Source organism: Phacochoerus africanus, chromosome 3 (assembly GCF_016906955.1).
Source record: "Phacochoerus africanus isolate WHEZ1 chromosome 3, ROS_Pafr_v1, whole genome shotgun sequence".
Taxonomy (NCBI): Eukaryota; Metazoa; Chordata; class Mammalia; order Artiodactyla; family Suidae; genus Phacochoerus; species Phacochoerus africanus.
The window spans coordinates 186831858-186962356 of record NC_062546.1 but is presented as its reverse complement, the minus strand read 5'-3'; the positions used below and the strand labels follow the sequence as shown (position 1 = coordinate 186962356).

At 50.0% G+C, this 130499-nt stretch overlaps 5 protein-coding genes and 1 pseudogene across 16 annotated transcripts; 3 read left to right on the top strand and 3 right to left on the bottom strand.

Moving 5' to 3' along the window:
* Window positions 1–20731: 20731 nt before the first annotated feature.
* Window positions 20732–32296, top strand: DNPEP (aspartyl aminopeptidase). 3 transcript variants are annotated; one of them, XM_047773577.1, is made up of 15 exons: window positions 20732–20813; window positions 21459–21552; window positions 21656–21744; window positions 21843–21956; window positions 22153–22278; window positions 22483–22613; window positions 22868–22943; window positions 23055–23162; window positions 23861–23938; window positions 24942–25025; window positions 26019–26179; window positions 26532–26571; window positions 26699–26800; window positions 31618–31785; window positions 32157–32296. In XM_047773577.1, the coding sequence occupies exons 1-15, from the start codon at window positions 20808–20810 to the stop codon at window positions 32205–32207; spliced, it is 1428 nt and encodes a 475-aa protein (XP_047629533.1). In that variant the 5' UTR covers window positions 20732–20807; the 3' UTR covers window positions 32208–32296. The 3 variants fall into 3 exon arrangements, with proteins under 3 accessions (XP_047629533.1, XP_047629534.1, XP_047629535.1); XM_047773578.1 differs by lacking the exon at window positions 20732–20813 and adding an exon at window positions 21212–21340; XM_047773579.1 differs by lacking the exon at window positions 20732–20813 and adding an exon at window positions 21216–21335.
* A 13890-nt stretch (window positions 32297–46186) lies between these two features.
* LOC125121991 (mitochondrial fission factor-like) lies at window positions 46187–55296 on the bottom strand (annotated as a pseudogene).
* A 2859-nt stretch (window positions 55297–58155) lies between these two features.
* On the top strand, window positions 58156–65110 carry RESP18 (regulated endocrine specific protein 18). Its single transcript, XM_047770490.1, has 6 exons — window positions 58156–58362; window positions 60065–60169; window positions 61540–61672; window positions 61895–61934; window positions 62055–62144; window positions 64569–65110. Exons 1-6 carry the CDS (start codon window positions 58257–58259, stop codon window positions 64617–64619), a joined length of 525 nt encoding a protein of 174 aa, XP_047626446.1. The 5' UTR covers window positions 58156–58256; the 3' UTR covers window positions 64620–65110.
* A 14496-nt stretch (window positions 65111–79606) lies between these two features.
* Window positions 79607–99563, top strand: PTPRN (protein tyrosine phosphatase receptor type N). 8 transcript variants are annotated; one of them, XM_047773576.1, is made up of 23 exons: window positions 79607–79788; window positions 81261–81311; window positions 81530–81643; window positions 85234–85330; window positions 86478–86739; window positions 86823–87177; window positions 87612–87743; window positions 88339–88373; window positions 89074–89348; window positions 89530–89616; window positions 89946–90025; window positions 90194–90258; window positions 90913–91131; window positions 91823–92023; window positions 92119–92266; window positions 92428–92501; window positions 92738–92815; window positions 92911–93030; window positions 93759–93925; window positions 97372–97425; window positions 98319–98383; window positions 98623–98696; window positions 98898–99563. In XM_047773576.1, the coding sequence occupies exons 1-23, from the start codon at window positions 79674–79676 to the stop codon at window positions 98967–98969; spliced, it is 2940 nt and encodes a 979-aa protein (XP_047629532.1). In that variant the 5' UTR covers window positions 79607–79673; the 3' UTR covers window positions 98970–99563. The 8 variants fall into 8 exon arrangements, with proteins under 8 accessions (XP_047629532.1, XP_047629531.1, XP_047629530.1 ...); XM_047773575.1 differs by having other exon boundaries at window positions 89071–89348; XM_047773574.1 differs by having other exon boundaries at window positions 87609–87743.
* Window positions 99564–101462: 1899 nt separating this feature from the next.
* On the bottom strand, window positions 101463–108989 carry DNAJB2 (DnaJ heat shock protein family (Hsp40) member B2). Of its 3 annotated transcripts, XM_047773567.1 has the most exons (10): window positions 108777–108956; window positions 108404–108504; window positions 107590–107699; window positions 106262–106315; window positions 105955–106077; window positions 105126–105218; window positions 104804–104906; window positions 104544–104614; window positions 103490–103696; window positions 101463–102371 (listed from the first exon to the last, which is right to left on the bottom strand). In XM_047773567.1, the coding sequence occupies exons 2-10, from the start codon at window positions 108466–108468 to the stop codon at window positions 102361–102363; spliced, it is 837 nt and encodes a 278-aa protein (XP_047629523.1). In that variant the 5' UTR covers window positions 108469–108504; window positions 108777–108956; the 3' UTR covers window positions 101463–102360. The 3 variants fall into 3 exon arrangements, with proteins under 3 accessions (XP_047629523.1, XP_047629521.1, XP_047629522.1); XM_047773565.1 differs by having other exon boundaries at window positions 101463–103696; window positions 108777–108989; XM_047773566.1 differs by lacking the exons at window positions 105126–105218; window positions 108777–108956 and having other exon boundaries at window positions 101463–103696; window positions 108404–108765.
* An 8512-nt stretch (window positions 108990–117501) lies between these two features.
* On the bottom strand, window positions 117502–123875 carry LOC125123577 (tubulin alpha-1D chain). The gene is made up of 4 exons (XM_047773564.1): window positions 123763–123875; window positions 119699–119921; window positions 119235–119383; window positions 117502–118535 (listed from the first exon to the last, which is right to left on the bottom strand). Exons 1-4 carry the CDS (start codon window positions 123763–123765, stop codon window positions 117552–117554), a joined length of 1359 nt encoding a protein of 452 aa, XP_047629520.1. The 5' UTR covers window positions 123766–123875; the 3' UTR covers window positions 117502–117551.
* Window positions 123876–130499: the final 6624 nt, after the last annotated feature.

Here is a 130499-nt window from a genome sequence, read left to right as displayed (position 1 = left end):
AACATTTCCCTATATTTGAACCCAGGAGATGTCTCTGCTATGACTCTTATTCTGCCCTAGGAGCCAAACAGAGCAAGAAGAAACGCTTTCCACAGATCTACTCTTCAAATATTTGGGGGTTAGGACTCATGTCTTTTGAAGACTCTGCCTGTTTCACCATTTTCAATTTCTCCCCCTTCCCTGAACTAATGAACCAGCCAAACCCAAACTCATCATAGCCTCCAGGGTCCCACAGAACCGGGGCCCTGCCCACCCTGCCAACCTCAGCTCACACGCTTCTCTTTTGGGCTCACCTCGCTTCAGCTACACAGCCTCTTTTCTGTTGGGCAACACTGCCAAGCTCTTCCCTGCCTTCTCTTCAGCTCCGTGACTAGAGGGCTTGTGGATGCTCAGGCAGATCCCTGACCCTCACCGAGGTCTCCCTGGTAGACAAAGTCCCTGACTACTCATAGAATCTCCCAGATCCCCCAGGTGGCATGGATGGCAGCAGGGTAGCTGGAGTGGGGACCCAGACTTGGCTAGCCCATGGCATCTGAATTGAGGAAAAAACGGAAAGAGGTCAAAAAGGGAGAGAACCAGAGGTGACTTTTCCACCTCGCCCTGTCTGGGAGCATCTCACCCACCCCTGGTCCACTCTAGGATCCCACATGTGAGACAGTGCTGGTGTCCCCCTATGGTGTGCGCTCTCTCCACTGAGTGGTCCCCGCCCCCAGGCTTGCCTTTGTCCCTTTGTCCAGGGCCCATGCTCCTCCTCTTTTGGTTTCCCAGCGTCCTCATGCTTCCATCCCAAGCTGAGCTGGCCCAGGAGACAGCCATTGCATGAGAGCCTTGGGGACAGTGTGGCAGGTGTGACTCTGGGACACTGGCTCTTGCCTCAGCTAAAGCTTGAGGGAGCTTCCCACTTGATGGGAAGGTAGGAGGCTCAAGCATGGGGGTGTGGAGGTGGGGCGGTCAGCCAGAGGCTAAGATATGGCTGCTTATCCTGGGGATCCACCCACCAGCCATGTGTGCCACCCAGGCAAGTCCTCTCTGGCCCTATCATGCCCATGTGTGAAAGGGGATCCATCTGAGTCTTCTCTGGGACCCCCTCAGCTCTGACATCCTGAGTCTCTGGGCCCAGGAACTGGGACATTGAGTGGTCCCTCGCTGAGCCCTCCCCGCCTCAGTGCTCCCAGAGCCCCTCCCCCCCAGCAGTCCCCTTCCACAATGCCCCGCCCCCGCGTCCCATCCATCCTCCTCTCAGCTGTAGCTGCTGCTTAACCTCCACAGGGGGCCGAGGAGCCCGGAGTGACTGTAAAAGGGAAGGAATGTCCAGAGGCGATTGTTTCTTCCTGATATCACCAAGGGAAGGTCGAGCTGGGGGGCCCAGCTGGAAAGGTGGCGTCAGGATTCTCCCTGAAACTCCTCTCCCCCATTCCCCCCCCCCCCGCCCCGCTCCGCACTGCACTGGCCCCCCTGTCCCCAGCTCAGCCAGCATCCACCCCCTCTCGTCTGCCACCCTCCGCATCTCCTGGATGTAAGCCCTCTGGACCTCTTGCTTCCTGCTGTCACCACCTCCTGACCCCAGACCCTCGCCTGAGTTCCTCCCTGCGTGGCGCCCCCACCCCAGTTCTTATAAATCCCCCCTCCACCTCCTCCTCGTCAGCCCCACACCCCTGACCTAGCGCCTTGTCTGGGGAGGGCCCATAGCCCAGCTCCAACTCCCTCCTGCCCCACGCTCCTTTTACAGACATGGAGCACTGCGGGGTTTCTGCCAAAGTAGGAGAAGTCTGAGGCTAATCTCACCTCCTCCCAGCTCCCAATTTCTACCAAATAGGATGCCTCGCAGGCTGGGGAGGAGGAGGGGGGGGGAGAAGGAGTGGGGGGGGTGGGGGTTGGGGGGGGAGCTGAGCCTCAAGGGGATGAGCTAATGATGGTAGAGGTGAAAGTGCCTTGTGGACTCTGAGCATCTCAGAGGCTTTAGGTGCTATTCTCATCATTAAGAGATTTGAGGGGGGGGAGGCTGGGGACTCAAGTTAGCTTGAGGGAAGAGGAGGGGGCTTCACTAGCATAAAGGGAAGGTCCCCAGGGATTTGTCATGATGCATCAGGAGCAGCACGCGGTTGGGAGTCTCGAGGCCAGAGTCCTGGCCAACCTATGCTGTGTGACCTTGGTCTAGGTGCACCCCCTCTCTGGATTGCAGTTTCTCCTTGCTTCAAATGGAATAGCCTGGACATCCCTCCCTACTCTGACCCCCAGGAGAGGCCCTTTCCTTCTGAAAAGGTGCCTCTCTGGGCTGCCTTGTCCGAAGTCTTTTTGCTCACACAGATTCAACACCAAGCCAAGCCTAGACATGGGTGCAGCCCCAGAACAGACCCAGTCTCACCACGTGTTGATGAGACGTGGCTACACCTACCCATAGAAATGGATGCTGCCCCCTCCGCAGGCACCCATTCTCCCTCCCCTTGGGTTCTTCCTGACTGCCTGGCCTCCTCTCCTTCCTCCCTGCTGGCTCCCGTCCTCACCATGGGGGCACTTGGTCCTGCCCAACAAAATAGCCCCTCTCGGAGTTCCCATTGTGGCTCAGTGGGTTAAGAACCTAACCAGTGTCCATGAGGATGTGGGTTCGATCCCTGGACCTGTTCAGCAGGTTAAGGATCCGGCATTGCTGTGAACTGTGGTATAGGTCGCAGATGCAGCTCGAATCCCGTGTTGCTGTGGCTGTGGTGTAGGCCGGCAGCAACAGCTCCTATTGGACCTCTAGCCTGGGAACTTCCATATGCTGCGGGTGCGGCCCTAAAAAGAAAAAAAAAAAAGGGGGCAACAAAACAAAACAAACAAAATCCCCTCAGCCCCACACATCTCTCCTCCAAACCCACCCAGCCCCCTCCCACAGTCCCCATTCTCTGTAGGCAATACCCCTGAATTTCCAAGGCAGTCCTGAACCATTTCCTGAAGAGGCAGGGCAGCCCCCTTCCCCAGCACAAAAATGAACCCCCTCTTCAGTTGAAACTCCCCAAGAAGAACAGGAGAAAACTCTCCTTGCCCAGACTAGGGTATATCTGGGTGGGAGAGGGGACGGGTGTGAGAATCGGGGTCGGGAGGTGACAGGGAGAGTTGGGAGCAGCTGGGTCGGTGAAGGTGGCACTCAGCCCTGCTCCGGCCTCATGGAAGGGGACTTGGCAGGCTGCTCCAGCTCCCCGTGGACTCGCACCCTGGGGAGCCATTCAGGGCCTAAGTCTAATCCCTCTGCTGAAATGGAAATCCCCTCTTTCTTTCTTAGACCTCAACCCAGATGGAGAAAAGCAGCTTCCTTCCCGGGCATTCTCTGCCAGGTTCCGAGTGCCATCAGCCCGCTCTTCTCTCTGATTCATTCCCATTCCTTTCATCTCTCTTCATAGGCTTTTTTTGGTCCCAGCCCCTCCAGTTTGGTCATATCCCTGCTGTCCTGGGTGCTTTCCAGGTTTCCTACGTCCCTCTGAGGCTGTGGAGCGCTTTAAACAGGGCCTGGGCAGGCTGGCAATGACCTCACAGGGCCACTATGCACAGTTGCTATCTATAGCCTTGTAGGATCATCCTCCTCTTCCTCCAGCCAGCTGAGTCACAATCCGCTTGGGGTCTACTCAGACCCCCGAGGTTTCTCTGCCACTCCAGATCACAGCCCAATATGGTACCGGAGATGTTCTGGCTGCTGGAGTGGATGCTGATTCTCCAAAGCATCCAAATGCACAGTGAAAGGGAGTCTTGGGTTCCAGAAGACACCCATTCTTGGACCCTCAGTGTTTTTACAGCCTCTATCTTCTCACACCTGTCCACATAGACAGCCAATGGCCTAAGTTCTATCTGACTCTGCAAAGCTATGGGCAAGGGGAGGACTGTGGGGAGTAGCTGCTGGGCCACTGTCTGGGTTCAAATTGGATCTACCACTCTGGGGTGAGGTGTTTCACCGTTCGGAGCCGATTTCCTTGTCTGTAAAATGATAAGAACAGCACAGGGCTTGGGGAAGATTAAATGAGATATTGTCTGTAAAACGCGTAGTGCAGCGCCTTGGCACACAGAGAGCATTCAGTAAGCACCAGCCATCACAAATATTTTATCCCCTTTGGACCCATAAGGAAACTGGTTCATGGAGGTCCAGGGACTGGCTTGAGTCCTTGCTTTGGGACCATAGGTACAAGGCCAAGATTCACAGCCAAGACTGCCTAACTCCAAAGCATTGCATCACAGGCTATGCCGCCTCTGATAATAACGTAGCCACGACTTATGGAGCACCTACTGTATACTAAGCATGGGATTCTGGATACCTGCCATATACAATCACTGCATCTCTAATCTTCACAACACTGGGAAGTAACTATTAACCTCATTTTACAGTTTTGGATACCAGGCTCAGAGAGGTTAGGTAAGCTCCCTAAGGTTGCACAGCAAGTGAAAACGAAGTCTGGATTTGAACATTAGTTGACGACTCCTAGAAAGAAGCCTGGCTCATTTCTCTGCGGTCACTAAAGCCTTGCCCCAGACTGACTTCGCAGGCTCAACTCTGGGTCCTTCCCCTTTCAACTTGGCTTTATGGGGATCTCCACGGAAAAGTCCCTCGTCCAGGAGTGGGAAAGTCCCTCCCAACATTCTGCCCTGCTCCTTTCCCCAATCCCACTGCCCTCTAGAGAGAGCTTAGAAAAAGCGGGTTTTTAGGGAGTCAGTTATCAGCAGCAGAGGAGTCTGGCCTTCACGCCACAGGAGCTGGGGGGCACTGAAGATTTCCTATTTTCCTATCTGTAGAGGCCAGGGGGGGCCACTCTGCCCTTGCCACCCTCCAGCCAGCCAGGCACCTGGGCTCCCCAGCAGGCTGGCCCTAGACTGCCCCCAACTGGCCTGGGAGGAAGCCTCAGGCAACAGGATCCACAATTCTGTCCCCAAGAGGCTGCCTGGAGGACTAAGCCTGGGGCCCAGGCTTGATCCTGCAGCCTCAAGTTTCAAAAGAAACTCGGGCCCGCTGTCAGCTGCTGGGGAGTCCCACTGCCCCAGCTCCCAGTCCCTAGCTCCCTAAAGACGTCCCAGATACCCCCACCCCTTCCCAGTCTGAAAGGCCCAGAGAGATACACTTTGTTAAAAACAGAGCACGGAAATTTTTCCTCCCCACCTACAGATCTCTATGCTGGCAACTGTCCCAAAGAGCCCCCCGTTGTCCCCTCCCTATCCAGCCTCAAAGAGATAAGCCAGGCTCTCCTTCTGCCCTTCCCCAGGCTCCCCAGCCACCCTGGGCACCAGAATAGACCACTGACCACCTGCCCTGGGGCTGGGAGGGGCCACAGGCGGTGCTGCCACTCAGGTTGGGGGAGGGGATTGAGAAGGGGGGAGGCTGGGACAGCAGCAGGGCGCTCCAGAGCCCCAGGCCCTTTCCAGCTGCTTCTGATGTCTTGCAAGCGGCTCTCCACCAACACCCAACAGGCAACCTGTGCCCCCTACTTCGCAGCAGGGACAGGCTGGGAACGCCAGACACCCTATCGGGATGGGGCTCGGGCTGAGGCTCCGCCCCCAGGTCCACCCCCTCCAGTCTGTGTCCCCCATCTCTCTCTCTCTCCTCTCTTCTCCCTTCTCTTCCCCCCCCCCCCCCCCGCTTCCCCTCCTCTCCGGGTCACCCCTCTTCCCCTCCCCTCCACCGCCACCTCCAGGTCGGTCTCCACCTCCCCCACGATCTCTGCCCCCACCCCCACTCGGGGTCTCCGCCCCCACCCTCCCCCCAGCTCCCTCTAAGTGAGAATGCCCTTGCTTCCTGACCCCGCATTCCAGGCTTACTGGGGTCAGGAGGGCTTCCTGCCTGATGTGGGATCCCAGCCCCCACCCCTAGCTCCCGGCAGCCTCTCGCGCCCGTCCAGCAGCTGGCCCTGTGCAGTTCCCTTCTCGAACACTTCCCCCCCAGCCCCAGGCCCAATTTAGCTGCTTTAATCTTCCCTGTAATCCAATCCGACCATTTCCTGAGCACACGCTGCACTTCCCAAACTGCCAGTCCCTGGAGAGGGGTGCGGTGGGGGCAGGGCGGCCTCCGCACCTCCCTGCGCTGGAGCACCCCCCACCCCACCCCGGGCACACCGGCTGTACCCTCCTTCCCTCCCCCCCCACCCCTAGGAGGCCCCAGGGAGCTCTGGCTGCTCCAGCCTCCGCCATCTGGACGCCATAGCCCAGGCCTGAGTCGAGCTGACTCCTCACCTCCTGTTTTCCCACCTCCGCAGAGGCTTTGTCCGTGCTTTTCCCTCTGCCTGGAATACCCTCACCTCCTGTGAAACTCATACCCTCTCTTAAGGGCCGGATCCAACCTGGTTTCCCAAATTCCAGAGATGGCCTAGGCCCCTAATCCCAGGTCTGGCTCGCGCCAGCCACGTGACCTTGGGCAGGTCGCTCCCGTCTCCAAGTCTACGTTTTCTCATCTGTAAATGGGGGATCATAATGGTGCACCCCTCAGAGAGTGGCTGTGAGGACTGGGTTACTTTGTAAAGTGCTTAGAGCAGTTCTGGGTACATGGTAAGTGCTATTTCAGTGTTAAACGAAAATTATGTTTTCCTGCTTTTCATGATCATGACTTTATCTCCACCAAGTTAAGACACCAAGAATTGTAAAACGCTTCATTTATTTATTTAATAACATCAAGGGGGGGGGATGTGGAAAGAGAAACTACCGTGTGAAATGTACAATGATCTATAAGCCATCTTCCAATTTCATAATGTGTAAATTGTTCAGAAACAATATTTATGTGGCAGACTCTGCTTCTATCCAGACAGTCTCCTTTTCAGCTTCATGTGTATTCACGGTTTATGGTTGATGCCCAAGGACTTGGGTTCAAGTTCTTACTCCCAAATTGTTATTTAGCTAGGGGATTTTAGCTAAGTTTTTTGACTCCTTTAAGCCTCAGTCTTTCCCTAAATAGACAAAATGACTCACAACAGTTGTAGTGAGTGTTAAATGAGATGATATATGTCTAAGGCGTTTAGCGCCTTAATGGATATTCAACCAGGAGAGCTCTCATTATTGGGATGATTTTAAAACAAAGCTGGGCTCTCCAAAGACGTGCAGAGGTGGAGGAGAGCTGGTATTTCATGGTCGAAGTGCCCTCCAGTGGCCATATGGGGAAATTACAGCTTTTGATGTCTTGGGAGAGTCTTCGCTGGTCCAGGAACTAACTCAGCACCCCCAATCCCATTCCTAGACCTGGCTTATCCAATCCTCCTGGAAATTTTCACATTATCTTTCCTTTTGCAGAGGTCTTAAGGGCTTTTAAAAAGAGTCTAATAGCATAAGAGACCAGGAGCAGATCTTTAGGCCACAAAGGCTGCAGCTTGGACCGTCTCTCAAAGCTTGTGGACCCAGGGTCTTGTGGCAAGGAGGTTGGATAGTGGAGAGCTGTGTGCTGGGCATCAATTCTCCCCTAACATGGGCACTGTGCGATATGGCCTGTGAGAGACCCTTCTTGCTGCCCACATCCAAAACTCTAGCATAGTATCCGCTTCTTTGACAGATTTGTATTTTGTTCAGCCTGCCTGCCTTCTTTCCTTCTTCCTTCCTTCCTTCCTTCCTTCCTTCCTTCCTTCCTTCCTTCCTTCCTTCCTTCCATCAATGTTTATTGAATACTGGCTGTGTACCAAGTGTCACGTCCTAGATGCTGAGGGTTAAAAAGATCAATCTTAACACAGACACAAACACAGCCACCAAGCATTGCTCACAATGTCCCAGACACCACATGCAGAGTTAATCCTTGCATTTGAGTGTTTATGGCTTCTCCATGCGGCTGAGTGGGAGGGCAGAGGCAGGAACATCGGATCCAGGCTGCCTGAGTTTCCCCGATGAAATGTGTCCACAGTGGAAGCTTTGTCTGGCCAGGTTTGAAGGCTGACTTCCTCCTCCGGGGCCTCTGAGGAAGCCTCCCCATCGCAAACACTGACCAAAGTCCCCACTCCACCAGCATGGGGGACCCCCAGGCCCCTTCCCTTCCCCCGCCACTGCCCTTTCCTTGGGATTGGGAGTCGACCAATACTCAGCATCTACACCCACCTCACAGGCCATCTCCCCAGTGTCCAGGATAGGGAGGAAGAAGCCTTCCTCTAGGGTCATTGCATTTGAGGGTGGCCAGAGGTACCACCATCTTTGTGGAAGATGTCATCAGCTGGTCAGGAGTGGGAGGAAGAGCTGCGTGAGTGATGCGTGCATCGTTACTGGGACTCTGCCACCTCCTTGAGCTGTTATCCTCCATCTCCCCTCCATGATCAGACTTCCCAGATGTCTTCCCACACCTTTCTCAGTGCCCTCTGGCTTGCTCCTAATTGTTCTGTTTCCTCAGAATTCTTCCCAGCCCCTGATCTCTTGCTGGGTCCTCGCAGCTCCTAGACCAGTGCTGTCCGACAGAAATGCAATGGGGAAAAAAAGAAAAAGGAATATATAGGCATTCCCATCGTGACTCAGCGGTAATGAACCCAACTAGGATCCATGAAGATGCGGGTTCGATCCCTGGCCTCTCTCAGTGGGTTAAGGATCTGGCATTGTCATGAGCTGTGGTGTAGGTCGCAGACGCGGCTTGGATCTGGCATTGCTGTGGCTGTGGTGTATGTAGGCCAGCAGCTACAGTTCTGATTCAATCCCTAGCCTGGCAACGTCCATGTGTCATGGGTACGGCCTTAAAAAGACAAAAAAAAAAAAGGAATATGTATATGTGTGTGTGTATATATATATATATATATACTGGTCACACACACATGACTGGTCACTTTGCTGCACAGCAGAATTTGCACAACATTGCGAATCAACTCTAATCTAAAAATTTTTTAAATATATTGAAATGTAACAGGAGCATCATGTATCATTTCAAATGTCCTAGTAGCAGCATTCTTAAAAGGTAAAAGAAACAGGTGAAATTAATTGTAATAATATATTGAACCCAATGTATCCAAAATATTATCATTCCGACATGGTTACAAATTTTAAATGGTTAAACATTTAAATGGTTAAATACATTTTTTAATAATCCGATGTGTACATCATTTTATGTAACAGCTGTCCATTCGGACTGACCACATTTCAAGCTGCTCAGATGGCTGGTGGCTGGTGTACTGGGCAGTGCAGTTCTAGAACCTTCATACACTCTTTTGCCCTGTGTGGCTCATCATCTCATCTCCGTGTGCCCAGTCTCCCCAGGGAGACTCGCAGCCCCCTGCGTCAGCGTCTTCAGTTCATTCAATCCAGCATTTCCCCCATGGCACCATTAAGCTGTGCCCGAGGCCCTGCAAGCATGTGTCTTGATGGGAGAAAACTCTGGGCATTGATTTCTGCAGTTTCGTTATGGCTGTAAATGGTGTGTTATAGATTGCTCCCGTAGATGCACCCTGCTGCAGCGTTAGCAGAAACAAGCAGCCTGGCTGTCAGCACAGGCAGAGGCCTGGGGCAGATGGGGCTCGCTGATTCCGGCAGGGAAAATCCTGCCAGACCACATACCATTTCTCTGGCTTAAAAGCCTGTCATTGCCACCAGTGTGCTCCCCTCTGCGACCCTATCTCCTCCGATAGAGCCCTTGTCAGGGAGCACAACACAGAGGCTGTGTCTGCAGCCTCCCACCACCAGGCTGGGAGCTCCTCAGGGCAGAAAAGGAGTTTTATTCAGATCAACAAGCGCCTGACCTGCAACAGATGGACAGAACATGCTTGTTGAGTGAATGGATGGATGGATGGGTGGGTGGAGCCAGCCAGCCTCTCAGCTGTGTATGCCCCCCCACCCCCCAAATCTCGGAGCACGTGCTATGTGTCAGGCACTGTGCTAGGCACTGGAGACTTAGCTGTGAACAAGGCCGATGTGGGCTGTGCCCTCCTGGAGCGCACAATCTGAAACGGAAGTCTGGGAGTTCCCGTCATGGCTCAGCGGGTTAAGAACCCACGTGTTCGATCCCTGGCCTCGCTCGGTGGGTTAAGGATCCAGCGTTGCCACGAGCTGTGGTATATAGATCGCAGACGTGGCTCAGATCCCAGCATTGCTGTGGCTGTGACGTAAGGCTGGCAGCTGTAGCTCCGATTTGACCCCTAGCCTGGGAATTTCTATATGCTGTGGGTGCAGCCAAAAAAAAAAAAAAAAAGAAAGAGAGGAAGGAAAAGAAATGGACATCTGCAGCCTTCTAGAATACAGGACTCCCGCCCTGAGGTCAAGGGTCATCATTTAAACATTGGCCACAGGAGGCCAGCCTGAGGCTCCTGTGCTGTGAGGACCTTGCTTTCAAATTGCATTGATGATGTCACAATGGGCCCTGTGGGAGGGAGCAGGACCCTGAGGGTTGGAGCAGAGGGGCCAAGGCAGGGGGAGGAGCTAGTGGTGTCCCTCTGGCCTCTGACTGACCCGGCCTCAGCTCGGGAGGAGGTGAGCAGGTGACCATGGCAATCAGCCTCTCCACCACGTCCATTCCCAACAGCTGGCTCCAGGGCTACCCTGAGGTAACCGGGCCTGTGTTCTAGGGCTCTCTCCGGTGGGTGTGTCCCTGTAAGAGGGTCAACCTGTAAGCCATACACCGTCTGGAGGGGGGGACTGGGGCGGGGGATAAAAAGATGAGTGAGGAGTTCCCAGCGTGGCTCAACAGAAACAAATCTGACTAGCATCCATGAGGATGCAGGTTCAATCCCTGGCCTCGCTCAGTGGATTAAGGATCCGATGTTGCTGTGAGCTGTGGTGTAGGTCACAGATGCGGCTTGGATCTGGTGTTGCTGTGGCTGTGGTGTAGGCCAGCAGCTACAGCTCCGATTCGACCCCTAGCCTGGGAACCTCCATAAGCCTCGGGTGCAGCCCTAAAAAGAAAAAAGACCAAAAAAAAAAAAAAGATGAGTGAGATGTGGTCCCTGCCCTCAGGTTGCTGGCAAGAAAGACCTGAGCAAGGAGCTCAAGGGAACAGACTCGTGGTCCTCTTGGCTGCCTTTGGAGGAACGATGTGCCAAGGGCTGATGGCACATGCCCCATCTGGCTGCCCATCTTCTTTCCATGTTGCCCTATGACAAGGCTCTCAGCTCAAGGGCAGCCCACCCATGGGCACTAGTGGTTTGGAGAATCTAGATTAGTGTTTCTGAGGGTGGTCTTGGTTAAAAAACGCACAGCCCCGGGCCTTCGCACAAATTCTCCAAAGCAGAATTTTCAAGTGTGGGGCTCACAAATCTGCATTTTTTTTTTTTTTTTTTTTGACCACCCCGAGGCATATGGAGTTCCCAGGCCAGGGATCGGATCTGAGTCACAGTTGCAATCTGTGTGGCAGCTTCGGCTGTGCCGGGCTGGGGATCGAACCTGTGTTCTGGTGCTGCAAAGACGCTGATCCAGTTGCACCACAATGGGAACTCCGCAGATCTATTTTCTTTCTTTCTTTTTCATGGCCACACCTGCGGCATATGGAGGTTCCCAGACTAGGGGTCAAATCGGAGCTGCAGCTGCCAGTCTGTGCTATAGCCACAGCAACGCCAGATCTGAGCCACATCTGTGACCTAGGCCACAGCTTGTGGCAAAGTTGAGATCCTTAACTTAATGATTGAGACCAGGGATTGAACCTGCATTCTCATGGATATTAGTCGGGTTCTTAACCCACTGAGCCACAAAGGGAACTCCCAAATCTACATTCTTAAAAATACTCCAGGTAATTCTTATTCTAAGCACTGCCCTAGGGTGAAACTACCCACCCTAGTCCCCAAGGCTCATATCTGGCTGATCCGGGTGGGTCAGTCTCTCTGTCCAGAGATAAGTGTTGGCTTTTGATTTTTTCTTTCTTTTTTTTTTGTTTGTTTGTTTGTTTTGCATTTTAGGGCCACTCACGAGGCATGTGAAGGTTCCCAGGCTAGGGGTCGAATCGGAGCTGTAGCTGCCGGCCACAGCCACAGCCACAGCCACAGCAACTCGGGATCCGAGCTGTGTCTGTGACCTACACCACAGCTCACAGCAACGCCAGATCCTTAACCCACTGAGCGAGGCCAGGGATTGAACCTGCATCCTCATGGATGCTAGTCAGATTCATTAACCACTGCGCCACAAGGGGAACTCCTTGATATTTTATTAGGGATGAAAAGTCATGATTCAGAAGCTGCTGGTGGCCAATTGTCAGCTTGGAAGGAATCAGAGGCCACTGAGAAGAGCAATCTCTATCTTTTCAATCCATCTATAAAATGCTTACCTGAGCAGACACTGTTTAAAGGCCATTAAAATACCAGACACAGAATAAGCCAGTCCCTGGAACTTTATAGGCATATTTACTCAAACCCAAGTGCTTGCAAAGAGTAAATAAAAGGGAAGCAAAATGAGCAGACATCCCTAGAAATACGAACTGAAAGTAAACAGCCCTGTTCACTAAAATAAACAGGACAAATCCAGCGAGGATTAAATGACCTCTAGTCAGAGAGGCTCAGAGCCAGAAATGCCCCATCTTTCCTGGAAAAGGGGGAGGTGAGGGCTTGTCCTCGCCACCTGGAGGCGTGAGCCAGGTCAAGGCCAGGCCTGCAAGGGCAGACACTAGCCTTGGAGGAGGTGGGGGTGAGTGCTCCCCACACTCCCTGGCAGCCTGCCACAGGGCCTGGAAATCTCCAAGATGAAGAATCAAGACGTGTGCCCCAAAAGGCCTCTGCTACCATGCACGTTTTCTGGAGATATAACACCTCAAGTCACTATTTTTTTGCCATTTATTAATTTTGAGAACATTTGTTTAGCACTTAACTGTGTTTCAGGCCCTGTGCCCATCACTAAAGACATCAGCGTAAGTAAGGTATCAACCTTAGCCTCAAACCGTAGCCCTCAAGTTGCTCAAATTTGAGAGGTAAGATTGAGAGAGAATAATAGTTAATGTGTATTGCTCATTTCTTATTTGATAAACTTAATGATAAGCACTTCGCGTGCATGATCTCATTTAGTCCTAACATTATAAGGTTATTATTGTTATCATCCCCCCATTTTACAGATGAGGAAACTGAGACTCAACGTGTAGGGTATGATGGTAAATGTTTAACAATTAGCGCTCGGAAAGAGGAAAAGAAAAAAAAAAAAAAAAGCCCTGTAGAGTATGCCAATCACCGTAGTATAAATACTCCCAGGCCGGGGGTGTTTTGTTGTTGTTTGGGTGGGGGTTTTCTTTGTCTGTTTAGGGCTGCACCCCTGGTATATGGAAGTTCCCAGGCTAGGGGATGAGTCAGAGCTGCAGCTGCAGCTACATCACAGCCACAGCAACGTGGGATCCAAGCCACGTCTTCGACTTACACCACAGCTCCTGGCAACACAGGATCCTTAACCCACTGAGTGAGGCCAGGTATGGAACCCGCATCCTCATGGATACTAGTTGGGTTCTTAACCCACTGAGCCATGAAGGGAACTCCCCGGGCCAGTCTGAAGTCACCAAATGTGGAGTTGGAAGCGGTGGGAGGGGAGAGTGTGCTGGCTCCAACACAGCCACTGCAAATGGCCCACGGCCAATGGATGGAGGAGCCAGAACTTGAACCCAGGGGTGTCTGAGCCTGAGCCCGTGTGCATAACGGCTTTGTTACACTGTCAGTAACTACGCGAGGTCACTGACATTTGAGAGGGAAACCTCTTGAGTCCTTTGTGAAGTGCTGCTTTTACCGTGCTCCATAAAACTCCCAGGGTTAATAACCAGTACTTCCATATTTCTCCTTGCTTTTATCACCAACAGGAACAGTTGGTTTTCTTTTTGAGGGCCTTAAAAAAAAAAAAAACTGTTTGGAGTTCCCGTCGTGGCTCAGTGGTTGACGAATCCGACTAGGAACCATGAGGTTGCGGGTTCGGTCCCTGGCCTTGCTCAGTGGGTTGAGGATCTGGCATTGCCATGAGCTGTGGTGTGGATCGCAGAAGCGGCTTGGATCCCGAGTTGCTGTGGCTCTGGTGTAGGCCGGCGGCTTCAGCTCTGATTAGACCCCGAGCCTGGGAACCTCCATATGCCATGGGAGCAGCCCTAGAAAACGTAAAAAGACAAAAAAAAAAAACCCCAAACTGTTTAAGTATATATATATATATATATATATATATGGAGTTCCTGTTGCAGCTCAGTGGAAATGAATCTGACTAGCATCCATGAGGATGCAGGTTCAATCCCTGGCCTTGGTCAGGTGGGTGAAGGATCGGGCATTGCCGTGAGCTATGGGGTAGGTCAGCAGCTGCAGCTCCGATTCAATCCCTAGCCTGGGAATTTCCATATGCCTCAGGTATGGCTCTGAAAAAAAGAGTAAAAAAAAAAAAGAATATCTATATCTATATCTATACATATGACTGGGTCACTTTGATGTACAGTAGAAATTGACAGAACACTATAAATCAACTATAATGGAAAAAATAAAAACCATTTAAAATTATTTAAAACAATAAATAAAAAGCATTATCTTGGAAAATACAAATACATAACAAAAAAATCATGTTTTTGAAGTTTAATTTACATACAATAAATCTCATCAATTTAAATTGTAAAATAAAATAAAATAAAAATGAAAAAAATCTTTTTATCTTGAAATAACTTTCCAGTCCCAGGAGGTTGCAAAAATAGTTCAGAGAGGCCCTGCGTATCCTTCACCCAGTGTCCCCCCATGGTTACATCTTACACAACTGCCGTACAATACCGCCACCAGGGACATTGGTGAGATGTGTGTGTACAGTTCTTTGCCATGTTGTCCAGGGTTGCCAGATTTAGCAAACAGAAATACAGACCACTCAATTAAATTTTGTTTGTAGTGTAAATGTATCCCATGCAATATCTGGGACTTATTTATTTATTTATTTGTCTTTCTGCCTTTTCTAGGGCCAATCCCTCGGCATATGGAGGTTGCCAGGCTAGGGGTCTAATCAGAGCTGTAGCCACTGGCCTACGCCACAGTCACAGCAATGCCAGATCCGAGCCACATCTGCAACCTACACCACAGCTCACGGCAACGCTGGATCCCTAACCCACTGAGCCAGGCCAGGGATAGAACCCGCATCCTCATGGTTCCTAGTTGGATTCTTTAACCACTGAGCCACGACGGGAACTCCTCTGGGACATATTTAGATTAAGAAATTATTCCTCGTTTATCTGAAATTCACACTTAACTGAGTGGCCTGTATTTTAGCTGGCATCCCTCACTTTATCACATGGGAAAAACTTTTATCACGCAACCTCTACCATAGTCAAGATGCAGAACTATTCCACCGCCACAAAGATATTCCCTGCACTCCTCCTCAGAGGCACCCCCTTCCCTTCCCTCAAAAGCCCTAGCCCTTGGCCACCATTCATCCTTTCTCCCTGTCTATAATTTTGTCTTTTTTTTTTGTCTTTTTGTTGTTGTTGTTGTTGTTGTTGTTTAATTTTGTCATTTTTTAAACTTAGCATAATGTCTGTGAGATCCATTCAAGTTGCTGCCGTTTTCAAGAGTTTGTTCCTTTTTATGGATGGGGAGTATTCCACGAGGGCTGTTTCTCACAGATAACACTTTTTAAAATTTCATTCATTCAGAAGTTCCTGTGGTGGCTTAGTGGTTAAAAAATCCGACTAGCGGAGTTCCCGTCGTGGCGCAGTGGTTAACAAATCCGACTAGGAACCATGAGGTTGCGGGTTCGGTCCCTGCCCTGGCTAAGTGGGTTAACGATCCAGCGTTGCCGTGAGCTGTGGTGTAGGTTGCAGACGCGGCTCGGATCTGGCGTTGCTGTGGCTCTGGCGTAGGCTGGTGGCTACAGCTCCGATTCAACCCCTAGCCTGGGAACCTCCATATGCCGCGGGAGCAGCCCAAGAAATAGCAACAACAACAACAACAACGAAAAAAAAAAAAAAAACCCGACTAGCATCCCTGAGGACTCAGGTTCAATCCCTGACCTCGCTCAGTGGGTTAAGGATCTGGCATTGCCTTGAGCTGTGATGTAGGTCACAGGCACAGCTTTGGATCTGGAGTTGCTGTGGTGGTGGTGTAGGCCGGTTGCTATAGCTCCTATTTGACCCCTAGCCTGGGAACCTCCATGTGCTGTGGGTGCGCCCCTAAAAAGACAAAAGTAAAATAGAATAAAATTTCATTCATTCAAAAAATATTCATTTTATATCTACTGTATGCCTGGTGCAGACACAAGGCAGATAGGAAGCTGCTTGCAGTCAGGGTTGGGGTTTTTGCCGCACAGCTAAGCAACCTCAAAGTGAGCAAGGGGTGTGGAAGTGTGTGCAAAGGAGTGGTGATAAGGATGGAGCAGCACATTATGCTGGGTTGGAGGGGCGTGGAGCAGAGAGGACTGGGGAACAGAGATGAATAGGATCAACTGTTGGTAATTCTTGTATAGGTGAGGAGTTAATGGGGTTGGCTACCTTTCTCTGAAGGTTTCCTATCTCATTCTCAGTTTATTTTTTGTTTAAAATACCAATATCAGGAGTTCCCGTGGTGGTACAATGGAAACGAATCCGACTAGGAACTGTGAGGTTGTGGGTTTGATCCCTGGCCTCGCCCAGTGGGTTAAGGATCTGGCATTGCTGTGAGCTGTGGTATAGATCACAGGCGAGGCTTGGATCCTGCGTTGCTGTGGCTGTGGTGTAGGCTGGCAGCTGTAGCTCTGATTCCACCCCTAGCCTGGGAACCTCCATAGGCCTTGGGTGTGGCCCTAAAAAGCAAAACAAACAAACAAACAAACAAAAACAAGCCCACACCAATATCAAAAGAAACATTCCAGAGTTCCCTGGTGGCTTATGGGTTAAGGAGCCAGTGTTGTCACTTCTGTGGCAAGGCTGGATCCTTGGCCAGGGAACTTCCACAAGCTGGGGGGGGGGGTGACCAAAAAGATATCCAAGGATTTCCTGCTCAACAGAAACGAATCCGACTAGTACCCAGGAGGACGCATGAACTCTCTGGCCAGCTCTGGTTCAACTGCTAGCCTGGGAACCTCCATATGCTGCAGGTGCAGCCCTAAAAAGACAAAAAGACATTAAAAAAAAAAAAAGCTTTTCAAACCTCCCTCCTAGAATATGATTGGTTGGAAACAAAAATTTTGCCTGAGCTGCTCACCTCAAGGCATCCTGGCATTTGTAGTTCTTACTCAGCTGAGCCTTGCTCAGAAAACGACTTGAGCAGAAGACACGTGTTGGAAACTAAAGTGCCCTTCCAACGACATTGTAAGAGAACAAATTGTACCGTGTTATGCAAGCCCCTATCATTCTACCCAGGAGCAAATCATTCATTTAAACAACCAAGCAATGAGATACCCAGGGCTGTTTTGGCATCAAGAAATCAAGATCATCTGATTCAGCCCCTCACTGTATCCATTTCAGCAGGCAGAAACAGGACACACACACACACACACACACACACACACACACTCTTCCTCACAGAATTGCTTTGGTATTCTGAATTATGGGACAGGTCACTACTTAGGAAGTTTCTTTCATAAACCTATGGATCACAAAGGACATGCATGTCAAAGGAAATCACACTGAAGTGTGTAACTATTGCTATGTTAACACACAGGCATTTGCTCTTTAATAGTAATTAAACCAAAAAGATAAATGACTAATGGTAACGCTGTAAACACCAGCTAGGAGGTCCCTGGTGGTGGAGTTCCCTGGTGGTTCAGTGGGTTAAGGATCAGTCATTGTCACTGTAGTGGCCCAGGTTGTTGCCGTGATGCAGGTTCAGTTGCTGTCCTGGGAACTTCCATATGCCACGGGCGGGGTCAAAACAAACAAACGAGCAAACAAATAAAAAAGAACTGACTGTCAGATCTCCAGGAATTTTGTGAGCCTAGTGTTACACACAGGAATCACTAAAAATTAAACTATGTAAACCTACAATTAAATACATTATATTACAAACAGAGAGAATACTCAAAAGATTATCGCTTTCCTGGTGATTTTACTATAAATCATCTTTGCTCCTGAGATTACTTTTGTCCATTATATCTGTTTGGCAGACATCTACACGGTGGTGTACTTTTCCATATCCTTCCCAATTCCACATTCAGTTCACGCTGGCAGCTTAGACTTGGCCATGGGGAGTGTTTACACCATAGAAATAGGGCTGAAACGTGTGCATTCCCCCAAGCCTAATCCAACAAGTCAAAAATGGTATCTCTTCTTTTTTTTTTTTTTGTCCTTTTGTCCTTTTTAGGGCCGCACCTGGGGCATATGGAGGTTCCCAGGCTAGGGGTCAAATCGGAGCTTCAGCTGCCGGCCTACACCACAGCCATAGCAACGCTGCAAGCTCAGAGTTCTTAGTCGGATTCCTTTCTGCTGTGCCGCGACGGGAACTCTGGTGTCTCTTTTTTAACCTGCACTTCCCTAGTTACAGTGAGCCTGGGTCACACATAAGCGCTTTCCTAAGAATTTAATCACTATCTCTTGTTCTGGTAGATAGCATCTTTTTACTATTATATTTTCTGGTTGATTATTGTATAGGAAAACCGGTGATTTTTCCTAATCAGGCCACCCCTTCTACCAGTTCTATCAGCTGGTCGGTTTATTTTCTTAGAGGTTCTAGGTGATCATCTCATCTACAAATAGTGAGAGATTGTGCTGTCCCGCATATAATTGTTTGTGGCACTGGCTCTGACTACAAGTCCATACTGACTACAAATAATAACAGCTCATCAGTACCTTGCTTCTGACTTGAATAGGGACACTTCTTTTTTTCCCTACTTATATCTGCTGTAGCTTGCTGGCAGATAGCTATTCTCCTTTCTCTTCTGTTTTCTTTTTTTTCCTTCGGTTTTTTTTTTTTTTTAGGGCCGCACCTGTGGCATGTGGAGGTTCCCAGGCTAGGGGTCTAATTGGAGCTGTAGCTGCCGGCCTACATCACAGCCACAGTAACTCAGGATCCGAGCCACATCTGCGACCTACGCCACAGCTCACGGCAACGCCAAATCCTTAACCCACTGAGTGAGGCCAGGGGTCGAACCTGCATCCTCATGGATGCTAGTCAGATTTGTTTCCTCTGCACCACAATAGGAACTCCTAAGTATTTATTTTAGATTTGAATTAGGTTTTATTTTCACTTATTTTTATTGAAGTATAGTTGATTTGAAATGTTGCAAACATGTGCTCTTTTTTTTGTGATCAGAACATTAAAGATTTTTTTTTTTGTCTTTTTGCTATTTCTTGGGCCACTCCCACGGCATATGGAGGTTCCCAGGCTAGGGGTCCAATTGGAGCCAGAGCCACAGCTACGCAGGATCCGAGCCGCGTCTGCAACCTACACCACAGCTCGCGGCAGTGCCGGATCCCCAACCCACTGAGCAAGGCCAGGGATCGAACCCGCAACCTTATGGTTCCTAGTTGGATTCGTTAACCACTGCGCCATGACGGGAACTCCCAGAACATTAAAGATTTTTAAGTCTCCCTCCCTTAACCATTTGTACCTGTTTTAGCTCTTGTCACTGTCCTTGAATGCATCCCTTCCCCAGTAGCCAGATCAAGAATGTTCTCTCCATGTCTACTCGGCAGAGGAACCTATATATAAAGACATTTCAATACATGGTCAGAGAATGCCATGAATTTAACCCATCACCTAGTGTGTATGTTCCTGAACGCTCCATTGCAACATCTACTCCTTTGTGGGGTTTTTTATTTTTTTATTTTTTTGCTTTTTTAGGGCCGCACTTGCGGCATATGGAGGTTCCCAGGCTAGGGATCCAATCAGATCCAAGCTGTGTCTGCGACCTCCACCACAGCAATGCCGGATCCTTAACCCACTGAGAGAGGCCAGGGATCGAACCCGCAACCTCATGGTTCCTGGTTGGATTCGTTTCTGCTTTACCACGATGGGAACACCTACATCTACTCCTTTGAATTGGGGGCTGCAAGATCTTTCCTACTACTGCCCACTCCCCTGACATTCCCAATCCAGTACCTAAATGGCAGATTGCTCCATCACCTGTAATCCCTGGAATGCTAATAACAGCCCTGAGAGCTGGCCCTTGTTTTGAACCCAGGGACCACCAAGAGTCCTCATCAGAATCCATGGTTAGTCAGGCACCTGTGTTTTTTAAGTGGCTACTCACCACTCTTGACATAGGACTATTGGGATTGCCTCCAAGAACATATGGAGTTTGTCTTTAAAAACAATTTTTTAAATTATAGTTGATTTGCAATGTTCTGTCAATTTCTGCTGTACAGCAAAGTGACCCAGTTATACATTTATATACATTCTCTTTTTTTGGAGTTTGTCTTTTTCTGTCATTTTAAAAAGTGGAAAGAGTACAGATATCAGAGTCAAATCCCAGAGGCATCCAAAGAGCTGCGTGATCTTGGACAAGTTGTTAATTCCTCCCTCGCTGAGGGACGTCCCGAATAACGTAGACTTTACCAAGAAAAGGGCCCAGTAAAAATCTGAGAGTGGGTTGTCCCAGGCCCCAAATTAATTGAATCCAAACCCCACCTCTGCCACCTGCTACTTTGGACAGGTTACTCATCTCTGTATTTCAGTTCGGTATAAAATGGGGACAGTAGAGGTACAAAGTTGATAGGGCAGTGAAGATTAAACAAGGTAACACAGTAAGCTTGACCAGAAAGCTAAAATTCATCATGAACGCTCCATGAACACTAGCCATGTTGCTTTCATTATCACCAGGGTGCCTGTGGAGAGAGAGAGCACTTTGCACAGCACCCGTCGGACCAGGTGAGCTGGCGGGGGTGTTTTTTCTCTGACCTGGGGCAAGGGTGGGGGCCCGCGGCTTTCGGCTACCTTAGCACCTCCGGGTCGGCAGAGGGCGCCAGCCACCGCCGCGTAAGGGGCACGGGGGGCGGGGGGGGCAAGCGGCGGCTGCGGGGCGGGCGGTGGGAGTGGGGGCGGGCCTAGCGCACGGGCCGGGCGGGCAGACGTAGGCCCACGCGTAAGGCCATGCAGGTAGGTGGCCACCTCTCGTCCCGCACGAACTTCGATCCCGGACCCGGCCCGGCAGCCGCTTGGGCCCAGGCTCAACCTAGCGCTTGCTGACGTGGGGGCTCCGCCCGACCCTAAACAAAACCGAAAGCCAGGCCCCAAGTGACTTTACCTTCCTGGGGTTGCTAAGGGGGGGGATCTGCGAGAGACTGCGTTGGGCTGTTCCCTAGAGAACAGAGCTTTGGTTCCGGGATGGGATCGCGCGCGTGGCGCAGGCTGGCACAGAGTTAGGGGCCCCATTGCGAGCTCGGAGTTTGGGAACTGACCGGGATTTTCAGCTGGTCGGGCACGTGGGGGCGGGACTTGGGGGGCAGGGCTGAAGCTAGGATGAGGGGGCGGGCCGGCTGGGACGTGCGGTGCGGGGAACGCAGCGGGGGTTGTGACGCTTTGGTTGGCGGATCGAAGCTTTCAGCGGATGGAGGATCCGCCCGGCATCTACTTCTCTCCCTGGGGCAACGGGTCTGAGCTTTGGAGCGGTCACTTGGGGTGAGGTGAGGTGGGGTGGGGTGGGGGCGGGGGATTGGAGGGGCGGGGCGGGGAGTCTCCGGAACTTGGATGATAAGTCACGGGTTCTAGACCTTGTAGGAGTCTGAGCTCCCGCTCCCTTAGGTGGCCATGAGCGGCAGGGCCCGCAAAGAGGCGGTGCAAGCCGCGGCCCGGGAACTCCTCAAGTTTGTGAACCAGAGCCCCTCTCCTTTCCACGGTAAGTGACCAGGGCAGCCGAGGAGGGCGCGGGGGGGGGGGGGGGGGCGGGCGGTGTGCCTCCTAGCGGTTTCCATCGCTATGAGAGCGTTCTTTCCCTCCAGCGGTGGCCGAGTGCCGCAGCCGCCTCCTCCAGGCTGGCTTCCGTGAACTCAAGGAGACGGAGAGCTGGGATATCAAGCCAGAGAGTAAGGTACTAGGGGTGGAGTGGGGGTGGAGAGGCAGGAACCCAAGCTGGGGCTCGAAGTCCTGTGCGCCCGCTGGCTAATCCATCTCCACCCTCCACCCCAGTACTTCCTGACCAGGAATTCCTCCACCATCATCGCTTTTGCTGTGGGAGGCCAGTATGTTCCTGGCAATGGTTTCAGCCTCATCGGGGCCCACACGGACAGCCCCTGCCTCCGGGTAAGGAAGGGGAGCCATGCTGGGGAGGGGAGGCATGGAGATGTGCAAGGGAAAAGCCTTATTTCTTACCCCCGCCGCCGCTGCCTCCACACACACATGGGGCCCTTCTCCACCCCTTAGCTTGTGAAAGTCTGTCTCACCTCCACATCCCATGTTGTATGGCCTCTGACTCCTCCTTCCCCATTGTTCCACTCAGGTGAAACGGCGGTCTCGCCGCAGCCAGGTGGGCTTCCAGCAGGTTGGTGTGGAGACCTACGGTGGTGGGATTTGGAGCACTTGGTTTGACCGTGACCTGACCTTGGCTGGACGTGTCATTGTCAAGGTGGGAACTGAGCTGGGACCTAGGAGGCCCTCAGCTTTAACTGCCTGAAGATTGACTGTCACCTTCCTTCAGGGAACCTCTGGAGAACCCCCCGGGGAAGGGGGTCAGGGCCAGAGGACCCCCTTTGTTAGTCTGGATGCAGTGGGGGTGTTAACCAACTGTGATGGGAAGGCACCCGGGCTGACCCCGCCCGTTTGGCCACAGTGCCCTACCTCAGGCCGGCTGGAGCAGCGGCTGGTGCACGTGGACCGGCCCATTCTGCGCATCCCACACCTGGCCATCCACCTGCAGCGAAATGTCAATGAGAACTTCGGGCCCAACATGGAGATGCACTTGTGAGACTGGGCTGCAGGCTCTGGTGACTGGGAGGGATAGGATGTGGCACCAGGTGATGGAAGGGGCCCTGCCCAGACCTGGGGGATTACACCCCAATGGTGGCCACAATCAGGTTCTACTCTTAGGACCCAGTTGACGTGCGGGGAGAATTAAAGGACCAGGGCAGTTCCCCATCAGGGGCCGCCTGAGCTCAGGGATGCCCCACCCTGCTGTGCCTTCCAGCCCTCCCCACACACCCTCTGTCTCCCCACAGAGTCCCCATTCTTGCCACAGCAGTCCAGGAGGAGCTGGAGAAGGGGACTCCTGAGCCAGGCCCTCTCAATGCTGCAGTAAGAGCCCCCTGGTCAACGGGAGGGGTGAGCAGGGGGAAGGGACTGGCCCCCTGAGAAGGGGAGAGAGGGAGGAGCGGCCCCTCCTCCCAGCATCCTTCTGTCCTGCAGGATGACCGGCACCACTCAGTCCTCATGTCCCTTCTCTGCGCCCATCTGGGGCTGAGCCCGGAGGATATCTTGGAGATGGAGCTGTGTCTCGCGGACACTCAGCCCGCGGTGAGGAATGGCTGTGGAAACTTGTGGCTGGGGACCTCTGGGATCCCAGCCTGCCCCATCACGTCCCCTGAAGGACTCGTCACCACTGCCAGTCCTCCAGTTACTCTCATCTCTGTTTTCCCAGGAGACACCACCCTGCTCTGCCTCCGGGGCAGTGGTTCTCAAAAAGGGCAGGTTTCCCACTGCAGACCTGCCCACTCCTGACTGGGGTGGGGCCTGGGAATCAGCTTTCCCCAGATTCCACAGGAAGCTTCTGCCCTGAGGGAAGAGACCTGGATGTGGTCCCCTCCTCCTGGAACTTGTCTTTGGGTCTGTCCAGGTGCTGACAGTGGGAGATTGCTAAGTGTTTGGACACTCGGCCTTGTTTGAATGTGTGCCAAGTTTCTGGTTCTCGCCTGGTTCTCCCCTGTTCACTCCTTAGCTTTTCTTCTTTTTTCTCATTCAGTGCCTCCCTTTCCCTGTCGCACAGGAACGGGTCAGGAACTGCAGGCCTCCACCCTCCCATCCCTCCAGCTGGCCCCTTCTCCATCCTCCGCTCCCTCTGCCCAGTGCGCGGACCCATCGTGCTCCAGGCCAGGGTCTGGGGAGGTTGCTCAAGGAAGCAAGGAGACACTCAAGCTCAGGCCCTTGGGAGCAGGGAGAGGAGGGTGAGTCCGGGGGAGAGGTCGAAGGTCAGGCTGACTGTCCTGTCTTTCTAGGTCCTGGGCGGTGCCTATGAGGAGTTCATCTTTGCCCCTCGACTGGACAATCTTCACAGCTGCTTCTGTGCCCTGCAGGTGAGGAGCCGGGGCACCCCCAGGAGAGGTGGGGCATTGGGGTGGGGGGACCGCCTCAAGCCTTGCAGGTCGGGAGAAGGCCGCTGGCCCCCCGGGCCCTCTGCATGGACTGTGGGGAGGGGCTGAATGCTGCATCCTCCGCATGACTCCTCTTGGCCGCATCCCTGCACTGGCCCGCAGTGGGGGCTGAGGTGGGCGAGGGCTGAGAGGCTACTTAGGGCATCAGTGTCTTGTCCTAACCCTGCTCCTGCTGCCTTTCCGTTCAGCCACCTCTGCTTCAGTAGCCTCCACCTCCCTCCGCTCCTGCTCACCTTCCCTGCCAATGGCTAGCGGAAGCCCACCTGGCCATCTTTGTGCCTTGTCATCTCAGTGGGTGGTCTTGATGTTCCTGGTCCCCTGGATATTCCCCACCTTCTTCCTACCCTGGTCACTGTCTTCTTTCTCACCTGTCATCCCTGCTCCCCCACATTTGTCCTTTGCTTACACGCCTTTGCACCCCCTCCTGTTCTTAGAGACAGGCTTTGGGCTGTAAGTGAGACCAGAGCCAGACCTGAGACCCATAGGCACTTGTGCAGCCAGCCAGCCAGTCGTGTCACCGTGATGGACTCACGTTCACCTCTTTGAACCTCAGTCTCCTCGCCGAGGCCAAATCGGTGTACGTGACCTGCACGGTCCTTCTGGCTTTCCAGGATTCTCAGCCCTTCCCCTCCACTTTACGCATCCTCCTGCCTTTTGCGGGGGGAAGGTGTTGGGGGGAGAACACTTGGGGTTTCTCCCCTCCTGTTGAACAGGTCCCCCGACTGTCCTCCCACCAGGCAATGCCCCTGAGAGCTGCAGGCCGGAGGCAGCCCGAGCCCGCTTCACTTGGGCTGTGACTCCAGGAGGAGGGTGGGCAAGTGTGCGCCTCCGAGGGGTTGGCGGGGAGGGGCAGGCGGGGGGCGGGGGGGGCTGTTCCAGAAGGAAGAGTAGGGAGGCTGATGCGCCTGTTCCCTCCCCACACCAGGCTTTGATCGATTCCTGCGCAGCCCCTGCCTCCCTGGCAGTGGATCCCCATGTGCGCATGATCGCCCTCTACGACAACGAAGAGGTAGGCGGAGGGCTCTGGGGAGGGTCTCCTCTGGGGGGTCTCCCGCAGCCACTGTGAGCCAGGGCTGTCCTGGTGGCTCCAAAGGTGGGAGAGACACTGCCCGTGCTTCCTCAGCACCCGGAGGGCCCCTCTGCCTCGGTGTGTCTGCTCCTAGCGTGACCACGCCTCCCAGGTCTCTCTGGGCGCCACATGGGGAGCTCCTGGAGGACAGGGACTCTGCCCTTTCACCCCCGTCACTCCAGGGCTCAGCACAGGGCGGGTCCCCACCACACGTGCTTAAGTGAGGGTGCCAGCTTAGACTCGGTGACTGAGCTTCCAAGTTCCCTCCATGTAACCATGCACATCCGAGTTAGCAGTTCAGGACAGGTCTCTGCCACCCTGAGCACATGGCATCCATCTCAGGGTCCAGAGCGGCTGTTGAGCTCCTGCCTCTGGGTCTCTACTGAATTAGGAAAGAAGAAAAGGGCAAAGGAGGAGTGTACACCCATTGTCTTCAGGGCATGACCTGTAGACAGCAGTCATCACTGCCCGCATGCCAGCTGAGCATGGCCACGTTCAGCTGCACCGGAAGCGGGACATGTCTTCTTTCGCTGGGTGATCAGATGCTCAGCCACAACTCGGGTGTTCTGTTAGAAAAGGGATCGAGGACAGTTAGCAGCCTCTGTCATGTGCATGAAAGAAGATTGTCCAGTGAGGGGGGCACCTATGCTGAGCCCCAGATGTGAGGGTCGGGGGAGGAGGAAGGGGCCAGTATGGGAAGCCCATGAGGAAGTGCTGTGTCTGCCCCCGAGGTGGCTGAGGGTTAGTTTGGTCCCAGCTCACTGTCAGCATTTTCACGACGCAGGGTTGAGGACATGACTGATAACACCCTGCATTCCCCACCCACCGACCCAGGGTGGTCCTAGGCCAACCTGGGCAGTGGGCCCCAACCCCTGGCCTCCAGCTCAGGCCGCCAAGCCCAGGCCCCTGCAGCCCAGTCTCTGCTGTCACCAGGTAGGGTCAGAGAGCGCGCAGGGCGCTCAGTCACTGCTGACGGAGCTGGTGTTGCGGAGGATCTCGGCGTCGCCCCAGCACCTGACAGCCTTCGAGGAAGCCATCCCCAAGTCCTACATGATCAGCGCAGACATGGCCCACGCCGTGCACCCCAACTACCTGTGAGTCTTCAGTGCCAGGCATGTGGTCTTCCCACAGCTGGAGACCCAAGTGTGTGCTGGGCCTTGGCCTCTCCCCTTCCCCTTTCTGCTCAATCTGCCGGGAGGCTCAGTGGGGACTTCCTTGACTACTCCAAGGCCCAGCTGGGTCAAAGTCATGCCTGACCCACCCGAATAGGCTCTATCTACAAACCTATTTCCATCTGTGGCCAGAGGCTCTCCGGAACACTGTGTTTCGTACCGGGTGGGGTGGGGAACAAGGCTGTGATCCATTAGTTGTGTCTGCCACGGGAGAGGCAGTGGGTGTTGACAGGCCTGTTTGCCAACGCGGTGGGTCCTTTTCTGTCTCTTACAGGGACAAGCATGAGGAGAACCACCGGCCCTTATTCCACAAGGTGAGGTGCTTCTGCTTCTCCTTAGGGTCTTGGAGGCCTGGCTGGTCCCAGACCCCCCCCCCTTGTCCCCTTTGGGCCTGTCAGGCCTCTCTGCCTCCCTCCCAGCTCCTGGTTTCCCTCTCCCCAGGGCCCTGTGATCAAGGTGAACAGCAAGCAGCGCTACGCCTCCAACGCAGTTTCAGAAGCTCTCATCCGAGAGGTGGCCCGCAATGTCGGGGTGCCCCTGCAGGTGAGGGTGGGCCCTGCTGGGAGGCGGGATTGGGGGGCACAAGCAGATGGTCCCCTAAGGAGGGGGAGCCTGCTAGACAGTCTTTAGTGGAAGGGGTGCCAGTAGAGGGAGAAGCAGCAGAGTTTGGAAATGGAAGTAGGCAGAGCTGGGATCCGTGCTGATTCTTTTTTTTTTTTTTTTTGTCTTTTTAGGGCCGTACCTGCAGCACATGGAGGTTCCCAGGCTAGGGGTCCAGTCAGAGCTGCAGCTGCTGGCCTACACCACAGCCACAGCAATGCCAGATCTGAGTCACATCTGTGACCTACACCACAGCTCGCCGGATCCTTGACCCACTGAGGGAGGTGAGGAATCAAACCCACATCCTCATGGATACTAGTCAGGTTCATTACCACTGAGCCACAACTGGAACTCCAGCGCCAATTCTTCTTTGGTGCTGGTCCTGTGACCTTGGACTCGTGTCCTAATTTCTCTGAGCCTCAGTTTCCCCACCTGTAAAATGGGGCTGATGATGATGTCTATTCTGCTGGATTTCTGTGAGGATTAAAGGGACAGTGTGCCTGTGGCACTCCAGGGCACTGCTTTTTGCCACTCAGCATCCTCAGCCATGCTGAGTCTCTCTTACACACCCCGGGGGCTTCCATAAGGGAAGTTCAGGGCCGGGAAGCCTGGAATTCCAGCTGTTCATTGTCATTCTTGCCTTGGCCATGGCTCATCTGCTCAGAAGGAGAGAGAGGAAACTAGAGATAGGTAATATTGAACATTTATTCTATAAGGGTAATTCATATACCAGGAACTGGAGCCTAGGTGGCCCAGTGACAGGCACAGCAGGCAGGTCCTGGTGAGTCAGGACTAGGACCAGGGCATCCTGGCTCCCAGCCTGGGGCTCTTCTCTGCTGCACTGCCCACCCCGCCCAGGGAGAGCTGAGTTGTTCCACCCTTGGGAAGGCCTTTCTGAGGAGGTGACACTTGAGCTGAGACCTTCCTATGGAGAAGGAGGCAGCTATGAGCGAGTCTGGGGAAGTGACATCCCAGCCTGAAGGAACAAGGGCAGAGGCCCCAAGGGGGACAGGAGTAAGCTTGGTGTCCTGGGAGGAAACAGAGCCAGGGGGAGAGCAGGAGGGGGAGGGGAGAAGCATGCCCAAGCCAGTCACACAGGGCCTTCTGGGCCATGGAAGGGGGTTTGGATTTTCTTCAAAGGCAGTGGGAAGATGTTGGAGGGTTTTTCTTTAATAACTTAGAGCAGAAGCAGGACATGTGTACTTTAGAAAATATAAATGGAAATGAGAAAATAGAACAGTAATCCCCAGAGGTTTGTGTATAATTTTCATATTTTTCCTATGTATATATTTAACAAACATTTAATTTTTTTGGCTGCACCCATAACATGCAGAAGTTCCCAGACCACACCACAGCAGTGACAATGCCAGAGCCTTAACCATTAGGCCACCAGGGAACTCCCTTAACACACATTTTTTTTTTTTTAATGGTATCATTTTGTTTTTTTGTGTTTTTGTTTTTATCGCTTTTTAGGGCTGCACCCATGGCATATGGAAGTTCCCAGGCTAGGAGTTGAAACAGAGCTACAGCTGCCCGCCTGTACCACAGCCACAGCAATGCAGGATCCAAGCCCCATCTGCGACCTACACCACAGCTCACGACAACACCAGATCCCTGATCAACTGAGTGAGGCCTGGGATCAAACCCACATCCTTGTGGATACTAGTCGGGGTCATTACCGCTGCAGCACAGTGGGAACTCTGAAATCATTTTGGATGTATCTTTAGCTTCTGCCGGAGGCCAGCTCCGGCGGCCAGGGAGCGTGCACTTCCCGATCGGAGAGGGATGCGGTGTCGGCGAATGTACAATTACGGAGACAGCCTCTTTGTCCCTTCTTTCAGGGAGCTGGACTGTTCAAACTTTATTGGCAACAGTGGTCAATTATATAGACAGTTTTTTTTACTACAGATTACATTACAGTGTTAAAAGTACATTGGTTAACTATTACATGGCATAGCAGCTATGCATCCTGTTTTAAGATCTCTAACTAAACTTAGTGAGTACTTTGAAGAGGCCATAAAACACAGGAATTTGGCATTTACAAACTTTGTTTGTAGACTGGTGCTTATCTTCAAAGCGTTATGGCAGGGAGACAGTGTAAGTAAATATAAACCAACTTAATTAAACTGGCTATCACTAAAAGCTTTCAAAATCAAAGACAAAACTCACAGCTAGGTTCTTTGGATAAGATATGGCTAACTTCTATGGACCTCATTAAAATCCTAACTCTAAAGTTTACTATATAACTGGTTAATAGATAAACACTATGTTTTAACTAAGTTGGATTTAAATAGGGGGAAAAAAATCCTTCAGGATGAAATTTTTCTTATATAAATTTTTATTGTTGTAATTTTGTTAAGTCACAAATCACCACAGGACAATAAGAATGGGAAATAATAATAAGTAAATAATCAGGAAAGACTGAGAAAAACTGAATAGCAAGTGAATAACAGAAAAGACTAAGTTATCCATGGAACAATCCCCACTCAGCAACACAAAATGGAAATTATTTCCTGGGAAATTTAGTTTTCCACCTATGTCAGCAGGCGAGTCTTACTGTCTTCTGTCCTCGGAACTGTGCCGTGCAGGCAGGCATCCCCCTTGTTTAGGAACCTGCCCTGGGAATTGCACCATTCAGGCAGGCCCCTTTTCCTGATTAGGAGCTTGTCCTCAGAACTGCACCGTTCAGGCAGGCCTCTTTTTCTGATTAGGAGACTGCCCTCGGAATTGCACCATTCAGGCAAGCTCCCTTCCTCGGCTTCTTGTATCTTCTTAGCTCCCCGCAAGCTTCCTCTTTTCCATGAGTATTCTCCACCTATCCAGTTCAGTACATTTTTGTTTTAGTAAGTTCGTATCTCATTTAATACATAGATCATTTTCAGTTCTTCCCAAAATATTCTTTGTCTTTTTCTAGGGCTGCTCCCGTGACATATGGAGGTTCTCAGGCTACAGGTCCAATTGGAGCTATAGCCACCGGCCTATGCCACAGCTACAGCAACACCAGATCTGAGCCGCATCTGTGATCTATATCACAGCTCATGGCAACACCAGATCCTTAACCCACCGAGCGAGGCCAGGGATCGAACGCGCAACCTCATGGTTCCTAGTCAGATTGGTTAACCACTGCGCCATGACGGGAACTCCCACCCCCAAAATATTCTTTACAGTTGCTTGTCCCACTTCATTGTCCAGTTCAGGGCCACGTGTTATATCTGGTTGCTCGGTTGCTTCCATGTCTTTTCACCCAGCGCAGCTGCCCCACCTCCTTTTTCTTTTTTGAAAAATAGCCTTGACTTGTTGAAGAAACCAGGCTGATCATCCCATGTGATGTCTCGCTTTCTGGATTTGTCTGGTTGCCTCCTCTTGGTGTCGTGGAGCTTGTGCCTCTAGGCCCTGTATTTCCTGTCATCTAGAATTCATATCTACAGGCTCAATGGGTTCAAGTTAGACACTGTTAGCCAGAAGACATCCTGACTGGTGTGACCTTCGTATTGCATCAGGCACATATTACCTGGGGGATTCCCCCTTAATGATAATAGTAAGATTGATCACCAGATTTTGAGGGGGGTGGGTGCCCTCAATCCTTTCACCATATGGACGTTTTCCTCCTTTGAATAGTAACTTGCATGAGTGATGAGTTCCCCATCAACCAGACAGGTGTCTGGTTTTAACACCAATTGATAATCCTTGCCTAAATCTGCAATTTCATTAGAGTTTGCTGAAAAATTTCCCCTCCCATTCTTTTATTCCTTTTATGTTTATTAGCTGTCATTCTTCTATGAAGTGGAACTTTCCCCCATCAAGTGGGGCTATCTGGTTATTGTGAATTTTGGTTCTTACAGGAAAGACAGGACAAGTTAGAGTCTTTCCCTTTAATAACCACATTATTATTATTATTATTATTATTTTGCTTTTTAGGGCTGCTCCTGTGGCATATGAAAGTTCCCAGGTTGGGGGCTGAATTGAAGCTGCTGCTGCCAAGCTGCCAGCCTGTGCCGCAGCCACAGCAATGTGGAACATAAGCCATGTCTGTGACCTATGCCAGTTCATGGCAGCACTGGATCCTTAACCTACTAGCAAGGCCAGGGATCAAACCTTCATCCTCATGGATACTAGTTGAATTTGTAACCTGCTGAGCCAAATAACTACAGCTCCAATTTGACCCCTAACCTGGGAACCTCCATATGCTGCAGGTGTGGCCATACAAAGACAAAAAAAAAATTCATAGAATTGTGTATATATAATAATAATAATTATTATTATTATTATTATTTTGTCTTTTTGCCATTTCTTGGGCCACTCCCTAGGCATATGGAGGTTCCTAGGCTAGGGGTCAAATCGGAGCTGCAGCTGCTGACCTGTACCACAGCCACAGCAACGCGGGATCCCAGCCATGTCTGCAACGTACACCACAGCTCACAGCAATGCTGGATCCTTAACCCACTGAGCGAGGCCAGGGATCGGACCCACATCCTCATGGATGCTAGTCGGGTTTGTTAACCACTGAGCCGCAATGGGAACTCCAGCCCTGCCGTACTAAGATGACTTCTACCTCGGCCTTAATGAACATACGCTTCAAAAAAAAAGACTTCTCTTATGGCGCAGCAGCAGACTAAGGATTTGGCATTTTCACTGTAGCAGCTTGGGTTGCTGCTGCTGTGTGGGTTCAATCCCTGGCCCAGGAACTTCCATATGCCACAGGCACAGCCAAAAAAACCCTTTCACTCATGTTGCTCATGAACCTTTGCTCCTCTCCCCAGGATCTCATGGTCCGGAATGACTCCCCCTGCGGGACCACCATTGGACCTATCTTGGCTTCTCGGCTAGGGCTGCGGGTGCTGGATTTAGGCAGCCCCCAGCTGGCCATGCACTCCATCCGGGAGACAGCCTGCACTTCTGGAGTGCTCCAGACCCTCACTCTCTTCAAGGTGACTCCCCCCCTACCCCCATCACCATGGCAGCTGGGCTCCTTCCCCATCTAGTGCCTGGATTGGCTGCTGGGGCAACATCACCATCAATCACTAAGCAGCTGGCCTACAGGATGGGGTTGGTTGTCTTGGTTCTACCATGTAGGAAAAAGAGGGTCCCTATTTTCCTCAAGGCATAGGAGCCCTGCTCAGCCCCCAGAGGATGTTGAGGGGACAGAGAAGGGACCAGGCATGGGAAGATGGGGCACTTGTCCTGTGTGGGTGAAGCAGTTATGCCTTCCTCTCTTGCTGGGGCCTGTGTTGGTATGAGTGGTGGGACTCCCCCAGCTGGTCTCCACTAATTCCAGAAGCTGTGTTCCCTTCTATTTTAGGGCTTCTTTGAGTTGTTCCCTTCTCTGAGCCGGAACCTCGTAGTGGATTGAGGTCTCTCGGAAAGACTTCTCTCGCACTTGAGATGGGAAGTTCTCAGCTGAGCTGAAGCTGGATTATTAAAGTGGATTTTTCACTGAGACTCATTCTCTTGTGCTTATTTGGAGATGGAAGGGTGGGGATTCAGCCTGGCTTAACCCTCTGGAACCAGAACAGATGGGGAGGTTGGGTCCCTGTCCAGGTGAAGGAGGCTGCAGCTCCTGGGAGCTGGTGGAGGTCTGATTTAATTTATTTTATTTTTTTAGTCGATGTGTCTTTATTTATTTATTTTTATTTTTGGTCTTTTTTTTTTGTCTTTTCTAGGTCTGCACCCATGGCATATGGAGGTTCCCAAGTTAGGGGTCCAATCAGAGCTGTAGCCACCAGCCTATGCCACAGCAACGCAGGATCCTAGCCACATCTGCGACCTACACCACAGCTCACGGCAACGCTGGATCATTAACCCACTGAGCAAGGCCAGGGATCGAACCTGCAACCTCATGGTTCCTAGTCAGATTCGCTAACCCCTGAGCCATGAAGGGAACTGATTTTATTTATTTTATTTCATTTATTTTATTTTAATTTAACTCTATTCTTTTTAGGGCCGCACCTGTGGCATATGGAAGTTGTGGGCTAGGAGTTGAAGAGCTGCAGTCGCCAGCCTACACCACGGCCACAGCAATGCCAGATCCAAGCTGCATCTGTGACCTTCACTGCACCTTGCAGCAATGCCGAATACTTAACCTACAGATCATGTCCAGGGATTGAACCTGCATCCTCATGGACAGTATGTTAGGCTCTTAAGCCACTTAGCTGCGATGGAAACTCCAATGGATTTTTCTTTTTTTAATTAAAAAAAAATTTTTTTAATTATTTTTATTTTTAGAGCTGCATCCGCAGCAGATGGAGGTCCCAGACTGGGGGTCTGATTGGAGCTACAGCTGCTAGCCTACACCACAGCCACCACAACTCCAGGACCCAAGCCGCGTCTGTGATCTATACCACTGCTCACAGCAATGCCGGATCCTTAACCCACTGAGCAAAGCCAGGGGTCAAACCTGCAACCTCATGGTTCCTAGTTGGATTTGTTTCTGCTGTGCCACAAAGGGAACTCCCTGAAGTTTTGATTTTAAATCTCCTTTCTCTTTTTTAAGCTCATGCCTGAAGTGGGTGGAGGTGGGTGGGCCCACAATGGGAAGGTTCCATTCCCAGAGTGGTTCAGGTGCCCAGCCCGGCCCTCTGAGGTGCTCAGTATTAGGTATCCCCAGAGTCACTCAGGGCAGCCCAGGCTGTCTCCCTCCCTCAATCCTGCCCCAACCCCTCCCAGGAAAGGACATGGTCTGGGCCTCAGCATCGCCCTTCATCCTCCACTTCACTTGGCAGCCTCTGATGTTACTTGATTGTTAACATAGGAATCCCTGGCCTCGCTCAGTGCGTCAAGGATCTGGTGTTGCTGTGAGCTGTGGTGTATGTCACAGATGGGGCTTGGATCCTGAGTTGCTGTAGCTCAGGTGTAGGCTGGTGGCTGTAGCTCTGATTGGACCCCTAGCCTGGGAACGTCTATATGCAGCGGGTGCAGCTCTGAAAGAAAAAAAAAAAAGCAAGAAAAAAATTTTTTTTAAATTGTACTAATTGGTATCTTTCCAATTTGGGGGTACTCATACAAATATTAATTTTTATATAAATATTATTTAAATACGACAGGACACCATCAAACTCCTAGAAGAAAACATAGGCAAAACACTCTCTGACATCAACATCATGAATATTTTCTCAGGTCAGTCTCCCAAAGCAATAGAAATTAGAGCAAAAATAAACCCATGGGACCTCATCAAACTGAAAAGCTTTTGCACAGCAAAGGAAACCAAAAAGAAAACAAAAAGACAACTTACAGAATGGGAGAAAATAGTTTCAAATGATGCAACCAACAAGGGCTTAATCTCTAAAATATATAAACAACTTATACAACCCAACAGCAAAAAAGCCAATCAATCAGTGGAAAAATGGGCAAAAGACCTGAATAGACATTTCTCCAAAGAAGATATACAGATGGCCAGCAAACACATGAAAAAATGCTCAACATCGCTGATTAGAAGAGAAATGCAAATCAAAACTACTGTGAGATACCACCTCACACCAGTCAGAATGGCCATCATTAATAAATCCACAAATAACAAGTGCTGGAGGGGCTGTGGAGAAAAGGGAACCCTCCTGCACTGTTGGTGGGAATGTAAACTGATACAGCCACTATGGAAAACAGTTTGGAGATACCTTAGAAATCTATACATAGAACTTCCATGTGACCCCGCAATCCCACTCTTGGGCATCTATCCAGACAAAACTCTACTTAAAAGAGACACATGCACCTCCATGTTCATTGCAGCACTATTCGCAATAGCCAGGACATGGAAACAACCCAAATGTCCATCCACAGATGATTGGATTCGGAAGAGGTGGTATATATACACAATGGAATACTACTCAGCCATAAAAAAGAATGACATAATGCCATTTGCAGCAACATGGATGGAACTAGAGAATCTCATCCTGAGTGAAATGAGCCAGAAAGACAAAGACAAATACCATGTGATATGACTTATAACTGGAATCTAATATCCAGCACAAATGAATATCTCCTCAGAAAAGAAAATCATGGACTTGGAGAAGAGACTTGTGGCTGCCTGATGGGAGGGGGAGGGAGTGGGAGGGATCGGGAGCTTGGGCTTATCAGACACAACTTAGAATAGATTTACAAGGAGATCCTGCTGAATAGCATTGAGAACTTTGTCTAGATACTCATGTTGCAACAGAACAAAGGGTGGGGAAAAAAATGTAATGTATACATGTAAGGATAACTTGATCCCCTTGCTGTACAGTGGGAAAATAAAAAACAAACAAACAAACAATATATATTATTTAAAATCTATGATACCTAAAACAATAACAATGTGTGTGGGGTTTAAAATATATATGCTGAAACTATATGACTACAATAGCTCAGGAGAGGTAAACAGGTTAAATGTGCTAAGTTCCCTGCAATGTCCAAGAAGAGAGTGAAGGGTTCCATTAATACTCTCCTTGGAAGTCAGAGGTGCATATTACATTTTTTAGGAAAATCACTTAAAGAATTTTATCTGATGTTTTTGGCCATACCCATGGCATACAGAAGTTCCTGGGCTGGGGATTGAACGTGTGCCACAGCAGTGACAATGCTGGATTCTTAACCTGCTGAGCCACCAGGGAACTCCATTAAAAGTATCTTAAAAGAGCCTATAGTTTCTATTAGGGGATGAATTGTGTCTTCTCAAAGATGTTGAAATCCTAACCCCGTGCCTGTCAACGTGGTCTTAGTTGGAAATTGGGTATTTTTAAATTTTACTTTATTTTATTTTATTATTTTTGTCTTTTAGGGCCGCACCTGTGGCATATGGAGGTTCCCAGGCTAGGGGTCGAATCGGAGCTGTAGCCTCTGGCCTATGCCACAGCCACAGCGATGCCAGATCTGAGCTGTGTCTGCAACCTACACCATGGTTCATGGTAACACCAGATCCTTAACCCTCTGAGCGAGGCCAGGGATTGAACCTGCCTCCTCATGGATACTAGTCAGATTCGTTTCCGCTGAGCTGCAACAGGAACTCTAGAAGTAGGGTCTTTGCTGATGATCAAGTTAAGGTGAGATCTGAGAGTGGGCCTTCATCTAACATGACCGTGTCCTTATAAAAAGGCAAATTTGGACGCAGTGACAGACGCACACAGAGGGAAGAAGATGTGGAGACACAGGGAGAATGCCACGTGGAGATGGAGGGTCAGAGTGATGCAACCACAAGCCAAGGAGATCAAAGATTGCCCGCAAACCATGTGAAGCCAGGAAGAGGCGAGGAAGTATTCCCCTCCAGGTTTCAGAGGGAGCATGGCCCTGCTGACACCTCGATTTCATACTCCTAAGCCTCCAGAACTGTATGAGAATAAATTTCTGTTGTATTAAACCACCCAGTTTGTGGTACTTTGCTAGAGCAGCCCTTAGAAGTGAATACAACTTCAAACTAAGTGGGGAGAATGGGATGATAAAAAAATAGTCTATTCCGGGAGTTCCTGTCGTGGTGCAGTGGTTAACAAATCCGACTAGGAACCATGAGGTTGTGGGTTCGATCCCTGCCCTTGCTCAGTGGGTTAAGGATCCGGCGTTGCCGTGAGCTGTGGTGTAGGTCACAGCTATGGCTCAGATCCCGCGTTGCTGTGGCTCTGGTGTAGGCTGGCAGCTACAGCTCCGATTCGACCCCTAGCCTGGGAACCTCCATATGCCGTGAGAGGAGCCCAAGAAATGGCAAAAAGACAAAAAAAAAAGTCTATTCTGCAACTTGGAGTGGTTCAGCACAGCCATTATGTATATGTGTGTGTGTGATATGAAATCGTAAAATTGGTTGACTGTACGTCAAAAAGCATTGACTCTAGGACTGTAGGTGTTCATTCTACTGCATTTTTTCAAATTTTTTTTGTATGTTTGAACATTTTACACTAAAAATGTGGTGACACCTTTTTTTTTTTTTTTTTATGGCCACACTTGTGACATGTGGAAGTTCCCAGGCTAGGGGTTGAGTCAGAGCTGCAGCTGCAGGCCTACACCACAGCAGTGCCAGATCCAAGCCGTGTCTGTGACCTACACCAGAGCTCACATCAATGCCAGATGCTTAACCCATGGAGTGAGGCCAGGGATCGAATTTGCTTGCTCATGGATACTAGTTGGTTTCTTAGGCCACTAAGCCACAACAGGAACTCCAAAATCCTTGACCACCCCTCCCCTCAAGAGGTGGGGTTGGATAGAGCTGCTGCTGCTGCTGCTGCTTTTTTTTGTCTTTTTAGGACCACACCCATGGCATATGGAAGTTGCCAGGCTAGGGGTCAAATAGGAGCTGTAGCTGCCAGCCTACGCCACAGCCACAGCAACACAGCAATGCCAGATCTGGGCTGCATCTTCAACCTATACCACAGATCACGGCAATGCAGGATCTTTTTTTTTTGCTTTATAGGGCTGCACTTGCCCATTTCTTGGGCCACTCCCCAGGCATATGGAGGTTCCAAGGCTAGGGGTCGAATCAGAGCTGTAGCCACCGACCTACACCAGAGCCACAGCAACACAGGATCCGAGCTGCATCTGCGACCCACACCACAGCTCACGGCAACGCTGGATCCTTAACCCACTGAGCAAGGCCAGACTTCGTATGTGAAACACCAGCTCCCACTCGTCTTGGGTGGGATACCTCTGATGTGTGTGGTTTACATCAGCTCCCAGAGTCTCCCCGCAAGATTAAGCTCCAGAATCAAGCCTGATAACACACCCTTCATTAGTCCCCTTCCTTCCTTGTCTCACTGCCCCATACCCCTGCCAGCGTTCTCCTTCACCTCCCAACTAAGCCCCTTGCCCTCAGATCTTATCTAGGGTGTGCTTCTAGGGAAACCTGAACTAGGTGAGAATTCCCTTGAGATTGAGACAAAGGCAAGAATGCTCTTCTATTTCAAGAAGGTACTGTAGGTCCCTTCGCTAGGTAATAAAGTGAGAAAAGAAAAAAAGATAGGAGTTCCCGTCATGGAGCAGTGGTTAATGAATCCGACTAGGAACCATGAGGTTGCAGGTTCGGTCCCCGCCGTTGCTCAGTGGGTTAAGGATCCGGCATTGCTGTGAGCTGTGATGTAGGTTGCAGACTCGGCTCGGATCCTGGATCCCACGTTGCTGTGGCTCTGGCGTAGGCCAGGGGCTACAGTTCCGATTAGACCCCTAGCCTGGGAACCTCCATATGCCGTGGGAGCGGCCCAAAGAAATAGCAAAAAGACAAAAAAAAAAAAAAAGAAAGAAAAGAAAAAAAGATAAAGGCTAGAAGGGGAGGAATAAGCTTCCTTTTGATATGACTTGTTACATAGAAAAATCCCAAAGATCTATTATTTGAATTAATAGGAGAGATGCCAAGATAGCTGGCTGAGAAGTCCATATTCAAAATCAGTTCTATTTTTATGTACCAGCAATGAATGGTTCGAAAATGAAATTTTCAAAGATGACTTCTACACACATACAAATCAACTACCTGTGAACAAACAGAAAAAAATATGCAGGATCTCTACAGAGAAAATTAAATGAAAGACAGACCTAAAATTCGGAAGATATGTTATTTGCGGATATGGAGCTCCATAATGAAAACATATCGGTTATCCTCCAAATTAATAGATTCAGTGCAATTCTAGTAAAAATGTCAATGCCTTCTCCTCCTTGCTTTTCTTCTTCTTTTGTGGGAGTTGACAAGCTGATTTTTGGCGGGGGGTACTTTTTAGGGCCCACCCACAGCATAAGGAGGTTCCCAGACTAGTGGTTGAATTGGAGCTGCAGCTGCCAACCTATACCACAGCCACAGCAATGCCAGATCTACACCTTGTCTGCAACCTGTACCACAGCTCAGGGCAATGCCGATCCTTAACCCATTGAGCAAGGCCTGGGATTGAACCCTTGTCCTCATGGATACTAGTCGGATTCATTAGCGCTGAGCCAAGACAGGAACTCCCTGATTCTGTAATATATATAATATACTGTATGGAAATAGTTAAGACATTTTGAAGAAGACAACTGCCTTACCAGTTACCCAAGCTTATTACAAAACTGTAGTAATTAAGACAGCACTTTGTTGGTTCAAGGATAGACTGGGAGTTCCCATTGCGGCGCAGCAGAAAAAATATCCAACTAGTATCGGATTTGCACGTTCCATCCTTGGCCTCCTCAGTGGGTTAGGATCTGGCGTTGCCATGAGCTGTGGTATAGGTCGAAGGAGTGGCTCAGATCCTGCGTTGCTGTGGCTATGGCACAGGCCAGCAGCCGTAGCTCCAATTCGACCCCTAGCCTGGGAACCTCCATATGCCACGAGTGTGGACCTAAAAAAAAAGGACAGACTGACCAGGAGCACCCACTGTGGCACAAAATGATCAGGAGCCTCTTGAGAGCACTGGAACAAAGGTTCAGTCCCTGGCCTGGCACAGTAAGTTAGGGATCCAGTGTTGCTGCAGTTGCAGCTGCAGTTTAGGTCTTGACTGATGCCTGGCCCAGGGAACTCCATATGCGTTGGGGTGGTCAAAAATGAAAAAAAAAAAAAAAAAAGATGGTCTGACCAATAGAACCAAAAGAGACAACTGAATCTCCGATACTTAATTTGTGGTAAAAGTCACAGTTCTGATGGAGCTTTTCAATAAATTGTTCTGTGAAAATTGGATGTCCATATGGAAAAATGAAATGGGAACCCTACCTCCTACAAAATCAATTACAAGTGGATTTTATTTTTTTGTCTTTTTTTTTTTGCCATTTCTTGGGCTGCTCCCGTGGCATATGGAGGTTCCCAGGCTAGAGGTCTAATTGGAGCTGTAGCTGCCGGCCTACACCAGAGCCACAGCAAGGCTGGATCCGAGCCATGTCTGCGACCTACACCACAGCTCACAGCAACGCCGGCTCCTTAACCCACTGAGCAAGGCCAGGGATCGAACCTGCATCTTCATGGATGCTAGTTGTGGCTCATTAACCAATGAGCCACAACGAGAACTCCTGTGTTTGACTCTTTTAACCCACCAAATGACAATTTCATTTGCTTTAATCTAACACAAATTCAAAGCATGGTAAGATACCACTATATACCAAATACAATTCCTAAAAACTTAAAATATGACAATACCCAGTGTTAGTAAGTATGTGGAGCTATGCTGCCACAAGCCAAGGAATTCTAGGAGTCCCCAGAAGGTGTAGGAGGCAAAAAAGTTTACCTCATACAGCCTTTGGAGGGAGCACGGACTGAGAGAATGAATTACTATTGCTTTACACCACTGAGCTCGTGGTGATTTATTGCAGCCACCCTAGGAAGCCAGTACACTGTAAGATTGTATCTATACCCTTTCAAAATGTTTACTGAGGAGTTCCTGTCGTGGCGCAGTGGTTAACGAATCCGACTAGGAACCATGAGGTTGCGGGTTCGATCCCTGGCCTTGCTCAGGGGGTTAAGGATCTGGCGTTGCCGTGAGCTGTGGTGTGGGTTGCAGATGCAGCTCGGATCCCACATTGCTGCTGTGGCTGTGGTGTAGGCCGGCAGCTACAGCTCCGATTCAACCCCTAGCCTGGGAACCTCCATATGCTGTGGGAGCAGCCCTAGAAAAGGCAAAAAGCCGGGAAAAAAAAAAAAAGTGTACTGACTTATGTTGCACAAGGACAAAGATGATGAAAGACATTATGCCCACAAAGTCAGGAGAGCGTTTAATTTGGGAAGGAAAGGGGGGAGAGGGAGGCTCGTGATCTGGGAGGGGCAGGAGCGTATCTGGGGTTTGGCAGAGTTCTGTTGCCTGGAGATTATGCCATGGTCATTCACATTCTAATAATCTGCTGAGCTGCATGTTCATATTTTATCCACTTTTGTTTATCTGTATCACTTTTCACAATCAAAAGGTAAAAATACTTTTTTAAAAGGGGGGGAAAAAAAGCATAAAGTCCTCGAAACATTAAAGTTAGGAGTTCCTGTCATGGCTCAGTGGTTAACGGAACAGACTAGGAACCATGAGGTTGTGGATTCGCTCCCTGGCCTTGCTCAGTGGGTTAAGGATCCAGCGTTGCTGTGAGCTCTGGTGTAGGTCTCAGACATGGCTCGGATCCTGCGTTGCTGTGGCTGTGGCATAGGCAGGCAGTGACAGCTCTGATTCACCCCCTAGACCAGGAACCTCCATATGCCTAAGGTGCAGCCCTTAAAAAGACCCCAAAAAACCCCAAAACCAAAAAACCCCATAAAAGTTGGCATCAGAAGCATTCCAAGTTGAAAGACCAGTTGCTTCAAGGATTGGCTTATTAGAAGTAATGAAATACCCTCTTCTTGCCAAATAAACCCCAGAAGTTCAAGGTCCGCCCTGGACATAGAAAGGATGAAAGGGCTTTTTTTGCTTTTGTTTTTTGTATTTTGGGTGGGGGAGGCCACACCAGCATCATATGGAAGTTCCCAGCCTAGGGGGTGAATCAGAGCTGCAGCTGCACAGCCATAGCAAAACTAAATCCTAGCCATGTCTGCAACCTACACCACAGCTCAGAGCAACACCAGATCCTTAACCCACTGAGTGAGGCCAGGAATCAAACCCATATCTTCAGAGAGACAGCATCGGGTTCTTAACCCGCAAGCCACAACAGGACCTCCCCCCAGGGACTTTTTTTTTTTTTTTTTTTGGTCTTTTTAGGGCCACACCTGTGGCATATAGAGATTCCCAGGCTAGGGGTCCAAAAGGAGCTGTAGCTGCAGCTGCCGGCCTGCACCACAGCCACAGCAACCAGGGATCTGAGCCACATCTGTGACCTACACCATAGCTCATGGCAATGCAGGATCCTTAACCCACTGAATGAGGCCGGGGATCAAACCCGCATCCTCATGGATGCTAGTCAGGCTCGCTAACTGCTGAGCCACAACAGGGCTTGCCGGGAACTCCCCCTCAGGGATTTTTGAAATCCTTCATTTGGACCTCCTCTCTTTCTCTCTGGGCCCTTTGACCATTTTTTCTTCACCCTTGACTCCCGGCTTCCCTCCCCTCAGAGCCCAGTGACCAAGGGAGCAACACTTGAACTCTAAAGTGGTTTCAGAGGCCCTGAACCAAGAGAGGACCAACCTCCACAAGGCCTTGCTGCTGTGAGGGCCTGGCCTTGAACAGGAAGGCCGAACCTGCTAAGAACCTGCTTAAAGAGGGAGGCAGGGTCAAGAAGAGGATAGAGCTGGCTGACCAGGAATAACAGGACTTCACTGAGCCTGATGGAGAATCTTCTGGAAGAGAAGTCCTGGAGGACAGGAAAGAACAGCGCTTTCAATAAGGACAGAGCCAGCCCAGTCCTGGCTCTGCTGCTGCTTAGCTGTGACCTTGGACACATTATCCAAGCTCTTTAAGTCCCTCTTCCACAGCTGTGAAATGGGGTAGTTGCCATCGTGGCGCAGTGGTTAACGAATCCGACTAGGAACCATGAGGTTGCGGGTTCACTCCCTGGCCTTGCTCAGTGGGTTAAGGATCCAGCGTTGCCGTGAGCTGTGGTGTGGGTTGCAGACGCAGCTCGGATCCTGTGTTGCTGTGGCTCTGGTGTAGGTCGGTGGCTACAGCTCTGATTCGACCCCTAGCCTGGGAACCTCCATATGCCACAGGAGCGGCCCTAGAAAAGGCAAAAAGAAAAAAAAAACAAAAACCACAGCTGTGAAATGGGGATGGCATTGATGGGGACCCTCAGGTGTTGGGAAGAGAATTAAAGACAGTATGTGAAAAATGCTTGCCAGGGTTTGGGGGATTCCAGGGGAGATTCCCCCCTTTTCCCACTAGAGGGCGCTCCAACTTGCTCTGCCTCTCAGACAACTTTGCAGGGATTTCAGCAACTGAGATGCAAGGGTTGCCAGCTTCCAATGGCCTGGTGTTCTGTTAAGATCGAGCATAGACATAGAGCTTGAAGGGCCTGCAGAAATCTACTTCAAAGCTTTCCTGATTTAAAAAATATATACACAGGCTCTGTTTTTTCTAAGAAAATCTTAGGTATGACATGACCTTAATCTTTCCCTTGCCCATCCATCCATATTCATTACATGTAGATACACAAAGTTTTTTCCTTAAATGGGAGAGGAGTACCCAGGGACCCCCTTGTTCAGGCTTCCCCTGGCTCTCCTCTGTGATGCTGAGGAAGTCACTTAGGCAAAAACCTCTCTTTGGCCCCTTGAGTTCTTTGGAGCCCAGATAGAAAATGTCCGATCTAGTAGGCATCCTTCCATCTTAACAGCCGAGAAACTTTGTGGACAAGCGTGGGGCAGGACTAGCCCAGGTCTTCTGACTCCCAGCCTTCCCCCTGCCCTGTCCCCACCCTTCCTCGCAAGGACCCCAGTAGAGGATGGTCTGCTTCACAGCTCAGATGCCTGAGGACAACCTAAGGAAGTGACTCGGAACTTTGACCTAAATGACACGAGGAAAGAGCCAGGGGGAGATCTGGAGGAAAAGTCCCCAAGGCAGGGAGAACTGCAAATATAATTGCCCTTAGGTGTGATGATAGGGCTCTCAGGGCAGCAGATCGCATGGCCTGCAGTGAGCGATGAGCTTGAGATGAGGCCCAGGACTACTCAGGGTTTATAATCTACAGACAGCTTTTGGGTTTTATTCAGAATGTGTTGGGAAATCATCAGGCATTTTAAAGGAAAGGAATAGGAAAATATGATAAACATTTTCTAAAGATATGCTGATGCTGGTGGCAGATAGATAATGAAACAGACAAGAACAGAAACAAGTAGACCTGTCTGGGGCTGTGGAGTTATCCAGCTGGGATCTGTTTGTGTCTTGGACCAAGATCGTGCAGCATTGCTGGGAAGCTCCTAGCGGGGCTCCATCTGGAGACGGCCTGCACCTCAGAGGTGCCCCAGCCCCTCACCCCTTTCAAAGACACTGGTCTTCATCCCTGTCACCACGGCAGCCAGGCCTCCTCAGCTCGGATTGGCTGCTGGACCACATCGTTGGTACGGCGACTGACACCATGATGGGGACTGGTTACCATGGTTCTATCAAGTATGTAAACAAAGAGCTGTCATTCTCCTCCAGTCTCAGGGGACCGACCAGCCTTAAGTCTAATGGAAAATCTCCAGAAGAAGCTGGGATTAGAGATGGGGACCAGAGAAGGGCCGGCACTCCGACAGTTCCTGGGTCTTGGGTCTTAGGGCTTATTCAGATGGAGATGCTACTGAGCCTTGTTCTGAATTTGGTTGGAGCTGGGGTGGATGAGGGCGTGGCCACCCCTGCCTCAATGCATTCATTGAAAATCCCTATTTTCTTCCCATTTCCGGCTGCCTTTGAGCTGTTCCTTACTCTGAGTCACAACCTTGAAGCTTATTAAAACCTCACAGAGGAGTTCCCGTCATGGTGCAGTGGTTAACGAATCCGACTAGGAACCATGAGGTTGCGGGTTCGGTCCCTGCCCTTGCTCAGTGGGTTAAGGATCTGGCGTTGCCGTGAGCTGTGGTGTAGGTTGCAGACGTGGCTCGGATCCCGCGTTGCTGTGGCTCTGGCGTAGGCCACTGGCTACAGCTCCAATTCAACCCCTAGCCTGGGAACCTCCATATGCCGCAGGAGCGGCCCAAAGAAATAGCAAAAAGACAAAAAAAAAAACCCTCACAGAAAGCCCCCCACCCCCCACAATGACCTTGCTGCTTTCAAGAAGGGCAACTTCAGACTGACCCAAATCTGGATTATTATAGCTGACTTTCAAGCAAACTCTTTCTACAGACTTATTGGAGGCAGGATGGGTGGGGTTTGGACCTGACTGGAGGAGTTTCGAGGTGAGAGAAGTGGAATCTGAACACAGGAAACTTGCCCTGAAGGCCTGGTTTCAGATTCCTTCCTCCTCCCCAGACCGATTCTAAGGCAGGTAAAAGGCAAGGTGGAATCCCAGCTGCCACAGCGGCCATCCCCACCTGCAGCCTTCAGATGTGTCTGGTTTTTTTGTTTTGGTTTTTTTTTTGTCTTTTTTAGGGCCTCACCCATCGGCATATGAAGGTTCCCAGGCTAGGGATCCAATCGGAGCCACAGCAAAGAGGGATCTGAGCCGAGTCTGCGAGCTACTCCACAGTTCATGGCAATGCTGGATCCTTAAACCACTGAGCAAGGCCAGGGATCAAACCCGCATCCTCATGGATACAAGTTGGGTTCATTACTGCTGAGCCATGACAGGAACTCCCGGGCTTTCTATTTCTCAAAGCACCTTCGCACTCTGCTCGTTTGATCCTCACAAAGGGAAGGACATGGGAAAGTATGAAGTTCATTGTCTTAGTCTGTTCAAGAGACTATAACAAAATACCTTAAACTGGTTGCTCATAAACAATGGAAATTTATTTCTCACAGTTCTATAAGTGGGAAGACCAAGATGAAGGTGCTGGCTGATTAGGTGTCTGGTGAGGGCCTGCTTCCTGGTTCCTAGACAGCTCTGGCCTGCTGTAAACTCACCTGGAGGAAGGGCAAGAACTCTCTGTAGGGTCTCTTTTATTTACTTTTTAATTTATTTTTATTTATTTATTTTTTCTTTTTAGGGCCACACCTGCAGCATACGGAAGTTCCCAGGCTAGGGGTTGGATCAGAGCTACAGCTGCCAGCCTTTGCCATAGCCACAGCAACACCAGATCCAAGCCATGTCTGTGACCTACACCACAGCTCATGGCAATGCCAGATCCTTAACCCACTGAGCGAGGCCAGGGATCGAACCTGCATCCTCATGGATACTAGTCAGGCCCTTAATCTGCTGAGCCACGATGGGAACTCCCTCTAGGGGCTCTTTTACAAAGGCACTAATTCCATTCATGAGGTCTCCACCCTTATGACCTTATCACCTCCCAAAGGCCCCACTTCCAAATACGATCATTTTGGGGATAGGAGTTCGACATACGAATTTGGGGCAGGGAACATAAACATTCAGACCATGGAAGCCACCCACTGAAAGAGCACAGAGAAACCGAGACACTCCTCTGGCAATACAGGCTTCAACGTGCTGCCAGTGCCTGTCCCCTTCCCTGCATCCTTGCATCTAAGGACATAGCTAAACAGAACACTCAGCATATTTATCTGTATCTAGTTCTTCTTGGCTAGGTTGACTCCCCCATGACCCAACCGACCTTTTCCCATCATGTATTCACTGTGCCTGGCCACTGCTCTACACCGTTCCTGCCTCAAGGCAATTGAAGACCAGTCAGGGAAGTAGGTCATAGATACTGCATCTTCATACAATAGATATTTATTGAACCCCTGTGTAGCTGACCCTATAGAAGCCCTGCTTCCTGTCCCCCTGGCCCATAGCTGAGTTCACACACAGCTGCAAGTGCCCAGAGTCTGCACGTGCTGACAGCGTCCTACCTCAAGCCACGGGACTTTTCTCATGAAGTGGATTTTCTAGAATGCCTGAGGAAGTTGCCTACCTATGCCCAAGAGAGCTGATGTAACACCCTTAGAAGCAGCGCTCAACCAGGTGAGGACTTAGTTCAGCGGATAAATAGTCCAGCACATCCTTCCCTTGGCGGCGGGGTGGGGGGGTGGGGGGGTGTCAATCTGAGATAAGTTCTACACAGATCCTCAGCGGGGTTTACTTCCATTTGCTCACTGTGATGGTTAATTTTCTGTGTCCATTCGACTGGGCTAAGTGATGGTCAGATGGTAAAGTTTTATTTCTGAGTGTGTTTGTGACAATGTCTTTGGAAGAGATCAGTCTTTGAATGAGCAGAATGAGTAAAGAAGAGGACCAGATAGGCAGTCATCATCCAATCCACCGAGGGCCTGAAGAGCACGAAAAGGTGGGGAGTTCCTGTTGTGGCTCCTCAGGAATCAACCCAACTAGTATCCATGAGGATGTGGGATTGATTCCTAGCTTCACTCAGTGGGTTAAGAACCCAGCATTGCCATGAGCTGTGATGTAGGTCACGGACACGGCTCAGATCTAGCATTGCTGTGGCTGTGGTGTAGGCTGGCCGCTACAGCTCCAATTGGACCCCTAGCCTGGGAACCTCCATATGCCTTGGATATGGCCATAAAGAGGAAAAGAAAGAAAGAAAAAGAAAAGAGAGGAAAAAAGAACAGGCGAAGGAAAGGCAATTTGCTCTCTGTGTGAGCTGAGACCTCAATCTTCTGCCCCTGGATAGCGGTGCTTCTACTTGTTGGGCTTTTGGACCCAGACTGCATCACAGCACCAGCTTGCCTGGCTCTCTTCCTGCAGATGGAAGATATAGGACATCTTCTTTAAGAAGAATTGTGTGCTTCCCCTTTCCTTCCTTATTTTATTAATTGTGTGCTTCCCCTTTCCTTCCTTATTTCATTATTGAAAGAATTTTTACTATGTATACATGTATGTGTAACTGGGTCCCCATGCTGCACAGTGGAAAAAAATAAATTGAAAAAAAAAAGAAAAAAATGGAATTTTTAGTATTCTAGTTTAGGGCATCAATTGCGGATTTTTAAAAACTATCTATAGTTTTTTTAAGTGGTTGCTCTAAGGATCAGAGTATACCTACTCAACTTTTCACAGTCTGCTTATAATCACTGTTTTACCATTTCCATTGGAAAGCAGAAATCTCACCAGCATACAGGTCCTGTCACTCCCCCCCATTTCTGCTCTAGTTGTCATTAGAATCAGTTACATCTACGTACATTGAAAACTCTATCACCCAATGTTGTAATTTCTGCTTTCAACCATCACACATAATTTAAATGATTCGAGGGAAAGAATAGTCTATGATATTTACCCCAATATGTCCTATTTCTATTGCTCTTCCTTATTCCTGAGGTTTCAGGTTTCTTTCAGACATCATTTCCCTTCTACCCAAAGAACTTCCTTTAGTAATTCTGAGTTTTTCTTCAGCTTTATTTCATTTTCATTCCTGAAAATGAATGATTCTATACTCATTTTACTGAGTATAGAATCCTGGGGTGACAGCTCATTTCCTCACCACTTAGGATATGTTATTCCACTTCCTTCTGGCCCCCACGGTTTATAATGGAAAGATCCATAGTCATTTGGACTATTGTTCTGCTTGAAGTGATATGCTGCTCTTCTCTTGGTTGTTTTCAAGATTTTCTTCTTTTCTTTTCTTTTTTTTTTTTTTTTTTTTGCTTTTTAGGGCTGCACTCTCCACACATGGAAGTTCCTCCCAGACTAGGAGACAAATCGGAGCTACAACTGCCGGCCTACACCACAGACACAGCAACTCAGGATCCGAGTTGAATCTGCAACCTACACCACAGCTCATGGCAATGCTGGATCCTTAACCCACTAAGCAAGGCCAGGGATCAAACCCACATCCTCATGAATATTAGTTGGGTTCGTTAATCACTGAGCCATGAAGGGAACTCCCAAGATTTTTTTGCTTTTAGTTTTCTGACGTTTGATTGTGATATACTAGGACATCAGGTTTATCCTTTTTGGAGTTCATCGAACTTACTGAATCCGGAGGTTCATGGCTTTTGACAAAGTCACTGTGGTGGCTTGGACTGGGCAATCACACTGAGCTGAGCACTTCCAGCTGGCCCTGCACTCTACCCAGAGGAGCTTGCACCTAAGGGGGAAGCCAGACCTGCATGCTCTCCAAGGGAGCAGCTTCTGACTCCTGTCACCATGGCAACTGTGCTTCCTTTGCCCTATCTGTTGCTAGGGTGATTGTCAGCACAGACTGAGAGATTCCCACAGTAAGAATTGGTTGCCATGGCGTAAGATGAGCAGACGAGAATCTGCCATTCTTCCCCAGATTAGGGTCCTTGATTAGCTCTAAATCTAGGGGAAAATCAGGGCCTGGAGAGAAGATTAGACACAGAAGCCAAGGGGAGGCTGGCTGTGGGGCAGCCACTGTACCTCAGGACTTACCCAAATCAGGACTGATATTAGAGCCCCTTATTTATTGGGGGATGGGGATTTTTCATTGTGGGGAGTACTCTATACACAAAAATCCAAATCCCATCTTTCCTCCCCCTTTAGGGCTTCTCTGAATTGTTTCCTTCCCTGAGCAAAACTTGGTAGCTGATCAAAGCAGCCCCATCCTCCACCTCCTACATTGCCATCCACAGGGCAGTTCTAGGACAACCTGCTTCCAAATTTTTCAATAGGTTATTGTTAAAACCCTTTTTGTGGGCTTGTCTGGTGGCAAGACAGGTGGGCTCCAGCCAGAGCCTCTGAAATATGTAAGGTCACAACAGAGAGGACATTTGGGGTGGGATGTTAAACAGCTCCTTGGTGCAGGTAGAAGCCTGGTTTCTTTGGGATGGTTTTTTTTTTTTTTTTTTTTGGTTGGAGGGGGTGTCGTTTGTTTGCTTTGCTTTTTAGGGCTGCACCCAAGGCCTGTTAGCGGTTGAATCAGAGTTGCAGTTGCCGGCCTATGCCACAGCCACAGCAATGCCAGATCCAAGCCACATCTGCAACCTACACCACAGCTCAGGGCAATGCTGGATCCTTAACCCACTGAGCGAGGCCAGGGATGAAACCCACATCCTCATGGATGCGAGTTGGGTTTGTTACCACTGAGCCACAACAGGAACTCTGGAAGCCTTTTTTCTGATTTCTTTCTCTTTCCAGACATCACTCATAACATGAATGCAAGGCAGGGTAGGACCACAGCTGAAGTGCAACTTTTCTTTCTTTCTTTCTCTCTCTCTCTCTTTTTTTTTTTTTTTGGTCTTTTTGTCTTTTCTAGGGCTGCTCCTGCAGCATATGGAGGCTCCCAGGCTAGGGGTCTAATTGGAGCTGTAGCTGCTGGCCTACACCAGAGCCACGGCAACACCAGGTCCAAGCCAAGTCTGCGACCTACACCACAGCTCACGACAACGCTGGATCCTTAACCCCCTGAGCGAGGCCAGGAATCGAACCCACAACTTCATGGTTCCTAGTCGGATTTGTTAACCACTGAGCCACGATGGGAATTCCTGAAGTGCAATTTTTCTTCACCCACTTCCCCCCGACCAGCACCTGCCATGGTTTATGGTGGTCTCTTTTCCCTTGGGAAAGGAACCCCCTCCCCTTGAACTCCAAGTCCAATAGGCCTGATAACTTGCTTGGTCTTCTGAGGATATCACTGTCAGCATTAGGGCCCTCGCCAAAGAATAGCAAAAAGAAGTGCAATATCAGTGCATGGAAAATGTATCATTTTGATAGCCTTTTCCCTGGAAGTTTGAAATCTTAAACGGGAGCGAGAAGTACACTCATGTCTGCTCAACCCACCCAAAGACCAGTATGTCCCTTTTTCCTGTAGCATTATACTTCTCAAAGCGGATTCATGCTCATTTGCTCCTAGGCCTAAATTATTTCGGTAAATAATATAAAAGTATCATGTAGGGAGTTCCCATCGTGGCTCAGCGGTAATGAACCTGACTAGTATACATGAGGATGTGGGTTCAACCCCTGGTCTCGCTCAGTGGGTTAAGGATCCAGTGTTGCTGTGAGCTGTGGTGTAGATCGCAGATGAGGCTCGGATCCTGTGTCACTGGCTGTGGTGTAGGCTGGTAGCTGCAGCTCCGATTTGACTCTTAGCTTGGGAACTTCCATATACCACACATGCAACCCTAAAAAGCAATAAATAAATAAATATATTATGTACAACCCAAATCACTGATAACCAGTTCCTGGTAAAAGAGCTTGGATCAGACCCTCCCACTAACATTAAACGTATATACTCTAGGAGTTCCCGTCATGGCACAGTGGTTAACGAATCCGACTAGGAACCATGAGGTTGAGGGTTCGATCCCTGCCCTTGCTCAGTGGGTTAACAATCCGGCGTTGCCGTGAGCTGTGGTGTAGGTCGCAGATACGGCTCGGATCTTGCGCTGCCATGGCTCTGGCGTCGGCCAGTGGCTACAGCTCCGATTGGACCCCTAGCCTAGCAACCTCCATATGCTGCAGGAGCAGCCCAAGAAATGGCAAAAAGACGAAAACAACAACAACAACAACAAAAACGTATATACTCTAGATAAAATATAGGGGTTGTCTGAAAGCATGGAGACCAGCCAAAAGCAAGAAAAACTAGAGATACTATAATCCTTGAAACAAGGAACCCCCACCCCCAACCAATGAGTTCCATGTTTAACAGACTTTTCCCCTAAGGATGCTTGACAGTTTCCTGCAGCACATGGAGAAAGAGGCATGAAAAGCAGCAAGTGGAAGCCTGAATGGCTGAGGAAGTAGTGGTTGGGGTATGGAAATGCCAGAGAAGCTGGAGATTGAGCAAGAATTCTGGGAAATGAGTGAGTGGAAAAGAAGGGAACCTAAAATCCACATTCAAATTTCCCTCACAACCTTGGATACCTTCTAAATGGCACAAGTGCAGGGTGCGTTTTGACGCACCCGAGTGGAAAAGGCAACTATCTGAATAGAGATTTTCACAGTTGCCACAGTGTTCGAGACAGCAAGTTTGGAGTTCAGGACCCACAAATTTAAAAGGCTTTGGTAAACACGTTGGCATGTTCATGAAATCCCCAAAGGACGACACGCTAGCTGTACGTGTGATGCGCCAGGACTAAGGGATGCAGCCTAGGATTAAGAGAACTACAATACTCCTGCCCTAACCAGGCTTCAAGGCTTTCTATCAAAAATTTAGTTTCATCCAGAATAAACTCAACGGAAACGAGTATAAATCAGAGTCTTTACCCTGCATTGACCTCAAATGTCCAGGGTACAACAAATAATTGATTGGTAAAGAAGCAGGAAAATGCCAACCATAATCAAGAGAAAGTCATTAATAGAAACAGACCTATAGGTGAGCTGGATGTTAGCAGATGAGGAAATAAAGACAGCTATTATAAATATGTTAAATAATTTATAAGGAATGATAAACCAAAAAAAAAAGAGAAAGAAATGATAAACAACTGGGAAACTTCAGCAGAGAAATAGAAACTGTAAAAAAAGAATAAAACTCAAATTCTATAATTGAAAAAGTATTATTTGTTATTCATTGAAATTAAATTCATTGAATGAGTTTAATAGCAGACTAGATGCAGCAGAAGGGATCAAGTTAATAGAAATGATTCAAACAGAAGCACTGAGAGAAAAGGATCAGAAAAAAAGAAACAGAGCATAGAATCTAAGACCTGTAGGATAATAGCAAATAGTGTAACATATGTGTAATGGGAGTTTTAGACGGAGAGGAGAGCTCATCAATTTTTATTGATGTTTTTGGAGACTGACCAAGATGGAAGGAAATGTAGAATAAAAGAGTTTCCCCACTTGTGCTTAAAAAACAATCAGGGAGTTCCTGTTGTGGCTCAGTGGTTAATGAATCTGGCTAGGAACCATGAGGTTGCAAGTTTGATCCCTGGCCTCACACAGTGGGTAAAGGATCAAGGGTTGCCATGAGCTGTGGTGTAGGTCACAGACGCGGCTCTGGTCTGGCGTGGCTGTGGCGTAGGCCGGTAGCTACAGCTGCGATTAGACCCCTAGCCTGGGAACCTCCATATGCCTTGGGTGTGGCCCTAAAAAGACAGAAAGACCAAAAAAAATTAAAAATAATAAATAAATAAATAAATAACAGATTTAGGAGATTGAAAGAACTTTTGTCTCTTTGGTTTTTTTTTTTTTCCTTTTGATTTTGAATTATCATTTGTTCCTTGCTGCTTTAGGCATATTCTTTTTTTTATTATCAAATGAATTTATCACATCTGTAGTTGTATAATGATCATAACAATCTGATTTCACAGGATTTCCATCCCACAGCCCAGGCACATCCCCCCATCCCCCAAACTGTCTCCTCCGGAGACCATAAGTTTTTCAATGTCTGTGAGTCAGCATCTGTTCTGCAAAGAAGTTCAGTCTGTCCTTTTTTCAGATTCCACATGTCAGTGAAAGCATTGGATGTTGGTGTCTCATTGTATGGCTGACTTCACTTAGCATGATTGTTTCCAGGTCCATCCATGTTGCAAAAAATGCTGGTATTTTGTTCTTTTTAATGGCTAAGTAATATTCCATTGTGTATATGTACCACATCTTCTGGATCCACTCCTCTGTTGATGGACATTTAGGTTGTTTCCATGTCTTGGCTATTGTAAATAGTGCTGCAATGAACATCAGAGTACATGTGTTTTTGCAAGTCATGGTTTTCTCTGGATAGATGCCCAGGAGTGGGATTGCTGGATCCAATGGTAGTTCTATGTTTAGTTTTCTGAGGAATCTCCATACTGTTTTCCACAGTGGTTGCACCAGTTTACAATCCCAACAACAGTGTACTGGGGTTCCTTTTTCTCCATACCCTCTCCAGCACTTATTGTTTGTAGACTTTTGGATGATGGCCATTCTGGCTGGTGTAAGGTGGTACCTCAGAGTGGTTTTGATTTGCGTTTCTCTAATAATGAGTGATGTTGAACATCTTTTCTTGTGTTTCTCGGCCATCTGTATGTCTTCTTTGGAGAACTGTCTGTTTAGATCTTCTGCCCATGTTTTGATGGGGTTGTTTGTTTTTTTTTTGGTATGGAGCTGCAGAAGGTGTTTATAAATTTTGGAGATTAATCCCTTGTCAGTCGATTCACTTGCAAAGATTTTCTCCCATTCTGTGGATTGTCTTTTTGTGTTGTTTAGGGTTTCCTTTGCTGTGCAGAAACTTTGAAGTTTGAGTAGGTCCCGTTTGTTTATTTTTGTTTTTATTGTCAATACTCTGATAGGTGGATCTGAGAAGATGTTGCTGTCGTTTATGTCAGAGAGTGTTTGGCCTATGTTTTCCTCTAGGAGTTTTATAGTGTCTGGTCTTATATCTAGGTCTTTAATCCATTTTGAGTTTATTTTTGTGTATGGTATTAGGGAGTGTTCTAATTTCACTCTTTTCCATGTGGCTGTCCAGTTTTCCCAGCACCACTTATTGAACAAGCTGTCCTTTCTCCATTGCATATTCTTGCCTCCTTTGTCATAGATTAGTTGGCTAGGTGCTTGGGTTTAATTCTGGGCTTTCTATCCTGTTCCACTGATCTATATTTCTGTCTTTGTGCCAGTACCATGAGGTTTTGATGGTTGTTGCTTTGTAGTATAGTCTGAAGTCCGGGAGCCTGATTCCTCCAGCTCCATTTTTCTTTTTCAGGATGTCTTTGGCTATTCTGGGTCTTTTGTGCTTCCAAACAAACTTTAAAATATTTTGTTCAAGTTCTGTGAAAAATGTCCTTGGTAATTTGAAAGGGATTGCATTGAATCTGTAGATTGCCTTAGGTAGTATAGTCATTTTGATAATATTAACTCTTCCAATCCATGAGTTGAGGCATATTCTTATAACCAAAATTTAGCAACTGGGAACTTCATGGTGATTTGTATGTACTGAGGTTTTTCTAGTATTCAAAGGGTATATAGTAAATACATTTTCATTAACAAATTAAAAAAAAAGGAGAGGAGAGGAGAGACACAAGAGGGACAAAAAGCATTTGAAGGGATAATGACTAAATATTTTCCAATAGTGATGAAATACATCAACCCACAGATAAAGAAGCTCAGCAAACCCCAGGCAGAATAAATGGAAAAGATCACATATATGCTCATCATAACTAAGTTGCTGAAAATCAAAATAAATAGGAAAATATTTAAAGTGGAGAGAGAAAAAAACAGATGCATTTCTCTCAGAAGGACAACACTAAAGATGAAGACTGTCTTAACCACAGAAGCTGGAAGACGGTAGAATAATGCCTTCAAATGCTAAAAGAAAAAAGTAATCCCTCAAATTCTATACATAGAAGAAACTTTTTTTCTTTTTTTTTTCCTTTTTGTCTTTTTAGGGTCACACCAGTGGCATATGGAAGTTCCCAGACTAGGGGTCAAATCAGAGCTGCAGTTGCCCTTCTATGCCACAGCCACAGCAATGCCAGATCCCAAGCCATGTCTGCAACCAACACCATGGCTCACAGCAATGCTGGATCCTTAACCCACTGAGCAGGACCAGGGATCAAACCCCATCCTCATAGACACTAGTCAGTTTTGTTACCACTGAACCACAACAGGAACTCCAAAACATCTTTTTTTTTTTTTTGCAAATTCTTTATATTTCCAGCTGTTGAAACAATATTTTTGAGAGCTGAGTTTACCTCTAGCAGCAAAACCAGAATTAAGCAGCCAGAATGCTATGGTAATTGAATACATGACCATTTCTCTTTTAGCACGTTCCTTGTTCTCCTCCTCTAGAAGTTGTAGACATCTGTTTAGTTTGATTATCTGTCATCTTAACGAAGCTGCATCTACAACAGTCATGTCATCTGAAGTTCCTTCAACAGCTGTATCTATATTTGAAATTCCATACATGGAGTCAGTTCTGACTAGCTGTCCGTTTTGGCGAACGGCATTTTCACTCATAGAGTACTCTCTTTTTAGCCTGCCAACTGCACAGCTTTCTTCATTTTGAGGGGTTGGAGGAGGTCTTTCTAAATCTAGGTGGTGTAAGCACACGAGGTGGTGTTTTTAGTGCCAGAGGTTTAAAGGGAGTTGACTGTGTAAGGTCAAGATTTGCTGGTCTTGAAAATGGAATGTTTTCATTATTTCCTGCTACAACAATTCTCTCTGGAACCTGCATAATCACACTAGCATTTGAAATTCCTTCTTGGAATCCTTGTTCCAGGTCAGCATTTGGTGGTGCTACCTTTAATTTTTCCGGGAACTTCATTTGCTAATACCTTCAGTGTATTAAAGATTACTTTCCTTATATCTTTAAAATTCTACTGACTTATTAAAGCAAAATAAGTTTAAAAAGTATTGTGTGGTTTACAAAATATGTAGAAATAAAATATATAACAATAGTATACAATGGGAGTGGCAAATGAACTATATTGTCAAAAAGCTTATACGTTTTTTAGTAATGTGGCATAAACTTAAAGTAGTTGTGACAAACTAAGGATGTTCACGGACATTTCTAAAGCCACCTCTTAAACTAATACAAAAGAGTATAAGATTTCCCATTGTGATTCAGTGTTGATGAACCCAACTAGTACCCATGAGGTTGGGGGTTTGATCCCTGGCCTCACTCAGTGGGTTAAGGATCGGACGTTGCCGTGGGCTGTGATGTGGGTCACAGAGGTGGCTTGGATCCCGCCTTGCTGTGGCTGTGGTGTAGACTGGCAGCTACAGCTCTGATTTAACCCCTAGCCTGGGAACTTCCATATGCCTCGGGGGTGGCCCTGATTTCATGAGGGCAGCATAACCAAACACTTAGAAAAAAAACAGGAGAAAATCTTTAGGAACTTGGAATAGGCAAACATCCTTTCTTTTCTTTCTTTCCCTCTTTCTTTCTTTCTTTCTTTCTTTCTTTCTTTCTTTCTTTCTTTCTTTCTTTCTTTCTTCCTTCCTTCCTTCCTTCCTTCCTTCCTTCCTTCCTCCTTCCTTCCTCCTTCCTTTCTTTGTTTTTAATATTGATTCTTTAAAAAAAAAAAAACCTGTTGATTTAAGCATTTATTTAGCCACATCTGCAACATGTAGAATTTCCCAGGCCAAGGATGGATCCTTTATCTACTAGGTCACCAGCTAACTCTGGGCAAACATTTTTAAGGACACAGAAAGCATTAACCGCAAAAGATAAAATTAAAAAATAAGACTTTCTCAAAATTAAAATATTTTGCTTTTCAGAAAACACTATTAAAAACAAGGACCTACTGTATATATAGCACAGGGGACTATGTTTAATATCTTGAAATAATCTATAATGGAAAAGAATGAAAAAGTATACACACACACACACACACACACACACACACACAACTGAATCACCTTGCGGTACACCTGAAACACTGTAAATCAATTACACTTCAATAAAATAGAACAAAAGGAAAAATACTATTAAGAACCTTAAAATGAAATGTTCAGGGTTAGAGAAAGAATTCACAAATCATCAATCTGTTAAAGTCGTTGTACCGAGAAGTATTAGAGAGTTATGTACACTAGGGAATAGTAAATCTTTTTAGACATTGTGTTCATCTCCAATTGTTGCTGTAACAAACCTAAATTTTGTGGCTTAAAACAACACTCATTTGTTATCTTACAGTCCTGGAAGTCAGAAGTTAAAATCAAATTGTCAACAGGGCATTGATCCTTCTGGAGGCTTTAAAGGGAGAACACATATTTGTGTCTTTTCAGCTTCTAGAGTCTGTTTGCATTTTGGGCTGTGGCCCCTTCCTTGCCTCACTCAAACCTCTTGCCTCCCATGTGATAGCTCCCACTGCTGACTCTGACCCTCCCGTTTCTCTCTTCTAAAGACCTTTAGGAATAGACTGGGCATACCCAGAAAATCCAGACCACTTTCCCCACCTGAAATGAACCATTTTCTAAGGCCAATCACACATGCAAAGTCCCCTTTGCCATGTAAATTAGCACAGTCACAGTTTCCAGGGTTTCAGATGTGCACATCTTTGGGATGTCCCAACTGGTATTGTGGTTATGTAAAAAACTATATTAATTCTAAAAGATGTATATCAAATTATTTAGGAGTGAAATGTCCAGATGTCTGTAAATTATTTTTAAATGCTTCAGAAAGAAAAAGGAGCAATTGTGACAGAATCATCATAGTTGTTAGGTCTAAGTGGTAGGCCTATTGATGTCCATTTCATTCTTCTCTTTTTCAATATTTGAAAATTTTCATAATTAAAATTTTAAGCGTAATTAAAATTTTTGAAATGCCAGTTTAAAGTTTAGGAAACTCACACAGTAGCCTAAAACTAAAGAAGAGCAGAAGCAAGGGATCAGTTAGCTAGCTAGTTAGTGCAAGACCTCTATTAAAGAGTACAGAGGAGTTCCCATCGTGGCGCAGTGGTTAACGAATCCGACTAGGAACCATGAGGTTGCGGGTTTGGTCCCTGCCCTTGCTCAGTGGGTTAACGATCCGGCGTTGCCGTGAGCTGTGGTGTAGGTTGCAGACTCGGCTCAGATCCCACGTTGCTGTGGCTCTGGCGTAGGCCGGTGGCTACAGCTCCGATTTGACCCCTAGCCTGGGAACCTCCATGTGCCGCGGGAGCGGCCCAAGAAATAGCAACAACAACAACAACAACAAAAGACAAAAGACAAAAAAAAGAGTACAGAGCTATGGCGGTGGACATGGGGTAAATGGATGGCATACACTGAGCAGGTGGAACCCACGATTGCTGAAGGTTTTTAGGTGGGTGGGGTAAAGTAAGCATCAGGATTAAAAAAAAAGAGATTAAATTCATTGAGTACCCATTATCCAGTCGCTGTTCATATTTAATCCTCACAACAAACCTATGAGGTGGGTACAATTCGCACCCATATTTTGCATGCAATCTGTTTCTCCAACCTTGGGACTGGGAGTAGAGGTGGTAGTTCCTGGGGCTTGGATTATGTAAAAAAGAAGTGGGCTCCTGACAGTGGGGTTGAGGGGGGGGGCTGTGGGGGGCGGTAGGGAAAGTAGGGGTTGGGTAGGCGTCCGCAGGGGCAGGGCGCTCCAGCGATTGGCCCAGCTGCCAAGGGAGGGTTGTGCAGATTCAGTCTGGCCAGCGGGTGGGAAGCGACAGCCCCGCTCAATCCCTCCAGCAACTGTCTCTTCTCTGCGACTGAAGTGGGGAGCCGGCGCGCCGAGCCCGGGAGGATGCAGTGCCCGCTGTGGCCTGGGGGCTCCCAGGGGCTCTGGCTGCTCCTCTGCTTCCTGCTGCTGAACAGCCACACTGGGGGCTGCAGCGACATTAGTGGCCACGGTCAGGAGGAAACTTGGGGCGGGGTGGGGGTGGTACGGGAAGGGCCAGGGAGTGATTCTGAGAGGAGAGGGTCGTGGGTGGCGGGGGGGGGGGGTGGTCTCAAGGTTAGTAAGCTAGGAGGAAAGGAATGTGTTTAGGGGTAAGAAGAGGTAAATGTAGAGAGCATCTCGCAGAAAGAGGTACAGGCTTGGAGTGGGACTCGGCATGTGAAATTTGGACCTAAGAGAAGCGGATTCAGAGGAAGATTGGGGATTCGGAAGGAGGACGGAAAAACCTATGGGCAGAGGGAAGTAAAACCGGCCTGTGAAGCCACAAGAGAAGCAAGACGCGCCGAGGAGCCAGGGCGAGAGATGCCCGGAGCTGAGGCATGTAGGGGACCAGGATGTCTGGACAGTAGGAGGAGGGGCCCTGGTATCAGGGTCATAGCTCTGGAGAGAAGGCTGGGCCGAGGGATGAGCCAAGACTTCCTTATAAGTCCTCGGAGCCTGGGCTCTGCGATCCAATGTCCGATGAGGGGTTAGCTAGGGATAAAAGCGGATGAAGGGGGAAAGGGTCCATCCTTCTTCCTGCCCCTTCGCTCTGCGCCAATAGGGTAGACAGCCGCTGACTCATTTCTGAGCCGTGAGAGACCTACTGCGCAGACTCAAGGATTCCAGAGCCCGGGGCGAGGGACCGACGGCGCAAACTCCTAGCCAACTCACCTTGCCTGAATCTTGGGTTTAGAGGCCAAGGCAGAGGATTCTCGAAGAACTGTGGGAGGAGGCCTAATGGCCTCCAGAATGACTGGAAGCGAGCCGTAGGGGGTAGGGGGTAGGGGGCGGTGGTGGTAAGTATGGTCAAGCCTTGTGGGAATGCCTGGCCTTCTTTACCTCCCAGAGCGCTTCCGGGCCAGGCTTTGGCCGCCGCTCAGCACCATGGACAGCGCCAGTCACGCTTGGGGACCAGGTCACAGCTTTTCCGATCACTTACAGGAAAGCTACCACAGAGAAAATGATCTCTCCTTCCAGAAGCTCTTTTTTCTTCTCAGTAGGGTACTGGAGGTTCTGCTGCTCCCTAAAACCAGGAGACTAGGATCCATTTCACTGGGGGGATTTTCCTTTTCATAATGACTCATGGTAATTCCACTATAGGAAAACAAAATGGACTCCCATCTACCTGGAATAAGGAAAGTGTGTATAGCATGAGGAATGAGTATCTTTACCCACTGTCCTTCCCTTATGCACAGTCAGGCAAACTGGCTTTCAAAACAAGGACCCACTCAAACCCGTACATACCAATACATTCTTCAAGGACTCCAAGACTCCTTTCTAATCCCTTCCAGTCTTCAAAGCTTTCTCTGAATGCAGTTCATCTGCTTTCCATGCCCTACCTCTTCACCTGACCATCCATTCCTTGTGTGTAACTTTCTGAGTCTCTGCTTAGTTCAATCTCCGCATGATGCTCTTTGTCCGTAAGCTTGGTTCTTATCTGGAAGTTGTTAGCAAAGGTAAATGAGGTGCAGGGGCCAAAGAATAGGGCAGGTGGTGATTGGGGGGAAGGGAAAAATGAAAAGAAGGAGGACTTGAAAAGAGGAAGGGATCTGGTGAGAGGGACAGAGACTAGTGGACACAAGGGTGATGGTGGATGGAAGTTGATTTCCTTCAACTGGAATTTGGAAGACTTCTGGCCAAGCTCCTTTCTCATACCACTATTTCGCCCTTAGATGGTCAGGGCCAAGTGGGAGTGGGGCAGCTCTGGCCCCTCCAAGGATTTACCACCCCGATCTTCCAGCATTTGCAAGTTGTACTCCAGCAGATTGTGCCCCAAGGTGAGTAAGAGCTGGAGAAGAGAGGCTGGGCCCTGGTCAGGTATGGGGGTATACTGAGGGGCCTTTCAATCTGAGAATAAGCTTTCTTTCCCAGAAGGCTCTACTTGAAATTTTCCTGTCATGCTCACCTCATGGAGAATGGGGTGAGACCAGAGTGGGGGTGGAGCTGGAAGAGTAGGCTATCTGCCCTTGAACACCCTGGAGGAGCCCAGCAGAGGCTTCTTGAAGAAGCCCCTGGAAGAGGTCAGCATCAACCTCCTTGGGACTAGCCCCAACCCCAGGCTCTATCTGAGTTTTTCCAGAGCCAAGAATCCTTAAGTTCTTAGCCAAGAGAAAACACACACACACACACACACACACACACACACACATATCTAAGCCTCTGGGTAGGAAGCAGAATACATTGTGTGACAAATAGAGGGAGGATGGAAAGGGAATGGGGAGTCCTTTGAAGACAGCTGACTGACCCTTCATTAGAGCAGATTTTCATGACTGGGGGAAGAGTCAGATAGGAAATCTGGCTTTAGTTCATATTACTATTACCACAAGTGATGTCTAGTGTATATAATGCTTTAGAAGAGTGGTTCTCAAAGTGCATGCCTGGACGAGTAGAATCAGCATCACTAGGAGACTTGTTAGAAATGCTAATTTTTGGGAGTTCCCGTCGTGGCGCAGTGGTTAACTAATCCAACTAGGAACCATGAGGTTGCAGACCTCCTGAATCAGAAACTCTAGGCATGAGGAAGAGCAATCTGTATAACAAGACTTGCAGGAGGTTCTGATACACCCTAAAGTTCAGGAATCACTGCCTTAGAGTTTTCTCAGCACTCTTTATATCCCTAATCTCATTTAATCCTCACAACAGCATCAAATGAGTCAGCAAAAAGAGAGTAAAATCCTAATCCTGACTGAATATTACATGCTAGGCACTGTGCTAAGCAACTTTTATATGCCATCTCATTTAATTCGCTCTGCAAGTTGTGATCCTTTATTTTTTATTTTATTTTATTTTATTTATTTGTTTATTTAGTCTTTTTAGGGCCACACCTGAGACATATGGAGGTTCATAGTCTGGGGGTCAAATCAGAGCTGTAGTATACCACAGCCACAGCAATGCAGGATCCAAGCCACATCTGCGACCTACACCAGAGCTCTCAGCAACAATGGATCCTTGACCCACCGAGCGAGGCCAGGGATTGGACCTGTGTCCTCAGGGATGCTAGTCAGATTCACTTCCACTGAGCCATGACAGCGACTCCATGATCCTTTATCTTGAGGGAGAGGAGGAGTGTTGCTCTCACTCTGGTCCCTGGTGTGGGCCAGTCAGAGGATCCCAGGTGTTAAAGTCATCATATCCTTTCTTTCTGCAGGTTTGTTCTGGAAGGATGACATGACCCAGAATGTGATGACCCAGAAGATGGGACATATCAGCCAACTCCACCCCCAGGATCCATGTGTGAGGGTTGGGCAGGCAGCCTCTCCCACCAAAACCACTGGGGCAAGGTGTGTGAGGAATATGGCTTGTCCATGCTCTCTGGTGGATAGACAGAGCAAGGAGGGGATGGGTATTCAAAGTGCAGTTAAGAGCTGCCATGAGCATTAGGAGAATGATTCAAAAGTCCTGGCTGGGGTCTGCGGTAAACAATTCCATGAGCCATTAGAGAAAGGGAAAGGTGGTGAGTGCTAGCAAGCCTAGGTCCCATTTTTCATTCCCATCTTTTTTAGGGGCAAACAAGAGGAGAAACTTCGGCTCCTATTCCCCAAGGTGAGACTCATGTGTCTTTTTAAGAATTTTAAGCTCCTGACTTTTGGTCCCATCTCTTTCTCTCTGGAGCCCTGTTGTCTTTTCTACCTGCTTCTTGACTCTTGGCTTCTCTCCTCACAGAGCCCAGTGGTCAAGGTGAACAGGGATCAGTGCTTTACCTCCAAAGTGGTTGCAAAGGCCCTGAAACGAGAGGTGGCCACTCCTGTCAAGGTGAGGGGCTTATTTTTTCTAGGGAGGTTGGAGGCATCACCAAGAGCCTGTTCAGATGAGGGATGCAGGTGCAAAGGAGGGACCGAGTATTGGAATGTGAACAGAGATGCTGAAGGAAAGATTTTTCCTATTGAAGGGTACCCCCACTTTCCTGTTTCCCAGACTACTTGTGGGTGTCCATTTGAAAGGTGGTGGGCCATGATACAAGTGCTAGGAGCCTCTAAGGATGAAATGATCTATGGAGTCGCACACAGGCATTGAGTTTAAAATATGCATGGAAAACTGCAGTCTTCAAAATTAAGTAAAAGATCCTCCTTTCCTCCATGTACTCCCTTGTATGTAGCAGGTGACAGCAAAGCTTCTTTGGATGAATGGGAGATGTTGCCCAGAGGCCCTCACATTGGGCACCTTTCCACATTGTTCTATTCTGGGGTCTGGACAAGTCACCTGGACAAGGCTCTGGGTTATCTCCTTGGGATGCTTGAACTCTTTAGAATCCAGGTTGAAAACATCCATGTAGCCCTCCCATCTCTCTTTAAAGATAAGACATTGGAAGTTCCCGTTGTGGCTCAGCAATAATGAACCTGACTAGTATCCATGAGGATGCAGGTTCAATCCCTGGCCTCACTCGGTGTGTTGGGGATCTGGAGTTGCCGTGAGCTATAGGGGGTAGGTCGCAGATGTGGTTTGGATCCTGCATTGCTGTGGCTATGGCATATGCCAGTAACTGTAGCTCTGATTCAAACCCTAGCCAGGAAACTTCCATATCCCTGGGTTTGGCCCTAAAAAGAAAAAAAAAAAAAAAGATGAGACATTGGGGCCCCAGTTGGTCAAGCAACTTACTCAAGGCTGCTTAGGAAGTTCATGGCAGAGCCAAGCCTGGACACAGGTCTTCTGATTTCCAGCCCTTCCCCTATGCAGCCTCTATCTTTCCTCTCGGAGACTGCAGTGGGTGTTGGGCTGTCCCAAATATCGGACTCCTCTGAATTGACAAAAGTTTTTTTTTTTTTGGATTAAGACCTAAATTACAAGAAGGTAGCAGCCAGAGGAAGATATGAAAGAAGGGCTTCCCAGGAAGAGAGCACCACAACAACCAATGCCCTGAGACAAGGATACCATGGCATGTCCGGGGAATAGACAGGAAAGTCAGCAACAGAAGGTTGGATTGGAGAAGTGGGCCCCAGGTTGACCATACAGGGGCTTATAGATGGTGAAAGGTTTGGATTCTATTCCAAGTGTAGTGGAAAGTTGACTGGGAAGTTTTTTTTTTTTTTTTTTTTTGGTCTTTTTAGGGCTGCACCCGTGGCATTTGGAGGTTCCCAGGCTAGGGGTCTAATCAGAGCTGTTGCTGCCAGCCTACTCCAGAGCCCTAGCAACACCAGATCCGAGCTGCATCTGCGACCTACGCCACAGCTCACGGCAATGCCGGATCTTAAACCACTGATCGAGGCCAGGCATGGAACTCAAAACCTCATGGTTCCTAGTCAGATTCGTTTCTGCTGCACCACAATGGTAACTCCAAATGGTAAGATTTTAAAGGAAATTTTAAGGAAGAGGATGTCATCATATGATATGATTGGGGAGCTTCTGTTGTGGCTCAGCAGGTTAAGAACCCTGATTAGTATCCATGAGGATGCGGGTTTGATCCCTGGTCCCACTCAGTGGGTTAAGATTCTGCATTGCCATGAGCCGTGGTGTAGGTCTCAGATGTGGCTTGGATCCTGAGTTGCTGTTGCTTTGGTATAGGCTGGCAGGTGCAACTCCAATTCAACTCTTAGCCAGGGAACTTCCATATGCCGCAGGTACAGCCTTAAAAACAAAAATAAATAAGTAAATAAACAAACAAACAACAAACAAACAAATAAATAAATAAATAAAAGGCCATTCTAATGATAGTGGGGATGGATTATGAAAAGGGCAAGTGTGACAACTGAGATTTCTGTAAGGAGCCCACCATTCTGCTCCAGGGGAGATTGAGGTGGTGACAGTGGAGCTGGCGCCTCCAGCTGGCTGTGTGCTCCATCCAGAGGCAGCCTGCACCTCTGGGGGCTTCTAGCCCCTCATGTCTCCTGGGAAATTGGTTCTCACTCCTTTAAGAGCAGCTGGGTTTCCTAAGCCTGGATTCGTTGCTGGATCAACATACTCAGAGCTAAGTGACAAACCAGCTTGTGAAGGACTTGTTGCTGTGGTGCTTTCAGGAAAGCAAACAAAGTGCTGCCATTTCTCTCCAGCCCGAGCCCAAGGGAGAATCAGGGGATGAGAACCCTATGATCCTGTGTGGGAGCAAAGGGGACAGGCGCTCAATCCAGGGCTGAGTCACCGTGGGCTTGCTCACATCAGGCTGTTATTGAAGCATGTGGGGGAGAGTAGGAGAGGAAGGGGCCCCCTCCCCACACACTGATTCCAATCCTTTGCTTGTTTCAGGGCTTCTTTGAGTCATCCCACACTGTGGGCCACAACCTTGTCGCTGACTGAGACCTCATGCGAAGCCTTTTGCCCCAGTGCCCTTCCCTTTGCCCTCCCAAGGGGCAGTTCCAGCATGACCTGAATCTGGATCATTAAAGTGACTTTCACGCAAACTCTCTGTGACTTGCCCTGAGGCAGGATGGGTGATGTTTGGACCTGGCCAGGACCTCTGACCTGAGAGTGGGGGGACCAGAACAGGGGGATGGGGTGAGGAGAGCTCAGTTGCTCCTTACTGCTAGAAGGCTGCCTCTGTCTTGTTTTTCTTCCAGTGACCATTCCAGAAGTGGGAAGAGCGAGGGTGGGCCCGCAGCTGGAATAGCAACCTTCTTTACCCACACCCAACTATGCTGTGTGGTCCTTCCATGTCAAGCCGGGACCCTGCTATTCTGTGGTCCACCTCCAGCATTCCTGCCAGGGTTTTCCTGCTTTTCATGCTCCAAGAATCTACATAGAAGTGCTGTAATGAAAGTGCACGCACATTAAATGTTTTGCTGACTCTTGCCAGTTTGCTTCTGGTGGCTTAAAAACTTAAAAAGGAGTGGGTAGGGAGTTCCCATTGTGGCCCAGTGGGTTATGAAACCAACTAGTATCCATGAGGATGCGGGTTCAATCCCTGGCCTTGCTTCTGTTGGTTAAGGATCCGGCATTGCCATGAGCTGTGGTGTAGGTAACAGATGTGGCTCAGATCCCATATTGCTATGGTTGTGGCTGTAGCTCTGATTTGACCCCTAGCCTGGCAACTTCCATATGCTGCAGGTGTGGCCCTAAAAAGCAAGATAATAGTAATAATAATAATAATAATAATAAAAGGGAGTGGATAATCTGATCACCCATGCTCCAACAGCCTAACACCAGAATGTCCTATTTGCAGAGCTTTATACTTTGCAAGGTACTCTCATACACATTGAACATTCACAGGTATGAGCAAATGGGCAGATATCAAGATTTTGTGGGAGTTCCTATCGTGGCTCAGCAGAAACGAATCCTACTAAGAACCATGAGGTTGTGGGTTCGATTCCTGGCCTTGCTCAGTGGGTTAAGGATCCGGCATTGCTGTGGCTCTGGTGTAGGCCAGCAGCAACAGCTCCGATTAGACCCCTAGTCTGGGAACCTCCATATGCCATGGGTGTGGCCCTAAAAAGATTTTGTTTTCCTAAGAAATCTCACTCCTTTGAGCAACTCAGAGAAATCAAGTGAGCAGTTCTCGATGGCACAGGGTCTTGATCATGCTGCTGTTCTTGCCTTCTCCTCTCTATTTGTTCTGTTCAGGGATGTACCTAAACCCAATACTAGTCCAGTCATATTCATTTATACCTCGTCCTCATTAAATCAAGCAAACTTTTCCACTCACCCACATTTTCCCCTCGTTCACTCCCTCTTTCTTTCTCATTCATTCTCAAACATTTAGAAAACCCTGTGCTTCACTGCGCCTGGCCTCTATGAGTATGTCTGTTTCCTTCCCTCAAAGACCTTGAAGAGTAGTCAGGAAAGTTAGCCAGGAGTTCCCATTGTGGCTCAGTGATAATGAATCTGACTAGTATCCGTGAGGAGGCAGCTTTGATTCCTGACTTTGCTCAGTGGGTTAAGGATCGGGTACTGCTGTGAGCTGTAGTGTAGGTTGCAAATGAGGCTAAGATCCCATGTTGCTATGGCTGTGGTGTAGCAACTGCAGCTCCAAATAGAACCCTAGTCTGGGAACTTCCGTATGCCACAGGTGCAGCCCTAAAAAAAAGCCAAAAATAAAATAAAAGGGGGAAATTTGGAGACAAACATGCACAGAGGGGAGATGACAGGAAGAGATACAGGGTAAACATAGCCACTAACAAGCCAGAGAGGAACCTGGAAAAGATCCTTCTCTCATAGCCCAAGAAGGAACAAATCCTCCTAACACTTTGCTTTTAGACGTCTAGCCTCCAGAACTGTGAGACAATACATTTCCATTGTTTAAGTGCCCAGTTTGTGGTATTTTGTTACAGCAGCCCTCAGAACTAATACAAGGTGACTTGTTGTTGTTGTTTTGTTGTTAGAGATGTTCTGCCTGAGTGAATAACCAATGCTACTCAAGGAGCAGGAATGTCTGGAGGGTTGGTTGGGGAAGGAAAATGAATGCACTCTTTCAAGGTTAAAGCCAAAAGCCTATTCAAGGACATCACAACAGCAATTGTCTCCTACATCATTACTTTTTCCCTGGATGCCTGATTGTTTTCATCAACATGTAAATTTACTGCAGTATCTCCTAGATTTAATTTTTTTCTCTGGTAATGGCACACTAGGTAATTCATACTGTTCTGCCTGCTGAAGACAACTTGTCTTAGTCTGATTCCTCCGCACATCAAAGCCTGAAGTAAGAGCTTGCATGGGTGGGTGTCATGCCATTTGGGATTAGATTTTAAGATGAAGAGAGAGGGGAGTTCCTGTCGTGGCTCAGCGGAAATGAATCTGACTAGCATCCATGAGGATGCAGGTTCAATCCATGGCCTCATTCAGTGGGTTAAGGATCCAGTGTTGCTGTAGCTGTGGCATAGGCCAGAGGCTACTGCTCCAAATTCGACCCTTAGCCTGGGAACCTCCATATGCTGTGGGTGTGGCCCTAAAAAGACCAAAAATAAAAAAGATGAAGAGAGAGAATGGGAAGGGTGAAACAGAAGGCTTGGGAAGATAATTGAAGGGTGTATTAAGGAGTTATGGACAACTGAAGTCAGTCCTTCAGAGGACTCTCTTAGGCATCATGTACAAGGCCTCTCACAGCTGTCCTCTGAGATAGAGAAAAAGACAGTGTCCTATGGGCCCATCCCCCATTGGGTCAAGGATTGCGCTATAGAATGCTAATTTCCTCATACTTCCAGGTTTTTCATGCATGGGAATGTCTGAGCAGATTCTCATGAGTATCTAATGCTGTGGTAGCAGAGAGGACCCAGGCCAAAAACAAAAGATATGCAGAGCAGGTGAGGCAGGTAGTGTCAGATACACCTGTATGTAACCAGTGGCTGCAGTACTAGCTTTAGTTAAAAGGTAACCCAAGAGGATCCTAGATGGAGCATAAGTGGTGTCTGATATACCTTAAAAGCTGGATGGAAAAGTATCCAAAACCTTCTTAAAAGCATCAAGCCGCTAGCAAAATAATGAGGCATAACTGACTCAGGTCAAGATCTAGGAAAGGAACAGAATCCAGATATGGTACACTCAGAGATCAGCATTGCTTTGGACTGGAAATTTCCCAGTCTGAGAAGCAGACAAAAAGCTGATTTAGACAGCCTATGGAGCTAGAGGAGTAGATGCTAGTGTCCAGGGCTGTGAAAGGAAGAACAGTGAACCATTCTCTGTTTTGTTCTGGAACCAAGAGGCAAACTCTAGGAAGAAGGAGAAATGGAAAACAATCTATCCTTGCTTAGACTGCAGCATGTCTGAAAATGGATTAAGGTTATATCAGATTGCTAGTGCTTTTGTAGGCAAAAGTAAATGAAAAACCTCTAGGACCTTAAATTATTTATACAAATAACTTTTCAAGTACTATACTCTGCACAGCAGAAAACAGAAACAAACCCACAGTGATCCAATGATTCCAAACCAAAACAACTATGCTTACTCTGTTTGAGCATATAAAAGCCAGATTGTCATTTCTGACAAGGATCTAGAAACCACAGAAAGTAATGTAGATTTTTTTAAAAGAATAAAGCATGTTGGGAGTTCCCATCGTGGCTCAGGGGTTAATGAATCCAACTAGGAACCATGAGGTTTCGGGTTCCAACCCAGCCTTGCTCAGTGGGTTAAGGATCCGGCATTGCCATGAGCTGTGGTGTAGGTCGCAGACGCGGCTGGGATCTGGTGTTGCTGTGGCTGTGGCATAGGCCAGCGGCTGCAGCTCCTATTAGACAACCAGCCTGGGAACCTCCATAGGCCATGGGTGTGGCCTTACAAAAGACGGAAAAAAAAAAAAAGAATAAAACATGTCAAAACACATGAGGCCGGAGAGAGGATTAAGGTGGCGGAATTGAAGGACTGGAGCTCAACTTCTCTCCTAAAAACAACAAAATTCACAACTAAAGGCTGAGCAATCTCCACCCAAATGGACCGGAAACCTTAAAAAAGATACCCTACTCTAGAAGAAAAAGAGGAGGCCACATCAAGAGGTAGGAGGGGTGATTTCATGACATAAACAACCCCATACCTCAGGGGTGGGAAGCTCCACAGACTGAAAACTAACTGGTTCACAAAGACTCACCTCCAGGAGTGAGAGTTCTGAGCCCCACATCAAACTCGCACGTGCGGGGATCTGGCACTGGGAGAAAGAGCCCTTGGAGCATCTGGCATTGAAAGCCAGTGGGGCTTGTGCGCAGGAGCTCCACAGGACTAGGGGAAACGGAGACCCCATTCTTAAAAGGCGCACATGGACTTTCACGCGCACTGGGTCCCAGGGCAGAGCGAGGTCTCCAGAGGAATCTGGGTCAAACCTGACTGCAGTTCTTGGAGGACATCCTGGGAAAACGGGTGAATATGGCTTGTTGTGAGGGACTGACATTGAAAGCAAATCTCTCGGGAATATTCAGCAGCTGCCTTTCTCTGGAGGGGGCCATTTTGGGAAAATCTGGCCCCACCCTTCAGTCAGCCTGAGAAACCCCAGGGCAAACAACAACCCAGGTGGGATCACAGCCCCGCCCCAAAGTAAACAGGCCACCTAAAAACCCCTCAGGCACTCAGCTGCCTCTAATCCCATCCAGAGACTAAGCCCCACCCACCAGAGGGATTAGAATCAGCTCCACCCACCAGTGGGCAGGCATCAGCCCCTCCCATCCGGAAGCCTACAGCAAGCCCCTCATACCGACTTCAGACACAAGGGGGGCAGACACCAGAAGTAAGAGAGGCTCATATTTTCCATTCCACTTCTCCAGAGGGAGTCACTTAATCTCTTTCTCAAGATCCATGATATAATAATCTGTGTGAATGTAATTATGTTTAAATATATGTATTTTATTCTGTAAAAAAAATAAAAATAAATACTTGATAAAAAAGTAAAAAAAAATAAAAATAAATACTTGATAAAAAAGGTAAAAAATAAGTAAAATAAAAACACATGAGGAGGAGTTCCCGTCGTGGCGCAGTGGCTAACGAATCCGACTAAGAACCATGAGGTTGCGGGTTCTACCCCTGCCCTTGCTCAGTGGGTTAACGAGCTGTGGTGTAGGTCGCAGAGGTGGCTCGGATCCTGCGTTGCTGTGGCTCTGGCGTAGGCTAGCAGCTACAGCTCAGATTAGACCCCTAGCCTGGGAACCTCCATATGCCGCGGGAGCGGCCCAAGAAATGGCAAAAAGGACAAAAAAAAAGACAAAAAAAAACACACGAGGCAGGAGTTCTCTTGTGACTCAATGAGTTAAGGATCCCGTATTGTCACTGCTGTGGTGAGGGTTTGATCCCTGGCCCCAAGAACTTCCACATGCTCTGGGTGTAGTCAAAAAAAAATACATGAGGCAAAATTGATAGGATTGAAGGGAGAAATAGAAAGATTCACTTTTGTAATTGGAAACATCAACACTCCTCTGTCAGAAATTGATAAATCAAGCAAGCAGAAGATCAGTAGGCACATAGATGACCTGAACACAACAATCATTCAGTTTGATCTAATTGACATTTAGAATACACCACCCAACACTTAGAATACACAGATTGGAGTTCCCGTCGTGGCGCAGTGGTTAACGAATCCGACTAGGAACCATGAGGTTGCGGGTTCGGTCCCTGCCCTTACTCAGTGGGTTAAGGATCCGGCGTTGCCGTGAGCTGTGGTGTAGGTTGCAGACTCGGCTCAGATCCCACGTTGCTGTGGCTCTGGCGTAGGCCGGTGGCTATGGCTCCGATTCGACCCCTAGCCTGGGAACCTCCATATGCCGCGGGAGCGGCCCAAAGAAATAGCAAAAAGACAAAAAAAAAAAAAAAGAATACACAGATTTTCTCAGGATCTCATGAAACATTCATCAAGATAGACCACCATAAAGCACACATTAACAAATTCAAAAGATTAGAAATCATACAGAATACATTCTCAGACCATTATGGCATTAAACTAGAAATCAATAACAGAAAGATTGTTGGAAAATACCCAAATATCTGGAAAACAACAGCTTTCTAAACAACCCAGGAGCCAAAGAAGAAATCTCAAGAGAAATTTTGAGATATTTTGAAGTAAAAATGAAAATGTAATTTATCACAATTCATGGCATGAGGAGAAAGCAGAGATTAGAAGGAAATTTATAGCCATGAATACATACATTAGAAAGTAAGAATAATCTAAAATCAATAAACTAAGTTCACACTTTAGAAAACTAGAGAAAGAAGAGCAATTTAAGCTTAAAGCAAGTAGAAGAGATAAATAATAAAAATTAGAGCAGAACTCAATAAAATTACAGGAAGATAATAGAAGTCAATAAAACTCAAAACAAGTTTTCTGAAAAGAAAGTAAATCAAATAGGAATTTTAAAACTTTAAAATATGAGAACCAAAAGTTTAAACTATTTGACTAGGTTTAATAGCAGATTAGAGACAGCTTAAACAGAATTGGTATACCAGACGGCAGTTCACAAGAAACCTAGCCCTTCCCTCCAAAAAGTAGAAAAAGGCAAAGGATAAAAAATTCAGGGGTAAAAAAGGGTGAAAAAACAAGGGGTACAGTGAGGGGGTCTACTCTTCATTTAACTGAAATCCCAGAAAGAGAAGATAATAGGTCATAAGCCATATTTTAAGAGATTGTAGCTGAAATTTTCCCCAAACTGTTGAAAGATATCAGTCCACCAATGCAAGATAACCAACAAATCTCAAGCAAAATATTAAAAAAAAAAAAAAACAAAAACAAAACTAGGAGTTCCCGATGTGGCTCAGTGGTAAGGAACCCGAATATATCCACGAGGCTCAATCCCTGGCCTTACTCAGTGGGTTAAGGATGTGGTGTTGCCATGAGCTGTGGTTTAGGCTGCAGATGCAGCTCAGATCCTGCATGGATGTGGCTTCAGAGTAGGCCAACAGCTATAGCTGCAGCTGGACCCCTAGCCTGGGAACTTCCATATGCCACAGATGCAGCCCTTAAAAAAGCAAAAAAAAAAAAAAAAACCCTAAAACCTAAAACTAAAACAAAAGCTGGAAGTTCCTGTTGTGGCTCAGCAGGTTAAGAACCCAACAAGTATCCATAAGGATGTGGGTTCAAACCCTGGCCTCACTCAGAGGGTTAAGGGATCTGGTATTTCCAAAAGTTGCAGCATAGATCACAGACACAGCTCAGATCTGGCGCTGCCATGGCTGTGGAGTAGACCAGTGGTTATATCTCCCATTTGACCCCTAACCTGAGAACCTCCATATGGCTCAGGTGTGGCCCAAAAAAGACCAAAAAAAAAAAAAAAGTATGATGAAACTGCAGGGGAAAAAAGACAAAGGAAAAAAATCTTAAAAGCAGCTGTGAATGTGGTGGAGGAGTTATTTCGAAGGAGCAACATTTAGTCTGATAATGAATTCCAAAATAGCAACAATAGAAGCCAGATAAATGACATATGTACTGAAAGAAAATAACTGTTATCCTAGAGTTCTATAACTAGCAAAATTATCCTTCAGGAGTTCCCGTCGTGGCGCAGTGGTTAACAAATCCGACTAGGAACCATGAGGTTGCGGGTTCGGTCCCTGCCCTTGCTCAGTGGGTTAACGATCCGGCTTTGCCGTGAGCTGTGGTGTAGGTTGCAGACGCGGCTCGGATCCTGCGTTGCTGTGGCTCTGGCGTAGGCTGGCGGCTACAGCTCCGATTAGACCCCTAGCCTGGGAACCTCCATATGCCTCGGGAGCGGCCCAAGAAATAGCAACAACAACAACAACAACAACAAAAGACAAAAGACAAAAAAAAATTATCCTTCAAAATGAAGGAGTTGGAGTTCCCATAGTGGATCAGTGGAAAGGAATCTGACTAGTATCCATGAGGACATGGGTTCAATCCCTGGCCTCTAACAGTGGGTTAAGATTCCTGAGCTGTGGTGTAGGTTGCAGACTGGGCTTGGTTCCATGTTGCTGTGGCTATGGTGTAGGCCAGCAGCTGTAGCTCCAATTCCACCATTGGCTTGGGAACCTTCATATGCCTTGGGTGTGGCCCTAAAAATATAAATAAATAAATAAATACAAAATGAAGGATTTGCACTTCTGTGTGGGCTATAAGAAACTTAAAGATAAGTGCTTCCATTCTTTTTTTTTTTTAACTTTTTAGGGCCACACCCATGGGATATGGAGTTTCCCAGGCTAGGGATCAAATTGGAGCTGTAGCCACTAGCCTATACCAGATTCAAGCCCAATCCTCAACCTACACCACAGGTCACAGCAATGCTGGATCCTGAACCCACTGAGAAAGACCAGGGATCGAACCCTCATCCTCATGGATCCCAGTCAGATTTGTTCCTTGGAAGGGAACTCCAGTGCTTCCATTCTAACAAGAAAATAGCTAGTTTACTATAGAATCATAATTATTTTCTTTTCTTTATTTTATTTTATTTATTTATTTATTTATTTCTGTCTTTCTGTCTTTTCTAGGGCCACGGCCACGGCATATGGAGGTTCCAAGGCTAGGGGTTTAATCAGAGCCACAGCTGCCAGCCTACACCACAGCCATAGCAATGCCAGATCCAAGCCGTGTCTTCAACCTACACCACAGCTCATGGCAACACCAGATCCTTAACTCACTGAGTGAGGCCGGGGATCAAACCCAAAACCTCATGGTTCCTAGTCGGATTCGTTAACCACAGAGTCAGGACAGGAACTCCTCTTTTCTTTTCTTTTTGTCTTTTTAGGGCCAAGCCTGTGGCGTATGGAAGTTCCCAGGCTAGGTGTCGGGTCGGAGCTGCACCACAGCTACAGCAACACCAGATAGTGTCAGATCCTTAACCCACTGAGCAAGGCCAAGGATCGAACACTCATCCTCATGGATACTAGTCAGGTTTGTTACCACTGAGCCACAATGGGAATTCCCAGAATCATAATTCTCAAGTGCATCAGAAAGCTAAGGACACAGGGAGCTGATTTCTTTCAGGGCAAATTTAGACAGACACTTCCAGGTTCTTTACATGAAATTTCAGCCCTGAGCTCATCAATTTTTGCCGCCAAGTCTCCAGAGCATGTAGAAAGAACTAACCCATCCTATAACATTCCTTATCTCCCTAAAATACTCTATGGCAATAAACTCTTCGTCATTCAGAATTTAGCTTTCTATAAGCAATTGATTACAAGCATCCCCAAACAACGATTTGAAGAATCATCTTGCCACTGCATGTCATGGACTGCCAGCATTCACTTTACCACTACAAACAGTAATTAATGCCTTTAATTTTTTTTTTCTTTTTTTTTTTTTTTGCTTTGTAGGGCCGAACCCCCGGCACGTAGAGGTTCCCAGGCTAGGGGTCTAATCAGAGCTACAGCTGTCGGCTTACACCACAGCCACAGCAGCGCCAGATCCAAGCTCTTTGGGAACCACTATCTGTGCCATATTCCCATCAGCCAATGTTTAATCAAAGAGGCAGAACCACTAGGGATTGTAGCAGCTTTGTTTGAAGTAACTTGGAAAGGAAGCTTCTTTTTCACTCCCACTTCTTTTCCCTGCCACTTTATATCAAGAGTACTAGTATTGGACAATGTCTTAGATTTCACATGAGGGTATGTCCAAATTAAGGGATGTGTGTGTCACTTGTCATAAGGGTACAAGGTTTTCATCCAAACAAAGGACAAGAGTGGAACCTGGAATTAAGGTAGAGAGTTCCCGTTTCCCCACTCATATTTGTGCTCCATCATTCTTCACCTTGCTCTATGTCCACAAGTTAATGCCTTTGGACTGCATCAACCAGAGGCCCTTGATCACTGACTCCTGGTTGGATCTGTCCGATAGCAGGTATTGGCTAGATGCATATTCCTCTGGCTCCTTCCCTGACAGGCTGTGAAAGGACAGACGTTTCTATTCCTTCACCTGTCCACACCTTTATGAATATCTCCTTCATTAAACTTTTACTCAGAGTAAGTAAAAATTATTTACTCTGATTGAATGTGTCATATGTTTCAGGCCAAGTTCAAGACATCAGACTGTACAAAGATGAAGAGAAAGTTAGTAAACTAGAATATGCTTCAAAAGAAAATATCTAGAATGAAGTGTAGAGAGACAAAAGAATGGAAACTACAAAAGATAAAGGAAAACCTTAGAATGTACCACAAGAAATTCTAACATAAATTTGCTTGAAATCCCAGAAAGAAGAGGAGCAAGAAAGTTGGGGCAGAGTCAATATTTAAAGAGATAATGTCTGAGATTATTTCAAAGCTGATGAAAGCCATCAGCCCTTGTATGCAAGAAGCCCTTTTATTAAAGAGAATAAATAAAAAGAAATCCCTCCTAAGTCACAGCCTACTGAAACTGTGGACATATCAAAGACAGGTTACCTACAAAAGAGTAGCAAGAATACTGACAGATAAGTTCTCCCCCCAAAAAGAAGAAGAAAGTGGATTAAACAAGCACTACCTTAAATTTGCTCCTAGGATCCACCTGCCTGTCTCCACCCTGTTTTCTGTCCCAAGATACCGACCTAAATGGACCATATCAATCAGCTCCGTATTGCTCTGGATTCTGTTTACATTAGGATGAAGGTAATATCTAGAAAGAGATCAGAGGGAGGGAATGAGAAGAATGAGGAGAGGGTATCAATTTTCCCAGCTTCTTCCGTGTGAGGAGTTCAGGGTGTCTGCTTCCCCCAGCACACATGTGCCAGAGGAAACATGTACAGGGGTATATTTGTAGTCACAACATTCATGACAATCCAAGACTGGGGATAATCCAAAATCCAGGTAAAGAAATAATCCAAAATCCAGGTAAAGAAGCTTTTCTTTACAGTGCTATAAAGCATGCATCATGGCCAAAAAGAAAATGAATATTAGTTACCTTTGGGAAGAAGATATGACTGAGGACACAATAAGGCTTCTAAGGTATGGAAATGTTCCATTTCTTTTTTTCTTTCTTTTTTTTGCCTCATTTTATGGAAATGTTCCATTTGTTGACCTGGGTTACATGGGTATTCATTTTGTGAACATTTATTAAGCTCTTTATTTTTGCTTTATGCACATGTCTGTTTTTCATATTTCATAATTTACAAAGATCTTAAAAAGGAAATAAACACAATGAAGTGATAAAGATGGCAGGGGAATTGTGGAAGGTGCAGAGAAAGAAGACTTTTCTGAGCATATCTTTATATAGGCTTGACTTTTGAACAATGTAAATATTTTACATATTCAAAAATAAAGATGTATCAAAATAGAAATAAAAATAAAATCCTCTCATGAAAATGAACAGGGAGTGGCTGGTGGCTCAGCGGGTTAAGGATCCAGCATTGTCACTGCTGTGGCGTGGGTTTGATCCCTGGCTGGTGAACTTCTGCATGCTGCTATTATGGTCACTAAAATCAGTTCTTACTAAAAGCGGCCAAGTCTCTTTGGAGCAATGGCTGTTTCCATGTCTAGGCCAAAGAATAAAAAAATTACTCTGGGAATTCCCGTTGTGGCACAGCAGGAATCAAATCTGACCAGTATCTGTGGGAATGTGGATTCGATCCCTGGTCTCACTCAGTGGGTTAAGGATCCGGCGTTGCCATGAGCCATGGTGTAGGATCACATAGATTGGCTTGGATCTGGTGTTGCTGTGGCTGTGGCTGCAGCCCGCAATTACAGCTCTGATTTGACCCCTGGCCTGGGAACTTCCATAAGTGCAGGCGTGGCCCTAAAAAGCAAAAGAAAAGAAAAGAAAAGAAAAGAAAAAAAAGAAAAGAAAAGAAAAGAAAATGTACATCTTGAAATGATGGAAAGCAATGGAGCTCTCAGTGATTAATGGGAAGTTTCAAAAGGAAACAAGAGCTGCTTTAAAGGAGGTTTCACTTTGGGACAATTTGAATATCAAAAGAACAATTACTGTGATGGACTGATACACACTGAGCATGCAAAAATCCATACTTCCATAGTAATGTTCAAACAAGAAAAATCATAAAAAATATTTTTAAAAAATTGGAGTTACCTGGTGGCTCAGCAGGTTAAGGATCCAGTATTGTCAGTACTGTGGCTCTGGTTACTGCTATGATGTAGGTTTGATTCCTAGCCAAGGAACTTTTGGGCACAGCCAAAAAAGAAAACAACAAACTTATTTGCTACTCTTGGAGGTAACTATTATACCAACTCATTACTCTGCAAATTAATAAAGAGAAGAAACTAAGAATGTATACTACCTTTCCAGTTAGAATTGTATTTCAGGGTAACTAAGCCTAGTTGATGAGAAAATGCTCTCTTTTTTTGTTTTTGTTTTTGTCTTTTTAGGGCTGCACTCAAGGCATATGGAGGTTCCCAGGCTAGGGGCTAAATTGGAGCTGTAGCTGCTTGGCCTACACCACAGCCACAGCAACATGGGATCTGAGCCGCATCTTTGACCTACACCACAGTTCACGGCAATACTTAACCCACTGAATGAGGCCAGGGATCAAACCCATATCCTCATGGATACTAGTGGGGTTCATTACTGCTGAGCCATGACAGGAACTCCTGAAAAAATGCTCTTTATGAAATAATATCAGCTAACCAGTGTTAAAGGAATGATAGAATTAGAAAAGCCACCTTTTTAGTCAAGGATCGTCAATGAATGGCAAAACCTTAGATGTAAAATTGATGGGGAACTAGATATTCTCACAGTGCCAAATATCTTCCCATGGACTACACACATACTAGTCACAAGAGGAAATCATAACTTGATGATAGAGCACTGTTTATGCTAATTTCTTCTTTCTTTTTTCCTTCCTCCCCTCCCTCCCTCCTTCTCTCTCTTTCTTTTTTTCTTTTTTCCTTCCTCCCCTCCCTCCCTCCTTCTCTCTCTCTCTTTCTTTCTTTCTTTCTTATGTCTTTTCTAGAGCTGCACCCACGGCATATAGGGGTTCCCAGGCTAGTGGTCTAATGGAGATGTAGCCACCAGCCTACACCAGAGCCACAGCTATGTGGGATCCGAGCTGCGTCTGTGACCTACAGACGTCAAATCCTTAACCCCCTGAGCAAGGCCAGGGATCAAACCCGCAACCTCATGGTTCCTAGTTGGATTTGTTAACCACTGCGCCACCAAGGGAACTCCAGTTTATGCTAATTTAAAGAGAATTAAGAAATATAACCAGATGCAATGTTGGGGGTTTTTTTATTTAATGATTTTTATTTTTTCTATTATAGTTGGTTTGCAGTGTTGGTTTTTGATTGACTCCTATTTTAAACAAAACAGCAGATAAAAGTCATTTGTGGAAAAAATTTGAGATATTTGAATATGAACTAAGCATTAAACAATATTTGCCAATTATTGTGAATTTTGCTACATGTCAAAGTGGCATTTTAGTTATATGGGAAAATATCCTTATTTCTTGGAGATGCATGTTGGAACATTTAGAAGGGAAATATAATGTCTACTGGCTACTTTTAAGTAAACAATAAAAAGAAGCGAATATGGCAATAGTATCAATAACTGGTAAGTCTAGGTAATGATTGTATGAGTATTTATTACGCACTATTATCTTTTTTTGTATTTTGTAAATTTTTTACTAAAGAGCAAAAGTAAAATGATCATTTTTTTTTTTTGTCCTTTTAGGACCAAACCCGTGGTGTATGGAGATTCCCAGGCTAGGGGTCTAATCAGAGCTGCAGCTGCTGGCCTACACAGCCACAGCAATGCAGGATCCTCAACCCACTGAGCAAGGCCTGGGATTGAACCCATGTCCTTGTAGATACTAGTTGGGTTCGTTAACCACTGAGCCATGATGGGAACTCCTAAAACGATCAGTTTAGAACTTTGGAAAGCTCACTCCTGAGCTTATTGTGTGACAAGAATGGAAACAAAAGACTAGTTAGATGATTACTGCAATAGTGTCATGAAAGAGCAGAGTGGTTGGACAGTGAGTGTGGAGAGAAGTAGACTGATGAAAGATATATTTTGCAAGTGGAAACTTTAAGGTTTTGATAGACTTGAAGTGGAAGCGTGTGACAGAAAGGCGAATCAAGGCTAATAACAAAAGTGAATATGGGAGTTCCCATTGTGGCTCAGTGGGTTAAGAACCCAACTAGTATCCATGAGGATGTAGGTTCAATCCCTGGCCTTGTTCAGTCGGTTAAAGATCCAGCATTGCCATGAGCTGCGTGTAGGTAGCAGATGTGGCTCTGATCTCACGTTGCTGTACCTGTGGGGTAGGCTGTAAGTTACAGCTCTGATTTCAACCCCTAGCCTGGGAACTTCCATATGCAGTAGGTGCAGCCCTAAAAAGAAAGGAAAAAAAGTGAATATGTATCAAGTGTTTAGTAAATGTCAGTGCAGGAGTTTTTCTAAGTGAGCCCCAAGAATTTAATTTCTGTAATCTTCACAACCACTTGTGAGGCAGTACAGATGGGGAAATTTGGCTCCGAGAGGTTAAGCAACTTGTCCAAAGTTAGGCTCTAGTAGGTGGCATTGCTAGAACTGGAATCCAAGCACACACACACACACACACACACACACACACACACACACACACACACGGCACCATTCCTGCTCTTAAGGATGACATCAGTACCACTAATTAAGATGCGAAAGAGTGTATTATCTATTCACTTTTATACTACTCATTTTAAGGTTTCTACGTATATTTCCTGGCTCTCAGGCAACTATAACACTTTTTGCCAACTCTTCCACTGGGTGAGAGAGGTGGTGGCCCCTGGGGAGAAGCATGTGTCAAGGTGAGGCCAAGTAGGAATTCTAGTGAGGCGCCTACTATTTGGCGTAGGAGGGATGGGGTGGGTAGGACCCTCGCTACGACAGTGCTCTTACGCCACAAATGACGCAAATCAGCGCAAGAGCTGGGGGTGGAAATACCGTCACCACCCGCCCGGGGTTGGCAGAGTTGCGGCGAGAAAGGCGTGTAGACCCCGCCTCGGTGGGTGGGGAGTGGCAAGCCCCGCCTCAGCCCCTCTGGCAGGCTCCTGCCAGCGTCGCTGCAGCTCTGGCAGCGGAGCTGGAGCGTGGAGCCCGGAAGGATGCGGCGCCCGCGGCGGCCTGGGGGTCCCGGGGGATCTGGGGGTCTCCGGGTGCTCCTCTGCCTGCTGCTGCTGGGCAGCCGCCTGGGAGGCTGCAACGCCATTAGTGCCCACGGTCAGGAGGAAACGGGGGGTGGGGGGCGGCGGGCTGGAGGATGGGCCCGGGAGCAAAACTCGGTGGGGGTGGGGGTAGGGGTAGGGTGGAGGAAGTGTCACGGAGGTAGGCAGCTCAGGTAGAATGCGTGTGTGGCGTGGGGTAGGGGAGGCACCGTGAGAAGAGGAAGAGGAGAGGACGTCTGAGAGGAAAGGGGCGTAGGCCCGGAGGTGGGGCTGGAAACCCGGGGGCGGGACCTAAAGGAAGCAGGTTCAGGGGACGATTGCGGTTTGGGAGGAAGAAACAGGGGTGCCTAGGGACAGAGGGGCCCAGAGACAGGATACAAGACCACAGGAGAAGCAAGTCGCTCTGAGGCGCCAAAGCGGCGCCCCGCGCTGAGGGCTGGAGGTGGGGGGGAGGGAGCCAGAGGGAACCCAGATCTCCGGGCGGTGGAAGTCGGGCCCGCGAGCACCGGGGTCCCAGCTTTCGGTAGAGGATCAAGTAGAGGGAGGGGCCAGGCTTTCCCTTTCAACCTGGAGAGGCCCATTGCTGTAATCTGATCTCCGATAAGAGGGGGGCCGAAGGGGGAGGGGGCAGAAGAGGGTGGAGAGGGAAGGGTCGTCTCCCGTCCCCCTCCTCACAGCCAGGCCTGGTGCTGACTCACGACGGAGCGGACTGAGACAGTCAGCGCTGACTCACGGGCAGGGGGTGGGGGTTGGGGGCGGGGGGCTCCTAGGGGAAGGGGCGCAGCATCGCCGTCTGGCGTCCTCCTTCCTCACCAGGCTTGGAGGCCAATGCAAGGTACTTCCTGTGGCGCTGCGGGTGGGTAGGGTGGACGATGAAGGCTGGAATGGCGGAGAGGTCAAGTCCCGTGGAGACTCCTCACCCTGTCACACTTCCTCCCCCCAACTTCTTCCAGGCGAGCCCTCAGCGTCACCGGGCTCAGAGCTTCAGCACCGCGAACAGCGCCCGCAGCACTGAGGCCTTGGACTCTAGGGAGAGTGCAGGGAGCATTGCCTTAGGGGGCACCCCATTTTACCCCTTTCCCATGCGAAGGGGAAGCGCGCTAAGCTTTCCATCTCTTCTGAGTCCCAGGCCATCAAAAGATGCTGTTGGAGGATTTGGAGAGTCCCTTTCCTCTCAGAATTTGGCCAAAAACTACCCCATAGTCATTGGATGAGAGTAGAAGCTTATGATTCTCCACTATCACTAGCCCCAGGCACCTGGAGGGCTTCTTCTTCTCATTACTCAGTTTGGCAAACTGAGACTTTTAGGAAAAGGGTCCAGATTCACAGATCTTTAAAATCCAAAGCCAGATCCTGTGCTTTTTCTCTTCAGAATTCTAGGCCTCTTCCTTCCTCTCCCCCGAGCTTAAAGCCTTCCTTGAAAGGAAAGAATGGGTCCCATCTGCTTCCCCCTTTCATAGCCTGTTCATCCATCTGACCAGTCTATGTGTGTGGGTGTCTGAGCCTCTACTCACCTGTCCTCTACAGGCTGTCTGTTTGACCGCAGACTCTGCTCTCACCTTGAAGTCTGTATTCAGGGTGAGTGGGGCCCAAACATAGGACTGACAAGAAGGGGGGGTGCACGATAAAAAAGAAATGGGGGAGGCCTGGAAGGGAGAAGGGGAACCGGGCTTGGGGAGAAGGGGGACTGGCCTGAAACAAAGAGAGGAGGTAGAGGGAGTGCTGTCTATTTGCAACCTGGCCTTTGGCAGGCCTCTTGTCCCAACCCCCTGCTGACACCACTTTTGTGTCCTTAGATGGCTTGTTTGGACAGTGCCAGGTGGGAGTGGGGCAAGCCCGGCCCCTTTTGCAAGTCACTTCCCCAGTTCTTCAACGCTTACAAGGTGTGCTTCGACAGCTCATGTCACAAGGTGAGGTCTAGGTGCCCGGGAGGAGAGAGACTGCAACTTGAATAGATAAGGGTGGGGGAAGCAGGGGCCACCTGACTCAAGCATTTCTTTCATGGGACAAATATCACACCCACTCTGCAGCATCACCTTCCCAGATCTTGCTGGAGAAGGAGGCAAGAAAAGTGTGGAAGGAACTCTAGAGATAGGCTGTTCACTTAGACTCTCTGGAGGAATCTAGAGGAGGCTTCTAGAAGAAGTCACTGAAAGAGGACAGCATCTGTCTCATTAGGACCAGCCCACTCTCTGGAACTGACTGAGTACTCCAGAGCCATGAATCCTGGAGTCCTCAGCCAGGAGAACACCTCACTCACCCAGTTCTCTCATTCAATCAATATTTATCAGGTCCTTCAATATGGCAAACATAGTTTTAGGTTCTTAGGATGTATCAGGGAGTAAAACAAACAAAGATTTTTGCCTACTGGGGTTTATATTCAGGGGGTGAAGGGACAGAATACAGTATATAGATTAAAAGACATTAGTTTGTTAGAAGATGACAAGAGCCATGGGAAAAACACATATTACAACAAGATAAAGGGATCAGAAGTGGGGACGTAGGAAGCTCCAATATGAAATTGGGTGGTCAAGATAGACGTTATTGAGACTATGAAATTCGCACAAAGACATCAAGGAGGTGGGTATGTTTTTCAGAAGGTTATCCGAGGGGAGTTTCAGGTGATCAGAGAGCTAGAACAAAAGCCCTAGCAGGAGCAGGAATTTAAGGGACACCGTGGAGAACACCTCCTCAGTGTGGCTGTAAAAAAGTGATGGAGAGGCAGAGTAGAAGATGTGTTAGGGAGGTAATGGAGGAAGGGATGCTCTTGGATTTTATAAGAGAATGTATGGACATTGGCTTTACTCTGAATAAAAGAGGAAACCATCATAAGGTTTGAGCATAGGGGTGTATGATTTCACTTCTACTTTTAAAGAACCACTCTTAACTGCTGTGTTGAAAATAGAATGTAGGGAGTCAAGGGTAGAAACACTAAACATTAAAAGCTACCACAATTGGAGTTCCCATTGTGGTGCAGCAGAAACGAATCCTACTAGGAACCATGAGGTTGCGGGTTTGATCCCTGGCCTTGCTCAGTGGGTTAAGGATCTGGCGTTGCTGTGGCTGTGGCGTAGGCTGGTGGCTACAGCTCTGATTAGACCCCTAGCCTGGGAACCTCCATATGCCACGTGTGCGGCCCTAAAAAGACAAGAAAGGCAAAAAAATAAAATAACAGCTACCACAATAACTCCTGTAAGAATAAGTTTGGACCAGGGTGATTATAGGAGGTAAGGAGAAAAGACAAAATTCTGCATGTATTTTTAAGGTAGTGAGTATGCTTTCATGAAATATTGGATAGGGCCAGGAAAGAAAGTGGGGAGTGAAGGGTGACACCCAGGTTTTGTTGCCTGAACATCTAGGCTGACAGACATATAATCAACTATGCAGAAGGGGAAATGGTGTTCAGTTTTGAATATATAGGTTTAAGATATCCATTTAAGGAGTTCCTGTTGTGGCTCAGTGGTTAATGAATCCGACTAGGAAAAATGAGGTTGCAGGTTCAATCCCTGGCCTTGCTCAGTGGGTTAAGGATCCGGCGTTGCTGTGAGCTGTGATGTAAGTCACAGACACGGCTCTGATCCCTTGTTGCTGTTGCTGTGGCTGTGGCATAGGCCGGCGGCTACAGCTCCGATTTGACCCCTAGCCTGGGATCTCCACATGCTAAAGGAGCGGCCCTAGAAATGGCAAAAATACCCCCCAAAAAAAATCCACTTAAGTAGAGCAGGAAGTTGAGTTTATAAGATTGGGTTTTGAAAGAGAGAGAGGTCTGCGGTGGAAGTATAACTTTGGAATTCTTTGGCATATAGATGGTAATTAAACCCAGGAGGTGGGTAAAATAACCGAAGGATTGAGTGTTTATGAAGAAGGGCCCTAAAGAATTTTAGAGAGACTGAGAGGGGAAACCAGCGAGGTAGGAGGAAAAACAAGAGTGTTTGGTGTCCTAGAACTAAGTGAAAGTATATCAAGGAGAAAGGAGTGATCAATGGTGTCAAATGATGGTGGCAGGTTAGGTAAGATGAGGTCTGAGAACTGACCCTGGATTTAGATATGCAGAAGCCACTGGCGATCCTTTTTTTATTTTTTACTTTTTATTTATTTATTTACTTTTTGCTTTTTAGGTCTGTACCCGCGGCATATGGAAGTTCCCAGGATACAGGTCAAGTTGGAGCTGTAGCTGCTGGCCTCCACCACAGCTACAGCAACGCAGGATCCAAGCCACATCTGTGATCTACACCACAGCTCAGAGCAACACCAGATCCTAAACCCACTGAGCGAGACCAGGGATCGAACCTGCATCCTCATGGATGCTAGCTGGATTCGTTTCCGCTGAGCCACAACAGGAACTCTGACACTGGTGAACTTGATGAAAGCAGTTTTGGTAGAATAGTTGGGAATAAAATCCTGAATAAAGTAGACTAAGAGGGAGTGGGAGGAAAGGAATTGGACACAGCCAGTATAGATAACACTTCCAAAGAGTCTTAATGTGAATTTAAAAAAAGCAAAGAAATGGGGCGATAGCTGGAAAGGAAGGTGGGATCAAGCAATATTTTTATGAAATGGCATCATTGTTATATGCTAATGGGAATGATCCAATAGAGAACAGAGAAAAGATGATGTAGGAAATAAAGGAGAACTGTGAGGAAGAGATTCTTGAGTAGGTAGTAGGAGATGAAATCTAGGGCTCAAGTGGAGGAATTGGCCTTATATAGGAACACAGATCCTTCATCTAATGTTAATAGACAAAAAAGGCAGGTATGGACACTATAGATTCCAGGGTATGAGATAAGAGCAGTACAGATTATTCATCCAGAAGCAAGGGGGGAGGAAGGGGAAATGGGGCAGAGAGTGGAAGACTATTCCTTTAGAACAGGTGACTGACCTTTCCTGAGAGCAGAGCTTCACGGATGGAAATGGTCAAACAGGAGATTCTGCCTCAAGATAAAATGATGTCAATGAATGTTTGAAATAGGAGTAGAGGGCTTTGGAGTTTCCCAAGCAACTTTCAGTTCCCTGATGGCACTTAATCTTTTCTGTGGACCCACCAAGTATGTATTATGGCCACTTTACAAATAAAGAAAACTAAGGTTCGGGATCAACAAAAAGAAGAGGAATAATAATTATGATGATGATGATAATAATAGCATTTATTAAAATCTCACTGTGTCAGGTACTAACTGTTTTATATGGTTATATTTTGATTATCACAACCATCTTAGGAGGTATGAACCCCATTTTTCAGATAAGAGAACAGATAGGTTCAGGCAAAATCACACAATTAGTACATGGCAGAGGATTTAAACCCAGTCTCGCCGGAGGCAGTCTCATTTCCAAATCTGTATCCGAGGGTGGGAAATGATCACCCAGCGGGTCTTCCTTCCTCTGCCCCTCTGCCAAATTCAACACTCTTCAGGGGAGGAGGAATGTATTTGATCTACTGGTCCCTGTTACTGGGCCCTCAGATGGTACCAAGCCAACCTCACCCTATCCTGTCCCCTGGCAGGATTGTCCTGGCACGATGACCTCACCCAGTTTGTGATCTCCCAGGAGATGGAGCGCATCCCCAGGCTTCGCCCCCCAGAACCCCCAGCAAGGGACAGGTAGGCATATACTGTCTCATCAACTCCCACACGGCAAGGCCGGTGGGTCTGTGGTCTTCCTGATGCACCGAGGGACGTGGGCATGGAGACCCGCAGGCTGAGGCATGGGTAAAGGGGTCCTGGAGTGGACATCTGACACAGTCACACGCCCAACATGAGCTGAGCTCATCTCCAGGGATCCAGCAAAACAGGGGCATCAGGGAGTTCCCATCATGGCTCACTGGTTAACAAACCCAATTAGAATCCATGAGGACGCGGGTTCGATCCCTGGCCTTGCTTTGTGGGTTAAGGATCTGGCATTGCTGTGAGTGGTGGTATAGGTCGCAGATGCAGCTCAGATCCTGTGGCTGTGGTGTAGGCCGGCAGCTGCAGCTCCAATTCAACCCCTGGCCTGAGAACCTCCCTATGTCACAGGTGTGACCCTGAAAAGACAAAAGACCAAAAAATAAAATAAAACAGGGGTACTGGAAAATGTTTTGAAACATTTGGACATCTGACATTTTCAAAGACACATCAAACTAGTCCTCATGGAACCAAACTAGGAGTTTGTCCAACTGAAGTTGTTTAATGTTCAGTTTTATTACTATGTGGAAATGCACACGGTAGGAGGTACCATCGTCTATATGTGCTTAGGGCTTCTAAAGGCATCATTCAGACCTCATAAAGCAGGGCACAGTAAATGAAGGCTTGGGATTCAGGTGATACCAGATGAAGAAGGCAGAGTGGGGCGGTCAGGGGAGCAGAGTGAGGGGTCACAGTACCGGATGTTTGAACCCGTACTTGGGCCCATGCAGGCAGGGGCAATGGGGCAAGCTGCAGCCACAGTTCATCTGGAGGCTCCCAGCTGCGTTCCCCTGCTCCCATTTGCGCCTTCTCCATCTCTAACCTCATGCTTCACCAGCTCTGCTGCTGTGTTTCAGGGACCCAGGCATGCTTACCAGGGAGGCAATGACCTCTGCCCCAAGCTTGGCCTCCGGCCTTCCTCTCACTACTCTCTCTTCTCCTGAGGCCACCTCATCTCTTCAGAGGTCAAGCTCACTCTATGCTACGCCTGACTGGTCCCACCACCTCTGCCTCATGGGCTCTACACACCTTTGCCCCACACAACCAATACACACACACACACACACTTTGCTTTCCTCCCCAGATCTGGCTTGGTGCCCAGGAGACCCGGTCCCGCTGGGGAGCTGCTTTTACAGGGCATCCCCACTGGCTCCGCCCCTGCTCCCCAGCATCGGCTTCCTCGACCTCCAGTAGGTGGGAGCGGAGCTGGGGCCAGCTCCCCCCTGTCCCCTCTGCAAGCTGAGCTGCTGCCCCCTCTCTTGGAACACCTGCTGCTGCCCCCACAGCCCCCCCACCCCGCCCTGAGTTATGAACCTGCCCTGCTGCAGCCCTACCTGTTCCATCAGGTGAGCTCTGGACACTGGCCCCACCTCAACCCCAATCCCCAGCCCTGATATCTGCTCTTATCTGGATCTCTGGTTTCCCACAGTTTGGCTCCCGAGATGGCTCCCGGGGCTCAGAGAGCTCACCAGGGATGGTCAGTGTTGGCCCCCTGCCCAAGGCTGAACCCCCTGCGCTCTTCAGCAGAACTGCCTCCAAGGGCATGTTTGGGGCTCACCCTGGCCACTCCTATGGGGACCCTCCAGGGCCTCCACCTGCTCAGCTTTTCCAGGAGTCAGGGCTGCTCTATCTGGCCCAGGAGCTGCAAGTGCCCAGCAGGGCCCAGGCACCAAGGCTGCCAGAGCAAGGGGGCAGCAGCCAGGCAGAGGACTCGTCAGAGGGCTACGACAAGGAAGGACGAGAGGGTCGCAGGGAGAAGCCTCCTTCCCCAGCAGAGCAGCCAGGTAACCATCCTTAGCATCCACACCCTGCTCGTGGGGCTGCTTTCTGGGGGTGGTGCCGGGAGGGGATGGGTCTTTCCTATCCACACATTGGTTAATTTGCCCTTAAAGTCATTAGTACATTTAGCTGATGTCTTCCAACCAGCTGCTCTATGCCAGGCACTAGGTAGGCAGTGGGGATATAGTGGGAGGTGGAGCTGACATGTTTCTTCTCCAACTGGGGAATCAAGGAGTCCCTACTGGGCTTGAAGTTTGGTCTTGGCCCCAGGAAGATCTTTCCTCCAAAGCTTGGACAAGGGTGGGAAGGGGAGGGCAGCAGTGTCCTGGTGTTTAAGAAGAAGTTCTTAAATGTGCCAGTGCCCTCCCACCCCCCAAATGCATCCCCAAGTTCATCTCGACACCAGCCCTAAGCTCTATGTGTGTCTGACTCCCAGCAGACGCAACTCTGCAGAGACTGGCGGCAGTGCTGGCGGGCTACGGGGTGGAGCTGCGTCAGCTGACGCCTGAGCAGCTCTCCACCCTCTCGACCCTGCTGCAGCTGCTGCCCAAGGGCCCAGGACGAAATCCGGGTGAGTGTCCAGGCAGAGAGACCAGCAGCTGCAGCCCCACAGAGGCCTCTTGCCCCACTTCTCAAGACCACAAGAAGCAGCCTAGAGGGGAAGGTCCAAGGTCAGGGAGGGAGTTCTTTTGAGATATGGGGTCATTACCAGCCAAGGGCAGGGGGTGAAGGGCGAGGGATGGAGAGCTGAGGAGTTAGACCAGGAATGGCCTAGAGGATGGAAGTAGCAAAAAAGAAGCCAACATGTCAACAGGAGGGTGTGAGCTGGGATCAGGAGGCACTGAGAAGGCTGGTGGAAGATAAGAAGGACCTAAGAAGGGGCGTGGCCAATGGAAAGGAGAAGCCAATGATAGACCAGTAGAGGGAGGACTGAACAAAGAATAGCTTTGAGAGGTGAGGCCAAAAAAACAGAGGGTGGATTTGATAAAACAATGAATTGCAAGGCAGAGGCACAGATACTCTTAGGATGAGGCCAACGACACTGTGGGGAAAGAGGCCACAGCAGATGCAACAGGCTCAGGGCCTCTGGCCCTTTCTCCCACCTGTGCTGTGTGGACCTTGGCCTTGGCGCTTTGCCCAGAGTCTTGTTTTTCCTGTCTCTGCAGGAGGGGTTGTAAACATCGGAGCTGACGTCAAGAAAGTGAGTTTGCGGCACTTCCCTGACCCCCAAGTGCCCCATGGCAGCAAAGCCCCTTGGCCGAAATCTAAACCTTAGGATCAGCACCCAGAATCTGTATCCTCCAAACCCTGATTTTAGGGGGACCAAGGCCCAGAGGCTGCAAGTCATTGTCTAAGGTCTCACCTCAAGTGGAAGACAGAGCTGGAACCAGAAGCCAGAATTCTTGATTCACTGCTTTTTCCATTGCAGTCATTTCGGACCACACTCTGAGGATCCCTAGGGATAGGGGGAGACTTGAGCAGGCAGGATCCTGACCCCCGTGCAGCTTGAGGCAGACTATCTCTTTCACATGTTGGACTTCTAAGATTTTGTGGCTAAACAAACATCAAAAAACCATTACCTGCCTGTCCATCTTCTCCCCTATCCCCAGCTTTCCTCACTCCAGACCTTCTCCTCCCCACTCCGGCCCCATCCTTTGAATTATTACTGATCATGACTAATCCCTCATTCAGTCCTTTATTCATTCATCCATCCATTCATTCATCCACTTGGCTCCTTTTCCTGGATGCCTTTCTGTACCCAGTGCTAACCTGGATGTGGGGATAGAAAGAGAAACAAGTCCTAAGTGCCCCTGTGGGAGCTCAGGGTCCGGGGTGTGGACCCCCTGCCCCCAGAGCCTCCACTGTCCGGAGACCATACCTCTCGCCTCATTCCTTAGCAGACAATGGAGGAGCAGGTGCAGAGCGTAGACACAGCCGAGCCTCCACCTGTCACGCCCTCCCTGCCTGGATCCCCCACTGCTGGCCCCACCTCCAATAAAGCCCAGCAGGACCTGAGCTCTGGATCCTCTGAGCCTCCCAAAGCGGCCAGCCCCCCTGCCACACCCGTTCTGCTGGAGAAGAAAAGTTCACTGGGCCAGAGCCAGCCCACGGCAGGAGGGCAGCCCTCAGCTCGGCCATCATCAGAGGAATATGGCTACATTGTTACCGACCAGAAGTAAGGGCTCTGGCCTGGGGCAGCCTCCCAGTCCCCTGGAGGGTCGGGGTGGCCTGCCTGGCAGGAAGCAGAAAGCAGAAGTGCAGATGTGAAGTAGACGGGGTGGGGTAGGGTGTGGGGGGTAGGGGGGGTGGCCAAGAAAGTCCCCACTGGCGTCTGTCTTGCTCCTCCCCACCTCCAGGCCCCTGAGTCTGGCGGCAGGAGTGAAGCTGCTGGAGATCCTGGCTGAGCACGTGCACATGTCCTCAGGCAGCTTCATCAACATCAGGTGGGGCTGGTACCTGGCTGGGCAACAGGGATCTTGCAGGTAGCTTGATGGGAGAGGTGGCTGGAGGGTCTCAGAGAAGGAGGGTAGGACAAGCTCTGGGTAAAGGGCCAAGGTCAGGTCAAAGATATTTGCAGCTGCACTGAAGCTACAACCACACTTAGTCCTGCTGCTGACCCAATCTGGTATCTCCCCAGCCTCAAACACCCCTGTATGGCACCTCTGATTGGTTTTAGCCCCATCTTCTAACGGGGAGAGGGCCAGAGTGGACCTCTCACTTTGAATCTGGGGTCTGTGGCTGGTGAGGCGGTAACATACCTCCTCTTCGGCAGTGTCGTGGGACCAGCCCTTACCTTCCGTATCCGGCACAATGAACAGAATCTGTCTTTGGCTGATGTGACCCAGCAAGCTGGTAAATACTTCCTGGCCCAGCCCTAATAGAATATACCCAGGCCTGTGGCTGATGCGCCCATTGAAATAGTCTCAGCCCACATGGGTACTGCCTGCTCCCTGGCAGAGCATGACATGGGGTGGAGACCACACGGGGCTGGAGAGAGTCTGACCTTCGGCCTCCCTGCAGGACTGGTGAAATCTGAACTGGAAGCACAGACGGGGCTCCAGATCTTGCAGACAGGAGTGGGACAGGTATGAGCTCACTGGAGAGTCATTCAAAGCCCCACTAGAGATGAAGGCAAACTTGACAGGCGAGCAGGAGCTGAAATATATCTGGCTGGTCCACCACTTTACCAAAGCAGCCCTCCCCATGCAGTTCTCCATATGACCAGCAGATGGCCTCAGCGGCTCCTGCTCCCGGTAGGTCCAGCCTTCTGTAGGAAGGTAGCATGCCTGGAAGACCTATCCTGAGCTGTCCATAGATCTTCTGGAGCAAAGTTTCTAAACTTGAAGGGGAAACCTTACACAGAAAGGACATTAAACTCAAAATATGTTTCTATTCGGCATCCAACCCTGATGCCTCACATTCTACTCTTTGACCCCTTGGATCTCGCTATATTTTTCGATATCCATTTTTAAATGCAAACACCTAGGTAGGGTCACCTGCTAAGTCTCTGGAAATGCAGTGTGCTTGACTTGGTCCAGTGAGGATTGAGAATGAGGGTCTCGGGTCTATCTGAGTCCTTCTGCCCGTACCACCTTGCCCCTGCCTCCCAGCTCTGCCCCAGGAGATACCCTCGCAGGGAGTATGGCGAGGGACAGGAGTGAGAAGCTGCTGCTAAATCCATGCCTCCCACCACCGCCACTGCCACTGCCCCTCTTGATTCTATAACCTTGTTCCCACAGAGGGAGGAGGCAGCCGCCGTCCTTCCCCGACCGGTCCACAGCCCCTCTCCCATGCGCTCCGTGCTGCTCACTCTGGTGGCCCTGGCGGGTGTGGCCGGGCTGCTCGTGGCCCTGGCAGTGGCTCTCTGTGTGCGGCAGCATGCCCGGCAGCGGGACAAGGAGCGCCTGGCCGCCCTGGGACCCGAGGGCGCCCATGGTGACACTACCTTCGAGTACCAGGTGTGCATCCCTAAGAGCTTGTTGATGAGAGTGAGTGGAAAGGCTTGGGAGACTGGTCTCACATGGGATAAGGGTGGGGAATTGGGTGGGAATGAGCGCCCATCCCTGGGAATGTCCAGGCAGAGGCTGGAGAAGCCCCTCTGGGGGTCTTGTGGGGGTGATTTGGAATGAATGGAAATTGGGACCAGATGGTTCCTGAAATTCTCTCCCAGGCTACAATTCTGGGGTTCTAGGATTCTGCTCTGTAATACCTGAGGTTGCCATAGGCACCACCCAAGCAGTATAGCCCTGAAAAGGATGAGAGCCACGGCAGAAGACCCTACCCTGGAGGAGATGGGTCCATTCAGAATCAGTCAAGGATGGAGTTCCTGCTATGGTCAGCAGTAACAAACCCAACTAGTATCCACGAGGATTCGGGTTCAGTCCCTGGCCTCACTCAGTGGATTAAGGATCCAGCATTGCCGTGTGCTGTGGCACAGGTCACAGATGTGGCTTGCATCTGGGGTTGCTGTGGTGGTGATATAGGCTGGCAGCTGCAGCTCTGATTCAGCCACTAGCCTGGGAACTTTCTTATGCCGTGGGTGTGGCCCTAAAAAGCAAAAAAAAAAAAAAATCAATCAAGGACAAGTCCAGGGACTCTGTTGAAAAGGCTTCAGGGGACCTTGGGCCATGCCCGATCCTTCTTCTGCAGGACCTGTGCCGCCAGCACATGGCCTCAAAGTCCCTGTTCAATCGGGCAGAGGGTCCACCGGAGCCTTCTCGGGTGAGCAGCGTGTCCTCGCAGTTCAGCGACGCGGCCCAGGCCAGCCCCAGCTCCCACAGCAGCACACCATCCTGGTGCGAGGAGCCTGCCCAGGCCAACATGGACATCTCCACAGGACACATGATTCTGGTCAGGAGAGGGCGTGGGCATGGGGTGAGGGGACAGGAGGGCAGGAGGGACAGGGCAGGTGGGGGGGCCAGCGCCAGGCTGTGGTGTTCCTGCAGGCATACATGGAGGACCATCTGCGGAACCGGGACCGCTTGGCCAAAGAGTGGCAGGCCCTGTGTGCCTACCAAGCGGAGCCCAACAGCTGTGCCACCGCCCAGGGGGAGGGCAACATCAAAAAGAACCGCCACCCTGACTTCCTGCCCTGTGAGTGAGTTCTGCTGGCCCACCCGGCCCAGCTCTCTGTCTGCTGGGAGCTCTGATGGGCTTGGGGGAGGGGCTGGGCTCCTGGCTCAGGCTGAGCGGCAGAGGTGCCAGGACCCCAATGACTGGAGGGGCCTCTGGGGTGGGATGCGGGGTCTGTGCAGATGACCATGCTCGCATCAAGCTGAAGGTGGAGAGCAGCCCTTCTCGGAGCGATTACATCAACGCCAGCCCCATTGTGAGTGGCCTGGCTCCAGCCCCCACCTCCGCCCCGCTTTCATCCGGCCCCGTAGACTCCATTTCCTTAAGGGTCACCACCACCCCACCCGAGGCCCTGGAATTGTGGGCCTGATATCCTAGCATGGAAACTGGGGTTCCCAGGCACCCCCAGACCCCCGGCCTGCTCCTTCTGACCAAGTCTCTCCACAGTGGCAATTCCCATTCTGGCTCATGATGTATCTTTCCTGCCCCCAGATTGAGCATGACCCTCGAATGCCAGCCTACATAGCCACCCAGGGCCCGCTGTCGCACACCATCGCAGACTTCTGGCAGGTGAGCTGTTGGAGGGAGGGCTTCTCCCAGGATCAGGGGCCCTTATGGGCAGCCAAGGAGGTTAGAATGGAGCTTACCTGGGTCTCTGTCCCTAGATGGTGTGGGAGAGTGGCTGCACCGTCATTGTCATGCTGACCCCGCTGGTGGAGGATGGCGTCAAGCAGTGTGACCGCTACTGGCCAGATGAAGGCTCTTCCCTCTACCATGTATATGAGGTCAGCGAGACAAGGAGTCAGTGGGAGAGGGGAGAGCAGATGGTACACCATTCACACATGTGAAAATGCCTGTACATAAACCCACGTGTACACACAGACATTCATTTCATGAATACTTTGTTTGTTTTAGGGCCACACCTGCAGCACGTGGAGGTTCCCAGGCTAGAGGTCAAATCGGAGCTCTAGCTGCTGACCTACACTACACCCACAGCAACACTGCATCTGAGCCGCATCTGCGACCTACACCACAGCTCATGGCAATGCCGGATCCTAAACCCACTGAGCAAGGCCAGGGATCGAACCCGCAACCTCGTGGTTCCTAGTCGGATTCATTTCCTCTGCACCACGACGAAAACGCCCATTCTTTTAATTTTTTAAAAATTAGTCTCATTTGTGGTTAAAGAAAGAAAAAAGTACAAAATTTTATCAAAACGTATCATGTGTGTAGCACAGACATTTAGCTAGATTCTGTTCGGAAGAGGAAGGAGAAACTCTGATATCAAAAAGCTCACAATAGTTGTGTCTAGATAGAAAAGCTCCCAGTTGTCCTGAGCAGTAGCCCAGTGACACAGACAGCTAGGGTTTGGGGGGGACAGCTGGGACTATTGGGGCAGGAGGTCAGGTAAGCTTCCTGGAGGATGTAGAATTTGACTGGCCTGGGAGGCCGGGAGGATTTGGGAGGATTGGAGAGGCCCTGCCCGCTCAGACCTGCTCCCCCTCCTCGGCAGGTGAACCTAGTGTCGGAGCACATCTGGTGCGAAGACTTCCTGGTGCGGAGCTTCTACCTGAAGAACGTTCAGACCCAGGAGACGCGCACGCTCACGCAGTTCCACTTCCTCAGCTGGCCGGCAGAGGGCACCCCGGCCTCCACCCGGCCCTTGCTGGACTTCCGCAGGTGAGCATCCCCAGGGCCTGGGCGGTGGGGTGGCCCCAAGGGAGGCTCCGAAGAGCGGGAAGAGAGGCTCACAGGCTTGGAGGTGTCGGGAGTCCCACCATCTCCCAGCCCCTCAGCTCCTCCACGGGCCCTAGGTTATGTTAGTCAGGCCCTTTAGTCTGACCTGAAGCCTTGGCATCTGGTCCACCAATGCCCCCTTCTAGACACCCTCAAACCAGAACTGACTCTGACTTCCTGGAGCTCCCTTCCAGACCCCCCACGCCCCCCACCCAAACCAAGACTGACAGATTGTCTCGCTGTGCCCATTTCTCCACCACCGCTGTGGTCCAGCTCTCTGTCTCCTCCCTCTCTTGCCCTCTTCCCCCCCCTCCCCCCCCTTTTTTTTTTGTCTTTTCTGGGGCCGCACCTGCAGCATATGGATGTTCTCAGGCTAGGGGTCTAATCGCAGCTGTAGCCGCTGGCCTACACCACAGCCACAGCAACGCCAGATCCGAGCCACATCTGCGACCTACACCACAGCTCACGGCAACACCAGATCCTTAACCCACTGAGCGAGGCCAGGGATCGAACCCGCAACCTCATGGTTCCTAGTCGGATTCGTTTCCGCTGCGCCAGGATGGGAACTCTGCCTTCTTTCTCCATAAGACTCTTCCCCACAAGAAGGGCTCACCTTATTTCTAACTCTCTCCTTCTCTTGGTCCCCTTGGCCCCTCCTGCTTCCTCCTGACCAGCCTGCCTTCCAGGTGTCCAACACTGATCCCTGTGTCTGCTGCCCCCTTGCGGTCCCTCGCTCCGCCCGCCGTCCCGCTTCTTTATCCCTCTGTGACTCTTTGCCTCTTTCCATCTCTCCCTCTGCTTCTCTTTCCCTCCCTTCCTTCCCTCTTCTCTCTCCCCCACCCTCCCTCTCCAGCACGTCTTTCTCCATCACTGTCTCACAGTCTGTCTCCCTCTTACCCTCCAACCTCATGTCCTTCTCTCTGTGCCTCTCTCTGTCCCTTCTCCCGCTCCGTCTCTTCACCTCTCTCCCACCTCTGCCTATGTATGCCTGTCTCTCTGTCTCCCCCTCCCTCTGCCTGTCTCCCCTCTCTGTCCCCTCCCTCCTCTCTCTCTCTCACAGCTGCCAGCGTCATTTTTGTGATCTGCAGCTAGTATTCTCACTCCAGTTGCATAGTCACAAAAGTGATCATTGGCAGGTGTGGCCGCTGCATGGACAGGACATGAGGACGTGTGGGCCCAGGGACCACCACCCTGAAGCCTGCCGGGAGAGCCAGGGGCTGGTGGGTGGGGGGACACTCAGGAAAGGAACAGATACTACTATCAAAGGGAGTCCAGAAGGATCTCTGGATTCTTGGGCACTCAGTGGAACCACGTGGAGGCTGGAACCGAAAGCTAATGGAGGGACTTGACCTGTTCTGACGCTGAAACCATGACCGGGCCAGGCTTCCAGCATCTCCTGCCTGTGCACGCTCCCCACTGGCCCCCAACAGGTGGCTGAGAAACGGCAGGGGCCTCACCCACACGGTGGCCTCCTCCTGCTTCTCTGCCCCTTGCCAGGCTGGCCTGAGGTCTCTAGGCACTGGGCCAAGAGCAGAGGAGCAGAGTGTGGGTGGGAACCTGGGGTAGTTTCTGAGCCTCAGGACAATGGTTTCTAACTGGGGTCCCCAGGGCTGAGGCACAGCCTTCTCAAAAGCAACACCAGGTATCAGAGCTTTTATATTTTCCACATTTTAAAAATCTTTATAGAACTAGTGCATGGACCTGTTTTAAGGCTGCACAGGTAAGCCAAAAGGTTGTATTTCTGTGCTTTAGGCTGGAATTATGTAAACTCAGTTGGCATTAGACACCCAGCATAAATTAATTGCTGCTTAATAAATACAGTTTGGTGAAGGTCTACCAGAGGGAAGATAAAATAACTTTTAAGTCCTAGAAAGTGACTCTGAGCAAGGCCTTGACCTCCATCCGTTTCCTTACCTGTGAAATGAGCATGAGGACCCATACTTTAGGGCGTTGTTACAAAAGTCAACAGCATAAAGTCTAGAAAATCTGCTTGAAGTGCCTGGCATACAGCAAGGGCTCTATGAAGTCTAAATACCATTTATTGTCATTATAATTAAACGATCAGGAACCATTGTCACAACTTCTGTTCCACTCCAGCCCTGATGTACTAACCAATGTGCTAGAAAACCACGTGGTCTCCTGGAAAACTATCGGAGTCTACCTGGCCCCTGCTAGCCTGGGGGGGACCAGAGGGAAGGACCACTAGACACTCTCGTAACCCGCAGGAGGACCAGAAACCCCAAGAAGGTCCCCCCCTCACCCTGGCCCACTGGGCGTATCAAGATTCTACAAGTGACTCTCAAAATAGGAAGGTCAGAAGGGACAAGGGAGGATTAGACCAGGCCATTGAGAGAGAGAAACCCCCTGCTCCTTGCTGAGCTGTGCTCAGGGCAGCAGAGTCTGAGGTCCAGGTGGACCCCAAGTCTGAATATGACCTGACCGCAGAGCACCTGTGCTGACCTAAGACTTATCCAGGGAGACAGGCAGCAGCGTAACATGCAGAGCTGAGCGGTTGTCTTGCCCTAGCAGGAAGAACTCTGTGCCCAGAGCTACTACCTGACCTATTGCTAACAAGAACCACAAGGGGGAGTTCCCGTCATGCCTCAGTGGTTAACGAATCTGACTAGGAACCATGAGGTTGCAGGTTCGATCCCTGGCCTTGCTCAGTGGGTTAAGGATCCGGCATTACCGTGAGCTGTGGCGTAGGTCGCAGACATGGCTCGGATCCCGTGTTGCTGTGGCTGTGGTGTAGGCAGGCAGCTAGAGCTCTGATTCGACCCCTAGCCTGGGAATCTCCATATGCCGCAGGAGCGACCCTAGAAAAAGGCAAAAAAAAAAAAAGAACCACAAGGGGCCTGAGTGGCGAGGGGAACACCCTGGGCCGTTGTAAGGGCAGAGCAGGGATGTGGCAAGGTTGACAGCCCCGAAGTCACCAGAAAGTCTATCCTCCTTGGACTTCTGGTAGAGGTGGCTATTAATATGATTATTCATTGTACTCTCATTTAATGAGCACCTACTGTGTGCCAGGTCTTTTACTTTATTCTTCACATGGATTATCTCATGTAATCACAGTGAGAACCCAAAGAAGGAGGTTATTCTTCTTATCGCTCCCATTTTACAGGTAAGAAAACTGAGGCTCCAGGAGGTTAAATCAGTTGTTCCAGGTGCACAGCTTGGGCACATAGCTCATAAGAGACCAGGCAAGCCCAGTGCCACCCACGCCATCTCTGGTTCTTTGCCTCCAGCCCTGACTCCTCTCTCCAACCCCTTCCCTCCTCCGCGCTGGGCACATGGAGAGAAAAGGAGCCAAGAGAGGCCCGCAGGTGTGTGTTTCGGTTCCCCTTTCCCTCTGCTGGCGCCCCTGGCCTCACACCCATTTCTCGTTGCAGGAAGGTGAACAAGTGCTACCGGGGCCGCTCCTGCCCCATCATTGTGCACTGCAGGTGCGTGCAGAGGGGCTGGGGGCTGGGGTGAGGATGGGGGGGCAGGCCAGGCCAGGCCAGAGGGCCCTGATTCCCACCCCCTCTGTTCCTACTCCCTGTGCACATGTCCCACACGCACTGCGCGCCCATCCCCTAGATGCCAGCAAACAACCCAGGGGCCAAATTCAGCATCTATTTTTTTTTTTTTCTTTTTAGGGCCACACCCACGGCATATGGAAGTTCCCAGGCTAGGGGTCAAATCAGAGCTGTAGCCGCTGGCCTACGCCACAGCCACAGCCACAGCCACACAGGATCTGAGCCAAGTCTGCAACCTACACCACAGCTCACGGCAAGGCAACGCCGGATCCTTAACCCACTGAGCAAGGCCAGGGGTCCAACCTACGTCCTCATGGATGCTAGTCAGATTTGTTTCCGCTGAGCCAGGACGGGGACTCCCAGCATCTGTTTTTTAATGGCCCAGGAGCTAAGAACAATGACCATATTTTTAAATAGTTGAAGAAAAAAAAAGAGTATGCAACAGCGATGCTATGTGGCCTACAAAGTTGAAAATATTTACCATCTTGGCCATTTACAGAAAAAGCGTGCTGAACAATAGCCCGGCTAGAGGCTGAAAAAGGCTTTTCCCTCTCCCTCTTGCTGCCTACGCCCACGGGTGGAGCCAGGGCTCTCCCTTGCTATTGGCCCACTGCCCAAGAGACATCCCAGGGGGCTCAGGGACCCCACTCAAGGACCCAGGGGCTTTGACCTCTCCCTCATCCTTGGCCTGCTCATGGCCCCCTCGAACTAACCCTTTGGGCTCTGCGGGCCTCCTCCCCCCCCCAAGCCTCCACCTCCTCTGCTTCTCCCCCTTCCTGCTGGGCCCCAAGCTCAGCTGTCACCATCTCCTGTTTCAGTGACGGGGCGGGAAGGACTGGCACCTACATCCTCATCGACATGGTATTGAACCGCATGGCAAAAGGTGAGCACCTTCCCCCGTGGCCGCAGCCCAGCCCGGGACTAGAGTTTTCCCCAGCAGCGCTCCCCCCCACCCCGCCCCCCATCCCCAGGGTCACAGGAGTTCCTGGAGGGCAGGTTGTCACATCCCCAGGCTTTGTCCAATCCTCCAAGTCTCCCATCCCAGGATGCCCCAGACTTTCTAGCTCCTACTCTCCTCTGGACACCCTCTGAGTCCCCCCGTGACTGCCCCCACCCCGCCAGGAGTGAAGGAGATTGACATTGCGGCCACCCTGGAGCATGTCCGTGACCAGCGGCCTGGCCTCGTCCGCTCTAAGGTGACCAGTCCCCCTGCTCGGACCCTAGCCACCACCCTCCTCCCCGCCCCTGGGAAAGGGGCAGCAGCCTGCCTCTCCTGCCTGCCTCCCCGCCTCCCCCAGGAGGATGCCCTCCTCCCCCAGGTGACCTCCTCAAAGCGCCCCGGGACAGGAGCAGAGGCCAGGCCCCCATGACTCTCCCCCACCCCCGCCCTTCCCCAGGACCAGTTTGAGTTTGCCCTGACTGCGGTGGCGGAGGAGGTGAATGCCATCCTCAAGGCCCTGCCCCAGTGAGACCCCTGGGGCCCCTCGGTGGGCAGCCCAGCGTCTGCTCCCTCTCTGCCTGTGTGAGCCTCTATCCATGTACTTGCTCCTCACGTCCCTGTCCGCCGCCTTGGCCCCTCTTGGGCATGTCTGGCCCTTCCAAGAGGAGCATGGAAGGAAGGGAAAGCGGGAAGGGGCGGATCTGCCCTGCCTCTCACCTGCCAGAGCCCGGGTGTCCCATGGGGGAGCTGGCAGCCGGCCTGGAGGAGAAGAAAAGTCCTAAGCAGCAATTCCACCTAGAGCCTCCTCCTGCTTGAGTTCCCTGGCCCCCATCTCCCACCACTCTGGATGCTCCCAGTGTGTGGCAACGCCCCCCCGCCCTCCAGTGTGGATAAGAATGGGGTGAGGGCTGCCATGCCCAGCTCTTCCTGCTTCCCCAGCCCTGCCGCCCCGCTGTCCCGCCTCCGAGCCCCACACTCTGGCCCTGGCCCTTCCCACCCCCCTCCCCCTGCCCTCCGGCCACGTGCCACTCAACTCTCTCCCTCTGGTACAAGAGAACATTTCTAGAAAAATCTACTTTTGTATCAATGTGAATAAAGTTAGTGTGTCGCTGTGCAGCTGCAACCCAGACTCCTATGCGCTTCTGTCTGCTGTGCGTCCAGCTTCCAGCCCCGGCCTCAGCCTGGGGCTGGGTGCTGCTGCGTTTCTCAAGTGAGAGGGTGATGGGAGAGCCAGGCTTCAGAGTCAGGCTCTCCAGGGCGCAAATGGTAGCTAATAACAGGCAGGTGTTTTTCAGGCTGCGCTCCCTCTGTGTCCGGCAATCTCTCTCTCTCTTTTTTTTTTTTTTTCCGCTTTTTAGGGCTGCACCTATGGCATATGGAGGTTCCCCGTCTAGGGGTCCAATTGGAGCTGCAGCTGCTGGCGTATGCCACAGCTCATGGCAACGCAAGATCCCCAACACACTGAGCAAGGCCAGGGATCATCGAACCTGCGTCCTCATGGGTGCTAGTCAGATTGGTTAACCTCTGAGCCACAGGGGGAACTCTGTGTCTGGCAATCTCCAAGGTGCTGTACATACATTAACTTGCTTAATCTTCATGACAACGCCCCATTTTACAGGTGAAGAGACTGCAACACACAACTTGCCTGAGGTACCACTACTAGTAAGTAAGTGGTGAAGTGAGGATTCGAATGCAGGCACGTGTGGCCTCTTTATTGCCTCTCCTCTCAGTTCCCAGGCAGCCGCCTTGGACCCCTGGGCCTCAGGAATGATGTATTTTGTGCAGGACTGAGGTTAGGACTGAATGAGGCCATGCGGGCCAAGTGCCTGCCACACCTTAAGCAAAAGTAACTAAACTCTGCTAGTCACTCAGACCAGGCCTGTGAGCTGTCACGACAGTCACTCGCCTGAGGACAAGGGGCCCTTTCTTACCTCTCCCCTGTACGCCCCCAGAGGAGCCCTCATCTGCATGTCCTGTGGTGTCCTCGGACAAAGGAGAGAGAAATGGGGCAAAAAGAGCCCTGGACCTACAGCTACTCTTAGGGCCACTTAATCTTGCCAAGGCTCAGTCCCCTCACATAAAAAATGGGTAACACCCACCTTGCCCAGGAAGAGAAGGGACAGGGAGCAGACTGCAGGGCCCCTCTGTGTTTGGCTGAGGTGCAGCACCAATGTTGTCGTCTCAAAGGTCGGAAAGGAACAGGACAGTCATTTGCTAAAATGAAAATCTTCCAGAAGATTCTCTCCCTCTCCCTTTCTCTCAAGGTAAAAAGTTGAAATTCCTCTTTCAGGGCAGGCTGTTTCCTTGTTTTGAGAAAAATATAATGTACGCCCTTTGGGTAGAAGACGAAGCCAAATGCTTATCCTGGAACGGAAGAGTATGGGGTGGCGGGGAGCCACCATGCCCTGCTTGACAACGCAAAGGTGCTTGTCACGTGGCTGGGAGGGCATCTCTGCAGGTTTCTGGAGAGAGAAGGGGGAGAGATACCTGGCTTTCTTCTCCTCAGGCCCTGATGAGTTGGGGGCCTGGACCCTGGCGGGGGGCTTGTGCGACTGGACATGAGAGAAGCAGGTCTCTGACACTGGCCAACTAAGGAAACTTGTGGAGAGGCTCAGTCTCTGGGCCTGGGAGGAGGTGTTTATAGGTTTTCACCTTTTTATACATTTTCAGCTTTCTGCTGTCCTCATGTTTTCAGTCAAATCATACCTCAGTCTGGTCCTAGCTGCACTGTGGAGTACTGGGTGGCAGATGGCTTTGCAAAGGAAACAACAGCTGCCTGGAGGAAGCCAGATGTGGGACCCTAAGAGGTGAGGGCAGAAGAGTATGGGCATTTCAGAGGATTCCACGGCATACTTAGGGAGAGCCGCCTGCTCAAAGAGGGGCACATCAGCTGTCAGGTGGGAAGGCTTTCGGCCTCTGAAGTCCTGGACAATAAAGGGAGGTGGGTCACCCGCTGGTCCCACAGGGTCCCTCCCCGGCCACCCCGGGAAGAAAGCACAAGGAACACAGCATCCCACCAAGCTCTCGAAACTCAGCTTTATTGACTTCCAGTGTTTTCCTCTTGGTCTGAGCTCAGCCCAGCTGGCTTTGATAGGTCTCTGAGACTCAAGGGTACAGGGGCTGGCAACACCCTGGCTCCACCACTCCCCTCCCTGGCCACCCGGCTCCCCAGGGAGGGAGGGGGAGAGGCAGCTTCTGCAGTGTTGGAGAGAAAGAATGGGCAGCGGGGTCAGAGATCAAAGAAGCCATACAAGCAGCAACATGCCTGGAGCATCCGTCACACACCAACTCCAGCCACACACACACACACACACACACACACACACACCCGAGAGGGCTTCCTTCCAAGCTCTCTGCCAGCCCGTGCCCATAGCCCTGCTGCATTGATCTGCTCCGGCTCATCCTCAAACTCCAGGACTGCGCACAGGGAAGGAGCCTCCCCTGGCTGCCACAGGGCCTTGATTTTTATGCTCTAACCCGAGCGCTAGCAAGAGCTGTCAGGGGAAACAGAGCTCGAACCATTACCCCTTCATCCACATTCTTGCTACCCCTGCCAGGGACAAATCAAATGACAAGATCTTCCCCATCTTACAGCAAGTGTCAGGCTGACCAGGGCCAGAACTACATGTCCCAAGATGCACAGCCCTGTAACCACGTGCCACCTCCCCCAAGCATGATCTAACAGCAAGGAGGCAGGGTGCATTGCATTCTGGGACTTGTAGTCCCCAAGAGAGCACCAAACACCCAGAGAAGCGTTTCCAGGCTAAGACTACTGCCCACCCAGCCCCCACCCACCACCCAGGCCCGGCTCTATGCTCAGCACAGGCGAGGGAGAGGAATGGAGGGTCCCCTCCCAGTGCACAGGGTTGGGCGCTGTCCTTTTGGAACTGTGCAGCAACTCTGGGTCCTGGACATCCAGCTCAGAACACATCTGGGGAGAGAGCAGGGACGGGGTGACAGGAGAGAGGGTCAGCAGCAAGCCATGGAGGAGGGCGCTCAGCATGCAGCCCTGGGCTAGCCCTGTGGCCTCTCCCTGAGCCCTGATGCATGGTGCGGGAGGACGAGGTCCGGTCCCCTCCTAGGCCTCCCTCCTGGGGCACCCTGGCTTCATCCCCCCTCTCCAGGGTTAGCCGGCCTCACCTCTGGCTAGTCCCGAGGCCCGGGGCAGGCTGAGGCAGCAAGAGGAAGGGAGGAGGAGTGGGCTCCGGTTCCGAATCTGGACGGCCGAGAGGCTCCCGCCCCACCCAGCTAGCCTCCCCGGAAGACCTTATGGCCCTACCGGCCACAGCATCTTCCTCGCCACAAAGAGGCCTTCTGGGGGAAGGAAGAAGGGAGTCCCAGCCAGACGGCAGTGAGAGCAAGCGATGCGGCCCGCGGGGGATGCAGAGAGAAGAGTGCAAGGGAGGAGAGAAGCAGCACCAGGAGGGAGGGAAGCAACAGAGACGTCAGAGCTCAACACCGTGCAGAAACCAGGGTGGGGTGTCTGCAGCCGGAAGAGGAGCGCCGTGGCTGCCGACGGGCTCAGAGAACCTCAGGCCAAGTCCTCCTTAACATCATCAGCAACACAGGTGGCAGAAGACGGGGCGGGGGGGGCGGGGCGGGCAGCAAAGGCCTGACCCAAGCCACTAGTGCCCCTGGAAATGCCCCGTCTAATAAGTGCATCCTGATCCCCAGGCCTTCCCACTGCCCTAAGTCCCCCCACCTTGGGCTTCCCCAGGGACCGATCAGCCATGGCCTGAGCACAGCAAATCCCGAGTCCACACTGCAGGGGGGTGGACCTGGGAGGAATCATGGAGGTGGAGAGGGTCCCCTGCAACTCAGGCCACGCCCCTCTCTGCTCGCCTGACAGTGAGCAGGACCCCTGGTCCCCCTGAATCGGGTGGGTTGGGCCTGGTGATCAGAGGATGAGGCAGCGAGAGGCCTTCTCCTCCGGAGATGGGCTGGGTTTGGCGGTGTCGCCCCTGGCACCCTCACAGGTCTCCCCTGTGCCTGGATCTTGGTTCTGGGCCTTGGGCTGCCCCTGCCGTCGTCGCGGTGCCCCCCGCCCACCTGCCGGTTTCTTCCCAGCCGCCTCCATCTCTGACAGGCTGTAGGCCATGGCAAGCTGCAGGTCCTCGTCATCCTCAGAGAGGTCGCCGTCGGGGGAGCGTGAGGCAGGGGTCTGCCCGATCTGTGTCGCCCCAGACCTGGAGGTGACGGACTGTTGCTGCTCGCGACGGCTCAGCTCCAAGCCCAGTGCCAGGTCATCCGGGATACCTGCAGAGTCACGGCCACCATGACCCAGGCCCTCTTGACCCCGGCCACAGGAATCCTGCCAGGCCGACTCCTGTAGCAACAACTCTGACCACTTACAGCCCCTCCTCCGGAACTGGCTGCAGCATCTTGGCCCCCAGCAGAGCGGTTATGAGCATGGGCAGGTATTCGGCTCTAGCAGGTACGAGCCATCTCCCTGGGCAAGTGACTCAACCTCCCTAAGCCTCCCTTTCCTCATCTATACAATGGGATGATGAAAGTGCCTGCTAGGTCCAGTTGTTCCAGTGATTATATAAGACAGCCTGTGAAAGGCCCTTGGGCACACAGGGCTCCCAGTCGGTGGGCATGAGAGGGTAGCCATGGTGACCATCCGTATGGTGTAGCCTTGTGGGAGGAAGAGTTCAGCTCCAGGAAACCTGCTTCCTGAGTTTCATTCCTGACTTCACCCTTTGCTAAGTAGGTCAAAGCCTTGGGCCTGGGGCCATTTAGCTGTGCTGGTGCTGAGGATCAGTCTCCTGAAAAGTAGGGCGAATACCAACTGCCCTGCTTTCCCACGGCTGTTTTAAGAACCTAGGGATATGGTATGTGTGCAAGTGCTTGAAAAACAGCCAAGTGCTATGCAAACTCCAGGCACCCCACTCATGACAATGGTGATGAGCTGGCTCCCTGAGCCTCCACCATTCTGTCCCAGCCCCTTCCCCGGGATCAGCATCCCCAGTCCTGCCAGTCTGGCCTGTGGCCATTGTGCCCTCCCTGCCCCAGGGGGATTCAGAGAGGAGCAGTTTGGGGAGGGGCTTTGGGGCTGGGGCTCCCTGCTGGGACTGCCCTGCATGGCAGAGCCACTCCTCACCGTTGATTGTGATGGATTTCAGCTGCCCATCTTCCTCCACTTCCACCCGCTCCTGCCCGTTCTCCATGATTCTGTGGGAGACAGCAAGGTTCATTCAGCAGGACGCCCGAGTCCTGCAGCGCCCGCCCCAGCTCTGGGACACCGCAGTGGACAGGACAAACTGGGCTCTGCCCTCAAGGCGCTGCCTGTCTGGTCATGTGGAGCTCCCCCCAGGCCCACCCCCACACCCCTGCACTCAGCGTGGTCCCAGGGGCCCTGACCTGCGCGTCGTGATGCGGCGTCCTTGAACAAAGGTGGTAGATGTAGAAACGGAACGAAAAGCACCAGCCCCAGGACTGAAGGAGAAAGACGAGGAGGAGAAATCTGGCGTGGGAACAAAGGGGAAAAAGAGAGGTTATCACTGGGCAGGCTGCAGTCACAAGGGGCCAGGAACCTCTGCGGGGTCTCCCCACAGAGCTGCCCAGACGCAGAGCTCCAGAGACGCAGAAGGCTTGGCAAAGTGACGAGTGAGCTGGCTGAGGCGAGGGCTCCAGGGCTCCAGAGCTCCAAACATGTGCAAACACGGGAAAGGACGGCACTTACCAGAGTGCCCGGGGAAGGAGGAAGAGAAGGTGAAGAAAGGGCCAGAGTGCCGGGGACCCCGGTTCTGAAGCTCTGAGAAGGGACCCAGGTCGTCTGCAATGAGTAAGCAGATGAACCATTACCTGGAGAAAGATTCCGCCCCCCGCCCGCCACCCCCAGAATAGGCGAACCCTGCTCTTAAGTCTCAAAGTATGAGCTCCTAAGCAACTGGGTACATTTCTGATTTTTTTTCTTTTTTTGATGGACAAGTTGAATTCCTTTTAGTATTTCATATGCAAAAGTTCCCAGGTCAGTTCTGTCCATCATGAAGAATAAAGGGAGGGAGGGAAAGAGGAGAAGCGCCCCTTCAGTTCTAGGCGGGTAAGCCTGGTGTGAAGTCAGGCAGACACGACCACAAGTCCCAGCTCTGCCCCAGCTCTGCCCCGGCTCTGCTGTCTGCTGTGCAACTCTGAGCAAGTTATTTGAACATGCCTCAGTGTTCTCATCTGTGATCGGGGTTAAAATTATCTACCTCATAAGGTTCATGTTCACCATTCAAAAGAGTGGCATCTGTGGTCTATAGTGGCACTGTTACTGCCCCATGATGCTTTGTGTCTTGCTTTCTGGGCTATCGTTGTGGAAGTCTAACAATGCATTATTGTCATCGTTTAGCAAGGCAAGTCCCCGAAGCATCACTCCAGGGTCACGTGGGTTCTGACATGTGTAAGGTTCTGTGCCAGTGCTCACTGGATCCACCCCCACAAAGTCTTCTGTCCCTGGAATTCTGCTTCCCTCTAAGGGCCTCCCAGCTGATGGAGGGTGGGCCCAGAAGCCTCCTGAGCGCACTCACCAAAGAGCTCCGCAAAAGGGTCCCCACTCCCGAAGAACTCCCGGAAGACCTCCTCCGGGCTGCGGAAGGTGAAGGTGAAGCCAGGCCCGCCACCGCCAGCTTCTGCCCGAGATGGGCCAGTTCCTGGAGGAGAGGCAGGATGAGGAGGGGGCTTAGGGCGTGCATCTGGCCCTGAGCCAGGGGACCCCGGCAAAGGCACAGAGATCCCAGGAGCCTGGAGAGTGAGAATGCACAGCCACTGTAGGGATCTGCCTTCCCCCCTCCTCCTGGACCCACTCCCATCCCTGGGTGCCCCTGCTCCACCTACCTGCCCCAGTCAGCCCTTCCCGGCCATAGCGGTCGTAGATCTCCCGCTTATGCTCTGGAAAGAGAGACCAAGATCATTTCTCCCTCCGTCTGCGTTGACCGCCTCCCCTTCCAGGCTAGGCCCCTCCGAGGACTGTCCAGAGACCGACACTAGGGGGGCAGCAGGGTGCACAGTGGACACAGGCTATAGGTTTTAGCAGCAGCTCAGTCCTTCACTCAGCAGGTCCTTCTCATCTGTAAAATGGACACAGTCACAGCCCCCACCGCATGGTTGCAAGGATTAAATGAGATATCTACCTCAACCACTTAGCATGGTGCCTGATGCACAGTAAGCATCTCCTAAGGGTTAGCTAATTCTTACTATGTTATTATTTGTTTTTAACTTTATGGTCACACCACGGCACATGGAATTGCCTGGGCCAGGGATTGAACCCAAGGAGCAGCTGCAACCTACATCACAGCTGTGGCCACAGCAGATCCTTTAACCCACTGCACCGGGCCTGGGATTGAACCCAACCCGAGCTGCTGCAGTCAGGTTCCTAACCCACTATGCCACAGTGGGAACTCCACTGCTCTGCTATTATTAATCAGGGCCTAGCCTGAATGTCACAGAGAGACCTTCCTTGACGACCATCAAAAACCAGTGCCCATTCCCTGTTCCCTATCACATCACCCTGTTATGCTCCTTTGGAATAACCTTGTCCATGCATTTACTTGGTTAATGACTAGGCTGGATAAACCCATGAGGACAAGGACAGGGCCCACCTGACCTCCATTGTTCCTCAGTACCCAACAAGGGCCTGGCATCATAAGCACTCCATGAATATTTCTTGAATTACTGAATAAAAGACCTGGAGCCCTATTCCAGCTCCGTGTGGCCCTGAGCACCTCTCTTAGCCTCAGCTACCTTACCTGAAAAATGGGGGTGGTAAATCCTGCCTTGCAGGATGGCTGTGAGGACTCATGGAGACTACACCAACCAATGCCTGGCACAGAGGAGGCTGGGAACACCCTGGTTATCTGCCCTGCTTCCTTCCCCGTGTCAGGACCCATGCTGCAACTACCAGGTGCTGAGGAGCAACACTGAGACAGAGGATCAGGGGAAGAATAAAAGGGTGCTTGGCACACAGTAGGTGCTCCTCTGGAAAAAAAAAAAAAATCCCAAGGGAGAAAAAAATCCCGGAATCCCTGTGAGAGGAGGACACTTAAATACCAGGTTTGAAAAGGCACAGAGCAGACTAGGGTGATGGCAGCATGGCCTTGGGAAGGAGTGTGATGGGACATGAAGCGGGGACGATGGGAGCCACCTGCCCTGACCCTGGCCCTTACTGTCCGACAGCACTTCGTATGCCTCTGCCACCTCCTTGAACTTCTTCTCAGCAAACTCTTTATTATCTGGGTTCTTGTCTGGGTGCCACTGTAAAGCCTTCTTCCGATACCTGCAGGAAGTGGGTTCAGAAAGGAAGGGTCAGGGGACAAACGCAAGCACTTGCCACCAGGGAACAAAATGACCCATTTCCTGTTAGCCCACTACAGCCTGTTCACCACTCAGATCCCAGTCGATCCCAGCTGGTAGGGCTACCTCTGCAGCAATGTTTTAATGGAGTCCCTATCTCTCCCCTCTGCAGTCAGTGCCAGGGATACATACTTGCATTAGCCAATGATAACCTAGGAGTGAGAAAGTCCCAGCTCTAACCTCTCTTTGGGGCTCACTGGGGCTGGGGCTGCAAAGGATGTGGGTACTTGTGGCCAGGAAGGGTACCAGGCAGTGGTCCCTCCTAATCACAGTGCTTGAGCATCTTTGCACTGCATCCTGAGAAAACCCACACCTAAAGGCTGGGGGTTGAGGTAGCAGTAAAAGGGAGGGGGGAGGGGGGGTGGGGAGGGGAGGGGAGGCCGCACTGGAAAAGAACCCACACGGCAGCTCCCAGGGGAACGTGATGCTTTGGACTTTGTCCTACTGATCCAGGCATCTCCTTCCTCCCAACAGGGGTCACTCTCTGAGGGAGCCCCTCTCCCCAGTCCTGTCTAAGGAACTGCTTCCCTAGGCCCTGCCTCTAAATGGCCCATGGGGTTGGAAGGGGGCGGTGGGCGTGAAGGGGGGCGGGTGAGTGGCTTTCTGATGCACAGCAGAGGCACTTACGCCTTTTTGATGTCATCAGCCGTCGCACTTCGCGGCACGTCTAGGATCTCGTAGTAGGATGCCATGGCAACTCGTTAGTCGTCAGGCTGGCCTCCTTGGGGCTGCGGTAGAGAAGGAAGCGTCAGGCCGAAAGAACCGAGAGCCCCTCCTTGGGGCTGGAGGCCACCTGCTACCCCCACCCCGGGGGCAGCGGAGCCCTCTGGGCTGTGCTTGCGGATGGTGACTAGGCTCCCTCGGACACCCTTATCGGCTCCCGCAGGCCGGTGCCGCGGGCTATCTCGGGGACCAGAGCTGGGGCGCCCTATCTCAGTCCTCGAACTGCAGCTGCCCGGCCCAGGGCCCCCTAGCCTGAGCTGGGGCCCCCCGCCCGCACCTCCTCCGCCGGGAGTCCCTGGCCTCCAGCAGCGCCCCGCCCCTGCCCCCCGCCAGGAACCGTCTGGCACCCGCTGCCCGGCTCGCGGCTGCTGCGTAGGACGCGGCCGGCCCAGCTGTGCGCGCAAGCATGCGACAGCGGCACGGAAACTACTAGAGACCCAGAGGGGGCCGGCTCGGCCTGTCACCTGGAGGTGGGGGTGGGGAGTGCTGCTGCAGGGGCTGCCGGGAGATGGGGGCGGAGCCAGCTATTTTGGGCTTGCACCAGGACAACGTCATCCCCAGATGGGACCTGGGAGACAGCCGAATGCTCCCTCCAGGCGTGACGCATTCAAGAAACGAGCACCCCCTCCCAGCCCCAGCCCCTGGCTCTTCTGCCGCATTGCCTGTAGACACGCTCGAGGGCCGGTGGTTACTCACCGGGAGGACATCAGCACCTCAGGGACTCACAGACTCCTCTCCTAGGTCCTCCCCCTTGTTCAGATCCCTGCTCTAGCGTCAGGTCCTCAAAAGAGGCTGCCCAACTTCCCGGAGTAGGTCAGACCTGTCTCGCAAAGAATCTCATGGCATCCGTCCTCACACTGGTCAGAGCTACAAGTTCGCATTTATTAGATTATTTGATTGATATTCACATCTCCCACGAGGATGTAAATTCCAAGCGGTAGAGGTTATGACTTTTTTCTCACTGGAGTATTAGGACAGTAGTGGAGGTCAGACGATCATTGGATGATTAAATAATGAACAGATGGGAACATGTTAACAGTTCTGACACATTTGGGAGAGGTGGAAGTTAAAGAGAAAAAGGAAAAACTTTTTTGAAAAGGAAAAGGAAATTCCCCAGATTCGAGGTTTTTCTTTCTAAACTGATCCTGAGTAGAACTCTTCTGTCTTAAGGTGATTTCTGGGTTCAGACCGCCTGGGAAAGTCAGAGAACCTTCTAGAACTGGCTCCCGGAGTTCTGTTGTGGCTCAGCAGAAGCAAATCCGACTAGTATCCATGAAGATACAGGTTCGATCCCTGGCCCCACTCAGTGGGTTAAGGATCTGGCGTTGCCCTGAGCTGTGGTGTCGGTCGCAGATGCTGCTGGGATCCTGAGTTGCTGTGGCTGTGGCTTAGGCCTGCAGCTGTAGCTCCGATTAGACCCCCTAGCCTGGGAATTTTCATATGCCGCAGGTGCGGTCCTAAAACGCAAGAAAAGAAAATAGGGAAAAAAAGAAAAAAGAAAGAACGAACTGGCTCCTGCTTCATATCCAGGCCAGTCCACGAGTATTAATTGAGCATCTTCTGTATTGCACATGTTGCCAGAATGTAAAAAGAAGACTGTGGCCCAATCTCTGCCTTCACAGAACTCTGACTTGCTAAGATACCAGCCCATCAGTATAGCCCCCTGGGAAACGCCAAGGCTTTGGAAACAGATCTGAGTTTGCAACCTGGTACTGCTGTGTGACAGGAAAACCTCTGATGACTTGGTTTTTCCTCCCTAAATACAGGTAACACCTAGGGCCGTTTGAAAGTCAAAGGGAGCATGGTACACAGTAGGTCTTAGTACAGGTCTTCTCTGGCATCATGACTGGCCCTGGTAATAATGATGACGTGAATCCAGGAGAGCGTTTTAGGCTGGGTGACCCAGAAATGCTACCACACTGGGCAGACGAGGGAAGAGGGTGCTGTGCATTTATCCAGGTTGCCTGGCTGCTCACAGCCTGAGCCTCCTGCCTGCCTATGGCGAATTCCCATTGCATAGGCTTTGATGGGAGGCAGGCCACTACCTGCCACAAAACCTGACCCTTGCTCTGCCAGACTTCCCAGCTCCAAGAGGAAAAGCAAAAGCTATTCGTTCTGCCAGTGGGAAGCTCCAGTGGGGGCTCTGAATCTGGAGCAAGTCACAGAGAAGCCAAGACAGGGAATTCATTTCTTTCTGCAGTGGCAGCTGCAGAGCCAGCAGCAGCCTCTAGTGTCTGGAGGAGGAACAGTCAGCCTCAGTGTCAGGGCAGGAGCAGACCTCCCAGCAGTGGGTGGAAGAGTTAGGGGTCTTTTTAAACTTTTATTAATTTTATTTTATGGCCGCACCCCCGGCACATGGAAGTTCCTGGGCCAGGGATTGAATCTGAGCCGCAGCTGAAACCTATGTCACAGCTGTGGCAATGTCGGATCCTTCTGCGGGGACCTGGTATTGAACCCATGCCTCTGCAGTAACCAGAGTCACTGTGGTCAGATTCTTAACCCACTGCACCACGGTGGGAACTCCTGAGACAGGGGTTGTTTAGGCAAGCTGTCCTATGCCCTGACCTTGACTGTGGTGCTGGCTGCCCAGCTTCCTTTGGCGCCTACCTGTTTGCAGAGCCTTCATTGGCAACCTATGTATTGATTCTGTATGCTACCCAGTGTCTCTCCAGGTAGTGGGGGGGATGGAGTGGGGGGGAGAGGGGGTCCTTTTCTTTTTTCATTTTGCCAGAGTTAGTTTCTTCTGTTTCCAGCAAGAGTCCTGACTGACCTTGGTATAAGAAGAAGGAATGGATAGATTTGGAAATCTTCCAAATCTCTTTCTTCTTATGTCTGTTATGCCAACAGGCATTTGGCTAGCACCTATCAAGTAAGTGGTATTGTATTAAGAATAGGAATACAAAGAGGTTTATGTTTTCGTCCCTGTACTCAGGGGACGAAAATCTCATTGGGACATAGACAAATGGCAGCTGTGGGAAATTATGTGGCATGCATCTGGCAAACAAAGGGTTAATTTCCCTTGTTCACAAAGAATTCTGACAAATTTATAAGAAAAGACAAATAATGCAGTTTTTTTTAAATAGGCAAAGGACACAGACAAGACAGTTTACAGAAGAGAAAATACTGGCTTTTAAACATGAAATAATGCTCCATCTCATTCATAGCAAGGGAATTGTAAAGGAAAGCTACAACAAAATACTTTCATTTCTCAGATAACTGAGAAAGATCAAAAAGTTAAAAAAAAAAAAAAAAAGGAGTTCCTGTCGTGGCGCAGAGGAAACGAATCCGACTAGGAACCATGAAGTTGTGGGTTCGATCCCTGGCCTTGCTCAGTGGGTTGAGGATCTGGCATTGCCATGAGCTGTGGTATAGGTTGCAAACACGCCTTGGATCTGTCATTACTGTGGCTCTGGCGTGGGTGGGCAGCTGTAGCTTGGATTGGAGCCCTAGCCTGGGAACTTCCATGTGCCAAGGGTGTGGCCCTAAAAAGCAAAAAAAAAAAAAAAAAAAGTGTTTACTACGTTGTAGGGGCAAGGCCGTGGGCACAGGCAGTCTTATACATTGGTGATGGGTGTGGTAATTTGGATATAACTTCCAAAGAAAGCAACATGGAGTATATATCAAAATTAAAGGTGTGTAGCCTTTGACCCAGTAATGCCAATTCTGATCATTTGTGGTTGTACATATGTGCAGAGAAACACGTACAAGGGTTGCAGCATTCTTTTCAAAGCAAAAAATCTTTGCTTTGAAAAGATTTGAAACAACCTAAATACCCATTAATAGCAGACTGGTTAAATAAATGATGGTTTGTTGTGCTCTGGAATATTATATCATCACTAAAGAGAATGAGGCACATCTAAACGCACTGATATGGACCATCTTCTAGATTTACTGTTTAGTGAAAAAACAAGAGGCAGAGCTAAGTACATTTAAGCGTGTATTCACACACTAGGACATACATAGATGTCTGGAGGAAAACACTAACAAAAATTGAACACTGGTGACTGCCAAGATGGGGGCAAATGAAGGGGTCGTATTTTTGCTGCTGGTAAATCTCTTTGGTACCTTTTGAATTCTGAAGCATGCACACATAATAACTGGTCAAATACATACATAATCTTCTAAAATCTAGCTGAAGAAATAGGATATCGGCAAAAAGCTAAGGGCTACGGCCCAAGGCAGTCCATGCCAAGTACCAAATGAGTGAAAGAGACAGCCAGTAAGAGGGAGACTCTAGAAGAGGGAGAGGTCTCAGGGCTGGATGGATCTGGGTGACAGTGACCTAATTTGGAAGGAATGGCAACATTGCGGCGAGCAGGAGGAGGTGGCCTTCTGGAAGCAGGGATGCGGCTTGGAGGTAGGAGGTTCCTGACACATCAGAGGGGAGAGAATAAATGTGTTGGGAGGAATCCACGACTGGGGATCCTCTTGTGTCTGCCTGCAGGAGGTAATTGTACCCTGGTTTTAGAAGCCTCAGGGATGAAAGCATTCCCCTGCACTGAGGCAGTCCCCAGAAGCCAGGCTGGGTGGCACTCCCAGCTGTCCCATGGAAATCTGTGTTGTCACCTCCCCACATCCACACCCAGTCCAACCCAGGCCTGCCAGTGCTTGCCCGCAGAGTTCCAAGCTGGGAGGAGGTGGCTGTCCAGCTGCCCAGAGTGAGCTGGCTGGTCCAGCAGTCAGGAGGAGAGCCTGACCATCTCTGCAGGTGACCAGCCACCTTGGCAAATGAAGACCTCACCTTCCTCAGAGCCCGCCCTCCTGGCCTCTCCCAAGCCCTGCCTCTCCTCCTGTGAGACGTCAGTGAAAGGGAGGACTTTTAGAAGGTACTGACAGCTCCCAGACCTGGCCCCAAAGATGCTTCTGCCCTTGTTCGGCCCCCAGAAGCTGGGTCCCTGCTCCCAAGCCTACACCCTCCACCATGGTGCCTGGGCAAGGGAGTGTCAAGCGTCACCCCCTCCCTGCCTTCAAGGCACCTGAGTCACTGTCTGGGCACTGGGGACCTGGGAGGCCCAGAAGAAGTGATATCTGGAGTGGTGCCTGGATCTGCTGTGGGCAAGGGGGAGGACACCCGAGGAAGGGGAGGGCAGCAGCATAAGCTTTGGCCCAGACTGGCCTGAGTTTAAATCCCGACTCCTCCACCTACTAGCTGAGTAACCTTTGCAAGTCACATGACTTCTCCAAGCCTCAGTCCCCACATCTATAAAATGGGCATTCATGGAATAAGTTTACTTAATAAGTCTTGAGACTCTCATATGTGTCAGGCAGCATTCTGGGTGCTGAGAGCAGGAAAGGCCTTATTCTTGTAAGCCTCCAATCCAGTGGGTACAATAGCTGTATTTACCTCAGGATTCAACAAGACAGGATGGGTACAGAGCCTAGTATGTAGTAGGTGCTCAATAAATGACAGCTATTTCTTGGGATTTGAAAAACTCTCCAAATAAACCCTCTTCCCTGCTCAAGTTTGAAACCAGTTGAGAGAAGGACCCAGGATAGAGATTTGAAAGTCAGTCCTTTAGGAGTTCCCATTGTGGCGCAGTGGTAATGAACCCGACTAGTATCCATGAGTGAGGACACAGGTTTGATCCCTGGCCTCAGTGGGTTAAGGATCCAGCATTGCCGTGAGCTGTGGTATAGGTCGCAGATGTGGCTCAGATCCCACCTTGCTGTGGCTGTGGTGTAGGCCAGCACCTGCAGCTCTGATTCAGCCCCTAGCCTGGGAACCTCCATATGCCACAGGTGCGGCCTAAAAAGACCAAAAAAAAAAAAAAAAGAAAGAAAAGGAAAAAAAAAAAGAGAAGCTCTCATCATGGCGCAGCAGAAACAAATCCGACTAGAAACCATGAGGTTGTGGGTTCAATCCCTTGCCTCCCTCAGTGGGTTAAGGATCTGGCATTGCTGTGGCTGTGGCATAGGCCAGCAGCTACAGCTCTGATTGGAACCCTAGGCTGGGAACCTCCATATGCCACGGGTGCAGCCCTAAAAAGCAAAAAAAAAAAGAAAAGAAAAAAGAAAGTTAGTCCTTTAGAGAAAAAGGGGGGGGAGGCATTGGAGGATATAGCTGAGCTATTCAGTTAAAATGGGCTTCTAGGAGTTCCCGTGGTGGCGCAGTGGTTAACGAATCCAACTAGGAGCCATGAGGTTGCGGGTTCGGTCCCTGCCCTTGCTCAGTGGGTTAAGGATCCGGCGTTGCCGTGAGCTGTGGTGTGGGTTGCAGATGTGGCTCGGATCCAGCGTTGCTGTGGCTCTGGTGTAGGCCGGAGGCTACAGCTCCGATTAGACCCCTAGCCTGGGAACCTCCATATGCTGAGGGAGCGGCCCAAGAAATAGCAAAAAGACCAAAAAAAAAAATAGGGCTTCTAAATAATTCAATTACACATACAGACACACCCCACCCCGACACACACACACACACACACACACACACACACACACACACACAATTGCAGGCCTCTGTCTTGCCAGGACAGAGCTTCCCCTGTCCGCTGAGATGCTCAGAGGCCTTGAGAGTACTTGCTCTCTCAGGGTAGATCATCGCACTGTGGAAGAAGGAAGCTGCTGGGCCGGGTGTGCCCATTTTCGCCTCTAAACCCCCCTCGATCTTGTTGCCCCGACTCCATCCTCTACTGAACGAAATAATTACTGAGATGAGAGAGACAGGGACAGGTGAGGGGGACCAGGTGAGGAAGGGGAGGAGTCACTGCATTTCCAGGTTTACCTGAGTGGCACCCAGTGTCAGACCTACGTGCAGGTATGTGCAGGTGTGTGTTTTGTTGGCCTTGTTTCTCTGAAATCCATTTTCTCACCTTCCCTGCCTTGCTCACATCTCACAGACTGCAGCCCCCTTTCCCTAGGCCCCCTCTCACCAGGTAGCTTCTGTCCACGTTCAGCCAGCAGGACTCCCTGGCTGGAGATCAAGAGTGGGAGGAAGGGGAGTTCCCCTCGTGGTGCAGTGGTTAACGAATCCGACTAGGAACCATGAGGTTGAGGGTTCGATCCCTGGCCTCGCTCAGTGGGTTAAAGATCCAGCGTTGCCATGAGCTGTGGTGTAGGTCGCAGACGAGGCTCGGATCCTGCGTTGTTGTGGCTCTGGTGTAGGCTGGCAGCTACAGCTCCGATTCGACCCCTAGCCTGGGAACCTCCATATGCCGCAGGAGCGGCCCAAGAAATGGCAAAAAGACAAAAAAAAAAAAAGAGTGGGAGGAAGGGAGCAGCCAGGGTGTTTCTCCCCTTCTCTCAAAATCAAAGAGTTGGAAGTTCCCTTGTGGTGCAGTGGGTTAAGGATCCAGCATTGCTGCAGTTGTGGCGGCAGGTCACAGCTGTGGAGCAGGGTCCATCCCTGGCCGAGGGAACTTCCACGTGCCATGGGTGTGGCAAAAAAATAAAAAAATAAAAAATCGAGGGGTAATTCAGGTAGTACTGGGTCTCCTGTGTGGCTCTGAAGCCTGCCAAGTGCCCCTCCCCCCCAGCCCTCCTGCTCCCTCTGGGTAGCTCTGCTGTGGCTCCAGCTCTCACCCAGTGATTCCAGCTTCAAGGCTCTGTCATCGCCATCTCCTCCCTGCCTCCTCCAGCCCTAAGGGTGATAGCAGCTTGCTGGTGTTGCTGACTTTTAAGTTTCCTTGCCAGCATCCAGTCCTGGGAAAGGGAGACTGCAGGAAGGACAGAGCCGAGGGCAGCCCTGAGCAGTGCAGGCAGCACTGAGCAGTGAATCTTGCCGAAGCTGGAGGCGGGGCGGGGCAGGGATGGCCCTGGTGCCAGCACCTCCAGTGGTTAAATCATCCCTCCAGCCCAGAAGGTGCTACAGAAAATCCACATACCAGGATTTTAGGGGCAGCCATCTGGTTGGCAGTGGGGGCTCAAAGCTATGCCCCAGGCATAGATTTAAAGAAAGGTCATTTGTCTTTATTAAAAAGTGGTGTAGGAGTTCCCGTCGTGGCTCAGTGGTTAACGAATCCGACTAGGAACCATGAGGTTGTGGGTTCAATCCCTGACCTTGCTGCAGTCTCCCTTTCCCAGGATCTGGCGTTGCCGTGAGCTGTGGTGTAGGTTGCAGATGCAGCTTGGATCTGGTGATGCTGTACCTCTGGCACAGGCCGGCAGCTACAGCTCCGGTTAGACCCCTAGCCTGGGAACCTCCATATGCCACGAGAGCAGCCCTAGAAATGGCAAACAGAAAAAAAAAAAAAAAAATGGCGTAGGAGTTTCCTGGTGGCCTAGCAGTTAAGGATCTGGCATTGACACTGCTGTGGCGTGGATTCAATCCCTGGCCGGGGAACTTCTGCATGCTGTGGGTATGGCCAAAAAAAAAAAAAAAAAAGTGGCATGATGTAGATTACAGAGAAGTAAGGCCGCCCCCCCACCCCTAGCCATTCCCCCATTGTCATTGCCTCTGTGCCACTATTCTGCCTTAGTGCCAGCTTCCAGACTCTACACCCAAGTCTCTTGCCTGAGGAGGAGAAAGTCCCAATCCGTAGAGTGGACTAGTGAGCACCAGCTATTTCAGACTCCTCTAAGGCACCACTCCAGATCCCCTGGCCTCACTAAGCTCTTGTTGCAGCCGCGTGCACCTCAGACCAGCTTCACACACCCGACAACTCAATAACACCTCGCCTCCCGCCCCAGGGTTTCCCTGGTGACCCTGCAGCCCAAGTGTGTGCACCCTGGAAGCGCAGGCAAGTTAATGCTTGAGTAGGTGACGGTTTCACCAATAAGACAATGGAGCCAGTGTCTAGATTCCCCAATATCATCTCTCCTGCCAGCTCTCGCAAGGAAGGGTTCTGATATGCTGTTTGTCCAGCTCTATCTTCTCCAGGGTGAATTCTCCCTCCTTCTCCGTCTAACTCCCCCTTTACCTCTCTTCTGCTCCCTGGAACTGCACTCTAATGAAATCTGAAGTCAGATCTGCTTTCTGGGGAACCCAGGCTGAGATTCCAGCCTGCTGATCTCTCCTGAAGGAAAAGCCCTCCCCGTGTGGTTTTTCCCAAGAGAAAAAAAGACATTTGTGAGACAATAGGCCGCAGCACTTTATTTAGAACAGACTGGAAGGAGTCCCCTAGTATTCGTCCCCCTCTTCCTCTTCCCCCTCCCCCTCCACACTATCCATGCCCACCTCCTCGTAATCCTTCTCCAGGGCAGCCATATCCTCCCGGGCCTCAGAGAACTCGCCCTCCTCCATGCCCTCGCCCACGTACCAGTGCACAAACGCCCTCTTGGCATACATCAGGTCGAACTTGTGGTCTAGGCGGGCCCAGGCCTCGGCGATGGCGGTCGTGTTGCTCAGCATGCACACGGCACGCTGCACCTTGGCCAGGTCACCCCCGGGCACTACGGTGGGGGGCTGGTAGTTGATACCAACCTTGAAGCCCGTGGGGCACCAGTCCACAAACTGGATACTGCGCTTGGTCTTGATGGCAGCGATGGCGGCATTGACATCCTTGGGCACCACGTCTCCTCGGTACAGCAGGCAGCAGGCCATGTACTTGCCATGACGGGGATCACACTTCACCATCTGGTTGGCAGGCTCGAAGCAGGCGTTGGTGATCTCTGCCACCGACAGCTGCTCGTGGTAGGCCTTCTCTGCAGAGATGACTGGCGCATAGGTGGCCAGGGGGAAGTGGATGCGAGGGTAGGGCACCAGGTTGGTCTGGAACTCCGTCAGGTCCACGTTGAGGGCCCCGTCAAAGCGCAGGGACGCTGTGATGGAGGAGACGATTTGGCTGATGAGGCGGTTGAGGTTGGTGTAGGTGGGACGCTCGATGTCCAGGTTGCGGCGGCAGATGTCATAGATGGCTTCGTTGTCCACCATGAAGGCACAGTCTGAGTGCTCCAGGGTGGTGTGGGTGGTCAGGATGGAGTTGTAGGGCTCGACCACGGCTGTGGACACCTGCGGGGCAGGGTAGATGGAGAACTCGAGCTTGGATTTCTTGCCGTAGTCAACAGAGAGCCGCTCCATCAGGAGCGAGGTGAAGCCAGAGCCGGTGCCGCCTCCAAAGCTGTGGAAGATGAGGAATCCTTGGAGTCCTGTGCACTGGTCAGCCTAGAAAGTGAAGGCGAGACAATGTGGGCTGTGGGGCACAGCTGACCAATAGCAAAGAACCAGCTCGTGCTGCCTCACGTTTCCCCCAGAGTCTCATCAAATCCTTGGAAGACTTGTCCAAGGGCACAAAATAGACCCTGATAGGGAGGTCCTACTTTCTCCCTATCACTCTTCATCTCTAAAGGCTTGTGCCATAGTCATTTTTGTCATCATAATTTGCCAGCTCCATTCAGCTTCCTACCCGTGCCCCCCCGATCTAACTTCAGATGTTTCTGGAGGGCTTCTCTACTGAGATGAGCAGCCCAGGAACCCGATCTCCATCCTTGCTGGAGGTCAGAGACGATCAGAGAGCCTCAGGCAGGCATTGTTGGGAGTCCTGCTTTTCACTGGGCCTTCTGCCCACATCCCTACATTACGAGGTGATATTCTGTCAAAGCTTGGCCAGGCAGCTATCGATTGGTTGGCACTGGTGGGCACTCTGCCCAGCATCAGGTCAGTTGCTGTAGGAGAGAAAAAGGACACCCAGCTCCAGGCTGGAGCCCACACTCTGCCTCCCCTCCTCATTACCCGGATCCTGTGTCTTTAGTACTTGTCCAGGAGGCCTCTCCCAAGGATGGAAGCTGTGTTTGCCCCATGTAGTCTCTCAACAATAACAGGAACCCAGATTCCCCCTTTCCCAACACTCAGCTCTTCTCTTACCAGCTTCCGAATTCGGTCCAGCACCAGGTCAATGAGCTCCTTTCCAATGGTGTAGTGGCCTCGGGCATAGTTATTGGCCGCATCTTCCTTCCCAGTGATGAGCTGCTCCGGATGGAAGAGCTGGCGGTACGTGCCCGTTCGAACCTCATCTGCAATGGGCAGAGTTTTAAGCCCCTGTCCCTTGCAGCCCGGCTCCTGGAGTCCCAGGATACCCAGAAGGAGTGTGATCACCAGGCCCTAAGTTCTGCCCTAGAGGAGCCCCATTCAGGCTGCTACTATTGCCTTTGACTTTATTTGCTCTTCAGTGAAAAGGGAAAATATGTGAAGTGACCTTGAGACTCTGGAGCTGAGTTCTGATTGGCTGCAGCAATTGAGAACCATAAACTCCCATGCTGTCCTGTTACAGAGAAGGACTTGCTGTGATACCTGGGTCAAGGCCGTAGCAGGGTCTGATCATCACTCACCAATCACAGTGGGCTCCAAATCCACAAACACCGCCCGGGGCACATGCTTTCCGGCGCCAGTTTCGCTAAAGAACGTATTGAAGGAGTCGTCCCCTCCTCCGATGGTCTTGTCGCTGGGCATCTGCCCATCTGGCTGGATCCCATGTTCCAAGCAGTAGAGCTCCCAGCAGGCATTGCCAATCTGCACACTGGCCTGGCCCACGTGGACTGAGATGCACTCACGCTGAGTGGGCAAAGGGCAGAGAGAAGCGTATCATGTCTGGACAGCATTCCTGCCTTCCTTCCTTGAGTGGTTCTGTGGCTGAGGGCAAAAGTTCCTGGACTCTGCTCTCCATGCCCCCCCGCCCCGGCCCCGAGTCAAGCATTTCCTGGTGTCACTGAGTACCAGGAAGCATTGGCTCTGGGGGCTGGGCCAGAACCCTCAAGGGAAGCAAAATGTGGCTCGTTCTAAGATTATGGTCTTGCTCGGTGACTAAGCCTCTTGAGGAACATCAAGGGGCTCAGATGAGTCTGCCAGAGCACGGAGGTCACCCCACCCATGTGCAGAAAGAAACTAGGGGCCACTAGTGAGGGAGGCAAGATCCAAGTGAGGTTTCAGGGGTCAGAGACAAGGATGAGGTTTAGAAAAGCAAAAGAGGAATTCCCGTCCTGGCGCAGGGGAAACAAATCCGACTAGGAACCTTGAGGTTACGGGTTCCATCCCTGGCCTCGATCAGTGGGTTGAGGATCCAGTGTGCCCTGAGCTGTGGTGTAGGTCGCAGATGTGGCTCGGATCTGGCGTTGCTGCAGCTCTGGCGTAGGCCAGCAGCAACAGCTCTGATTAGACCCCTAGCCTGGGAACCTCCCTATGCCACGAGTGCGGCCCTAAAAGGACAAAAGACAAAAAAAGAAAAAAAGAAAAGCAAAAGAACCCTGGATTCATGTCACAACTAGAAATGCCAGTGAGGAAGGGGAAAGTGGGCCTGAAATGGCTGCATGTGCTGTTCTTTCCTCCTCAGTGGGAGTGGTTCTGGAGTGGAGAGGAGCTGGGAAGAAAGTTCTTCCTTACATGATTCCAGGCTGCTGGTCAAAGAACTCTTGGCCCCCCCTGGAGTTCCTGTTGTGGCTCAACAGTTAACGAAACTGACTAGTATCCATGAAGTTGAGGGTTCGATCCCTGGCCTCGCTCGGTGGGTTAAGGATCTGGCATTGCCATGAGCTATGGTGTAGGTCGAAGATGCAGCTCGGATCCCTAGTTGCTGTAGCTGTAATGTAGGCCAGCAACTACAGCTCAGATTTGACCCCTAGCTGGGGAACCTCCATAAGCCACTCACTCACTCACTCACTCAACTCACACACTCACTCACTCTTGGCCCCTAAAGCAGGACCAGGATAACCTGCTTGGTCTTGGAAAAGAGAAAGGTCATTGCCTTCCTGGGGAGACCCATGAGCATCACAAAGACTTGATCCTCTTGCTTCATCACAAATCGAGCCTCAGTTATGGGCCTGACACAGTGCGGATACTGGGGATCCCTAACCCTTAATGCCCCATCCCTGCACTTAAGAAGCTCACTCCCACTGTCTAGGGAAGAGAGAGTTTCATAAAAGATAAGTGACAATGTGGTAAGTGGGATCCCAGAGTGTGTCTCCCTGCTCTGCTTGAGAGGTATTTACCTAAAAACAAAAGGATCATATCCATCGAATTTCCCCAAGTTTTAAGGCTTAACCACATGGAGGATGTGGAGCAAGGAGAATTCTCACACTGGCTGGGGGACACCTGAAGTGATGCATCTCTTTTGGAGTGTGATTCAGCAATATCTAGGAAAGCTGAAGATGCTCTTGCTCTGGAGGAATTCTCACACAGGTAAACAAGAAAACAGGTGCTAGAACAGTCACAGGGCTGTAACAACCAGAGCCAATTAAATGTCCTTCAGCAGGAGAAAATGGATAAAGGATAATTCAGAAGTGGACGTGGATGGGAGTTCCCATCTTGGCTAACCGGAAATGAATCTGACTAGCATCCATGAGGACGCAGGTTCGATCCCTGGCCTCACTCAGTGGGTTAAGGATCCGGTGTTGCCATGAGCTGTGGCGTAAGTCGCTGATGCAGCTCAGATCCTGCGTTGCTGTGGCTGTGGTGTAGGCCAGTGTCTACAGCTCCAATTCAATCCCTAGCCTGGGAACCTCCATACGCTGTAAGCACAGCCCTAAAAAGACAAAAAAAAAAAAGACAAAAAAAAGTACCTGGATGAATACAAAAAAAATCTTAACACCCAAAATTCTTACCACAAAAAAAGCAAATTAAGAAGAACCATAATGCAATACTATGCATATATATCTTTAACTTGCAAAACAATACTCTGTATCCTTTATGGATGAATGTTTATATTTGCTATATATTCTTAGAATGTATTACAGGTATAAGGAAAACAAGGGAAAATATTAACACCCAATTTGGAATAACAGTTCTCTCCAGTCAAGGAGGGAGGTGAAATCAATCAGAGAAGGATTCTGTTTCTTAATCTGGGTAGCAGCTGTTCATCATATTAGCCTTTATACCTCTTTGCCTGTCTGAAATATTTCCTAAATTTTTGGAGCTGTGCCAGAAGCATGCAGATGTTCCCAGGCCAGGGATTGAACCCGGGCCACAGCAGGGACAACACCGGATCTTTATCCCACTGAGCCACCAGTGAACTCCTGAAATAATTCTCTTTCTTTCTCTCTTTTTTTTTTAAATGTCCACACCCCCGGCATGTGGAAGTTCCTGTGCCAGGGATTGAAACACTAGATTCTTAACCCACTGCACTGGGCTGGGGGTTGAACCTGAGCTGCTGCAGTCAGATTCTTTTTTTTTTTTTTTTCCGTCTTTTCTGTGGAGGTTCCCAGGCTAGGGGTCTAATTGGACCAGCCTACACCGCAGCCACAGCAACATGGGATCCGAGGCATGTCTGTGACCTACACCACAGCTTACGGCAACACCGGGTCCTTAACCCACTGAGCAAGCCAGGGATCGAACCCGCAATCTCATGGTTCCTAGTCGGGTTCGTTAACCACTGAGCCACGACGGGAACTCCTCTGCTGCACCTTAGAGCCTGCCCAGGCTCTGTGTGCGATGCCAGACATGTCCCGGCCCCCACAACTGCTGGCCCACGCTAGGCATGTCTGACCTGAGGAATGCCCGAGACCCTGGATGCCTCTCACTCTGGATTTGGGCAAAGAACTCAGCCCCTGGAATCACACAGACTGGCCTCGAACCCCAGTCCCTCTAGGACCCTGAACACGTGGCTTCACTTCAGCTGCTGCCATTGTCTCTCCTTCACTGTGAAAATAGTATAATCTTGCACTCAGCAGGCTTTGTCATTAGGTTGTCTCGTTCCGTATATGAAGCATTAATATGAATGTTAATTAAGTCCCAGCACCACGCTAAGTGCTTCCCATGCATTATCTCATTTAGTCTTTACAACAACCCTCTTTGGTAGGTATTTTCATTACCCGTTTTTACAGAGGAGGAAACTGACTCTCAGGTCAAACAATTTGCTCAAGGTCATGAGCAAAACTGGGAATATTCAGAGAGGGGACAGCCGGGCTCCAACCATGGTCTTAACTGCTCTTGCATCCTGTCTCGGGGGGAGCCCGGCAGAAGGTATCATATGAGCTCCACCCAGCACCCTCCCTGTCCTTCCACCTGCCCGCCCCCCACTGATATGTAACTGAAATGAGGGGTCAGACCTAGGCGGCAGCAGGCCAGGTCTATGAGGAAGGGTCCTTACAGCTTGGAGGTGGGACCAGAGGCCAACAGGGGCCCAAGGTTTGCAGGAGCACTTTCTGCTCCTGCGCTGCTTACCCCACTCTCCCCACCCCTAAATTCAGGGCCCTTCAGCAGCCCCTCAGGCTCACATCCAGGTCCCAATTACCACTGGCTGCCCCGAACATGCCCCCACATGCCAGCACATTTGGGGGGACCACGCGCACATCTGGAAGTCTCTTTCCCTCTCCCCCACCTCACCTGCCCACACACTGTAGCCCTGTGAACACCTAGACCCCCAGGGCCCTCATTTGCAGGCCTGGCCCCCACCCCTGCTCACCATGCTGCCTGGCTGGGGGCTGGCTGGGGTCTTCTGTCTGTCTGTCTGCTGCAAGATGGAAGACAGAGACCGGTCTGTGAGGGACCCACAGCTGCTGGCCTCCTTATACTCTCTGTTCTGCTCTCAGGGGGGGAATGTTGTTAGAAACGGCCCCGGGAGGGCAGGCCTGTTGACTTGGCTGCAGAGCAGCAGGCAAGCGCTGGGCCTGGGCCCAACCAGGGGAGCAAGGCAGGCCGGAAGAGGAGGGGCCCACTGGTACCCCACACAGACATCCAGGTTGCTGGGTACATGGTGTCGGTTACGCAGTCACACAACCCCACTTCCTGGTGGCACAGCCTGGCCAACACAGGTGGGAGAGTGTTTGGAAATGAAGCCCCCTGAGCTCCTGTGTGGGCCTCCACCCCCAGGGTTGGTGAGGACTGGAAGTGGGGCAGGGCTAAGGGGAGGCAGCAGTGAACCAGAAATAGTGAGTCCTAGGGCAAGAGATCAACTCATGGGCCTTCTGGGTGGAAACTCAGAATATCATAGAACAGAAGGGACTAGAGCTCAGGTTTAGCCCCATCTCTAGCACTTAACGTCTTTTGCCTCAGTTTTCTCATCCGTAGAATGGGGAGAGGTGGTATCCGAGGTGAACTTTCTTACGTGCTTAGTCCAGAGCTGCCATTGTTCTCCAGCAAAGCAGGATGCTGAGCAGGGGCTCAGGGCTCATCCTTGGTGCCTCTCCCTATTCCAGTGCAAGTCTTTGCTGGTCCAGCCTGGCCCCGTGGCCCCACAGAAGAAGCCGCCTTATGGCCTTAGGCAAAATTACAAGGTAAAAATATTACTCTCTCATGTTTGTATCCTGCTTTGTAGTTCTTTGGCTTCACCCCTCATCTCCTTTGAATCCCTCATCAACTTTATGAGGTCAGCAAGGCGGGTCCTCCACTCCCAGAGGAAGAAAAGGAAATTACCACCTCTGGTGTCTTGCCAGAGGTCCTGTGGGAGTTAATTAGTGATGGAATTAAGATGCTTCGGGGACCCAGGCCCAGGGCTCCTCCTCTTTCCACATGTCCCTCCTGCCCCTCCTGTGTCTTTACTTCTTCCCTTCCCTTTTTTTTTTGTCTTTTGTCTTTTGTCTTTTTAGGGCCACACCTGCGGCATATGGAGGTTCCCAGGCTAGGGGTCTGATCAGAGCTACAGCTGCCAGAGCCACAGCAACGCAGGATCTGAGCCTCGTCTTCAACCTACACCACAGCTCACGGCAACACCAGATCCTTAACCCACTGAGTGAGGCCAGGAATTGAACCCCCATCCTCTTGGTTCCCAGTTGGATTCATTTCCGTTGCGCCATGACGGGAACTCCCCCTTTTTAAAAAAATTTTAAATTATTATTGTTTTTTCTTCCTTCCCATCTTAATGCGCATGGTCAGCCACCATCGCTCCCTTGCTTACCCCTCAACTCCCTTGCCTTCCTCCAGTTGCACCTTCTTCATTTGACTAAACCACCACCTTGCTTAAATCCATTTCTTCACCACCTCGGTGCCAGCACTGACCTGGCTAAACAGTGACTGCAGAAAAATCTGCAACCATACTGACTGATCTGACTTCAAATGCGTGACCATTACCCTCAAATAGACACTAATGCTGTCTGGAAACCACATGCCATCTCTCTAGTCACACTTTCAGCCACCGACCATGACCAGGAGTAGGAGTGCCAGATTTAGCAAATAAAAGAATTTTTTGGCCTTTTTTTTTTAGGGCCACACTGGCGGCATATAGAGATTATCAGGCTCGGGGTCGAATCGGAGCTACAACTGCCAGCCTACACCAGAGCCACAGCAACTTGGGATCCGAGCCGAGTCTGCAACCTACACCACAGCTCATGGCAACACCGGATCCTTAACCCACTGAGTGAGGCCAGGGATCAAACCCGCATCCTCCTGGTTCCTAGTTGGGTTTGTGAACCACTGAGCCACGAAGGGAACTCCAAAAAATAAAAGAATTTTATCGAGCAGTCTTATCCTGGAAGTAGTTGCTAATGTGGATTTTCTCTCACTGTGGCAAATGGGGCTTTTTCAGAGGCCTTCTCCTCGCAGTGTACAAGCCCATGAACCAGGATATCATACATATTCTGGTTTTGGCTCTGGACTGAAGTCTTCCCTCTCCTCTCCATAACTAAGGAGTTCCTGTCGTGGCGCAGTGGTTAACGAATCCGACTAGGAACCATGAGGTTGCGGGTTCGGTCCCTGCCCTTGCTCAGTGGGTTAACGATCCGGCGTTGCTGTGAGCTGTGGCGTTGCCGTGAGCTGTGGTGTAGGTCGCAGACGCGGCTCGGATCCTGTGTTGCTGTGGCTCTGGCGTAGGCCGGTGGCTACAGCTCGGATTAGACCCCTAGCCTGGGAACCTCCATATGCCGTGGGAGCGGCCCAAGAAATAGCAAAAAAAAAAAAAAAAGACATAACTAAGAAGCCAAGATCCCCAGATTGAAGATACAGCCAACAAACACTTCAAAAGTTAAGGAAGACTTGTCTACACTGGGTTGATCCATGAAGCTCTAGACTTCAGGAATTACTATTCAGATGGAAGGGCCCAACTCCAAGGAGCACTCCAACTCCTCCCAACTCGTCTTTGAATTTGGGCATCTCAGAGTTAACCTAGATAACACTAACTCTGGAAAGAATATTATCCTAATGGAAGGGAGAGGCAGGGGTCTTATGTAAGATGGAGTAAAGAGACTGAGATTTTTGAGAGCATATTAATGTATCTACGTAATAAAATGAGAGATGGTCAATACTCTTCATTCCTTCAACAAACATTTATTGAATGTCTTGGTGTTCCCTGGTGGCTCAGTGGGTTAGGGATCTGGCATTGTCACTGCTGTGGCTCAGGTGGCACAGGTTTGATCCCTGACCCAGAAGTTTCTGCATGTTGTGGGCTCAGTCAAAGGAAAAAAGTGGGAAGAGGGCGTTTATTGAGTGTCTGCTGTGTGCCAATCATCATTCCAGGTGCCAGAGATACAGTGGTGGACAAAAAGAGTCTGTGTTTTTAAGGATTACATTTTTGTGGGAAGATAGATAATACAATTTCAGATAGCAATAAACCCATGAAGCAAATAAAACAGGGAGTTCCTGTCATGGCTCAATGGAAACAAATCTGACTAGCACCCATGAGGAAGCAGTTTCGATCCCTGGCCTCGCTCAGTGGGTTAAGGATCCGGCGCTGCTGTGAGCTGTGGTGTAGGTCGAAGACGTGGCTCAGATCTGATGTTGCTGTGGCTGTGGTGTAGGCCAGCAGCTACAGCTCTGATTCGACCCCTTGCCTGGGAACCTCCACATACCATGGAGCCATGGGGGTGGCCTTAAAAAGCAAAAAAAAAAAAAAAAAATCAAAAAGCAGAAAAGAAAACAAAACAGGATAATGGTACGGAAAGAAACGTGGAGCTACCTCTGAGAAGGAGTGCTCCAAGAAGGTGATCTTTAAAGTGAGACTGGGAGTTCCTATCGTGGCTCAGTGATTAGCGAATCCGACTGAGAACCATGAGGTTGCAGGTTCGATCCCTGGCCTTGCTCAGTGGGTTAAAGATCTGGTGTTGCCGTGAGCTGTGGTGTAGGTCGCAGATGCAGGATCATGCGTTGCTGTGGCTCTGGCGTAGGCCGGAGGCTACAGCTCCAATTCGACCCCTAGCCTGGGAACCTCTATATGCTGCAGCAGTGACCCAAGAAATAGCAAAAAGACAAAAAAAAAAAAAAGAAAAGAAAAGAAGAAGAAGAAATGAAAAAAATTAAAAAAATAAAAATAAAGTGAGACTGAATGACATCAGCAAGATCTGGATCGGAGTGCTCCAGGCAGAGTGAATAGAGTACAAAGGAGCAAGCCTGACTGCTGAAGGAAAGGGAGGGAGAAAAGGAGCTATGCAAGCCGAGCTGGTAGGAGTTCCAGTCATGGCGCAGTGGAAACAAATCCAACTAGGAACCATGAGGTCGTGGGTTCGATCCCTGGCCTCGATCAGTGGGTTAAGGATCCAGTATTGCCGTGAGCTGTGGTATAGGTCACAGACGTGGCTCAGATCTGCTGTGGCTGTGGCTATGGCTGTGGCACAGGCTGGCAGCTGAAGCTCTAATTAGACCCCTAGCCTGGGACCCTCCCTATGCCATGGGGGCGGTCCTAAAGAGCAAAAAAAAAAAAAGATGAGATAGTAGAGGTAAAGGGGCCTGGGAAGGAGCAAGGGGAGGGTTTTAAGCAAGCATCATTGCCTACTTTGTGTTTTGTTCTAGAGAGATTATTGCAGCTGTTATGTGGAAAATGCATTATAGGGGTTCAAGAGAAGGAGCAGGAAGCTGCTTAGGAGGCTACAGCTAGGCAGGTGTCCAGAAATGAGAGGATGGTGGCTTGGACTAGGGTGGAGAATAGGGGGTGTAGCTGGGCTTGAAGTAATTTGATAAGAGATGCTAATGTGGGGTGTGCAGACCTACTGATCAGCTTTACCTGACACCCCCCCCGCCCCCCCCCCCGCCTCCACTTCTTTGCTGGCATGGTCCTGACTTTGTATAATTGTTCACCCTTCCACTTGCTCAAGGAAGATGGCCCTTCCCCAGACCTAAAGTTGGCCAATAGATGAGTCTAAACCCTTCCTGGTAATTCCATTCCTCCTTCCAGTGACTGGTTTAGGCATGAGGCCAGTGAGATATGAGGGAGAGGTTGCTAGGGTGTTTTAAGGAAAGGGTTTTCCCTGATAAAGAGCTGTGGGAGGAAACCTCTCTTTCCTGCCTTCGGATCCTGTCGTATGAGGGCATGATACTTGGAGCTGTCGCAGCCATCTTCTGATCAGGAGAGAAGATGTCACCAGCCCACTGAAGATGCCAGCCCAGAAAGCTGGAAATACCGGCCTTATTGGTAGCAACCCTGGAAACGCCCTATACTCATTTCTTGCCGGATGATAAATATCCCTTTTGTCGAAGCTGCTGGTACTTAGGTTTTCCATTACTTGCAGCCAAAAAAAATTCCAACAAAGAGGGGAAGAAGAGAAGGAAAGAGAGGAGAGGAACACAGGATGATCCTAGGTTTTTACTTAAGCACTTGGGTGGAAGGCGATATTGTGCGCTCAGACTCAGAAGCCGAGGACAGAAGCAGGTTTGGAGGGAGTGGGATGAGGGTAGGATGCTGAGAGTGCCTGGCACCGTCTCCTAGATCCCGTACATGTATGTGCATGTCTAAGAGTTTTCCATCTGTTAATATGGACTGTTATCTGCACACCCACCCAGAACTCATGGCCCTAATTCAGGGGGTCTGTATACATCCCAAGGAGATATCTACACACTCAGAGTCATGGACATATGTGCACTAGTGTGCACACTCAAATGTACATGCACAGTCAGCAGCAGGATCACTATTCCACTAACACACCCTGGGCACTTCTCCCTGTACCCTGGTCTTCTCTGTTTTCCTTTCTAGGAGGCCTGCTCAGGGACTGTGAACTCCTTGCTACAGGAGCAACATAAACGTGTGATGGGGTTGAGCCTATGATGTGAAATGCCGATAGACACTAGTCTTGTGTGCCAGGGAGACATAGAGTGATGAGGCCTGGGTGAACGGGAGGCGCGTGCATGGCTCATCCTGAGAAAGTAGCCACCACGCAGCTACCTTTGTTGCCCTAATGGTTTCCTATTGTGGCTGCAACAAATCGCTTAAAACTTAGAAGCTTAAAACAACACAGATTTATTATCTTACAGTTTTGGAGCTCAGAAGTCCAAAATAGGCTCGATAGGGATTGCAATATTATGATTTATATGAAAAATGTATATTTAGTTATTGGATGACCCCCCCCCCCCCCAAAATTACTTTCCTTTTTTCCTTTCTTTTCCTTACTTCTGCTTATTCTTTCTAGTTCTTTCTTTCTTTATTGTTCTTTCTTTTATTTGCTTTCTTGTCTTTCTTTCTTTCTTTATTTCTTTCTTTCTTTCTCTTTTATTCCTCTTTCTTCTTTCTTTCTTTTTCCCTCTTTTCCTTCCTTCCTTCCTTCCTTCTTTCTTTCTTTCTTTCTGTCTTTCTTTCTTTCTTTCTTTTTCCTTCTTTCCTTCTTTCCCTTCCTTCCTTACTTCCTTTTCTAAGGGCCACACCCACAGCATATGGAAGTTCCCAGGCTAGGGATCCAATCGGAGATGTAGCTGCTGGCCTTCACCGTAGCCACAGTAACATGGGATTCTAGCCAAGTCTGCAACCTACACTGAAGCTCATGTCAACACGGGATCCTTAACCCACTGAGTGAAGCCAGGGATTGAACCTGCCTCCTCAGGGATACTAGAAAGGTTCAATACCGCTGAGCCACAACAGACCTCCCAAAATATATTTTTTATATATTATTTGGTCTCTGTCCATTCCTCCTGGTTCACAGTTCCCCAAACCCTTAGAATTTCATAAGTGTTGAGAGCGATCTTTTGTTATGTTAATAACATAAAAGGTTGTTCTTTTGTTATGTTAACGAGGTGACTTCTGGACACACCTGAGGATGGGAGCTGCTTGCCAGGGGAGCCAACTGAGAGATAAGAGGGTTAGAAATTTCAGTCCTGCCACCCCCTTCCTACCTTCTGGGAGGGGAGGGCAGCTGGCGATTGAGTTCAATTATCAATGGTCAGTGATGAAATTAAATATGGCTATGAAATGAAGCCTCCATCAAAACTCGAAAAGATGGGGTTTGGAGAGCTTCCAGGTTGGTGAACACATGGAAGTGCTGGGAGAGGGTATGGAAGCTACGTGCCCCT

Excerpts from the sequence above, each read along its gene's own strand:
- DNPEP (XM_047773577.1), top strand. Across the intron at positions 21,957-22,152 it reads CGGACAGCCCCTGCCTCCGG|GTGAAACGGCGGTCTCGCCG; the intron begins GTAAGGAAGGGG and ends TGTTCCACTCAG. Across the intron at positions 26,180-26,531 it reads GCCGTGCACCCCAACTACCT|GGACAAGCATGAGGAGAACC; the intron begins GTGAGTCTTCAG and ends TGTCTCTTACAG.
- RESP18 (XM_047770490.1), top strand. The coding sequence starts at position 58,257 with ATGCAGTGCCCGCTGTGGCCTGGGGGCTCCCAGGGGCTCTGGCTGCTC. Across the intron at positions 61,673-61,894 it reads ACCAAAACCACTGGGGCAAG|GGGCAAACAAGAGGAGAAAC; the intron begins GTGTGTGAGGAA and ends CATCTTTTTTAG. Across the intron at positions 62,145-64,568 it reads AGGTGGCCACTCCTGTCAAG|GGCTTCTTTGAGTCATCCCA; the intron begins GTGAGGGGCTTA and ends TGCTTGTTTCAG.
- PTPRN (XM_047773568.1), top strand. The coding sequence starts at position 79,674 with ATGCGGCGCCCGCGGCGGCCTGGGGGTCCCGGGGGATCTGGGGGTCTC. Across the intron at positions 86,740-86,822 it reads AGCCCTACCTGTTCCATCAG|TTTGGCTCCCGAGATGGCTC; the intron begins GTGAGCTCTGGA and ends GGTTTCCCACAG. Across the intron at positions 93,031-93,758 it reads CCCTCTACCATGTATATGAG|GTGAACCTAGTGTCGGAGCA; the intron begins GTCAGCGAGACA and ends CCTCCTCGGCAG.
- DNAJB2 (XM_047773565.1), bottom strand. The coding sequence starts at position 108,468 with ATGGCATCCTACTACGAGATCCTAGACGTGCCGCGAAGTGCGACGGCT. Across the intron at positions 104,907-105,125 it reads CTCCTTCCCCGGGCACTCTG|ATTTCTCCTCCTCGTCTTTC; the intron begins GTAAGTGCCGTC and ends TTCCCACGCCAG. Across the intron at positions 103,697-104,543 it reads GAAATCCATCACAATCAACG|GTATCCCGGATGACCTGGCA; the intron begins GTGAGGAGTGGC and ends GTGACTCTGCAG.
- LOC125123577 (XM_047773564.1), bottom strand. Across the intron at positions 119,384-119,698 it reads TTTGGAGCCCACTGTGATTG|ATGAGGTTCGAACGGGCACG; the intron begins GTGAGTGATGAT and ends TGCCCATTGCAG. Across the intron at positions 118,536-119,234 it reads TGGACCGAATTCGGAAGCTG|GCTGACCAGTGCACAGGACT; the intron begins GTAAGAGAAGAG and ends TTCACTTTCTAG.